Genomic DNA, 118,233 nt, shown 5'->3' on the forward strand with positions numbered 1-118,233 from the left:
TCATCAGAGGTCAGGACACGGGTCCTCAGGTTCAAAGCAGGGAGCAGGGCAGATTAGCTGAGGTTAGGGCAAGAGCCAATCGTCAGACTTTAGGGGCAGGTGAGCGGAAGGTTCTCAGAGCGCACGGGCAGATGACTAGGGCAGGAGCCTGCCATCAAAGTCCAGGGCAGGTTGTCTTAATTTAGGAAGGAGGCAGGTCGTCACAGTTCAGGCAACAGTCAGGAACTCAGCGGAGGTAGGAGATCTGAGCACAGTCCACCCTGAGAGAGCTGAACAGAGTTCAACAGACAGGTCAATGGAGTTCAGGCATAAACAGCTCCTCGACGCTCAAGCCAGAGGCACTTAAATGGAGATCAGGTGTGCGCCACGAAGCTGGCAAACAACATAAAGTGGTGAAAGTTCCTACAGGCAAGTTTGTAAATTTCGTAACTGAGGAGACTTCGACCTGGCTCGCTTTCACCTTGTCAGGGCTCCAACAGAAGGCCCTGGCAGGACGTCGGCCCGGGATCAATGCACCTCAATCCAATGTGATCCCGATTTCAAGGTAGGAGGGGCAAACAATGAATCTGGGCGCATCATGTCCGAGTTCAGGGACATGACTGCCCTGTGACGTCAGTGCTCCCCCCAGAATGCTCCGGGTCTGCTTGTGGCTGGTCACTTATAGGGAGTGTCCCTCAGCAGCCTCCAGTGGAGGCAGGGACCTGCACCTTTAAGCACACAGCGACGACAGGCAGGAGTGCAGAGGAGGTGTGACCGCCACAACCCAGGCCACCTGAGGGCCTCCTGAGGAGAGGGCGGACCTAGAGAAGACAGGCGGAGACGCAGGCAATGGTAGAGGAGTAAAAGAAGACGGAGATAAAGCCTGAAGAGCAACGAAAAGAGAGGAAACGGGTTAAAGAAAACGCAGAGGGACTGGGCAAACAGAGAGAAGGGGAAGAAAACGAGTTTGATATCAACACGTTTGAAGGATAGGCAGTGTGGTTTCCAGGGTCCAGCCGCTCTGACGCACAATGTTGCTGGTCAGTGAGCTCTTCCTGGCCCTGGTGGTCTGCATCCTCCTTGCGCAGTTCCTCAAACAGCGATGGATGATCAGGCGGCTTCCTCCGGGCCCGACTCCCCTCCCCCTCATTGGAAACCTGTTATTGACGAAATTTAAGCTAAACCACGACATCCTCATTCAGGTATTTATTTGTTCATTCATTGTTTTTCTGTCTGCTACTAGCTGTACAGCATCTGTTTCAGAGCGCCAAGAAACAGAAGAGGTCAACATTTTGAAACATAACTTGCATTGCTCTGCTCTGGGTTGTGCTACTTTTTCTTATTAACTATGCACATACCAATTTGTGGTGGTTTGTAAATCCCAAAACATTTTTTAGGTCAGGTTTGTGTAAAAAAAAGTAACTTAACCCAATGCAAAAACCTTTGTAAATCTGGGCCTCTGTCAGCGTTCCTTCTCGTATCCGCCATGAGCTGAATAAGAAGCGGGTGAAAGCAGTGTCGTTGATGGCATATGTCCATCCCTTAGAAGTGCCCATGGCACAAGTACTAACAAGCATTTGTAATGCAATGGGTCTCGCGTTTGCTCGAGTTAGAGCTATTAACTTTGTAACTTACTTACTGGACTTTTCTTGCCACATAAATTGAAAATGGAAATTAAACTGTTGACATTAGCAAGTCAGTTCAAAGCGCCACGGGCACCATGAGCTTGGGCGCAAGAGTTATTGGCTCCGGCGTGAATGTCTACAAAGGATCGCAGCTGGGATGAAAGGCAAACCAAAACCTGAGGAGGGGCCATCACGTGCTGTAACATGAGGAAGCATGATGTAGTGTGATGGCCAACAAAAATGTCCACTTAGTTAATTCACCTGGGAGGGACTCAGCACACAAAAGAAAAACATTTCACAAAATGCACCAATAAAAATAAAGCATTTAAGACAAGCGCAGAAAAGAATGAATAGTAAGAATGGGCGTGGCTAAAAGCCCACAGAGAGAGTACAACAGGCCAGAGTGCTTGCACACTCGACCCTAAAAAGTAAGAGTGGAATAATTAGCATCAGCAATGTGCTGTAGTTGCTAGGAGTGATGTCACAGGAAGTGATATCACAACCCTATCCTACCCGTCTTTTTAAAGGGAAAGGCCTGATTATTTTCTGATCACCTTCAGTACTCCTACTAATGCTATTCCTTATAATAATCTAAAATTCTCAATGAATGTAATAGTCAATTTATAAATTTATCATTTGCTCAGTATATCATCATGTTAACATGTACACAAGCAATGGAATTAAACATAAATTAAGATTAGAGGGGGTGAAGCTATGAATCAATGGCTATTATCATTTACATTTAAAGCTTATTTTGATAAAATCTTGATGACATATGATATCAAAAGCTATTATAACTAATATATCATATTGGACAGTGTGCATGAGGATTGGGATCGTGTTATTTTTAAATAAAACTCTGAAGTGACCTCCTCACTGCATTACTGCTTTTCATGAACAACAAATAAATATAATCACAGTTTGAAACGTAAATATACTTTGAAAACTCATTTTCACTTCATGTAAAACACATGCATCTTTTCCTGAAATAAATGGGAAATATTCCTGAAATAACGGAGTAACGGAGCTTAAAGACAATTCAATGTGACACAAGTTTTTAACAGACTTGTGCTGCATTGTTGTAATATTTTAAAATGTGCTATGTCTAATAATTCTGGCAAAAATTCTGGCATTAGCCAATACCGTTGATTTTTTAAAGATGATATGTGTAATATTCTTATTTCAGCCATTCCTCTTCACCCATTGGTCTGGTATTATGTCATTCACAGTTTCTTCCATCCACGAAAGCTTACAACATGGGACAATGGGTTATCCCACTTCAGCTATTGACTAACATATTTATGAGTTATTGAAATCGGCTCTTTCTTAATGAGCACATCCACATATTAGGAAGTTCCATTCAGTGCCAGGATTTACTATTTCAGTGTGTGCTTTTTGCCGTTAAGCTTTTTTTTACATTGATAAGGGCCCAGTAGCTTCCCTAGCAACAAATCTTTATAAAAACTTGACAAAAACATTGTCAAATCCAAAAGGTTTGAATCCTGTGCCAGACCTGCTCTCTTTGCCAGGTTGTGTGTTGCCGCGCACTACTGTGGCGTCTCTTTATCAGACCACGGTCAGGCCGGCGGTCCGAGCTTCGGGACACTGGCACCACCACGCCCCATTTTTCTGTCTACATGTTTCCGAGGTGCGGGCCAGGAGGCACATTCCGTGCTCTGGGCCGTGCCGCAGCCCCTGCCAGCCTTCCCGAATTCACCTATACTTACCTTCTTGTGTTTTTTCTCTTCTTTCCTCCTTCTCTTCTTTTTTCTTCCATTCTTCTTGGTGTCCATGTTGTCTTCCTCCTTGGTGTTCTTCTTCCCCGCAGGCCGTTTTTCTTTTCCTTTTCTACTTTGTCTTGTTTCCTACTCTTTTCTATATGATCTTTCCCAATCCAAGATGGTGTCACGCTTTCTTCCTGTTGTGTCTCTTCCTGTTTTCTATTATATAAGCACTTCAGTTCTTTTCTTCCTTGCGTTGCAAACACTGTCTCTTTGGTGGTGATCCTCGCTCCTGTTTTTTCGTGTTTTCCGCGTTCCTGTTTTTTCCTGCAAGATTTATTCTATTTTTCCTTTTTTTCATTGTTTCTTTTTCCTCTTTTTCAGGAGTTCCTGTGATAGAGGTTTTTCCCAACTGTTTGGGTTTTTCCTCTAGGACTCCTTCTGGAGGGCACAGTCTGACTTGGGGTCTTTTCCAGTTAGCAGAACCGTTGCTACTAGAAAGGGTCACCCTTATTTTGGTCACTTCAGAACCAGTAGAAGACTGTGTGTTTCTTTGAGTTCTTCAGCCAATGGTGGTAAAAGACATGCAGATCGTGAAAAGTTGATTTTCAAGAGGAGCTGGTGCTTTCATTCTCGTTTGCGTTTTTCTAACTTGAGTCAATCCACACAAGCTCTTCCCTCAATGCATTTCAGTAACAATGACACACAATAAAAGAGCCAATCATGAGATTTTCCCTCTTTAATTAAGAACTCCAAAGACACCCCCAATCCTGGACTTTTTGTTTTTTATAAGTAAATAGGATGCTGCCAAAAGAGTTAAAATACAAACTGAGGCTATATGTGAAGTGTATGTGAGTCTGCAACAGAAAACTAAGATCGCACATGTAAATAGGCTTGGCTCAGGGCACGAAGTGACCCTGTCTAGGTTGTTGGTAAAAGAGCCACATTTCCCCATCCTTTTGCTAGGGGTGTGGCCTCCTGCTTCTATAAACAGTGATTGCCCTGTTAAACCTGACTGCCTTAGGGTGGTCTTCCCCCCAATGTTTTGCCAGCTTCCTCCACTTTTCTGACCTCGTTTTTGCTGGCTGATCTCTGTGCACCTTAACACTGCTAACCAGTGCTAAAGTGCCTGTTCTCTCTCTTTAAAACATGGTATCATCTGCTCATCCCCAATTGGCAAATGTAATTTACCTATAAGTCCCTAGTAAAGTGGTACCACATGAACCCAGGTCCTCTAAATTGAATGCTACTATTCGGCCTGCAAGCAGTTGATTGTGCCACCCAATTCTGTAGTCCTCTAACCATGTCTCAGGCCTACCATCGCAGAGCCTGTGTGGGCAGTTATAAACAGCCACGTCCTCCTGGAAAAATAACCCTTTTGTCAGGCCCAACCTTTCCTTTTTATGTAGGCCCTGGATAACCCCAAAGGGCAGGGTGCAATGTATTTAAAAGACAGCACATGTGCTTTTAAGTTTTACTTGTCCTGATAGTGGAAACCTCCCAAAGTAATTTTTCACTGCTGCTCGGCCTATCTCTCCCATAGGATAACATTGGGATTACCTTATTACATTTTATAGGTGTAATTCACAATCTGAAGAGATAAACTTTTCAAGTTTGGTGTCTATGGCATCGCAATTTAGATCGCAATGTATGGTGAAGTCATATTTTAAATTGCAATACTGAAAATGCCACTTTTAGAAAGTTGGCATTTTCCTATTTTAGCCATTTGTTGCCTCCTGCCTGTCTCTAATCACTTGTCTGGGGTGGATGTCAGCTGGGCTTTGTCTATTCCCCCTAGACAGCCACAAACATTCGGAGCTTAGATGTGACCTGATAGGCTATCCTGGGAGGATGGGAGGGACAAGCTTGGCAAACCTTGCTTATAACTGAATAGGATATATCCTGTCCCCACACAAATGGCTGCACAGCCCCTGTTGGGAATCTTGAGTCAGGGCAGGACCGGTGTGCATTTCAAAGGCCTATTTTTTAAGTCCCCCCCCCACTTCAGTACACTTCTAGACCTGTGAATCCTCTGCCAGGAATGAGATGAGGACTGCTGTGCTTTTGAAGGACTGTCGCTCTGCTGGAGTGCTGCCTGCTGTTCCCCTGCCTGGGTGAGAAGGACTGGACCTGCATCACTTTAACCCACAGTGACTCAAAGAACTAGCTGGCTGGCCTCCTGGTCTGAAGGCTCAGGGACATAAAAGACTTCCAACCATCCTGATACTGCATCTGGAATCTGCACTCAGTGAGTCTGCCCTTCCAAGTGGTGACACCCTAGTCATGCACTCTTGGAAGTTGGCATAAGGTGTTTGCTCCAGTGAAACCAACACATCCTCTACTAAATCGATGCATTGCCTTGGCTGTATGGCGCATCTTCGAGCCGAACAGCTGCTGCATGAATCGGATCCGACGCATCGCCTTTGAAACCACTATTGCCCAACTCCATTCCGTGGTGCAAGGTCCTTGCATCTCTGCCGGTGGCAGCCTCAATGATGATGCTGAAACTCCGTATCGTAGCTCCACCAGTCATCGGAGCTCACATATCTCCTCGATTGCACAACGCATAGGGGTCTTTGCATCACAAGCCCTAACCAAAGGATCCTCGAAGATCATGCATCAGGAGCTCGCACCGCAGCCGCCTCGGCATATTGCCTCTGCTGTGCAATGCATCTTTAACCTGAATCCACGCAATGCTTTGCAACCTTCGATTAAGGTACTTTGGTTCAGTGGGCCTAACTGGGTACCTGTAGCGGGCCTGTGCTCCATCAAGGTCAGCCTAAACTTTAAACTTTGTCCGGGTCCCATGCGACTAGATGAACAACTTATAGTGCTTTATGTTTCTTGGTGCTATTTTTACTAAAAACCTTTCAAAATCAATACCTCAAATTCTACATATTTCATTTTTTAGTTTTGGTCTTGTTTCATTTACTAGATTCAGATCTAGTTTTCTAACAGTCTAGTATCTTTTAGTGCCGTGGTTTCACTGCTTTACTGTTTGAAGTGTTGCACAAATACTTTACACACTGCCTCTAAGTTAAGCCTGACTGCTCTGTGCCAAGCTACCAGAGGGTGAGCAAAGGTTAATTTAGGGGTTGCCTAACACTTTCCCTAACTACGATTGTGGTTGCTGTTTGACTAAGGTTCCCGCCCCAGTCAACCAACAACCCAATTTCTAACAGGCCCACTCTCTACTTTGCCCTGCTGAGTGTCCTTACAGACTCCTAGATGCCCACTCTGAATCCGAACCTTCGATATAGCCTCAGGCAGAATCTGCTGCACGTGGAGTACCAAGAAAGTGGGGTCCACCCTTGAAGACCATTTTGTGATACGTAGCTCTTTTCGACAGATGCTGTTGTACTGCAACATTTGTTTACTTTATGCACACAGTTTACCCCTCTTGGGTAGTTGAAGGTCTGAGTCTGTCCTGAAGGGATTCAGACTGTGGCCTGTAGGTTGTATACAGTGTTCTACTGATACTTCAACCTAGCCAGTGACCCGAAAAGAAAAGCAAGGAACACCTGGTTTCCTGGTGACACCTAATTCCAAATGAAGCCAATGTGTCTGTGGCATTACACAAGCATGCCCTTGGAAGGAAATCATTGAGTGTTACACGACACCACCTAAAACACTTCAGACAGCACAAGTATCAGAACTTGAAAACAAAATGTGACATTGTGGGGATATTTCAGCTTTAGTGTGAAATGTTTTTCAGAGCACTGCCTCCCAAATCACTTAAGTCCAAGAAAGATTTTTAAGACAGCCAGTGGTTTGCCAGATGGGGGGAGGAGGAGGTTTGCCAGAGGGTGGAAGGAAATGGGTAATGGGACAGGAGGAATACCTGCAACTCCTGAATTTCAGTGTCTGAACTCCTTTCTGAAATGCACAGGTGCTGCCCTGTGACCATATGTGCCTGGGGCTGGGTGACAGAGAAGGAAACGCACGAGTGTAGCAGGTCCCCTGAGCTCACAACAGGCATTTTAAAAACTCTGGGCCTTTGCAGGTTATTATTTTTTACAATCGCCATAAAACAATAGCAGACCTTTAATTGTAAGCTTTGATTTGCCTAACAGTTCCATATTCCAGAGTTCAAGCAATTTTGCAACACTCCAAAGCCAGCTACATTTTAGGCATTCCCTAATAAAAGTGTTCAAGACATGCCAAGCGCTACAAACCAGGCTGGTTAACTTCTTCACTTCTTTTCAGTCACTGTTGGCTTTGATCCATTCCTAGGGAATTTTAGTGGATGGTGCAACATTAGGAGCACAGCTGCTTTAGCGTGCACCAGATTACTTGAAATTAGAAGAGGTTTGTAGTTTCTCCTTTATAGCTAGCTCTACCTGGAGAATCACTGACCAACACTGTGGCCCCCAACTGCGCCTTTTGGGAGCCATTGAGAGCCTTTATTTCATCATCTGCCTGGTTTCTAGAACGTCTCTTCGCTACATAATTGAGACAGTCACTCAGACAATAGTAAGTCTTAATGATTTTGTAGCAATGAACTGAAAGCATCAGTATACTGAAATGGAACAATGCGCAGGCCTCAGATAGTTTTAATCAAATTGTCTGAGGCCTGTGCAGTGCTGAGGCGCACGACACGCAGTGCTTGCTTCTTCTGACTCTGACTAGCGGCACACTGCGCACTTAGGGTAAAGTATGAGAAAATTATCCTCCGGGCCACATCTCACGCCTGCCACTGTTACTGTCTCCCAGTGTCTTAAAATTCAAGACACTGACAGTAACAGTGGCAGGCACCGCCGCACAAGACGTGTGGCATTGACTGTAATTTTCTCATTCTTTACCCTAAGGGCCTCATTTACTAGGCCCATGGCGCAGGGTGGTGCAGGGTGGCGCAGCAAGTGTCTTGTGTTGCCACCCTGCGCCACTGGTAAAGGGCAGACATGCGCCGTATCTACAAGATAGAGTGCATTTCTTTCCTCTCCCCTACGCTGGTGCACAAATTGCTGCCTAGTGCCAGCGCAGGCACCCAAGGGTTTATGTGTTGTGGGGGTGATTGTTTTTGTGCAGGAAGGGATACCTTGCTGCACAAAAACAATCACAAGAGGGATTTTCCTCTTTCTATGTGTTCTGAAGAATGGAGTACACATAGAAAGAGGACAAAGGGGAGAAATAAAGATATTTCTCCCCCTTGCGTCATTGTTACGCCACCCCTGAGGTGGCGTAGGAATCTAATGCATTTCAAGACTTGTAAATCTGGGAATGTGTCAGATTCTTTTGGGTTCCATGGGTGTTGCGTTGGAACACCCCAAGCAACACCCATCGAAGAGAAATATCTTTATTTCTTGGATGGTGTAAGCTTTTGATGCAGGTTTACATAACCTTGTAAATCTGGGAATGCGTCAAAATCCATGGGTGTTTCGTGGGAACACCCACGCAACACCCATGGAAACACTTCCCTGACACAAAGTAAGGCAACGCAGGGACTTGCGCTGCATTGCCTTACTTCTTATCTACAAAGCTATGTAAAGCCATGCAAAGTGGCTTTGCATGGTCTTGTAGATATGGATGAGCAGCCAAAAAATGACACAACGGCGGCAAATAACTTGCACTGCCTAACGATTACCTACATGTGCCATGTATTTGCTGTATTTACTATACAGAGCTCCATGTCACACGTTTCCATAGATGCATTTCTACAGATGCGTCAGAAATTCTAACACATCTGTGGCGCTACACTGATGCTTTGCTGGAATATCGTAAAAAAATAAAGCTACTTAAGCAATGCGAGGAAGGCTCCCATAAGAAAAAGCCCTGCATCAGTTTAACACCTGCCCTGAGTAGGCATTAAAGTTTTGCTCGGGAATGCCTACCTTGCATACAGTATACCTGGTGCAGGTATAATGTGACGCAAGCCTTCACAGACTGACGCATTGGGCCCAATGTGTCAGTTTGTAAATATGGAGAAGTGTAAAGAACTACTAAGCGCCACTGCTGCATCAAAAAAAATGATGAAACAGTAGTGCAAATGCCTTGCAAATGAGGCCCTAACTGTGCAGTGTTCATCTGGTCAGTTAGAGTCAGAAGAAGCAAGCACTGTGTGTTGTGCGCCTCAGCACTGCAAAGGCCTCAGATGATTTTAAGACACTGACAATAACAGTGTCAGGCACGAGACACGTAGCCGTGACCTGTCATGTCCCCAGAAGCGATATAATTGAGTTTATTAATTGCTAATTTAGGTGAAGGTTAAGTGAATATTGCACATACTTGGAAAGCGCGCACCGTCAGAGAAAGAAACGCCTGACCCTTGTTGCAATTAATTTGATTCTCAAAGCCTTGAGTGTACGGTTTGCATTTTAATAAAAACGGTGGTGGAAAAATATATTTAATTGATGTTAAAGATGTCCCTCCACTGTTTTTATTGCGGAAATATTGGGCAGATTTAAGAGGGCCTAGCTCCTCCTTATGCCACATTACCATCACTTTTATTTGTCGCCAATCTGGCTCAATGAGTCAAAATTAGCCACGCCAGCTTTACAAGTGGCCCAATGCATGCTGTGCGCCACTTTGTAACCCCTTGCGCAACATTATGCGTCAGGCTAAATGTATGCAAGGGGGGGCGTTCCCCCGTTAGTAGGACTCCAAAAATGTCACAGTGGGATCTATGAGGTTCCACATCACCATTTTTGCCGACATAGAGCAGGCGTTAAAAGGGGGCATACCATTGGTTTTAATGGGCCTCTGTGAACTCTGCAGGATTAGCGCCAAAATGTTGTTACTAATTCTGCACAGTGCACCAGTAGCGTAAAAAATGTTGACGCTATTTCCCGCACCCTGTGCCATGGTGCACACATGTTAAATACGGCGCACACATAGTGGCAGTAGGGGGGCGCTAAGGGGCAAAAGAAAAGTAATGCTGCATTGGATACAGTGCCACTTTTCCTAAATTCGGCCGATAATTCCTAACCCACAGGTGTTGTAATTTGATGTGTGTAGTTGTGATATCATGTGAGTGTGTGTGTAGATGATTGTGTAGTTGTGTTGGTTTTCGTGGTTGTATTGTGCGTAGTGCAGGGAGACACATATGGCTGAGATACAGTGTGTGTGACTTACCTCTATTCCACAGCCACTGCCAGTGTCCGATTTCCATTGGATCCTGTGACGTCTTCTCTCCGTCAGCAATCAGCTGCCAGTACGCTGCCTGTAGAACTGTAACATCTAACTATGGGCAGCAGGGAAGCTACCAGCCTGACGGCTGGGAAGAGCACTCCGTTGTGGCGGTCGGCGGCTCAAGTGCAACACATCTAAATATGGCTAGCGGACCGCTGTCAGCTTAATGGAGTAGTCGGGCCCACCACCGTAGCAGACTGGTAGTAATACCGTCAAGATCTAAATCAGGCCTTAGATCCCTCACATATTCCTGTTCATACTTCAAATCTGACTTTTAGGCATCAAGCTGTAAATGTGCATATCTACATTCACTTTTGTTTCATAAATGTCCATTCATCAAATATCGAAATACACCTTTTCAGGTCTGGCCTAAATAGAGCTTTAGCTGTTTTGCCAGCCTCATGTTCACCCCAATATATCATACAAAAATACATACATGTATAGATGTTCCCAATCAACATTCTTTCACCATTGGTCTGTTGACATGTCACTTAAAATATTCTCCATCCCATCCCAGCAGAAGGTATAGAAGATCAACAGACCACCCAATGTCAGCCACAGAATGCTTTCAATTTCAGTGACTGCATTTTTCTCTTCCACATGTACACATACACCTAAAACTAGGGGCCAGATGTAGCACCACGGCCCATTGCGATTCGGTAATAGCGATTTTTAAGAAATCGATATTACCGACTCGCAAAGGGCCATGTATCACATTTGCGAATCGGTAATAGCGATTTCTTAAAAATTGCAAATGCTATTACAGAATCGCAAATTGCGATACCGGCCCCATTCGCAGCTATGGGCCTGTTGGTCCATAGCTGCAAATATTTTGCATTTCCAAAATTGCGATTTCTGAACCAGAAATCGCAATTTTGGAAATGCAAAAGGCCAGGGTGCTGGGGGCCTAGGGCCCCCTCTCCTGTACCCCAAAAACTGTTTTTTCAACATGTAAGGTACACACATGCCAAAAGGGCATGTGTGCTTTACATGTTGAAGTTAAAAATGCAGTTTAACTGCATTTTTAAATTTTGCACCAGGTTACCACCTGGTTGCAAAGCATGGTATTTTGCAAATGCAGAATAGCCTTGCGACATGGAAATTGCGAATCGCAAATTGAAACTCTTTTTCCAGGTTGCAACGCAAGAAATCGCTATTTTCGCGATTTCTTAGTTGTGGTCTGGGAATGCATTTCATGCATCTCAGACCACGGTTTTGCACTCGCAAACGGCCGATGCAAAATAATTTCATACATCTGGCCCTAGATCTCCAAAACTACAAATTGTTAGACAATTGAACTTCCCAATGACTGATAGTCCCTATGTATAGTAAGGTTGCATCAACTATTTTCATAACTCTCAAGACATTTATTGTAAATTGAAATCTTCATTCTTTAATATAAACCAGATTTGCTCTATTTATTTATCCTACAGAAAATGAGAACATTAGAGTAGTGTGAAGTTCTATCCAGTAATAGATGGCACAAATGACAGGTACACTTTGATCCACTTGAGTTGCATTTATTATGTGGAAGAAACTCCAACCACAGCCAAGAAAGTCTCCATTACTTTCTCTCAGTTCCAGCCATCAATACTTGGATACAAACATTCCAGGTCAGAATAAAATGGGGGAAACAATGCTTAGGAAAGAGGGCGGGGGGAAGGAATATACCGACATGACATAAAATGACAGTGCCACAAGTAGCTAGAGTCTATATGCAGATTTTTAAGTTGAAGCCAACCTCTTCCCACAGGATTGTGACTGACATTTCCACCACTGTATCTGACTTAAGAGAGCCCTGTAGTAATGCCTTATGGAATTGCATCTCCCCTATTGGAGTGCTGGAGGCGGACTGTCAGTATGCAGAAAAAACACCCCTCAAATCAAAGACAAAGCTTACGCTTACCAAAACATAAACAGCCAAAAACAACTATTGAATTGAACTTGAACTTACCAGTGAATTAAAGTTCCTATTAGTAGTAGGGTGTGATCATAAACTTTAAAGAAAATCAAGAGAAATGTATATAGGAATATATATATATATATGTTTGTGTGTGTGTATATACATCTGTATATATATGTGTGTGTATTGAAAGCTGTAACTGTGACTCATTATTATGAAACAGCTTTGGCATATAGGGGGTCATTCCAATTTTGGCGGGCGGCGGTTGCCAAACTTACGCCGCCAACTGGCCGCTCCGCGGTCAAAAGACCGCGGGGGCCATTCAGACTTTCCCGCTGGGCCGGCGGGCGCCCGCCAAGGGAGCGCCCGCCAGCCCAGCGGGAAAGGCCCTGCAACACAGAAGCCGGCTCCGAATGGAGCTGGCGGTGTTGCCGGGGTGCGACCGGTGCAGTTGCACCCGTCGCGATTTTCACTGTCTGCTATGCAGACAGTGAAAATCATGCTGGGGCCCTGTTAGGGGGCCCCACGACACCCGTTCCCACCATCCTGTTTCTGGCGGTGAAAACCGCCAGAAACAGGCTGGCGGGAAGGGGGTCGGAATCCCCATGGTGGCGCTGCTTGCAGCGCCGCCATGGAGGATTCTCCCAGCCGGGGCTAACACGGCGGGAAACCGCCGGACCCGGTTTTCCGACCGTTGCTTTACAGCCGCGGTCGGAATGGGCACTGAAGCACCGCCAGCCTGTTGGCGGTGCTTCCGTTGCCCGCGGAATGAGGGCCATAATGTATATACTAAAGCCACAACCCCTCAGCTTGGTACAGATGATTTGAAGCAGTTCCTTCCGACCTGAGGTGCACCTCTATTAACAACAAGTGGAACTGAGGATTTATGAAAGTATTTCAATGCTTTTGCAGTTGACTTCTGGGGGACACCAAGTAATGACTACTGGAATTTCAGCTTCTTATACCTATTTCAGTGCTTTTGCACCTAGTAATGACTAGTGCAACTGCAGCTTTCTGAAAGAATTTTGATACTTTTGCATTCATCTTTATTGGGACACCTAGTGATTACTAGTGGAACTGTGGATGGATGTAAGAATTGCAATGCTTTTTCATTTAACATGTGAGGGGCACCTAGTAACGACTAGTGACACTGCAACTTCATGTAAGAATTTCAATACTTTTGCACTTGTGGAGCTGCACCTTCATGAAAGAACAGGAAAGCTTTTGTATTTCACTTGAGAAGAATATCTAGTAACAACCAGGGGAACTGCATTTTCAAGAAAGGGTATCAATGGTTTTGCATCAGACTCAAGAATAAACTCTAGTAACGACTTGAGGATTTGCATGTTTTAATATACATATGTGTACACATACATTACAGCTTTCAATACTTTTCTATATGTGTATACCGGATACCTCTTTGGGCACAGACTCTACATTTCTTAGCGGGAAAGTCTTTTTTGGAAGTGGAAGGAATCTGATCAGGAAAGTGGCGATCCTTCAATCTAGCCACATCCTCCACCACTGCTACTCTAGGAACTCTTGCATGATCCACCACAACAAGGCTCTCTATCACTGACTACTGAAATTTAAGAAATGTAATTCTTGACTCAGGGAAAAAACCTTAAACACAATAAGAGCATTAAAAGTTGCTAGATTAAACAAATGAATCGCCAACTTTTAATACAAAACGTAAGACTTACGAACAGTAGTATAGGGTTCCAATCTCTCTACTCTATCAACACCACCCATTGTGTTTATTGTAGTCTAAAATGCACTCAGGTTTGCGCACTTCAGCAACTTGACCCCAAACAGCCACAGGTGAAGTACTCTCATCATGGATGGTAGTTAGCATGTACACATCCCTCCTGTCTACAAATTTCAGAGCTAGCAGTTCATCATTCCACAAGGCACTGCACTGTCCACTCTCTGTTTTTTTCCAAACACGTTTCCTTGGATAGCCTTTCTGGTTAGAGCAAATTGTGCCACAAGCAACATTGTCCACTCTGAACAATTCCTTGAACAACTGAACTCCATTGTAGAAGTTATCTACATACAAATGGTGACCTTTGTTCAACAGTCGTCTACCAAGTTCCCACACAATTTTCTCGTTAACTCCAAAAGTGGGCAGACAAGCAGGGGGGTCAATACTGGAATCCCTACCAGTGTAGACCCGGAAATTATAAACATATCCTTTAGTACTTTCAAAGATATACATATACAATTTAATTCCATACCATGCCCTGTTGCTAGGAATGTACTGCCTAAAAAACAAACAACCCTTGAACAGGACCAAAGACTCGTCCACAATTATTTCTTTTCCTGGAACATAGACCTCTGAAAATCGATCTACAAAGTGATCAAGGATAGGCCTAATCTTAAAAAGATGGTCATAATCAGGGTGATCTCGTGGCAAGGCTAATGCATTGTCAACAAAATGCAGCATCCGAAGAAGAAGCAAATACCGATTACGATTCATGGTTGCAGGAAATATAGCCGTTGCCATCAAGGGACTAGTAGACCAATAAGAACCAGTGACGGCTTCCTTATCAACCCAATCAAAAAATTCAAACCCAAGAACTTTTTCATCTCTTTCAGATTTGTGGGAATCCACTGGGTAGCTCTAGACTGAGGCCTAAGTCTGGCAGTGTTGTCCCTCAAATATTGCTCCACATAGAAATTAGTCTGCTCAACAATCTCTTCCAAAAATACATCTTCCATAAACAACTCAAAGAAATTAACAGGCAAAAAGTTTTCCGTATTTACTCTACACCCTGGGAGAGCAGTAAAGGCAGGCAACTGTGGCTGCTCCATGTTTCTGGCAACCCAGAGTTCAGGTCTTCCAATGGGAAGCCTTTCAGCTGCAGCCTGCTGCACCATTGGCACATCAGTGTCCCCCTCTAAAACAGGCCCTTCATCAGCACTGAGAGTGGCTTCCTCATCAGAAGACTCCTCTCGGGCAGAAAACTCACTGCCAGAATTTCTGTCTTCCGTCTCTGCCTCAGATTCAGAGTCAGTCTCATAACCATGATCAGAAGATGACGCAAAAAGCATACTAACAACCTGCAGAGCGGTCACCCTGCGGCTAGCCATGATCCTTGCTATTCAAAGTAACTTGACAAATGCGCAAACAACAACCAGCACAGTCTAAAATAAGTAATAAACAAAATGTGGCTTTATCACAGAGTTATGTATTCAAAAACTGCACAACTCACTTGCTTGAAAAAGCTAGACTCACTAGCAACTACTCTGCACAGACACAGCAATCACCAATGATATCCCACTAAAAAGAAAAAAGAAAAGTAAATTAGACATAAGACAACACAAATATCTTTGTGCACAAATCTAAGGACAACTTCTCGTACAATCCTGCATTTAGTACACCACCTACAAACATGTCATTCATGCATGGCAACAATACTCATTTGGAGTACATTTATTTACTTACCTGAAACATGCAACTACGCAAACCGCAGGTCAACCACTGCCAAAACTGAAACGAGCCCCAGCAAAGGAAGCAAAAGCTTTGAACTAGAAAAAAAGGAGAAATAAACTGTTATAATCACAAATGCACATACTTCGCCAGTTGACAAACACCCCGCCACCAAACATTTAGAAATTTTCCCTAGTGTCTAGTGGTCTCTGCCCCCCTCAGGGACAGATGGGCCTAAAAACACTAGGTCGATATGCCCCCAAGGGGGGCAGAACTGCCCAACAGTGTTTTTTCCCCTTTGGGGGGTGACCCTTGTCCAAAGGGCCGCCCCCCACACACAAAAAACAAACACAACACACAATAAACAATGATCCCTGGTGTCTAGTGGGCATTCCTGCTGCCCGATCGCATCGAGAGCAGGCAGCAGGAATGCTGAAAGAGACATTGAGGGAAAGGAAAACCCTTTCCTTTCCCCAAATGCCTCTGTTAGAGGAATCCTCCCCCTTGCCGGAGGATAAACTCACCTCTTTCCTTCTCGACGCGCTGGAAGCAAATAGCTTCCAGCGCCTCGGGCGGCCTCTAATTATGTCAGCGTGCACTTGTGTGCTAACATTATTAGATGGGAGTGGGGTGGTGGGGTGGAAGGGGAAGCAATTCCCCTTTCAGCCCTGCCCTGTGGGGGTGGGAGAGTGGCACTTGGGGAGAGTGCTAGCACTTCCCCAAGGGCCTGGTACAGGACGTAATGATTACGTCCTCGGCACCTGGGCGGTGCTGCCCAGGACGTAACCGTTATGTCCCAGGCACCCAACAATACCTATGCATTTGCCAAAAAAGTTGTCTAACCAGCATTGAAACTTATGACCTGAAACATTTTACATCCAGGTCACAGCAGCAGGCACTTTACCTTCTAACCCTAATTAAAATAGAACTCATAAAGTGCAGGTGTCAGTTTTATACAGACGATGGTTTAAAAAAGAATGTGCCCAACTCACTGGTCTCCTACTGGCTGTTAGCAAGAGCTTCATAAACACAGAATGAACGGATAGGGTTCTAAAAATCACCTTTCTTCCCTTCATCTCTTTTAGCAACTAAAACCTCTACCATTCCCATGATGGTAATTTACTCACCTATCATCTGCTTGACAAACAATCTTTTTTAGTGGGGTACATTGTGGAGGTGGCATGGACGTCATTTAGAGGTCGTCAGGGGTCACAGTTGTGGCTGGTTTTAGGATGTTAGGCACTTTATCCTTGCTGACCAGTGCTAACGTGCAATTGCTCTGTGTCTAAATTGTATTGGTGATTTACTAGTGAGTCCTTAGTATACTGCATCAGGTGGACCCGGAGCCGGAAACTCAAATGCTACTATTGGGACTGCAGGAGTTGTCTAGCTGTGTGACTCCCTTACCTTGACGAGAGTGAGGGTCCCTAATTGGAAAAGGTGCAAACCACTGCCAACTACAGACCCTATTTCCAACATTGGTGATCAGCGATGAGAATAGAACTTGTATTTGTGCTTAACATACAGTGATTGGTGTACATTACTTCCATATTGCAGACCATTACACCCCAATATACTGGTTTGTTTTTTCTCTTTTTGCAACTTTTGAATTTTATTCACAATCATGTTGCAGTCTGGTAAGTCATCATTTGGCGCTGCAGATTTGGGGCCATATTTTTACTTTTTTTGCACCGCATTTGGTCATTTTTGTGACTCAAAAGGGGTGCAAACTTACAAAATACAATTATATTTTGTAAGTTTGCACTGATTTTGCCTAAAAAAAAATTACGCAAATGCAGCACAAAAAAGTATAAATATGGGCCTCGGTGTTTAAGGAGGAGAGGTTGGAGACCTATTCAGTACTTCAGCTCAAAAAGTTCTGAAAGGAGCTCAAATGTCCTATTAATAACCTCACTAGGAAGGAGGAGCTGCAAAAGGCACTGTGGGCCTGGTTTGCAGCAAATGAGGCTGATGATCACACAGAGGAGAATGTTATTGTGGATAGAGAGGAGCAAAGCCTGCATGGGGGATTTGTGAATCACAATCTGCTTGGACCAAAGCAAGCAGCAGTGTTTCTTCAAGGGGTCTGACCCCACAGGAACTGGAGGTCAGACTGGAGACTAGTGAGCTCCAGTTGGAACTAGCCAGGCTCAAAAGAGAGGCAGACAAGGAAAGAAATGCTATGGATGTGAGGGAGATGATTTTACCTCACAAACAGAGCTTGTAGGAGCTGGACTTAAAGAGCAGGTCCAGCACAGATGGTGGCAGCAGTTGCACTATGCAGTCTGAGGGTAAGGTACATATACTCGACGATGTGGTGAAGGGTTTTGTTGTGGGGGATGACATAGAGCAGTGGTTTAGGGGTTATAAAGTGGCATTGAGAATAAAGAGGCCCTGAAAGAGATTGGGGGGCAGGCCTGTGGAAGTACTTCTCAGTAGAGGGGAGTGACACTGTAAGAAAGTACCCTCTTTTTGGCATGGTTACCCCCACTTTTTGCCTGCTGATAGTGTGTTTTGACTGTGTTTACTGGGCTTGTGCTAACCAGGACCCCAGTGACTGCACTCTCTCTCCCCACAATTGATCTACTGCTGCACTCATATAAGTCCCTAGGATCTGGTACTTAGGTACACAGGGCACTTGGGCACCTGGAATTCCCAATGGGCTGCAGCATCTATTATGCCACCCATAGGAGCACATGCAAGATGTTTCTGCAGGCCTGACATTGCAGCCTGCGTGAAAAGGTGCATGCACCTTTTCACTACAGGTCACTGCACCAGGTCACTGTAAGTCACCCCTGTGGTAGGCCCTCCTAGCCCAGAGGGAAGAGTGCATGAGCAGAGGTGCCCCTACAAACTCCAGCTCCATTGCACTGGACTTCATAAGTACGGGTAAGCCATTTTACCCGTGTACTGGACGCAGGTCACCACTACCTGTGTCCAGCTACATAGTGGTAACACCCAACCTGGGCATGTTTGGAATTATACCCCGATATTGTTACCAGTATTGGTTGTATGATTCCATGCACTATGGAGGATCCTTAGAGGACCCCCAGCATTGCTTCTACTAGTCTTCTATTGTTTTCCAGGCACCTCACACTGCTGTCACCCTCTCAGACAGCTTTCTGCCCTCCTGCTGTTTGACCAGCTCAGGCAGAGGAAGGGCGAACAAAGGTTTTCCTGTGGGAGAAGGAGGTAACACCCTCTCCCTTGGAAATAGATGTTACATGTCTTGGGTGGGGTAGCCTCCCCAAGCCACTTGTATGCTTTGAAGGGCACATTTCGTGCCCTCTGTGCATAAACTAGTTTGCACCAGTCCATGGACTCCCGGTCCCTACTCTGGCGTGAAACTGGACAATGGAAATGGGAGTGACCACTCCCCTGTCCAACAGCACCATACCGGTGGTGCCCAGAGCTCCTCCAGGTGGCCACTTGGTTCTGCCATCTTGAATCCAAAGTGGGCAGAGGCCCCTGGGAGCATCTGAGTGGCCAGGACAGGTAGGGGATGTCACAGCCCTGTCCTGATAGGTGGTCACCCTGCTAGGTGACCAATCCCCGTTCCTGGGCTATTTAGGGTCTCCTTCTTGAGTGGGTCCTCAGATTGGACGTGCAGATTGGACTCCTCTGCATCATTTACTTCATCTTCTGGCCACTGGGACTGCAACTGGGCCCTTCAGGAACCGACAATCTGCAACTTCAGCGATGACTGTGCTCTGCAACATTGTTTCTCCGGCTCCTTCCAGCAACTGCAAAATTTCCCCAGCTGTGCATCCTGTGAGGGTGACAAGTCTCCAGCCTGCACAAGAAGTAAGAAGGAATCTCCCTTGGAGTGAAGGAGTCACTCGCCTGCATCTGCAGGCACCAACTGTAACAACGAGCGGCTGCGCGAATCTTCTCTCCTCTGGAGCTGCGTGGATCCTGCACCACAGGTGGTGGTCTGGAGTGGTCCCCTTTGTCCTCTCTACTACCTATCCAACTTGGAAGATGGTAAGCTCTTGAGCCTCCTTGCAGTACAACTGAGCACCATGACTCTTGCAGATACCAAGGCTTGCTTATTCCTCTTCCAAGGGATCTACAGGCTCAGTGTAGCCCCGGCCCCAAGCACTTTTTTCTGTAATGTAATGTCTCCAGCAACGTGGGACACTTCTTCAGGTTTGCTAAGTGGGCCTTAGTATGACTTCTGGGCCTGCTGCCTGTGGGGGCCGCCTCCTCCTCTTGTGACTCACCCAGCTGCTGAGGGTCACCCGGACTCCCCTTCTTGGGTCGGGTCCCCAGGACCTCGCTGGTCCTCTTCATCCTTGCAAAACCTTCTTATCCAACTCTGGCATTTGCCAAGGCTTGTTGGTGGTTTTCCAGCACCAGTGACCAACTGCATCACGACCACCGATGTGGGACATCACTTGCATCACTCCTGGTACTTCTCTTCTGCTCCTGTGCTGCACTCCTGAGCTTCTTCGCCAACCTGGTCCTCCATCCACAGAAGGGTGGGAAGTGGCTCCTGCCACAACCGGACACTCCATCTCAAACTGGACTTGGACCCCTTCCTTTGCAGGTCCTCGCCTGTCAGGATCCACCTTTGGGTTCTTCCAGTCTTGTCTGGGTCTTGCACAATCCTTTTCCTAAGTCCTTGTGTTGGTTTTGTGGAAAACCAGGTACTTACCGCTGTCCTCCTGGTCGCTGGGGGTCACTCTGGTATTCACCTCTTGGGGTTCCTAGTTCCTCCAGCTCCCTTCTGCTGATTCCACTTCCTTGGGTGGGGTACTGACTTTCACATTTCACTTTTTTAGTATGTGGTTTGGCCCTCCCCTAGGGCCCTCACTATTTGCTATTGCTTTTACCAATGCCTATTGCTTTCCATGCTATTTATTGATTGCTAATGTGTATATCATAGTGTGTTTACCTACCTCCAGTTGGGGTATTGCCTTTATAGTATTTTAGTATTTGTGTTACTTTAATATAGTCCCTTTATTTTTGTAACACTGTGTGGTTCTTTCATATGTATAAGTACTGTGTGGCTGTAGTGGTATTGAATAAGCTTTGATTGTCGCCTAGGTAAGCCTTGGCTGCTCATCCACAGCTACGTCTAGAGAGCCGTGGCTTCCTAGACACTGCCTACACTTCACTAATAGGGGGATACCTAGACCTAGTATAAGGTGATAGAACCATAGGTGCTCACCACACACCAAGCCAGCTTCCTATAGACACCTTGTTGGCTTTAGAGCAAGGAGATCAGATGAGGTATTGCACCAGGAAAGAAGCCCTACCCAGGAGATGTGGTCTCATCCCAGAAAGTTAAAGGGTAAAGTTTAGGAAGAGAATTAAACTTGGTTCTCAAAGTTGAGTGGAGTATGTTGATTCCTTTTGCGGATCACTGGATGGTTGGGGGAAGGGCAGCGAGGTAACAGACTATCAGGGGCTGTACAATTTGATGGCATGGGAGCACTTGTCAAGTCGTCGTTTTCCAGAGCTACACCAGCACTTGATTGACAGCAAGTTTACTAACCCCAGGAAGCTTGCCAAGGAGACTGACCGCTGGCTCAGCACTAGGGTCCAACAGAAGTTGTATGTGGGTGACTCAGCCAAGGATGGACGGGGTCCCCAACAGATAAAGGACAGGGAGGTCAAGGGAGACACAGACAGGTCCCAGGATAAGGGGGGAGAAAAGGTTCCCATGTCCCTTCTGACAGGAAGGAGGGAGTTTCTGGTGGGCGGTGGCCAAGGGCGCCCCATTTTCAACCCCATTGCTTTGAGTGCTCCCAGCTAGGACAAAAGAAATAGGACTTTGTTTGTCCCAAGAAAACCCCCACTGGTTGCCCCTCTACAACAATGGCCCATGTAGCCTTAGGGGGAGGTAATCCCCAGGGGCAGGTCATAGACCATGCCACAGACTCCCTTACTCGGAGGTGAACTCAGAGGGTGAGTTGGTGAGCCCAGCAGGTGGGAGTCGTCACTTCCACCAGGTGAAAATAGAGGGTGGTCACAGTCACTGCTCTGAGGGACACCGGGTCTAGCCAGACTATGGTTGTGGAAAGGCGAATTTCCCCAGAGCAGTACACCCACCAGGTGTGTAGAGTGACTCCAGACCCGGGCAGGACTTTTTCTGCTTTGGTGTCCCTAAACTGCAGTGGGGAGATGACCCAGAGAAGGGTCATAGTTTGTTCTCAGATGCCAATAGACTGCATTGTGGGGAATCAGTTGCCCCTGGTGTCAGAGGAACTAAGAGGGGCGGCTGCCGAAGGTGCTCTAACAGTTCAGTTTTCTGGGGGTACCGCTCCAAAGCGGAAGGTACAGGATTCCAGCAAGAGGGACAGGAATAGGGAGAGACCACCCCGTCCTCAGCTCAGCCTGAGATACAGAGCCTAAGTTGAGTGCCCAGTGCCAGGATATCACCCCTGAACTGGTGGGGGAGGTGAAGTGGAAAAAGGGTGCAAGGCACCTGGGGTGACTGCCCCGCACTTTCGAAACCACAGAGGCTAGAGACTCCGGGATGGCCTGGGACCTGGCTCTTGACACTGACAGCTGTCTGTGGCCTCTGTTGTTTGTTGTCCTTGTGGTCAGAGTTTTCCCGTGGGTTGGGGACCCAAGTCAGACCCAAGTGGGGGATGGAACCACATCACACTGTTGTCCATGGTGGTACTGTCGGCCTACTGTGATGCATCTGTGAGCAAGGTAAGGTTAAGTGTTGCACAGATGGAGTCCATAGATGAGGAGAAGCATTGCCCCTGGGTTAGTTCAGTGGGCACGGAGATTGTAGACAAAGGGATTCAGCTGGGTTCAGAACAGCATAGAACTGGCAAGGGCCCCTACAGTAGTGGGCCATTGTCCAGGTTCTGTCACCCTAAGCAGGGAAGTCCAGCAAGGTATTGATTGGCCTACCCTGGTTTTAGGCTGGGAGGGAGTTTCTTGAAAATAACCCTTTTTGCAGGGTTACCTCCAAACTGTTTGCCTCTGGCCTCCTGTTTTTGACTGTGCTGCATTTCGTTTTTGCAGGCTTTAGGACAATGGGCACTTTAGCACTGCAGATCAGTGCTAAAGTGCAAGGAGATTGGTTTATCCATGATTGGCAAATTTGATTTACTAGTAAGTCTTTTTTAAAGTGCAATATGTGTGCCCAGGTCCTGTAAATCAAATGTAACTAGTGGGCATGCAGCACTGATTGTGCCACCCACACGCGTAGCCCTGCAAACGTCTCAGGCTGGCTACTGTAGTGTCTGTGTGTGCAGTTCTAAACTGGCATTTTGATCTGGCAAGTGCACCCACCTGCCAGGCCCAAACCTTCTCTTTTCCTACACTAAAGTAGGCCCAAGGCCACCCAATATGCAGGGTGCAGTGTATCTAAAAAAAAGGGCATGGACTGGTGTGTTTTACATTTCCTGATAGTGAAATACTGCTAATTTTGTTTTTCACTATTGCAAGACCTGTCTCTTCCATTTGGTAACATGGGGATTGCCTTGAAATATCTTCTAAGTGTAATCTCCCATTGGGAGCAGATAAAGATGTGGAGCTTGGGGTCTCTGAACTCACAATTTAAAAATACATATTTTAGTGAAGTTGGTCTTTGAATTGTAAGTTTGAAAATGACACTTTTAGAAAGTGGGCATTTTCTTGCTTAACCATACTGTGCCTCTGCTTGTCTGCTGAATACATGTCTGGGTCAGGATATGTTAGAAGAATCAACGCAGCGCCTGTGTCGCGGCTAAAAAAATTGATGCAGCGCCTGTTTCACAACTGAAAAATCAATGCAGTGCCTGTCTCGCAGTTGCAGAATCAATGCAGTGCCTGTTTCACCGCGGTCCCATCAACACAGGGCTTCTGGATTTTCCACGCTTCGCCCCGGGGGCTGATTTTTCATCGACCTAGCTCCGCAGTAAGGAACGAAGCCTGTGAGTCCGTAGATCGACGTATTACCTTTCCTGCAAGGAAAGAATCGATGCATCACCTCCTCTGCGCAGTAAGGAACCAACACTTTGCTTTGTGTTTCCAGCACCTCACCTCCCCTGTGGCCCGCATTGTCTTTGTTTTTGATGCATCCCAGGTACTTTGTCCATTGATTCCTATGGATTAAGACTTGCTTAAACTTTTAAAACAATATATTTTGACTTGTGTATGTTGGATGTTTGTCATTTTGGTCTTGTTGTACTCTGATAAATAGTGATTTTTTTTCCAAACTGGTGTGGAGTCCTTTTGTAGTTTTTTTACTGTGTTGCTCTGTGTGCATGTACAAATACTTTCCACATTGCCTCTGAGATAAGCCGGACTGCTTGTGCCAAGCTACCAAGGGGGCAAGCAGGGGTTATCTTAGCTGTGTGACTCCCTTACCCTGACTAGAATGAGGGTCCCTGCTTGGACAGGGTGCAAACCACTGCTAACTAGAGATCCCATTTCTAACAGCGAGTGAACATAAAGCGTGTGATGTCACTTCCGCTAAACCTGGCCTTTTGGTGACTGCCGTTAATGGGAGATGGGTGAGAAATCTCAGTGTCCCACCCACAAATCTCACTGACTAGGCTACACCATGGTACCAATGAGTTCTTGTTACCCACTGGTACAAAGGGGTTTGGCTCTTGCAAGAGAAGTCACATTTTGCAGGAATTAACATGAATTGTGATTACTGTGAAACACAGATTGCATGAAGTCTCCATTTCACACACATTTCAAGGCTGCTCTCTCACCCACTAAAGTCAACACTGGGAGAGGAGCCTGGCAAAGCAGAAACTTTCTGGAAATGATTAAATAAAAACAAAATTGTTTTCTCTTGGGAAAAGACCGACTGAAAAAATGACCCAGGGTCTGGAAACACAGCAAGCCCAATTAGAGCGGAAAGGCACGACCCTCCTTATGCAGCAATACCAAGGTATGTGTGCATTGTGTAAACTACTTCCTCCTTATCTGCAGAGCTCGGAGTAAACACTAACATCATGGATTCAAGTCCTGAAACTCCCCCCCAACAGCATAGAAGGTACATTATAGGGCTGAATTTTTGCCTCCCTATATAAAGCCGACCCCATGCGGATTAGCTGCATAAAGATTTTTCAAGCCACCCCTGTAGGAAGCTGGCTCTGGATATACTATACCAAATGTGAGGTACAGTGAGGTATAATGCACACATAATCCAGTGTATCCCCAGAGGCATCCAGTGTTTCCCCAGAAGCTTTACAGAGGCTAAAGTAGATAATTCTAATGCTCTCTTTTGTGGTAGTGTGGTTGAGTAGTTAGGCTTGTCAGAGGGTTGTGCAAAACATTTGTTGTGCACACCCAGTCAAGAAATGAGGCACACACCCAATGGCTAACTCCAGCCCAATGTTTTATGCATCAAAAAATATTCTTTGTTACTTTATTTCTAGAACCAAAAGGATCTTTGTTGAAGGTAAGTACAGTTTGAAGAAAGTATCACTTTCAAGTATCAAGTGCAATATGTTTGTAATTCACAGTTAAGACAGTTTTCAGGTAAGAAATACTTCTTAATATCAAAAGTAGATATTTAGGCCCTGATTTAAGAAGACCTAGCGCCTCCTTGCGCCACATTAGAGTCATTATTTTATGCTAATGTGGCTAAACAAGGCCAAATTTGCAGCGTCATATTTACAAAGTGGCGCAATGCATTCATTGTGCCACTTTGTAATCCCTTGTGCCACATTATGCCTGCGCCAGGCATAATGTATGCAAAGGGGGCGTTCCCTTGTTTGGGGGACCACAAATATGCAGCAGTGGAATTTAAGATATCCCACTGCGTCATTTTTGCCAGCTGTTTTTAATGCCTGCATAGAGCAGGCGTTAAAATGGGACATGCCATTGTTTACAATGGGCCCCTATGTTCTGTGCAAGATTAGCGCCAACATTTTGGTGCTAATCCTGCACAGTACTCAATTGTGTCAAAAATGTTGACACTATTGCCCCTACCTTACGCCATGGTGTGCCGTATATTAAATACGGCGTGCACATTGTGGCCGTAGGAGGGCGCTAAGGGGTGGAAGAAAAGTGGCACTGCTTTGGATGCAGTGCCACTTTTCTTAAATCTGGCCCTTAGGGCCTGGGTTCTCTCTCTGGTCAGGTGGGCAGTGCAGAGTGGGCAGGACTCGCGGATCCGGAGGGCTCTGGAGTCCTTGTTGGAGGTTTCTTTGTGGACAGGGCAGCTGTCCTTGGGAAATCCGGTCTTTAGGAAAGGCAGGCAGTCCTATTAGGGTTTGTAGAGGTCGCTGGTCCTGCAGGATGAGTCGTCTTCTTGTAGCAGGAGTCTTGAAGCTGCAGACAGGCCAGGAGGGCTGGGCCAAGTCAGTTGTCATCTGGAGTCTTCACTGCTGGTGCGGGTCTTCAGTCCTTCTTCTTTAGGTTGCGAGGAATCTGAAGAGCAAGGTTCAGGGGTGCCCCTAAATACTAGAATTAGGGGTGTTACAGGGATCAGAGGGCAGTAGCTAACGGCTACAGTCCATGAGGGTGGCTACACCCTTCCTGTGCCCACTCCCTTTAGGGAGTGGGGCACATACCTTATCCTATTGGCTATTTACCTCCAACAAAAGATGGAGGATTCTGCCAGGAGGGGTTCACTTCAGCTCTGGGCACCCTAGGGGTGGTCCCAGCTTGGGTGGACCCTCCTCCTGGTGTTTGCTAATTTTCCAGCTGGATCTGCTGCCAAAAGTGGGGCTTGGTCTAGGGGAGCGGGCATCTTCCACTAGCTCGATGGTCCTGAGGCACCAGAGCAAAAGGCAGGAGGCTTTGAGGCTCACTGCTAAGTGGTGCTGTTCCTGCAGGGAGGAGGTGTGAAGCACCTCTACCCACAGCAGGCTTTGTCCCTGACCCCGGAGAACACAAAGGTTCTCACCCCTTGGGGTAAGAAACTTGTCTGGTGGTGACAGGCTGGCATAGACCAGTCAGCCACACACTAGTGAGTTGGGTGACTTTCAGGGGGCATCTAGAAGATGCCCTATGTGTGCCTTTTACAATAAATCCAGCACTGGCATCAGTGTGGGTTTACTGAGCTGAGAAGTTTGATACCATAATTCCCAGCATTCAGTGAAGCCATCATGGAGCTGTTGAGTTCGTAATGACCAACTCCTAGCCCAGCCCATGTACTCAATATGGTTACACTGCACTTACAGGGACTATCAATGGACGTAGACACTGTAGGGGCATATTGCTCATGGAGCTATGCCTTCACCTGTTGTGTAGTACACCCCGCCTTAGAGCTGTAAGACCTTCTAGAGGGGTGACATACCTATGCCACAGGCAGTGGTTTGTGGGCATGGCACCCAGGGAGGGATGCCATGTCGACTTTACCTTTTTCTCCCCACCAACACACAAAATACAATGGCAGTGTGCATGTGTTTGGTGAGGAGTCTCTTAGGGTGGCATAATATATGCTGCATCCCTTAGAGACTCTCTCAGGCCACAGAGCCCTTGATTTCCCTGGTACCTTTTACAAGGGACTTATCTGTGTGCCAACTGTGGAAACAATTGTACAGCTTTAGGGAAAGAAAACGGGTGCTGGGGCCTGGTTAGCAGGATTCCAGCACACACACAGTCAAGTTGGCATCAAATATCAGGCAAAAAGTAGGGGGGTACTACAACTAAGGGCTAGTTTCCTACAATCCCCTCCACACACATACACAAAACACTCTTCTCAAAGTTTACATTTTTCTTCCTACTTTTTCTTCTGGGTTTTGGAACCGGCAAAATGAGAAGCCTCCTGGAAGTGTGTAACTTTCATTTATTGGATTTACTACTATCTACACCTATGGTTGTGATTAGTCACAAGTTACTAGCCATCAAGTTTGCTGCTTTGGACGTAATATTTTATGCCTTTATTACCAGGCTTAGATTCTACTTGTTATCTTCATTAGGAGTGAAGTGGTATCAACAGTGATTCACATATTTCAGGGAATGTAGAGATGGCTATGGGAAGGGCTAAGGATAGGTTATGGGGCTAGAGTTTTCTCAATTTATAGTTTATAGTTCATGTTCATCTTTTCTTATTTTTTTCTTTTCCTCCTATTCTTCTCCAATTGTTATGACTATTCTTGCCAGCTCAACAACTACAATAAACCACTAGACAGAATATTTCGTTTCTCATACATATTAGACACATTCTTCCTAGACAACCGAATGTTTAGTGTTGGGGACAGTAGACCCTTATCCTCACAGTTCTGCATGGACAACTATTTGAGCACCACTTATATCAATAATAATCCGAGACATACATGCTTAATGTCCAAATCCCCTATCTTAACATCAGGTCTAAGAATTTCATCCAGCAGTAGATTGCCTGTCAGGACCATCAAAGGTCTGAATTATCATGTGAAAGTAAAGAAAACACTAAACTAGTGCCATGAGCTCACAGACACATAGGGGGTCATTCTGACCCTGACGGGCGGCAGAGGCCGCCCGCCAGAGTTCCCCCCTCCGAAATACCGCTCCGCGGTCGAAAGACTGCAGAGGGTATTCTAAGTTTTTCCCTGGGCTGGCGGGCGGTCGCCAAAAGACCGCCCGCCAGCCCAGGGAAAAACTCCCTTCCCACGAGGATGCCGACTCGTAATCGAGCCGGCGGAGTGGGAAGGTGCGACGGGTGCTGTTGCACCCGTTGCGTATTTCACTGTCTGCCAAGCAGACAGTGAAATACTCGTAGGGGCCCTCTTACGGGGGCCCCTGCAGTGCCCATGCCAGTGGCATGGGCACTGCAGGGGCCCCCAGGGGCCCCGCGACCCCCCCTACCGCCATCCGGTTCCCGGCGGGCGGACCGCCGGGAACTGGATGCCGGTAGGGGGGGTCGGAATCCCCTCGGCGGCGCAGCTAGCTGCGCCGCCTTGGAGGATTCAAAAGGGCGGCGGTACACTGGCGGGAGACCGCCAGTGTTGCCGGTCTGACCGCGGCTTTACCGCCGCGGTCAGAATGCCCTGCGGGGCACCGCCGGCCTGTCGGCGGTGCTCCCGCCGACCCTGGCCCCGGCGGTCTAAGACCGCCGGGGTCAGAATGACCCCCATAATTCTATTCCAAGAAACCAGACTGGTGCTGGGAGGTGATGCGAATGAAGGACGGCTGGACTGAAGAATCTACATGCGCATTGGTCAGCAGAAATGGAAAAAATATTATTGTGCTTATTTCCAAAATATGTGACTTCTCAATATTAATCTCAACCTGAAATCTAAACGGTAGGTAGTTAATTACAACACCGAAGAAAGACAGGAAAGAACTGCAGACCTTCCCCTGTGAGCAATAATTGTCCTGGGGTGGCTTCCAACTGTCCTTCAAATTGGAGTTTATACATATCATCTTCATGCAGAACCAGACCGAATAAATAGTAGGCCTAATGTAACACCTATGCACGACTCACAACTAGATATATATTTGGTGGTTATTCAGCCCAACTGGAAGGGACTGTACGTTTTACCCAATCCTCACAACACTTTTCAAGAACTGATTACTTAATGACAGATAACCCACATGTCTCCATAACATCAAACCCCAAAAAAGAACAGATTATAGTTCCAGACCATGCATACATCTCTATGGATTACAACCAAGACTATACAATGCCTATTAATACTGAGTGGAGGTTGGTTGATTCTTTATTTGAAAAGTCTGAAGCAAAGGACCACTCCCATCAATAACTTTATCATAGAAAACACCAAACCATACACATCACCACAAATTACATGGAATGTTCTGAAAGTCATTGTGGGTGGAATTATGATTAGTATGCTCTCTATAAATAAAAATAACAATCATAGACTAAATACACTTCAAAAAAGATAACCAAGTTAGATCACATGATGGCCTACAGAAACAGGCCTAGAGGCTGCATACAAACTGAAGTTCATGAAATATGAATATGATAAAATCCTCAGCACACCAGCTTACACCTAGGTCATCAACAATAAATCAAAGAGACTCTGTGAATTCATTAAGACTGGGAAGATGCTATGTAATCTTATGAAACTCAATAAAGAGAAACTAAGAATTAATGACATTAAAGACATGGAAGGGATAATACAAACAAGTAGGAAATCCTCAATAGCTTCCATAGATTGTCCTCATTTATTTATACATTCAATAAACAATTTGGGGCCTAATAACAAATGTAAAGTTACACATGAGTGAATCTACACTTGTACGTTTTCTCACATTTTTGAGTAACTTTTCTTCTTTTGGCTATTCACTATTTACAATTTTAAAGTGACTCATAAATGTAGATTAACATGTCTCCACCTCCTGAAAAGAGGAGGAGCCAAATTTCTTAATGCAGAGTTACTTCAGCCAAAACGGAGCCCTAATAATTCCAGCATCACACCACAACAACCTTCCCATAGAAATGAATGGAGGCAAAGCTCTCAAATGAAACTCTATAGGAAATAATGTTAAATTAATAGTTTATTAAAAATGTTATATAAAAATACATTTATTTTTAAAAAATAATTATTATTTTTATTTAAAAAAACATATATTATATTTCATTAAAATATAATTAAATTACCTTTAATTAAGTGAACACATCACTTTTAATAATTAGCAATATATAATGAGAAAATAAAATTTGTTTTACTTTAAATGGAATTGTTATTTAATATAAACTTCAGAAAAATATTTTTATTTTATTTTATTTGATTAAATATTTAATTAAAAATTAAGTTCCCTACAACATAACGGCAATTCTACATACAATGGAGTCAACACTCAAGAACGCAGAGGATGTTAGCAACACATTTCCAACATTTAAGTTGATTCGATTCTTGACCCCTCCTTTGACTAGTGAAACACAATCTTTCCCTACAACCTGGGTTGGTGGGCTGTGCAATCATCTGTTTCTACAAGGCCCTCCCCTCTACATTGTTTTTATAGCCCTTATGTAAACATATCCACAAATGCTTTGCCATAGACTTCAAATCTTTTCAATTTCTTTCAGGCCCCCTCTTGCCTCTGCGGTCGATCCATGGATAGTTTTGTATTCCAGATAGACTTCAAATGCGGGTTTACTTAAATCAATGCTGAACTATAAAGAAACACTGAGGATCTAGCACTTATCTTATTCCATTGTAAATATGTTCAGCCCTTTGGAATGGTGATAAGAAACTTCAAAAAGCAAGTCTAGATATGCAAGTAAACTTAAACAGCATAATGGTAACACTAGGAATGTTTATTGAAGACTTTGTACCGCCAGTGATTCAGCCAGACCTCTTAGAGATAGACATCTTCTTGGTACAAGGGATCAAATCTATTTTCTCTTATAGGAAAAATGCAAGCCATTGCTAGTTCTGGCCACAGTTGGGCTGCTTATGCTTTACCCAAAGAACATATAACATAAGATACCATAATCAGCCTTTTTTGGGACAAACTACTCGTTGTGCTGAATTAGAAACCCCCATAAATATGTACAATATGCAACTTCCACCCAACCTCTTACTACCCTCTACTGCTTATCCACACTCAAAGTGCACTGAACTGTGATGTGTACCCTTGCTCACGTCAGTCTTAGTTATGAGTCCTTCCTGCTTTCTATTTCTATTCTGTCTTGCTAACTCTACTATCCTTTGTCTCTAACGTACAATAGTCAGTCGGATACATATAATAAATAGTCTTAGGTAGGATAAAACTTCAAACGTAGCCCCACTTGAGTTTCATTAATCCTGCTATGCATTGACAAACCGTGGACTTCTCCATATGATATGATCTCTTAACTATCAACCATTATTAGATATGTGTTAATTACCACTGTTATTCTCGTCTTTACAAACAACCTCAATAAAAATTATGAATTAAAAAAAGAGTGCAAATTGCACTCAACTCCTAATGGGCATTAGGGGTAGCTAAAATAGGTGCAAATACATTTTCTGACAATTCTTTGTAATAACTCAGGGCTCTCAATAGGCCACAAATGTGAAATCCTGGTTTGGGATTGGAGCACAAGAATATATCTGCAGTCCTAAGCAAAGAGAATTAGTGTAAGAAGCAACCTGACAAACACTAAGAAATGTTCAACCAGATCAGGGTAGAGGTCTAATGCGCCATTAAGGTTTTTGATTTTCTTTACTTTAGGGAATGTATGCACGAGTGAACATAATTAATAAGTAAGCAATATTACTTTATTTTTATTGAAAGTGTTTTAACTCTTATCTCCACAGCTGGCAAAGACATATGGGGACGTCTTCACTATATGGCTGGGAGGAAAGCCAATGATTGTACTCAATGGGTACCAGACGGTAAGAAATGCCCTCATCTCCCATTCTGAGCAATTCTCTGGACGACCTACAAATCCACTCACAGTGGCATTTGTTGGAACTAATGGTAAGAAGATACTGATCTCTACTTCTTTATAAGTTAGGAAGGAAAAACTTACCCCATCTTCAACTTTGATGTCGTCATGGTCCTTCAAAAGGACCTTAATTTCAAAGAGTTGTAGAAAGAGACCCTTTGAAGGGAGCACACACGAAGGCTGCAAGTTGTTTTATGTACTAGCCACCAGTGTAAATGAAGACTAAAATGCACGCCTGGCAGTGCATGTGGTGAGTGTACCGAGAGGGAAGGATGAAAAATTTCAGCCTGGCACAAGAGGCAAGGTGAGATGAACAGACAGGCCGCCCAGGTCCCACAAGCAAACAAGGGTGGTTGGCGAGGAAGGAGGAAGCCTCAAAAGAAGGGTGGTATCCTACCATGGGACTGGATTGATGATACCTTAATCTCCCACTAATGGCAAGCTGTGCGCGGATGGCACAGGATGTATATGGGATGAAAGTGTTGGACACCGAAGTGCACTGGAACCCTGTATGGCTAGATTGCCAAACATGACTCCATATTTAGAGGAAAGGAAGGAAGCCTATCTCATTGTTGTATGTCCTTCCTTTCCATCACTTTACTAATGAAACCTGTAAAACAGATGGCCTCTCTTGGCACAATTTCACAGTGCTACCCTAAAAGACTGGCACCTCCTGCCAGCAGGAGCTCTTGTGATAGACTGAAAAAGGGGGAGACTACTATAAAATTCTGAAAACCTTTTCAAGGTGGCCACTTTTGAGATGAAGAACTGGCCAGCCAGGAAAGGAGCTGTGTTCATTATTGAAGCTAATCTCACTTCAGGGCTACATGTGTCATTTGGAGACCACCCCCAAGCCCTGAAAGAATTCAAATTTCCGACACCACTAAGACAGCCAGCACATGTCAGCAAGGCTCTTCCAGAGAATCCTCAGTCATGCAGTGGAGCTGCTGTCCACACCCTGGGGTTCTCAAGAGGTTGGTATGGTCGAAACTCACCAGAACAGCTGGATAACTCCAATTAGAACTCAAGCAGCATCAAGTTGGCTGCACTCCCAGCATTCAGGATTTCAGGCAAATCCTATTGAGGAAATAACTTGTGGAGTTAGAATAGTGAATCTAAACCCTTTAAAGTATGCTTAAATTGATGATCTTGTGCCAATCAATATTTTGGAGTCTATTTTTGCAGATCAATAATTTTGTATTTCATATTTTTGCATACAACCTTTTCGTAGTTTTTGTCCAACAGATTTTTAGAGAGAGTTATACTTCATAAGATCTAAAAGCAGGGGCCCCTCTGAAGAGGCAGAGATTAAGCTCATGAATGGATAGTATATGTTTTACACAGCAGAACTACCATTTTTTCAGTCTCAACTAGAGGGGATGTTTGGCTTAAAATACAAACATAGAGAGGCTTTGGGTCAGCGATTTTCATCCACTGGTCTGTGCAACAGTCTTTCACATGTTGTTCCTGCCCACCGCATCATACACCATGGGGCAATAGGGATGTCCGCTTCAGCCATTTGCTGTTTTCTGTAGTATGAGAGATTGATTTTACCTTATCGCAAGTGCACACCCGCCTGAAAAGAAGTGCACTTGAGCGCTAGACCTAGTGGGTCAATAGTTGACCCATCAATGTTTTCTTTCCTTTCCATTCACTATCAATTCTGTTTACTTCTTTAGTCACACTTTTTCAGTAACACTTGGGTGTTTAGACTACATATCCAGGTTACAGTAAATTGACCCTAATAGTATCTTTTCCTTCCACCAATAAGATATTTCCTCTACTATGCATTAAAACTACAACAGTGATTCTATACTTATTCTAAGTACACCTCCTTGAAAGGGAGCTCCTGAAGCATCCTCTGATGATTATATGAATTTTTTAATTTCGTTTTTTTATTGTAAGTCTATAGCCACTACATTTAGACAGCAGAATGTTTTCTTTTTTTGCTCTTTTCAATGTTGTGGTATATGTTTGGAACAAAATATAAGGGTGCCTTACAAAATGCGCACAATAAGATTTGATATGAGTTTGAATTTGACAATGCCTAACAAGAGTCTTAGGGGCATATTTACAAGAACCTGGCGCATCAGTGCTGATGCGCCAGTTTTCTTGCACTGCCCTTTCCATTCCTCCAGGATAGAACATGCAAGACCATTTCTTCTTGTACCCAGATTTTAGCTACTGTGTTTATTAAAAAGCTTAGAGAATGGAAGTTCCCTTCTCTGGCCAGTTAATATGAACCACAGAAAACATGACAATTAAGCACATATTGTATTTGCTCAAAATGAAAGGCTGTTGTCAGAAACTAAGAATACCAGTTTTCGAGTCCTAATGCTTTCATCATGGACCCCAAGGTATTCAGTGCATGAACAATGACCATGTCAACATACAGCAAGGCCTGGGTAGTGGTTTATGGTTTAGTAAAATGGTGATATACTGGAATCTTTTACTGTGTGTTCTTAGATACAACATGGGTTCTGAATGGAATGTAGTGAGGGTGAATGGAAGTTGATGGGCGGCATAAAGAGAGGGCAGCTGTATTTTCTGTCCCTGTGGCTATCAGCTGTTCAGGTGAATAAAAGACCTGAGTTTACAAACTTCTGTGGAGCATAATCATTAAATTTCAGCTGCAAGTTGGAAGCTACAACCCCATGTACACACTCAAGGGGACTGTTAACTTCATCTCCATTCATGCAACATGGCGAGAAGGACTGTTATCCGGGAGCTCTTTTAGATTCAGACATATCATTGCCTGTGTATAGCTGACTTCCAAAGGCATCTACTGCAGGTGAGCGTACTCACCGGACACTGCATGGGAACCAAAAGATGCTTCTCATGTGGGACCGGATGCTCACTAGCATTGCCTGGAAAACAAAGGCAAACAGTGCTCCAAGGTTGCCAAGACTTATTCAGCAGCCTAAACTGTTTTGCATTTACTGGTGATATATACTTAGAAAATGGATACACCTCCTAATAGAAACTTGAATCCACCCAGAGACATTTTGTCCACACCTGGACTGCTGTTCATGTCCTGGACTGAATGATATGATTATTTTATACATTGGCAATTAAAGATGAGGGTATGGTGTTATCTGCTGAAAGAAACATCTACAGCTACACTGTTTAAAATCTGAAGTTCTGCAAATTGGTAATCGAAGGTAGAAGAAAGAAAGAGATGTCAGAGATACTGAAGTTTTCGACAATATTATCAATGATGTACTCATCTGCTTGTACTATTGTAAATCGTTATAGTTTTTTCCAATGCAAGCAAAAAAAAGGACATTATAAGCTGTTTGTTGGCTCTAAAGAAGGTGGCTGTCAACTGCACGTTTGGTGCATCAGTGACAATTTTATCAGAGATCAAATTGTCATACACGCAAAAAACCTGAGCTCAGGAGTAGCTTGGGGATTAGTGGAGATTCTCCTTTGCAGGACATCATAGCCTTTGTTTAAAAAGCAGAAGTGTTGGAAAGAAGTGCTAAGGCTCCTTTAGACAAAGTCACAGATGTTTTGAAGATACAATGGAAGAGGTCCCTGAAGTAAAAGGCAACAAAGAAAAGGAAAGAAGCAAGAGACAAGTGCAGCAAACAATGAAATTCAATATGGCCTGATATAAATTTTAAAGCACACAGCAAAATTTCCTGATCGCAGTGTTAAATGTATTGAATGCGGTGATACGGGTATTTTGCAAGGGTGTGCAGAAATACGTCCAAGCAACAAAGAGGAAAATATATAGCAATAAATGAACATCATTCAGTGTCAAACGACTATAATATCAAGATAAATTCCATGCCCTAGATTACAGTGGGGGGTGTTCAATTACAAATAGAGGAGGACTCTGGGTTGCCATATACTATTATCACAAAAAGATTTAGGAAGATGAATTTGTGAAAACAAATTGATGATCTCCTTGAACCAACTGATACCAGGCTTGGATGCTATAGTGAGGCAGTGTAGATATGTTGGTTAAAGCACTTTACTTTTAAATGTAAAGGTAGAAACGTGTTGTGTAAGGCTTATATTACCATGGATGGTCCTTCAGTGTTGGGTTGGAAAGATCAAAGAGCGTTGCATATAAAAATCAACCCCAGTAGCCTTGAACAAGTGCTGGTTGCTTGTGATAGTGTGAATACCAAGAATTTAGCTTTCAGAAAATTTCCGAAGGATTTTGAAGAAAATATTGGAAAATAAAAGCAGTTCACACCTAAGATTATTCTTAAGTCTTCTGCTAAATCAAGGAATCAGACGATGAGGAATATTCTTCTCATAGTTAGGGATAAAGTCAAGAATTAACTGAAAAATGTACTGGATACTAATGTTATAGAACCTATTTGTTTAGCTAAATGGATTTCTCCATTGGTCAAGGCACACCGGGTAAATGGAAAAGTCACGTTGTGTGATGACTTAAGGTGTCTTAATAGCAATATTGTGGTAAATCAATTCCACTTGCCATAAATTGGTGAAATGTTTACTCTTAACAGACTTGCCAAATGTTTTTGAGACTCAATCTTCAGCATTGCTTTGATTTCAGAAAGTCAGTTTTTGACTGCTTTCATCACATTCTTTGGGTGATATAGGTTTTGTGACATGCTTTTTTCAGTGGCCTCAACTGCAGCTGTTTTCAAAGGTTGATGGTGATGTGCCTGGGGTGATGCACTTCCAAGATGATATGATGGTGATTGGGAGGGATAAAAAAGTCTATTTAAAATGCTGGAGACTTTGTAATATAGAGGTCTAGTAGCAGAAATCAGCAAGTGTAAAGTTGTTTAACAAAGTTACCTACCTTGGTCATGAAATAGGCAAAGGTGGTATTAAAACAAGGAGAAATTGATAGAGGGAATCCAAAAGACATCAGTACTGCACTCCAAGGAAAATCTCAGATGATACCTTGGAAGGGCTGAGTGTTAATGCAAGTTTGCTGAAGTGATTCCTGAACAAACATTTCACATTAGGTCCATACTGAATAAAAAGTTGAAATTTAAATGGTTGAATAATTTTCAGATCTGCTTTGAAGACGTTAGGGAAGCTATTAGTAAAGCTGCAAGAATGTGATCCCACCACTGAAAATTCTGGAACAATTGATGCCAGGAGCAAAGTGTTAGGCACTGTGCTTACTCAAATGTGTAAGGATGGAAGCGAAGCTGTGATTGCATTTCCATTCATTACTCGCTACGAAAGTTTTTGGGAGAGGCGTGATGGCTTCTGCCTGGGGTGTGAAATATTTCTGCAAATACATTTGGGATAAAGGATTCACTATAAGAAGTTATCACAAGCCATGGATGAAATTACTCATCATGGATGGTTTAACTAAAGCTTCTTTTAAAACTGCCAGATTATCAATGCAGCTTCAGGATCTCTAATATGATGGAAAGTACACTCCAGGACCCAAGAATGTGACTTCTGTTATTCTTAGTAGGATGTCCAGTCCCATGTTCAAGCTGGATGATCGTACTTAGAGTGATTAGGGTATTGCTTATGTTTCTGTTATTCAGCCAAGTGAGTGGCTGGCTGCTAATGTCTCAGATGATTGACATAAAAAGGATGACTGGACTAAAAAGTGTGAATTGCATTTCAATCTCTGAGCTTTCTGGAAAGTTGAGAACAAATTGTGTGTGGATAGATGATTTTCAGTGAGATATAAGAGGTTAATCCCATTGGGTAAGTTAAGAGAAAAGATCATTGTTTTATGTCATGAAGGTAACATGGATATTCCAAGGACTAAGGGGAGAATCAAGGAGCTTTATTGGTGGCTGGGTATTGATTTGAAAACAGAGTTGTGAGAAACGGCATGGGGTGTGAGGATGCAAATAAGACACACAAAACTTTCAGACCTCTCTTGTGTCACATAGAATGTTATACTTTCATGTGAGAAGATGTGGCAATGGATCTGATGGAACTAATTATTTGGGAGTATGGGACTTGCAGGTACATAGTGGCACTTCTTAATTTGTATGTAATGTGGATTTGAAAAGAGATTGTTGAGAAGGTAGACACTAAGGGCTTCATTATGAGTCTGGCGGACCCACCGTCGGCCGTCAGACCCGTTGGGAGGAGACCACCGCAAAGGTGGAGGTCAATCCCACTGCCGGCCCTATTACTATGTTTCCACCGGGCTGACTGCCGTAATCCTCCGTATTAAAAGGTTTCTGCCGGTCAGCCCGGTGGAAACAGTGCGGCGACATTGGCCTCGGCTCCGTCTCACACTCTCAGAATACACACTGTCTGGACATGGTCATGTGCAGTGTAGGGGGCCCCCTTGTGGCCCCCAGCACTGCCTTTCTGCTAGCCTTTTCATGGCGGGGACCCCATCATCAGCATTAAACTCAGCACCGCTGTGGTTGACCATGACTCCGACCGCCACCACCCCGTCAGGATCTATTATTCTGGTAGTTGCGCTAGTTCCCTGGTGGTCTGACCACCTGGGTTGTAATATGGCGGTCGGACCGCCAGGAGTGCGGTGGTCCGACCACCACCACAAGTTTGGCGGTCACAAGACAGCCAATCTCGTAATAGAGCCCTAGGTTTCACACTATGTTTTTGGATGGTTGTGCTTGTAAGCAAGGGCTACCAACAGCCATCCTGACTGATAATAGAGTTCAATCTATACCTCATGAAATGATAGTTTTTTGGAGGCTGTCAGGAATTAAACACAAATGTACCTTGCTTTAGCATTGAAGTGGGAATGGTGCGGTGGAGAGAATGAATCAAATGATTAAGGGCATTATTCCGCTTGCTAGTAATGCGAGGAAGAAATGGGAATCGGAGGTAAAGAAGATGTTGTTGGCTTACAGGATCACCAGACAAGAATCCACTGGCATAAGTCCTTTTGTGATTATGAGGGAACACATCCAATTTTTTAACAGCAATACTGGTTGGATGAAGAAAAGTAGACTTGTGTAGTGAAATTTTGTGTATATTAGGAAAACTATTGAAGCGATACCTAGTTAGATCCAAAACGTATGATGACGCCAAACATAATGTGACTGATGTACTACTGAAGATTGGGCAGTGGGAATGAATGAAAATTAGCAGGAAAATACCAAAAGTAAGCTATAGCTTCAGTGAGTCCAGGACAATTGTTAAAGTGATGGAAAATGCTGATAAAGTGGGTGATGGTTGCGTTTGGCATTTGAGCAAGATTGCTGTTGCTGAAAGTGTGCCTGAGATAATGAATACAAGGACAAACTTGGAGAAAGGATATAGTTTTGGTGGTTGATGGATTATGGTGTAGCGGTTGAAAAAACTTGTGAAGCGATGGCGCACAGCGAGGTCCTCCAAAGGGATTCATGGAAGGAACATCAGATCTTTTGCGTTGTTTGCAATGTAATTTGAGTTTTTCCAACAGTCAAAAATCTGGTGTACCTCAGGATGTTTCCGGTGGAGATCAAACAACAGATATCGCTGTTGAATTGGATCCTGTGAAATTTAACACTTCTGGTAGGGGGATTAAGCCTCCTAAAAACTCAAAATAATTTATATGCTATAACAAATGATTATGGATATGTTTTTCCTCTTCCTTTTTAATCTTTCCTCTTTGTTTCCATATTATTTGCATTTGTTTTTATTTTGTCTTGAAAATCCTTAAAGTATATGCTTGCTGTCGTTTTTATTCCTGCGTTTTTTCTTATGCTGCGGTTAAAAAAAATAAAAAGGTGGAATTGTGTTGTAAATTAAAATTATAGTTTAGTAATATTGTGACATGCCATGTAATCTATCAGTGTATATTCTTAGCTACTGGGTTTTGACTGGAATGTTGAGAGGGCAGTTGATGGGTGGCCTAAAGAGGGGATGGCTTATCTTTATGTCCCCGTGGCCTCCAGCCATTTGAGTGAATAAAGGACATGCGTTTACACACCTGTGTGTAACAATCACCATTACAACCTGTGTTTTAGGCAACATTATAAAAACCTATACAAGTCACACATGTCAAACTGATTCTGTGTGTGTCTATGTAGGATGCAAACTGCCCACTTCCATTAAGAATCGCATACATATATCAAACCAGATGCCCCAGTACATAGACACAGACGTGCACACATGTCAAGCAACAGAGAAACACTCTGCACACCCGAACCTTAGAACACCCAGAAAGAGATCACCTGTACTTTAAAAACTATACATGTGTACATGCCACACAAACTCCTGTATTGTTACCAGACACAAGAGGACTGATGTTTCATTTGTGTACATGTGTTATTAATTGGTGGTCACGTGGCCTTGGCTGTTCACAGATCCTTTACCCACTGCAGCAAAATTGTTACATCTTCACTCTAAATCTTAACATGTCTTCTGTCGAAGCAGGAGAACCTTATGGTGACATTAAACATGAATAGTAAAAATAATCTGTAACTGTAAATGCCCCAGCAATATGTGTTGCTCTTTGCTGCAGGGATTTTATTTTCCAATGGCCACACCTGGAAGCAGCAGAGGCGCTTTGGTATGACCACCATGAGAAATTTGGGACTTGGCAAAAAGAGCCTTGAAGTCCAAATCAGGGGGGTGTCCGAGCAACTTTTGGAATTCTTCAGTTCAGAGAAAGGTATGTAATGGGTGTTATGGGTCCATGGAGGAATTAATTAATAGATATGCATATGTTTAGCTTCAGTAGAAACTTGATAAATGAATTAATTAAACTATTAGTTGTACCCTCATTAAAGTAAACGGATTTTAGGTGCAATGTCACACTCTTGTATGCCATACTTCTCTTCTCATACATATTGATGCAAATTATTTGAGATATTTCCAATGATTTTACTCTGTGGATTAGTCTAAACAAAACATTGATGTTACTTTACTATGAATGCAATTGTGTGCACTTTTTAAAGTGTTTTTTTGTAAAAATGTGTCATCTTAAATCAATAGTAAAACAATTTTGCGAAGGAAATTAATAAATTCTAGTGATTCAACCTCATGATTTCAGCTAGTGATTCAAACTTCATAAATTGTGTTAGAAGACTGGACAGTCTGTAAAATTGAATCCTATATCAGTGATTTGCTGGATTACTGCATAACATAGAATGGAATGCAAGAGAAAGATACACACATGCTAGTATTAAGACGCCCCTAGTGCCCACTTTGCGTCATTTTTTTTAACACAAATGTGGCGTTAAGGTGACAATTCCCCCACGGCATACTTACAAAGTGGCGCAATGCATTTATTGCGCCACTTTGTAACCACTTGCACTAGGCATAATGTATGCAAGGGGGCGTTCCGGCGCTAGGGGGCCCGAAAAGAATGCTGCAGTGAAATATAACAGATTTCACTACGCCATTTTTCCGTCATTTTTAACACCTGCTCAGAGCACACATTAAAATGACGCACCCATCTAAATCAATGGACCTGCTTGCACTTTGCTACACTAGCGTCAACATTTTTGATGCTAGTGTAACACAGTGCCACAAAAGTGTCAAAAATGTTGACGCTGTTGTTCTAACTACCGCCATGGTGCGCGTTTGTTAACTACGGTACAACCATGGTGTTGTTAGGTGCCGGTAGGGGTGCCCAGAAAAAGTGGCACATCAGAGCTGATGCGCCACATTTTCATAAATCTGGGCCTAAGTGGGCGCTTTAACAGAAGCTCAGATGCCCAACTGGACTTGAGCTTAAAACAAAAAACGAAAATTGTATTGGGGGCAATTCATTGTGGTTTTCCTGAAGTCTGCCTGAGGGTTGTATGGCAGAACCACGCATGGCAGAACCACGCATGGCTTAACAACGCAGTTGGAACCATGAACGCGTCTTTACCACGCATGCCTTTACCACTCAGGCCTTTACAACAAACTTTGTTGTAAAAACATGTTTAGTAAAGGTATACATGGTAACGACATCCATGGCTGTGTGATGCAACCTCCCCTACCCCCGCCCCTGCCCTGAACCCTAAAACCTACCCTGCCCTGTCCTAAAAACTATCCTGACCCCCGCCCCTGCCCTGAATCCTAAAATCTTATCCTGCCTTTTCCTAAAAACTACCCCAACCCCCAGCTCCCAGCCTAAACCCTAAAACCTATCCCACCCTGCCCTAAAAACTACGCAGACCCCCCCACCCTTGCCATGAACCCTAAAATCTACACCGGACTGTCCTAAATATTACCCCAACCCCTCCGCCCCCACCCTGAGCCCTAAAACCTACTGCTCCCTGTCCTAAAAACTACCCCGACCCCCCAGTCCCTGCCCTGAACCCTAAAACCTACCCTACCCTAGTCCAAAATCTATCCTGACCCACTGCCCCCACCCTGAACCGTAAACGTACCTCGCCCTCTTCTAAAAAACTACCCCGACCCCTGCCCTGAACCCTAAAACCTACTCCGCCCTATCCTAGAAACTACCTGGCCCCCCGCCCTGAACCCTAAAACCTACCCCACTCTGTACTAAAAACTACCCAAACCCGCCTTAAACCCTGAAACCTACCCTGCCCTATCCTAAAAACTTCCCTGCCCTACCCTAAAAACTACCTAACCCCCAACCCACCCTGAACACTAAAATCTACCCACTCTGTCATAAAAACTAGCCCAACCCCCACCCCTTGCCCTGAACCCTAAAATCTACCCCATCCTGTCCTAAAAACGACTCTGAACCCCTGAACCCTAAAACCTACCCTGCCCTGTTCTAAAAACTACCCCACCCTGAACCTTAAAACCTACCCCACCCTGTCCTAAAAACGAACTCGACCACCCACCCCAGCCTAAACCCTACAACCTACCCTTGCCTGTCCTAAAATCTAGCCCAGCCCCTGCCCTGAACCCTAAAACCTACCCCACCCTGCCCTAAAAATGACTCCGAAAGCCTGCCCCCAATCTTGAAGCCTAAAACCTACCCCACCCTGTCCTAAAAACTACTCCGACCCCACCCTGAAGCTTAAAATCTACCCCACCTTGTCCTGAAAACTACCCCATCCCGCCGCACTAAACCCAAAAACCTACCCTGCCCTGTCCTAAAAACTATCCTAAGCCCACGCCCGTGCCCTAAATCCTAAACTCTACCCTGCCCTGTCCTAAAAACCACCCCACCCTGTCCTAAAAACTACTCCAAACCCTTTCCCCCACCCTGAATCCTAAAACCTACCCTGCCCTGTCCTAAAAACTACCCCAACCGCTTTCCCCCACCATGAACCCTAAATCCTACCCTGCCCTGTCCTAAAAACTACCACAACCGCACCCTCAACCCTAAAACCTACCCCACCCTGTCCTAAAAACTGCCCTGACCCCTCACCCCAGCCTAAACCCTAAAACCTACCCCGCCCTGTTCCAACAAATACGTCGAACACCCCACCCCGCCCATGAATCCTACAACCTACACCGTCCTGTCCTAAAAGCTACCCCGACCCCTCCGCCCCACCCTGAACCCTAAAACCTACCCTCCCTGTCCTAAAAATGACCCTGACCCCCAGCCCCTGCCCTGAACCCTAAAACCAACCCTGCCCTACCCTAAAAACTACCCTGACCCACTGCCCCCGCCCTGTACCCTAAAACGTACACCTCCCTGTCCTAAAAACTACCCACTGCCCCGCCCTGAACCCTAAAACCTACCCCGCCCTGTCCTAAAAACTACCCAAACCCTCGCTATACCCTAAAAGCTATCCTGCCCTGTCCTAAAAACTACCCTGACCTACCATAAAAACTACTCAACCCCCCACCCTGAACGCTAAAACCTACCTTGCTGTGTCTTAAAACATAGCCCGACCGCCTCAGCCCCAGCCCCGAACCCTAAAACCTGCCCCACCCTGTCCTAAAAACTACCCAAACCCTCCATATACCCTAAAACCTATCCTGCCCTGTCCTAAAAACTACCCAGACCTACTCTAAAAACTACCCAACCCCCCACCCTGAACCCTAAAACCTACCCTGCTGTGTCTTAAAACATAGCCCGACCGCTTCAGCCGCAGCCGCAGCCCCTGCCCTGAACCCTAAAACCTGCCCCACCCTGTCCTAAAAACTACTCCGACCCCCTGCCTTCACCATGAACTCTAAAACCTACCCTTCCCTGTCCTAAAAACTACCCCAACCCCACCCTGAACCCTAAAACCTAACTCCACCCTGTCCTAAAAACTACAGCGATCCTCCGCCCCACCCTGAACTCTAAAACCTACCCAGCTGTGTCCTCAAAAACGACACGACCCCCCCTCCCCCTCCCTGAACCCTAAAACTTACCCCACCTTGTCCTAAATACTACCCTGACCCACTGTGCCCGCCCTGAGCCCTAAAACCTACCTGCCCTGTCGTAAAAACTACCCCGACCCCCACCTCGAACCATAAAACTTACCCTGCCCTGTCCTAAAAACTACCCACTGCCCCCGCCCTGAGCCCTAAGACCTACCCCGCCCTGCACTAAAAACTACCCAAACCCTCCCTATACCCTAAAACCTATCCTGCCCTGTCCTAAAAACTACCCTGACCTACCCTAAAAACTACCCAACCCCCCACCCTGAACCCTAAAACCTACCCACTGTGTCTTAAAACATAGCCCGACCATCTCAGCCCCAGGCCCTGCCCTGAACCCTAAAACCTGCCCCACCCTATCCTAAAAACTACTCTGACCGCCTGCCTCCACCATTAACTCTAAAACCTACCCTGCCCTGTCCTAAAAACTACCCCAACCACACTCTGAACCCTAAAACTTTCTCCCACCCTGTCCGAAAAACTACACCGATCCTCCGCCCCACCCTGAACTCTAAAACCTACCCAGCTGTGTCCTCAAAAACGATCCCGACCCCCCACTCCCACCCTGAACCCTAAAACCTACTCTGCCTTGTCCTAAAAACTACCCTGGCCCACTATGCCCACCCTGAACCCTAAAACCTACTTGCCCTCTCATAAAAACTACCCCGACATCCCACCAGGAACCCTAAAAGCTACCCCACCCTGTCCTAAAAACGACCTTGACCTGCAGCCTGAACCCTAAAACCTACCCCGCCCTGTCCTAAAACCTACCCCGCCCTGTCCTAAAAACTACCTCGCCCGGTCTTAAAAACTACCCCGACCCCTCTGCCCCCGCCCTGAACGCTAAAACCTACCCTGCCCTCTCCTAAAAACTACCTTGACCCACTGCCGCCACCCTCAAACCTAAAACATACTCCACCCTGTCCTAAAAACTACCCGACTTCACACTCTGAACCCTAAAACCTACCATGCCCTGTCCTAACAATTACCCCAACCCAGCCCCCTCCCTGAACCTTAAAACCTAGCCCGACCTGTCCTAAAAACTATCCTAACCCTCCCTGAACCCTAAAACCTACCCTGCCCTGTCCTAAAAATACTCCGACCCCCTGCCCCACCCTGAACCCTAAAACCCACCCACTGTGTCTTAAAACATAGCCCGACTGCCTCAGCCCCTGCCCTGAACCCTAAAACCTGCCCCATCCCTGTCCTAAAAACTACTCCGACCCCCTGCCTCCACCATGAACTCTTCTAAATACTACCCTGACCCACTGCCGCCACCTTCAACCCTAAAACTTACTCCACCCTCTCCTAAAAACTACCCAACTTCCCACTCTGAACCCTAAAACCTACCATGCCCTGTCCTAACAATTACCCCGACCAGCCCCCTCCCTGAACCTAAAAACCTACCCCGACCTGTCCTAAAAACTACCCTAACCCACCCTAAACCCTAAAACCTACCCTGCCCTGTACTAAAAACGACCCCGTACTAAATAAAAACTCCCCAACCCCCTACCCTGCCCTGCACCCTTAAACCTACCCCACCCTGTTCTATAAACTACCCCAACCCTCCTTCCCCCACCCTGAACCCTAAAACCTACCAGCTCTGTCCTAAAAACTATCCCAACCCCCCAGCCCATGCCCTGCACCTTAAAACCTACCCCACCCTGTCCTAAAAACTACACCATCCCCAACACCTTCACCCTGAACCCTAAAACCTACCCCACCCTGTCCTAAAAACTACACCGGCCCCAACACCTTCACCCTGAACCCTAAAACCTACTCCACCCTGTCCTAAAAACTACTCCGACCCCCTGCCTCCACCATGAACTCTTCTAAATACTACCCTGACCCACTGCCGCCACCTTCAACCCTAAAACTTACTCCACCCTGTCCTAAAAACTACCCAACTTCCCACTCTGAACCCTAAAACCTACCATGCCCTGTCCTAACAATTACCCCGACCAGCCCCCTCCCTGAACCTAAAAACCTACCCCGACCTGTCCTAAAAACTACCCTAACCCACCCTAAACCCTAAAATCTACCCTGCCCTGTACTAAAAACGACCCCGTACTAAATAAAAACTCCCCAACCCCCTACCCTGCCCTGCACCCTTAAACCTACCCCACCCTGTTCTATAAACTACCCCAACCCTCCTTCCCCCACCCTGAACCCTAAAACCTACCAGCTCTGTCCTAAAAACTAACCCAACCCCCTGCACCTTAAAACCTACCCTACCCTGTCCTAAAAACTACACCAGCCCCAACACCTTCACCCTGAACCCTAAAACCTACCCCACCCTGTCCTAAAAACTACACCGGCCCCAACACCTTCACCCTGAACCCTAAAACCTACCCCACCCTGTCCTAAAAACTACACCGGTCCCAACACCCCCACCCTCAACCCTAAAACCTACCCCGCCCTGTCCTAAAAACTACCGCGGCCCCAACACCCCCACCCTCAACCCTAAAACCTACCCTGCCCAGTCCTTAAAAATACCCCCAACCGCCCCAGCCCCACTTACCCTGCCACCGCCTTCCTCTCCAGCCCGTTCCCGCTGTGTGCCCGAAGCACGCATATGGATGGTGCCTTAACCGTGCATTTGCATGGTTCGGGCACATGTGTGGTTCAGGCAAGTGAGGTAACGCTTGGTGGTTGTGGCCTGCGTGTCTCCGGCCGCGTAGAAAAGGCTGTTTCCCCTGTCTGAGCCAACATTTTCTGTGGGGTGGGTCAGCGGATATATAGAGTCTGTGCAGAGGAGGTGGTCTCCAGGAAGACTGGTGCTTGGTACTTCTAGGGGATCCCATGGAAAATAATTCCTCAAGAGCTAGAACAGGAACCAGTGGGTAGTCCCGTGAGTTCAGCTGATGGGGATTAGTTTCATTTGGAATCACTGATGAGTGTCCCCATGCGGTGTCCTCATTTCCAGCCATTCTAACAGAAAGAACTGCCTGGACCTGTCAGGAACATGGTGCTCCGACCTGCATGTGAAAACCTGTGAGCGGGAGGGTATGTGAGATTGCATTTGCCAGTCTCCTACCTAATCAAGATGGGTATCCTGGTGTAGGAGCCCTCGATATTCAGCCATGTAGTGGTTTCTAGAGAGTAAGCATTGATTTCTATCGGTATAGAGCCACAACCAGTGCATATTTTCAGCGGCATCTCCTCCGCTATGGCGCTAGCAGATGCAATTGCAAATATGAAAAATAAAATGATAATAAAACAATTTTGTTATCATTTTATTTTTCATCACAGAGCTGGAGCCGAGTCTTGGAGGCGGGGCCATCCTGATGACAGCAGCAAGTGTAGAGAAGAGGTGTGGTGGCAACTGCGCATGCTGGTTTGCCCAGCTGTCTAAGGACAGCCAAACTGACATGCACACTTAGATTTCTGCAGACTCCGACCGAGCAGTGCTGCACAGCTGTGTAGAGAACAGCCGACGTAGGCTCCTGGTCCCTGTCGGAGCGCAAACCAGGCTGCTCAGACCAATCCTGGCACTTCTTACATGCTGGGTAATAGTGTTACCAGCATGAGAGCAGCGCTTGCATTGTCTCAGGGGAGTAACAGCACAGCACCTAGGTGGCGGGACAGTGAGCGGCAGGTAAGTTATGTTTTATTTTATTTTTTGTTAATGTCCCCTGTGCTGCTCCACCAATGTTTGCTAACAGTAGCCGCTACTGCGGATTTCCAATCAATGAAAATATATACACATGCCCACATTGGGGCTCATCATGATTTTATGTAATGAGAAGGTATTGTGTGGTATCACCCCACCATTCGCATGAAAGTCAAAGTCACTGACCCAGTAATAGGAAGCATGTGTCTCTATAAGGAAATGCTCTTTTTGCACGGTCCCCGCCAAGTTTCGGACTGATACTGCTGGTTTTTCGACTCTGAAAGTGCACTGAGCCCTGCTAAAATACTTGAGTGGCAGTGTAGTGGCCCTTAAAAGTGTTTGGTTTGATTGGATTAAACTGAATTGGCATAAGTAAACTTACTTGTAAGTCCCTAGTTTAGAGCACCAGGGATACCCAGAGCCTGTAACTTGAAGTGTCCCTCAGGTGTTGCAGCCCTTATTGTGCCACTCTGAGTGTGACAAAGTAAAACATGTCTCCAAGCCTGCCACAGCAGACTGGTAGAGCAGTTTTATACTGCTAACTCGACTTTGCCATTAAACTAATAACAAGGTCCACACCTCCCTTTTTTATATACTTATGTCGCCCCAACAGCACGCCTACTGAGTCTTAAGGCAGGGTGATGTATATTAAAAAATAGGACACATATTCATATGTCGTAACAGTAAAACCTTCCAGTTGCCATTTTTACAGTGGAAAGGTGAGTAGTCCCATTGACAAGTGCAGGGGTATGTGCTGAATTGGACTTTTAACTTTGTTACTTCAAGATATCAAAATAATCGTTCCATTAAACCTAACTTAATACCCCAGTCGAATTTTATGTAATCTTTTTAGTATAAGGCAACTTCAGAAAGTTCCTACTCTGTTGTCCAGGTTTTCTAGTGGCCGTTCGCAGATGCTGATCTCAAGGCTGCCTTCTGCCCTCCTTGGGGACACGAGGAAACAGCTCCCCAGAAAGGAAACAATACTGTCCTGCCATTAGTAGATGTGTCACGTCTTCCTGGTGGAAGCCGCACAGGGAATGAGCACAAAAGCAACCTTCCAAAGGGAAGCCATTGTGAAGACAAATGGTTGACACACATGTAGTCCCCAAGAAGCCATACCTCTAGGGTGGGATACAAAGCTCCACACACCGAAAGGTTCTGCCATCTTGATAAACCAGGTGGGGTGCAACAAGCACTACCATCACAGTAGTGAAGGGATAATGCTCTTGCCAGTAGTCAAGGGACAGATTTGCCGTCGTGGCAGCATACCGTTTTATGTTTAGTAAGGATCAGTAGTGTGGACGGGCCTTTTTCAACTGTATCAATGGAGTGGTACCCACGGGCCCACTCATGCGATGCTCTGTTGCGTGTTCCTCCTGGGATATGTGTGCAGCTGTGCATGTAACATAACATAGATGCTTGTGGGTTCCATTTCGAAAGACTAGAGACTAGAAAGGGTAGAGCAGGTGAGGACTGCAACCCCAGACAGCTGATGTGGAATACTAATGTTTGTGACTGCTGAGGTGGGAAGACTTATACTGGTGGAAAAGGAGCAAAGTATCCTCTGTGCACATCAACTGTCTCTGATTCCAGGAAGAGTTACTGGTCAGTGGGTCCAGGGGTCATTGTCAGGTGAGCTGGTGGGAATGAAAAGGTTGGCACTAAGGAACTTGGTAAATTGGCTGGAGTGGAAGGCTTAGGCCTTTCAACCTTTGTGAGGCTTGTGCCTTAGGAGGCTGACAGCCAGGTGTTAACCCTGGTTATTTCCTTGGCCTGTTTTGTGACCCAATCAAAACTGGAGCTGCCCCTGCTGTGGCAGACTGTCCATTTGACAAAGGACATGACAGAGTAGATCGCACTTCAAAGAAGTTGACTCTCACAACAGGAATATCAAATGCCCAGACACTCAATCACATCTGTGTCTGGATTTGGACTATAAAGAGGGGAGCAAGAGTCCCACAAGCTGTTCATCCACATACACAAGATCTCCATGACTTTGAGCTGCTACAACCAGGACTGAAGGCCAAGGTCTGCTAATCTCCCAGTTGAGTGAGGGACCATCACCCAAGAAGCCACCAACACTTGCCTTGTGTCTGGCGCACCAATCTTCTACCTACCAGTCAGTACCAGTGGGCTCTGTGAGGATCGTGCTTGGAGGAAGGAAGGCCTAGAGGGGATCCTGGCAAGTGGACCCCGATGCATGAAGTGTGAGGTGCCCAGTACAGGTAGGACTATTATTACAAGACTGATCCTTCAGCCCTCTTAACGAAGACTTCATCTCCATCAGGGCAGCTGTGAAGTTGCAGTTATTGCCTGGTACAATGGGCGTAAGTAAGGCTGTAACCCATGCCTTTAACTCCTGAATGCCAGGAGGTGGCCACTTGAACTATTGGGGCCTTTGCTCATTTTGAAGGAGTCCCACCTGACCATCAAAAGGAATCAATATTGAGAGCAAAAGCTTTCCTGCATAACTGATGCTGCCCCATCACATTACCTGTATGAACCAAGAAGGAAAAGGTGTCAGCTGCCCCAGCGTGCCACTCCCAATCACTGTAGTAAGATGGTGCAGCATGTTCGTCACTGGAGTGTGGGTAGAATCACCCCAACTCCCTAACACTTCTTCACAATGTGACTGTGTAAGGCAAGAGCAGGGCTGTGAGAAACTGCCTCTTTTTGTATGGTTAGCCCCTACTTTTTGCCTGGAAAATGATGTGCTTTCGAAGTTATAAGTGCCCTGGCCCCTGCTAAACAGGTTCCCAGGGCCAGATCTCTTTCCCCAAAACTGTACTAAGTATTGGCACTTCAGTCACCCCTCTAAGTCCCTAGTAAATGGTATCCCTGGTGCCAAGGGCATGGGTACTGAAGAGGGCGTCCCAGAGCTGCAGCACCAATTGTTCCACTCAGAGGCCCCACACCAGCCTCATGCAGACTGTCATGGCAAGTGCATGACAAGGTGTATTTAAAAGTTGCAAATTCGACATGGCACTCACCAAACGTGCCCCGTCCACTAACACTGCATGCACTATTGGTAAGTCACCCCTTTGGCAGGCCTTACAGCCCTATGGCAGGGTGCACTATAATGCATGTGAGGGTATATGTTTTAATGAGCAAATATGCCCCTACTGTGTCTTTACAAAACTTTAAGGCATAGTAAGTGTACAGGGAAGCCATAGCAAATGCACATGATGGACACTGGTCATTACGAGTTCACCAGCAACATGATGGCTACTCTGAACCCTGGGTTGTTTAGCATCAAACAACTCAGAGTATAAAATCCTCACTGGTACTAGTGTTGGATTTATTACCAGGGGCAACCTTGGAGGTGCCCCTTCAAAACCTAACAAGCCCTGGCATGGTTGCTGGCCAGTCCGCACCAGCCTGCCACCACTAGGCAGGATTCTGGATCCCAGGGGAGAGAGGCATTGCTCTTTGGGACCAGTAAACAAAGCCCTTTCTGGGAAGAGGTGTTACTCCTCCTCCCGCAGGAAACCAGCCAGTGAGCTTCAAAGGGCTTGCCGCCTTTGAAACTCGACCCCCAGCCCTGCTGCTAGCAGCAGATGGCCACATCTGTTTCAAACCCCCACATTTGGTGGGAGAAATGGTAGGAAAATGCACAAAGGATAGGGGGAGTGACCACCCTCAGCCTGCACCACCCCTCAGGTGTGGCAGGCGAGGTGACTACTCCATTTCATTTTCCTCCATCTTTCATGGCAGGAAAATAGCGAATAAGGTCATGGATGTGAACCCTTCCCACAGGAAAAGGTCACATAATGGGTGAAGATACCCTAAGGTAAGTGACCCACTGGCCACTACCAGGTACTCCCCTGAATGCCAACTAATGCAGTATTTAGTGGCCATCCCCAGAACTGTAGATCAGGTCTAGGACACAGGACACAAGAAGGCCAGCAACAAAGAAAACCCAAGACTCAAGAACAGAAGTCATGCTGCAAGAAGAAAAAGGCACCAAACCCTGCCAGCTGCACCCAGGACTCAACAATCGCCCCTGAGGGGTCCACTGGACATCAGACAGACTCTAAGAAACAACTGAGGACTTCCAACCTTCTAGAAATTGCCACAAACCTCCCTCCAGAGTGAAGACATCTCTCCCTGCATCCAGCAAGCAAGATCCAGTGAAATCCAGTTCACTCCCTGGCTGCTGACCAAGGAACTGGACATAGGAGCTAGACCAAATTTCACCTGACGGACCCGGAGGACAAACTATGCAAGTGTGCCAAGCTTGTTGGCACTGCGACCTCCAGTAGCTCAACCGTACAATAGCCAGGGGTACTGGACCCTCAACATCAGACACCCAGACGAGAAGTTCACTCTGGACTCTCCAAGGACCAGGAGCAAGCACCAGTCGAGGGACTTCAGGACATCCAAGAACCAACCCCCTGAGTGGCCCTGCTGACCTGCAAACTACCCTCCAAATGACCTGCACCTGGCTCCAAAGGCTCCCTGTACACACAGTCCTTGACTGACCTATCTGCACTGCACCCAGCCTCCTTGGCCCCTGCAGAAGAAAACCATCTGTACTCTAGGGGTTCCTAACCCCTTTGCACCTCCGCACTCCAAGGGGACCAAACAGTCTTATCTCTAAGTCCATCTGTGAAGTGCATTTCCAAGTGGTCCCCTTCCCTGTGGCGCACCAGCTCCAAGACCTTCAGCCGCTGCACCCGCCGGAACCAGGAGCCACACAAACTTCTCTGGCTGGTCCAGAGGACGTCCGGACGACCTCGACCTGGAAACAAAAGTTGACACATGTGAGAACATTGCCTGATTTTATATGCAATTTTAAAGTTTTCTCCCATTGATTCCTATGGTGCGTTATTACGCAGATAAACAGAACATTTTGTACACTTTGAAAAATCATAACTTAAAAAGTACTTACCCGATTTTGATGATCTTGGGCTTAAAAATGTTATAAAAATCTGAATGACTTTTGTAAGTTAGTTCCAAGTTATTCTTTCGAATGTGTGTCCACATTTATTGATACTCTGAGTACAACAGATGCTTAGCACATTCTTGGATTAGCCTACCTGGTCCACCAAGCTACCACAAAATTAGAGCATTGGGTGATCTGTTTTTACCTCTGGATACCAAGGTGTGGTTTCCTGGACTCTCTGCACAGTGTGCATTGTTTTCGCACACTATATAGAGAGACAGCCTCAAACAAAGGCCAGTAGGCCTTTCAGAACTTCCATAACCACCTTTGCTGAACTTTCAGGGCCTGAGTGAGACTTTGTTGCATACTGCTAGTGCGAGGAGCAGCACCTGTGGAGTCACCTCAAGTAAACTGCCAGGAACATGTTTCTTACTGTGGAAGAAGGAGGGAGATGACATGGAGGACTCTCTCCAGGAAAGCACTCACCCTGAGTCACTTTAGTGTGTAGTATTTATTGTGTTGTATTATACTCTGCATGTGTAATAAGTGCCCTCTTTTCATACCAATGTAAGTATTGACTGGACAATCAGATTATTGGGTCACTGTCTGCATTTTGAGTCTTGCATCTTTGCTTACCTTGGACCCACCTCACCCGAGAAACCTAACACTGCTTGACCACTGCTACCACTGAGAGTCAAGTGATGAAGGGACAGTACTTGGGCCAGCTGTGCAGGACCCACAGTAGTTTGGGTCCCAAAACTCCAGGAGGAATAGGGGACAAGCATTAGGTACATCTCTTTTTAGTAAAATGTGTGTGCTCCTGCACAACTTAAACTAAAACTTGGCTTATTATCTATGGGCTTGATTTAGAATTCGAAAGACTATACTACGCCCATCAGTGGGGGAGTTACCTTCACCATCCCAATGGACTATTGTCTGTCCTATTTAGAGATGAACGCCAGCTCAGTGGTAAACTCTGTACATTGAGGGAAATCGTCATCACTGCGGTTTCTTTCAATGTGCAAAATGTTTGCTGGGTGCTGTCAGTTTTGATGGCAATTCATCAAACTATAACTTTTTTTTGTTTTCAAAAACAAGCAGCCATAGCTGGAGTTTAGTTTCAGACAAAACACTCTCAGGGTGTGAGGGTAATTTCCCATGTTTTACTGTCCCTCACCACCATGTGTTTCCTGATGGTGACAGGCAAAAAAAAATACATTACAATGCCTACCTCTAAATAGGGCGAGCAGTGTCATGTCCTTTCACTGACGAACCCTACTCTGTTTTGCCCAGGTGCTAAAAATGGTGTCCATGACATCTTCATTGAAGGTCATTAGAGGTTCTGTGTGTGGTTGGCCTAGCTGCAGGATTTCTGTGATGACATTAGTCTTTATGTTCATGGTGGAATGTTGTAAATCAAGAACTTTTGCCGCCGTCTGCATCATGACAGCAAAGGAGACACTTTCCTCTGTGTCAGGGCCTGGAGGTGAAACCAGTCCAGTGTTTAGGGAGGTGAGAAGGCGACAGAATCCTGTTACTCTTCAAACCAATGGGATTGTTGTAATTGGGGAGGGAGGAATTAATCCTCTCCATCACAATTATCATTGTTTGAGTTGTATCGAAGATAGAGTTAAATTCCTTGGCTCTCCTGCAAGGTAAAGACAAGGTATCTGAGTCAGATGGAGTGCCATAGGGCTGTGCCCCATTCAGATCATGACGCAGCCTTGGTCAAGGTCAGAATGAGTTTGTGTGGAGAGCACAACGGGTTGTGCCTTCCTCTTTGACACTAGTGGCATCTGCATTAGCGTTGATGCTAATGGGATAAGCATGGAGACTGAAGTCATTATCAGGGTGCATACAAATCCTGAAGCGAGTTTGGAGGGCACAGAAAACGATGAGTGGGGTACTGCCTGGCACATATCTGACTGGGGGCGCTTACAGATCCTTGGGGCCTGAAGGTGTGCCAGAGGGAACCAGTAAAGTGATAAAGAACCACAGTATGGACTCACAAAAGGCCTCAACCTACTGAAAGTTCACTGATAGACCCAGAAATTCAGGTTGCTTTGGGACCAGATTCGGAATCAGCTCAAATCGGGAGCGACACCCTGAGGCATGCTGATGCCCTTGCACATTCTCTGGAGTTCAAGAGTGGTGTGAAAGGGCAGAGTCCTCCTTGGAGTTCTTGTGTTTCAATTTTAGACTTTCTTGATGACTTTGGCCTCCTTGAAGACCTATGCACAACTTCGGGAGCAAGAACGGCACCTTCCTTTTGACTTGACCAGTCACGGTGTGGAGTCTTTCAATGTTTGGAAACAGAGTTTTGCATTGCATATGGCTTTAAGTGAAATACTGTCAAAAGTCAAAGGAGTGGCTCTGGATTCACAACTAAAGGTTTATAAAGGAAGGAACATGGGTGGCATTAATTGCTGCTTGTGACTTCCTCAGCGAATCAACACTGTGGCAGAGCCATACAATGCCACCAGGAGGTGCACAGGAATACTGCTTTAGAGTTTCTGGATCAAGTCTTATGTCTTTAGAATATTCAAAGGGTGTGGAATATGCAATTAGAAGTATTCATCAGAAAGTGTTACTTACTATAGGTGAAACAAGGCAAAGCCTTTCTATCAGTTGCACATGGGAAGATCACCAGCAGTGCTTAATTTGAGGCAGTGGTTGCAGATGGTGCCCACCGGCACTCAGTTTTTGGGAACTGACAGTTTTCCAAATTAAGCAGGTCACCGGTTTGAAGAAAACAAACCAACAGCAAGCACAACTTTTAACCTGGTTCTTTGAGTGAGTAAGAGGTTTTAGTTGTTGGAGCACAGACTCTGTTGGTTTCATTGTTTCATCTCTTTATTTTTCTGTTGCATTTACTGTTGCTTTCCTTCTTTTGTATACATTGAAATGATTTTATTTGATATGCAATAAAATTGAAGTGGTTTGCAGCAGACTTAGGGTCTCAATACTAGCTTGGTGGTTGGAATTACCCGACCACCAAACTTGCGGGGAGGAGGCAGCCGTCATACCGGCTACCTCCCCCCTAGTTGTATTATGATGCTCCCGCCGGGCTCACAGGTGGGAAGATCGTATTACAACGTTTCCACCGGTCACACCAGGAGGACAGTGCTACCATATTGGTTTCAGTTCCCTTAAGGGAGCCGAGACCAATACCGTAGCACACCAGCACCCTCGGAATGCACACTATCTGCAGTGCAGACGGTGCGCATTCCAAGAGTGCTGGCAGGGGCCCTGCACTGCCCATCGCATGGGCAGCACAGGCAACGCCTGTGGCCCCCAGTACAACCTTTCTTCCAGACTTTTCATGGCAGTTGAACCGCCATGGAAAGGCTAGCAGAAAGGGGACTTATGCTCAGCACGGTGGTGCTGAAGTCTGCACCAACCTAGCTGAGCACTAGTCAGACCCCGTGAGCCTGTCAGGAACCATGTTCCTGGCGGCGGACGGCGGTCCCCTGGCAGTCTGACCGCCAGGGTCGTAATGTGGTATTCAGACTACCTGGAATGCAGCAGTCTGACCACCAGTCTTGTAATTAGGTCCTTAGATTTCTAGAAAATGAAAGTGAAAGTTTTTTAAACTGAAAAAGATGGACACGCAGCAGTAATTTCCCTAAAGGCCAGAACATACAAACACACCCAATGTTCAGTGCAACATGTTTGCTCTCTCATATAGCCAAAAGAACTAATATTTGACCTTTTCCTCTATCCCCAGGAAAAGCAATGGACCCCGCACGGCCAATTGTCAATTGTGTGGCCAATGTGATAAGTTCTGTGGTTTTTGGGCACTGCTTCAACATAAACGACAGCACTTTCCAACAACTGGTGAAAGCCACTAGCAGTGTGGTGAACATCCGCACACAATGGTGGAGTAGAGTAAGCAATCAAAATTTGGATTTCTGTATTTTTTAATAACTGAAAATCAGTTAGTGAAAGTGTTGGGGAACAGGGTAATGTAATTTTAGGACAGTAAGAGGGTTTGTTTAATTTAATCAGTGGGTTAATGGAGGAACACGTATTGGGAAAGACTATGGATCTTGTTGTGCCTATGCTTGCTGCTTTTGGCTTTGCCAATGCGTTTAAGATTGTGCTGGCATTGATAAAGTCAATAGCATCAACCAGTGAGTTTGAAAAGGTATTTATTATACTTCCAAGGTGGCTATCACATTGTGTGGGGCATAACATGGCAGCCATCTGGAAAGTATTGAAAGCCAACTTGGAACATTATATATGTCCAAGCAAGAGGTGACATTTTGGAAGTATTAAAAATAACATTCCAAGATAAATTGTTAATATCTATCCTTCCAAGATGGTTACCACTTTGCATCTACCAAGTAATGTAACAGACATGTACAGCAAGCGTGGAAGTATTGAAAATAGTGTTCCAGAATAGCCGACCACCACAACTAGCAAAGTATCACAAGACTTAGCAAAGGAAATAGCAGCAAGGTGAGAGAAGCAGACAGAACTTGAGCATCTGGCTAGGGGAGAGAGAAAAATGAGTGGGTGTCAGAGAGGAGAGAAGAACATGGGAAGTAGGGGCTGGAGAGGTGGGGCATGAACAGGGGAGGACTGGTGGATGGGGAAAGAGAGACAGGAAGTTGGGGAACAAGGAATGTTAAATCACAAACGCTACGTATAAAAACAGAGCAAAAAGAGAATTTCCTGATGTCACCTGCGGAAGGATTCACTCAGCCAGACCAAAACCCCAAAATGCTGATGGACTGGGACATACAGACAAATAGGGAGGGACACTATCAAATCAAGAGGAGAGAATTCAAATAGACAAGAAAGTCAGCCAGTCATGAGCAAGGGACACTCCCAAAGCCCATTTTTGTATATATTACAGTACTGGTTACAACTCCTGCAACAGACAGCTAATGCTGTGCGTAGCGAGACAGCCAAACAGCAGTGGACTATTCAGAGATGCCACTGTATTAAAAGAATTGGAAACTACTGGATCTATACACTCTGTGCCCCAGGTCTGGCTGTGCAGAGAGGGCAAAGGACCCCAACTGCTCTTCAGAACTGATTGTGGGCACATGTGTTCATGTTATTCCAAAATTAGGAACAGTGTTTTATCACACAATAGTCTGTGGGGTATGTCCTAAAATGTCTTCGACAACACGTTGGGACTGTGCTACATGTAGTAGGAGGGCCAAGCATCTCACTTTCTTACCAATTGTAACAGTGGACCCTAAACCCACTGGTTTACCTGTGGCAGCAGGAATTTGTATAATAACGAGTCAGCTAAGCAGACAGACTATATACATCAATACTAAAATGTTATGAAGTATCCCATGAATCATCACATTTGGTAACAAGGTGTGATTGGTCCACTTACTTACCAACAAATACAGCACAGAGTAGGAGGTATGACTGATTCACTACTAGGTCTGGGGTTTCTTTCCTGCATCCCTTCACTCCTCTATTTGTATCTCAAAAGTTCTTTCATTCCTGCATTGGTGCATTTTCCCCTTTCCTTTGTGTCTCTCTCACTCTCTCTTTTGTTCTCTTTTCCACACTCTTGCACCAGTTATGTATGACTCTGCTTCTACCCTAGTAAATCTGGGCTCTAGTAAATACACCTAAGCTAGGAGAGCACTGTTAGATTTCCTAGGGAACCTGGGGCTCATAATCTTCCTTGCACTGATGCTAGTAGTAGCAACATAATACATTGTTCAAGTATCAGAAGCCCTAACAATTTCCCATTGAAAGCAGAATGTAGACTCTCAAACAACTACCTGCCTTGAAGCCAGGTGATGCCCCCAAAATACCCAGAAAATATGGGGGCCATGGATGCAATAGAAGGACTTGCCTAATGGGAGGTATTTTCTTGGCCAAATTGCCATGCCTGTGAGTGTGTACATGGATTCCCATTTTCAGTCTCTTGGTCAGTTGAGTTTGTTCTTTTCATTGTTGATTAATTATGGAGCCAACATCCAGATGAGAGGTTCTACTCATTTATTCACTAGGACACATCTACATTAAATGGCTTCCAGCCTTGCCATTCCTTTTCCCTCTTGTTTTTTCTCTGGACTTTTCCATTTTTTTGTTTTTCTTTCTTGTGCTACTTGTGCTGGGCCCTTGATCCCTTAATACTTTTTTTATTATTATGTCTGATGTAAAAGAAAAAAGAAATACTGAGGTGGGATGATATTTGCATCTGTGTCTTTAATAAATTGATGACTTCCCATTATTAACACTTGGGGAATCCACATTTCATGTAAAGATGAGAGGATCATATTATGCATTTCAAATCAAAATAATCACATAAAACAAAGAGTGAAAAATAGGTTTGTGATGTGATAAAAAGATATGAATATAGAAGATGAAAATCAGCTGCTCTCAAAATAATCCCCAATCTGGCACCTGTTGCCAAACTGAAGCATAACCCATTCAACCCATCTTGCTAGGGAAACGAAGGAGGCCAGAGCATGAGGTTTTACAAAGGAAATTATTCACTCAGAGGAAGACGGAGGTCTGAGAGCAGCCATTTGATGTTCATATTCTTTGAGTCAATGAACCACACAGACTTTTGGATGAAGTGAGAAGGTAAGATACTCCACTGAAGTTGTAAGAGTTTTGGATTTTCTTAAAAGCGAGAAAAATTGCCCTTTCAAAGTTTACTGCCTAGCAAACAGGTCCAGAGGCCTAACAACTGATATTCTTTTACATGATATTAAACATAATAACATTGTCAATTTGACTGAAATATACTTGAGAAATACATTACTATCTGGCTACTTACTGGAAAATGCCAATACAATACTAACATCCCAGCTAGAAGTATATTTAGGAGTAGAAGGGATACTCATCCAATTCTACAACGTATTCTGAAAATCCCCAACAGGTTTACCATTAATGTACATCTGACTTAAAGATATAGCTGACCTGTGAGTACTGATTGCTCTATAGGCTCTACCTTAACCGGCTAAGGAGCTATGAACATTGGCTACTACTGTGACATTGGCAGGAAAGAGATCAGTATTTAATTCCAGACGCAAGCGATACCAAGCATCACAGGCCTTTGATCTTTCGGGAGCCTATATGAAATATTGAATCTGATAGTCTCTTGCAAAAGGCCTTCTATAAAGAAACTATGGCTGACAACTTCCATGCCATTAAATGAAGATGATCTGATATAACAAGATTGTGAAGGTGGTCAGGGTGACTGAAAAGACGATAGATGGTATTTTACAACAAAGGGGGGCACAATATACTGTCTTCTGAAGAAGGTCCAAAAATCATATCTGATATGGCCTGAAGGGTGCTACTGTCATAAAGATAAATAATTCTGCCTTTGGCCAGATACCATGATATCATTAGGAAAGGAAGAAAGGCGTAAGGAAGAATATTGCTAAAAATGATGGATCCATCCATTGCCATGGATAATCGATTTGGCATCCAACTGTAGAATTAAGAAAGTTGGTTGTTGAGTCTTGTGGTGAATAGATCTCTGAAAAACATACACCATAGGGGATTGGATTAATTGGAAGAAAGGAGGGTGAAGCTTCCAGTTGTTGTGATCTCTTAAATGACAAGAGTTCCAGTCATCTATCTTGTAGACGTGACCAATAAGATATTCTACAGTTCACCGAAATCGGATGTGCCAGGCAAAATGTCCATATTATTTGGCTAGTGTGGCAATAATTTTTGAACACGTGCCGCCCTAGACTGCTGTGAAACTGTCCAACTAAAGAACCACAAAACAGTGATGCTACATAGAGATGTTTATCGCAAAGGAGCCTGCAAGAACAAGTCATAGGCAGACAGGGGCCCATGACAGGCTATGGGTCAGATGTATGGCCATTTCATTTTGCACGTCTCTAATTGCGGCTTTTTGCGAGTCGCAATTTAGGGACTCAAAAAGTGAAATGTACAAATGTGTCTCAAACATATGTAGAGATTCCCAATGGTGTGGCAAAGACCTACCTCATCAACATTCATGAGGTAGGTCGCAATTTGCGACCCCAATGGGTATGGCTGCAATCACAGGGATGGTTGCCTGCTGGGGGCAGCAGACCACCATGTCTGTAACTACTTTTTAAATAAAGCATTTTTTTTTTAATGTAGCCCATTTTCCTTATAGGAAAATGGGATGCATTTCAAACAAAAAAACATTTTCATTTTTTCAAAGTAAGCAGTGGTCCGTGAGACCACTACCTGCTCTGAAAAAATATTTTCGCTTGCATTCACAAAGGGGAAAGGGACCAGTGGGGACCCCTTTCCATTTGCAAATTTGTTACCACCAATCAGAAGTTGGTAGTAACTGCGATTATTTTGCGACCGCATTCATGGATGCAAAACAATCTTACATGGCCCTGCTACTCGCTATTAGAAGGAGACGCCCTTGCCACACCTCTTCCTAATAGTGATCGCAAAAACATTTTACGATTCAGTAAAGGATTCCTGAATCACAACATGGGGTCTGTACATCCATAAATGCTTTCTTCTGGTCACAAACAGCCTGATTCTGTGAATCAGGCCGTTTGCGACGAGGAAAAAGCATTGTATTTCTGGCCTCAAAATCCTCCAGTTAGGAATTCATCTCAATCAACTCACCAACTATATATTCTTAAATATGACTCTAATACACTGTAGTAGATCTGGGGCTGAATTGAAATGTGTTCTTCCATCCCAGGCACTTAGGTGTTACAGCTTCTTCTTTTGTCCCAAGATCTTAGAGAACTAAGGGACATATGTACGAAAGGATTTAGCATTTCGTAATAGACCAAATTGCAATTTCGGCCGGGTAAGAAATGTAAGTTGCCTTTCCATTTTACAAAGGCATCTACCCAGTAGAAATTGCATTTTGCTATTCCCTAAATAGGAAATCACAAATAGAGATTTCTATCTGCGATTTCTGAAGGACATGTATAAAGCATTAACTAAATGCAAAAGAGACATTTAGGAAATGCTATTACCATCAACTCCAAGTCGATGGTAACCCTGTGCAATTTTGAAAAATGCACCCAAAATCAATTTTTTAAAGTGCCATGTAGTGCGCATGCACCAAGGGCATTTGTGTGCTTTACACGTGCACCACTTTTTTGGGGTGCATCAAGGGGAGCCATAGCCCCAGAGGCACCCTTCGTTTTGCATTTCCTAATATGGAATTTCGTATTAGAAAGTCGCAAATCTGGAAATGCTAAACCATTTGTACCTATGGTCCTTTAGGTCCATAGGAACGAATGGTGTAGCATTTCCTAAATATAGATTTCCTAATAGCAATTCCTATTCTGTAGCAATCGTTATTAGGAAACCTCTATTTTGGTACATTTCATTTTGAATTTCCTAAATAGCGTTTTTTTTGGATTCGCGATTTAGGAAATGCAAAAACTGTATTTCGTAAGTCTGGCCCTAAATCTAAGTAACTGAGGCCCTTTCTTGGATGATGTATTTTTAACATCAGTAGGGCTCGATAATAAAGATGGCCTGGAAATGCAGCATAAATGGAGGATGCTAAAAGACGTATAATGATTGCTAAATGATGACAGGAACTCTGAGATAGATTTAGAAAATGTGAAAGTTACTTTCCTATGATAATCATGTTTGATTCTGAAAGCTAGAAAGTACAGGATATGAAGTTTACAGGCTAAGAATTCTAAAGACTAAACTGGAATTTAAATTGCCTTCTCCTTGTTTGGCACAAATCCTAAAGTTTATAAAAGGGAAATTGTGATTTGAATACGAAGTAATGATTTTAGTCTGTCTTCAGCCATGATTAATATATCATCCAGCTAAATCAGTGATATGATTCCCACGATCTTACATCGGACAAAACTTGGTAAAATACCATTGAGCTAATAAAAGACTGAAAGGTAGGGCTTTGAACTGATACCTAAAGTCTTTTCCTTTGAACAGAAGTTAAAGTTCTTTGAGGTCCAGGTGAGTCAAACAATCTTATGGTTGAAGATGATGAATAGCTTACATTTTAAAGTGGTGGACAAAACATAGGAAATAAAATGTCTGACACTTATTACAGGACTGAGTTTTCTTTTTCATCAAGAAAGATGTTACTTAAAAAACTTGTGGATGAAAGGTAGCTTTTTCTAGAACACCTTTAGAAAGAAGATCCTGAATTTCTTGATTAATTTGAGGTCAATTTAAGACTAATTAAACAACTAATGGAAAAAGATGCTGGATAGAATGGGAAAATAAATCTTCAACAAGATTTCAGCTATTTATAAGAACTTCAAACCCCAACCCCCTGCCACTGACAGTATCAGTCTCCTCACACCCACAAACACAAACCCTGACCACCTGCTCAGTCATTGGGACCTTCTCACAACTCAAGCCACAGTCTCCATCATGACCTCCGTACACTCTGGAGCACCCACTGACCAATGCCCCCACTACATCTTCATCCTTGGTAGCAAGGCAATTGGTGACCAGCTCAAGAAACTCCTGAACTCCTCCATCACCATGGCCTCCTTCCCTGAGGAATAGAAATACACTGAAGTGAGGCCCCTCCTGAAGAAACCATTCATCAACCCAGCAGATCCAAAGAACTACCAGCCTATCTGCCTGCATCCCTTCTCGAAAAGGGAATGAACCAGCAACCCACCAAATACTTGGAACACTATAACCTCCTGAACCTCTCTCAATCCAGATTCTGGGCCAACCACAGTACAGAGACAGTCCCGATTGCAGCCACCGATGACATCAGGGACCTCCTAGACTGTAGCAAAACAGCAGCTTTCATCCTCCGGGACCTGTCAGCTACCTTGGATACCATTTCACACCACATCTTGAACAACAGACTCCACCAAATCAAAATACAAGGAGATCCCGTCAAATGGATTGCCTCATATCTCACCAGAAAAAAGCAGAGAATCCGTCTCCCACCATTCACCTCAGAACCCAATAATATCACCTGCAGCGTCCCACAAGGATCAGCCCCACCCTCTCCAACATGTACAAGACCTACCTGGCCAACACCATCAGATTGCAAGCAATCAACATTATTCCTATACCAGTGATGCCCAGCTCATCCTCTCGCTGTCGGAAGACCCCTCCGCCACTAGAACCAACATCCACAGACGAATGATGAACGTCGAGAACTGAATTAATGACAACTGTCTCAAGCTCAACACAGGCAACACAGAAGTTCTCACCTTAGGGAACGGTACATTGCGATTGCCCGACATTTGGTGGCCTGCTGAAATAGGCCCTTCCTCCACCCCTGCTGACCACACCTGCCACCTCAGCATTATCCTGGACAGCAAGTTATCTATGCAGAAACAGAAAAAACACAACCTCCTCCGCCTGCTTCCAGCCCCGAGGCATGCTTCGTAAGAACTTCAGGTGGCTCTCAATCAGCACCAGAAGGACCGTAACTCAAGCCCTCATCACCAGCAGGCTGGACTATGGTAACATTCTTTTAGTAGGAATCGCTGCACGCCTCCTGAACAGACAATACAAAACTCAGGTGTGAGACTCATCCTTGACCTCCCTAGACAGACTCACATCACCCCGCATCTCAAGAAGTTACACTGGCTCCCGATCCAGAAGAGATGCCACTTCAAGATGCTGATCCATGCTTACAAAGCCCTGCACAATGAAGTACAAGCACACATCAAGAAATGAATGACCTTCCACCAACTGACCAGACAGACACCTGCAATCTGCCTCCCTCTTCCTCGTAGACACCCCCCAGGATCCACCTATCCAACAGCTGAGGACGCCTTTTCTCTTACCTGCCCGCCAAAGCCTGGAACGACTTTCTCCTGCTCCTCAGCAAAGCCGCATTGCTCTGGGAATTCAGAAACTCAGGACATGGCTGCTCGAATGAACAGAGGACTGTGGAGCTGCCTGCTAGTAACTCCTGTGCCTTGATACCCCATTGGGTGATTTGCCATGCTTTATAAATCCTGATTGATATTTGGTAACCCACGCTGGTTGAAGAATACAGGGATCTGAAGAAAGCTGAGACCAATTGCCTTGTAAAAGAGCTGCATGTCTGCTGTGCAAAACGGAGGGTTTTGAACTCTTACTGTTGGTAATGGCAGTTCTTTATTGTCCCCTTTGGCAGTGATTGTTTATTTTGAAAGCCACAACCTCTTCTTGAATTATAAAATGAGTACCTTTTGTCATACTGGAAATGGTTGGCAGAACCTCCGTCTGTTGGAACAGCTCTTACAAAAACAAAAACCTCCTGCCCAAATACATTTCAGAGAGAATGTTGTGCCTTATCAATCGTGGTAAATGCACTGATGCATTACGCAAAAGGGCTTGGTGCAGACATTGATAATCCGGTCAATGTTGATAAGCAAATCCCTTGCATCTTTTAAGGGGGATTACTACATTGCTGTTTCATGATAAGCGGATGATTCTCTAAACCCAGTTTGATAAATTGCTAGGATCAATGTAGATTTTTCCGTCTTTAGCAAGTTCAGCTATTTCAAAAATCTTTGTTAATAGACCCATGACGACCAAACATGATCAAACCCTTCCTGGGGATCTCTGCCATATTTAAATAAAATTACCAAAGTTTTGGGTCCATTGCATGAGTTAGCAATACCTGATCTGGAATCAGTGGTCTTAGACATTCAAATTTTAACTTCTTTCTCACTGGCTTCCACAGAGGCAGGCAAATATGGGCCTGATATAGCCAGAGATGCTGGATAATTTAGACCCCTCAGTAGAGAAAGTATAAAAGAGATGCTTGTGTCCGACCAAAGGACCTCCAGCAGAATGTTGGAGAAGGCCTGTCAACTGGATTTATTGAAAGAGAATTTTGAGGGTCGGGCAATTTAGTGCTTTCTATGGCCAAATCAATTTAAATCTGAGCCCTCTTAAGTATCAGAATCTGAATTTTGTGTATATTTAAATAAGTCTGAATCATCAGAAAAATCTGGGGCAAATATATCAAGACATCTTTTTTGAGGCTAAGGATGTTCCTTCACCATGGAGGGTCATGAATCAGGTAGAAAGCCAGAGTCAAGAGGAGGCGATGTGTCCTCAACTTTAGTATTATTTATTTAGTTGTTATTTTTCTACAATTTATTGTTTAGTTGGCTGCTGCATACAGTAAGAAAGTGATGTATAATATGAGCCTCCAAGCTTTACATAAAATAAAATGATCCTTCTATCTCAAATACACACTTTTATAAAACCTCTCTTTGTATAACTTTTGATTTAAACCATTCACTATTTTGGTATCACAACTCTCAACGATCTCCAGCTCGTTGGATTGCTGTGGACAAGTGGGTGTCAGAGTAAATTTCTACTTTCACTTCCCTGCAGTAGTTTGGTAAACACATCATCTTGTCTGGTGAGTGGATGATAATGAAAGCTAGATAAAGGCAGTGAGGCAATTGTGAAGAGTTAATTGACGTTCATCACGTTTTTTAGGTGACTGAGTTTCCAAGTATGGACTAAACCCTCTCCAGGTAGTAGTAGTAGGTCTAACAGCCCTAATATCATCTACAGTGGTCAGTAGTGAAATCTCTTGGCGTGTGTGCCTTTATGTGCTGGTTCAGTTTACACACATTTTTCTGCGTCACTGATTAGACTGGAGAATGTTTTGAATGTTTTTTCTGACCTTGACTGAAGGTGCTACGTTCAACAAATTTTCATCTAAGTCTTTCTTATTCAATCCCTCTTTACTTCTTTTGTCAGCTCTATGAAGCGTTCCCTTTCCTGATGAGCAGACTACCCCTTCCTCAGTATCGAGTGTTTGAAGAGTGGGAAAAGCTTCGATCATATATGAAGCAGGAGATCAAGACCCACCAGGAGAACTTGCCTGATGAACCGCAAGATTTCATCGACTACTACCTGAGGCAGATAGCACAGGTAGGTGTCTTCACAAGCAGGGAATCGCATGCCCCACAAATTGATTGTAAAGATGGATTTGAACATTCTACCCCTTGTGGAAAAATAGGGAGTATAGGTATGAGTTTTATTAATATTGAATGGGAAAACCTTGCAGGCCTAATTTAGATAGTATTTGAGATTGTAACAAAGTGAAGGCAAATGCGGTGGAGCTGTTGATTTAATCTTACTTAATTTTCCTACTCACTTGATAGTATTCAATTGCACAGTTACATGCACATACATAAGAGACACTCACAACTCTTAAAACAGATGATGAAATTACCTGTCAATCATTTTCAATACTTTACAATGGGTATATCTCTGGTTACCATTCACAGAACATTGGCAGCGGAACACATGGCCACAGACTGTGATCTATACATACCGCATGCATGGAACAGTCAGTGGCCTGAGCGCATAGCATAAGGCTGCATTACAATACCAATAAAATTCAGTTAAAACCCTCATTTATTTAACAAAGAAGATTCCTTTCAAGCAAAACAACATTCACAAATATAATTAAAAACCTTTCAGTAGAAAATTGTTTTAGGTAACCTTAGGTGCTGAGACGTTCAGCACATAAGGGTACCAATTCAACCTACCTTCTCATTGGTGTCTAGTGACCATGGCATTACTGATGACAACACAATTAATGTGAGCAATGGCATCACCATTGTCAAAACCAATAACCAATAAGATAAGTGTCCCAATGAACATCTCTCCAGTCAGACCCAGTGTCCGACACCGAACTTCGCAACAATTGAATAATTCACTCACTATCAGGTAAACATTCAGTCACTCGCCCATTCAGTGGCCTATCATTTTACTCACACAACTGCTTGCTCACCTACCCACTCACTCACAGTCCACCAATCAGTCATCAACTCCCTAACATATGGTTTCATGCCTATCAGTTCACTCACTTATCCGCACACTTAAGTAGTAGCTGTCACATTCACTCGTATCCCTTCATCGAACGAGCCACTCCTCTACCCACTTTTTTTAATAGACATCCATTAAACGACTCACCTGTCTAATCACTCCTTCTCACATCAAGTAATCTAATCATCTGTTAGCTTACCAAATCAATCACTAGCAGTTACATTCCCACTCCTAGTCTCTCTCAGTCTCTCTGCATTCCCCCATATGGCACTCAACTGCGGTTTTACCTCCACATCCATCCACCAACTTATTCATACACTCACCCAGACATTTACCAATTCCATTTCTCCACTCATAACTATCCCAACGATATCACTCTTGATATGTGACTCTGTCCTCGTTCTTGGTGGGTCGTAGGTGGGCTGACTGTGTGAGGGTTTATGAGCTGACAAGGACTTAAGGCAGGGTTCTGCAAAGTCGGTCCTGAAGAGCCAGGTCCAGGCCAGATTTTTAGCATATCCACATTTAGATACATGTAGATTTCTGAAACATCTTTTTTCTAAATGTGGATATGCAAAAAATCTGGCATGGACCCGGCTTTCCAGGACCGACTTTGCAGAACCTTGACTTAAGGTATACCATTAATCAGAAACTCGAGCTGTAGGCACACAAAACAGCTTGGAAGAGATATGCAAATTCTGCAAGTTGTAGTCACTTCTGTTGAAATCCCACTATGACAGTCGGGGATGCTCTGCCTCTTGTGAACAAAACCCAGGCGAGGTGCTTAAGTCACTCCTGTCCAGTCCCACTGATGGCAGGGTATCCACCTCCCACATCTAAATGCCATCCCTGGATCTGATTTTTATTTTTGTTCCAGGACTTGAGTCTATGTGGGTGCACTTGAGTCAACAGGGATATATTCTTGCATAGAGGTCTGCTTAGGGACAGGATGAACAAAGTGTAATGATGTTAACTCTCTAACGTTCTTCTCTCATATCTCATTATCAGACAAAAGGAGACCCCTCCTCCACCTACGAAGAGGCCAGCCTGGTGCAAGTGGTGGCGGACCTCTTTTTCGCAGGATCGGAGACCACCACCACCACACTGCGCTGGGCACTGCTCCACATGGCGAACAATCCGGAAATACAAGGTGCGAGGCATAACTCTGTTGCCTGTTTGCATACACTGCAGATGAACAAAGACACACAATCCACTTTATGAAGTTCTGATGTGTCTCCAAAAACTGAATGGAAGTTCTGGCCTGCCTCCCTCCCTACATCTATTTTACTTGTGTTTCCTCCTGTTCTTCTGTCATTTTCTATGTGTTTCTTCTCTTTACTTCCCCACGTTCGCTTTATTATCTGTATAGGTCCACCTCTTTATTAATCTATTTACATTCAGCACTGTAAATCACTTCATATCTTTTGCTACGGTTCTTCATATCTTCCTGTCCTTATTTTCTATTGATTATCCTTGTTTCTCTAACCCGACTGTATCTCTTTATCTTTGAGTTGTCACTTGTTAATGGTAGAACTCTGCACATTTAAGGTTAAGTGACCATGCATAACAATAACAATATTTGGATAGATTTTAATACATTTGGGGATTTTCAGACCAGTTTACATGGAGCAGCAGTATTGTTAGGGGGCAGAAAGCTAAAATATTATCAAGTTTGGTTTAGAAATTGAGAGTCCCCCCACCAGTACTGGCAGAATTTCCATATGTGCGTGACTGATACATCCATGAGAGTAAAGGCCAATGCCCCGGCTATATACTGAAACGCACGAGTAATGAGGATGTCCCACCTAAGATTTTGTTGCAAACTGGGTGTTTATTTGGCTCCACAACACATATGCCCAGCTGAAGTTTAAAATGTATCTGATTTTAATGTTTTTGTGGTTTCCATGGTTATGCTGGTATGGCATCCCTCGAAGACACATTGCGTTGTCAAAGAAACATAGCTGAAAACAGATTGTCAATGTGCCTATGTGGATGACAGTTCCAGTGCTTGCAAAGAGTAACTGTTCAAAGAAGAAGGTATAGTGGTACCCTAGTTTACATAGGCAATGAGCCACGGATTTTTATAGATATCCCTTAGCATCCTTCATCACTGGTGCGACATATTTTGAGTTGCGTTCCTGAAAGCCCAGGCGTTTCAGTGAACCCACCTCCTTTCCTCAGTGGGTTTTCTAAAGATGAAAAGGAGGTCCTTCCATAAATAGTATTTCAGGCGAACTGTCAAGCTTCCACCCCTCAAACAGCACTGCAGTGAGGAAGGCCTTCACATATTTGCCTGTAGAAAGTCCTGAGTACTGCTCGGGTGTAACTAAAATGAAAGTGATGGGTGAGTGTATGTTGAGTTGAGTTGAAACTCCCTGAATGGGCCACATTCTCATGCACCCAGTACAGACATAGGACAAAATAGATAGTTAATGGTTAATAACTGGATCCTGACAATCTCATGAGTGGAAACTTAGACATTTACGTCAATAGTGATGTAGGTTGAGTGCTACCAGAACTCAGGTAGCTCCTCTGGGTAAGTAGGGAATTTTGTAAACAATTGGTGGCCAGGTAATGACTGCAACTCTTATGTCCTAAGTACCTGTTAAACCTTTAATACACAAAAGAAGGTTTAACACACAAGAAATGTGGTGGAACATGCTTTAGTTTAGCACACCTTAAATGTCTGTAAGTAATCTGTCTCCATATTGCTTAGGAGGACCATCTCACATACAAGTATAGGAGGGGCTAGGCACAGTGGGGGGGCATCACACTACTGAATTCAGAAAGTACTTCCATTTTTGCTAGTAATGATGATGCAATTTTTGCTCAGAATCCACGATACAACCCAACAATATTTTTGTGTCGCGGGGATTTAATCATTCGTTAAAGTGCAAGAATGACATTCCTAATCCCTGCCCCATTCCCATCAGTGAATCATGGATCCATCCGAATGTCTGGGAATGAGGAGACGGAGGCCTGCGAGGGATAGCAGACCTCCATCCCTGCCTTTCCAGTTCCAAAATGAGGATATTGAAGTCCCAGCCCTGGGAGGGGACCAGAGGCTGCAATCTGAAAACTAAATGGCGAGATGTGAATGGATATCGGAGGGAGCAGGGAGCAGACCCTTGAGCATAACTTAGAAACTGGAAGCTCCCCCTCCTGAATGTGAGAAGGGATACCAGCCCCTTTGGAATGACAGCACCCAATCAATGGTTTGCAAACCACAGACAGTTATCATTGTGCTACACGTGGAGGAGGCCACCCCTCTGATGATCGCCCTTGAATGCGAATTGCAAGGAGTAGCATTGTGCACTTCCTACATGAAGATTTGCAATTTACCATGTACCTAGAGCGCAATGTAACTTTGGTTTTCCTGGTCACAAAGCCTAGAAATTGGCTCACCACTCAGTTTGGTACCAAAAAAAAGCTTTGTACATTGAGCTCTCTTGTTTATCTTTGGTTTGATGCTATCATCTGTAAAGTTTGCCCATATGTCTTTTGGGACTCCCAAAGAAGAAGAGGAAGGCATCTTCTCTTGTTAACCTACTTCTAGGGAGCAGGCCAGTTCACAAGGGCTGTGACAGATGCACTTCTATGGTGAATTGTTAGCTGTCTGTTGATAGCTGGAAGGAGCCAGCCATTACAGAAAGATTCAGTCAAACACACAAGTTGGGCAGAAGCACATACCAGTCAAGAGTGCGTGGTGCAGAGTGGCCTCTAAGTGCTTTCACACGTGTCTTCTATGTCAGCAGAATTTCCATTAAAATATGTTAGTAATTACAATGCATTATAGACAGCTGTGCACTCTGGGTTCCTTTGAGTAACCCAGCTAAGCTCCTATTAAATGTCTGATGTCAAATCTCTCTGGAACTAAATATTCTTAAAGTGCAAATGTCTTTCCTTAGGTAAAGTCCAGCAGGAGCTAGATGCTGTTTTTGGAGATTCACAGATTATCCATTATGAGGATCGGCAGAAAGTGCCATATACCAACGCTGTTATCCACGAGATCCAACGCTACTGTAACATTGCGGGGCTTGGTGTTCCAAGAAAGTGTATCAAGGAGACAACGTTCCAGGGGTTCCACATTGAGAAGGTATGTCCGTAAACTCCCACAACTTTAGAACCCCTTTCATGGAGAAAGTGGTGTCGGCTGTCAATCTGCACCAAGAACGACAGGGCTTGATCATTCGGTCTGTACCCACTAGGCTCAGATGTCACTGCTACTGGAGAACATTCTGTGAATGCTACTCAGTGCTTAATTTGTGCTTATTATTTCCGGTGCTGAGCATCGGCACTTATTTTTGAGGGCCGGGGCTTATTCTTCTGCCTCAAGGTTTTGCTGCGAGCAAAAGACACATATGGGAAAGACGGAGGAAGAGAAAAACGAAAAAGTGTCACAAAGAGAGAAAGCAGAAAGCTGCAAGAGTGAGCTGAAGGGGCTGGGAGTGGCTTTAAATGTTTTGAAGAGGCCCGAGATGGCTTCAGGATTACTCTGCCTCAGTACTCCGTGTTCGAACATTTAAATGCAGCAGCCTCGTGTTTAAGAAGAGGGCTTTGGGCACCGGCACGTTTTTATTTACAAATTAAGCACTGCCAGTAGTCAGTGTCTCATATAATGTGATGCACTGGCTTGGTGTTATTAGTAGACAGTGTACATACAGATGGGAGCAAGTTGTGAGAATTATTCAGTGTTGTTGGAGGGGGTGTCGACATATAGAGAAAGCAAAGATCCTAGCCATGGCTTTCGGGGCATATGTTAGGGTCCCGGTTGCGTTTGCGGTTAATGATATGTATCCTCTCACTGACTGAACCAGCACAGCAGGGATCTAGTCCTATTGCAATGGTCATACAAAGACTTTGGAAGGCTAGTAAACGTTTTCTTGCATCAACTAGTAGAGTTTGCCGCAGCTCTTGGGTGGCCATAGCAGGTCTGTCAAGGGACACCGAGGAGGCCGTTTTTGTATAATCCCCTTTCAGCATCCGCCGCTGTTTCTTCAAGACTGTCTGTGGGACGCAGCTTCTCTCGCTTGTGATAGGCTATCAGCGGAATGATTTCATCTCCTATCACCACCCCATAGGCCGCCACAAGGTTCCAGGTGGAAACTCTGAAGGATCGCATTCATTGGATGTGTGCCGTGCCCTGCAGCGTACATGCAATATATTGATTTTTATTTTTTTTAGAAATGGGAACATTTTATCTTGTTTATGCCTTTTTCAAGTAGACGTTAACTTGCTACGCTAAGCCTGGCCCCACTGTCTTAGTAGATCAGACTTTGAGCCAAAATGTTTTTTTTGCGCTGACATACCACAGTAAGGTTCCTCTGTCTCCCCATCTCACCTCCCCACCCGAAGCAGGGCAACACAACAAAGAGCAAATGGTTTTTGCAGAGTGAAAATAGCACCTTTCAAGGATTATACTTTGCGTCATAATACACCGGCATAAATTATTACTAAATCTGGGCCTAAATATCGTGAAAAATCTCATTCATCATAAAGGCAGACTAACTGTATGACGCCCACAAACTACATTCATGTGGTGGTATGTGGCTCATAGTCATGATACACACATCCTCAGCGGTGATCTCAGGATGCATAGATGCGGGAAAGAAGGGAATGCGCATTCCCTCAGTGTATTGCGAGGGCCCGGCCTCCACTAGAGAATTACCTGGTGAGCAAAGGATGGAGCGCAAGGTGGACGATGATGAAGCATGACACCCAGGGGTGTGGGAGGTCGTCCCATATATTTTTATAAATACCCTTCAGGTCCTACTTATAGAAATTGGGAATTCAGGATCATCCCAGATTGGGTCATTACCCATTTAGTAAGATGAGTTGTTCTTGCACATAAGAACCTACTGAAGGGGCACATTTGTTTTTTGTGTTTCTTGATTCTGTAAGGGAGAGTGCAAATGTGCACCCTAGTAGTTACTCTTTCCTTCACCCTGCCCTTCATTGGATAGGGTATCGTGTGTTGATGCAGGTGAGTAATCCACCAATCTATGGCAGTTCCGTGGATCCGCCAAACTCTGAATGAGGGCCTAAGTGTTTTGAAAGGATAACTCATCCATGATGTTGTGCAAAAACTTAACTCTTCTCCTTTCTGCCAATCTGAATCAGGATCAATCATTTTTCAGGGTCTCCCATTTCAGCATCATACCAAGCTGTATCAAACCTTGAGTTGCTGCACTGCAGGATGAACCCTTCCCTCATTGGTCCTCAGCTTGTTTCAGCGTGGCAGATTGGGATGTACGAAGGTTGTAAGTCCCTTCACTCCTCTAGCACAATGTCCAGTGACAGGCTAGATAAACTGTTGAAATGGCACCTGTGCAATAATAACAAACACCCTCAAGCTTGTCGTATGCTCAGTCGTTGGAAGACCGAGGGCAGTGAAGGCAGTAAAAGCAAAGTTTGAGGTTAGAGGTCACAGCTAGCCAATGATTGACATCGCTTTTCAAAGAAGGTCAGAAATGCTTTATCGAGTTGTTCTGAGGTGTATCATTCCCTCCTGAGAAGGTCCAGTGGCACCGTATCACAATGACTTCATCCAGCTAACTGTGATACCCCTTCGGGTGAATCTCACAGTTGCCCCATCCAATGTCACACATTTCCTGGCATCCTCTGGAAGACTATGGGCCTCATTTACGAGGCACTTGCACCACCGAAACATCACTTTTAGCAACGCTTAGGTGTCTCCATATTTACAAGACGGCGTTGAACCACTTTTTGTGGCTTAACACCGCCTTGTAAAAACGGTCCGTTAACATGCATCACTTAGCGTGAAAGGGTAGTGCAATGGGTGTTGCTGTGAGCGTTCCACTGCCACACCGATTGCTTTTGATGCTGCCCCAATTTTATGATAAATCATAAACCGAGGCAGCACCCGAAACTAACGCCACCAAAGGGGGTGGCATTAGCATTGCGTGCCAAGGAGAAATACTTTTATTTCTCCTCGTTTTTGCTTTTTCTATGTGTGCTGCATTGTGGTGCAAGGGTACCTGCGTTGGAGCAATGCAGCTAATTTTAGCACCAGCGCTAGAGGAAACACAGAGATGCATCATATTTTCATAAATATGGAGCATCCCTGCGTTTCTGAAGTCAAGCAGCATGGTGCTGCCAATTTTGGCGCAGCGTCGCTCTGCACCACTTTCTTGTAAATGAGACCCTTAGTGAGTTGGGGACAGACTTCTAGGATTATATTTGTTATATTTTGCTGCTCTGGTGTGTATCTCTCTGCGGACAGAAGCTGATTCACTGGTCGACATACACACTAGCCATGTGTGGTAGAAAGGTTGCAAAGCATATTACAGAGGCTTATGTTTCTCTTGCAATGTACCCTTGATGAGATCAATATAACAAGATTGCGTTGTTTTAGGGCGCTCTACCACTACAGGAGCTTACTCGATGAGAAAAAGAGACCCAAGCCTCCTCCCTGCTTTACAGACTCTTCCAATGTTTTCTTGGTTATGAGTGTAATTATCAAATAATTTGCTAATGTCAAGAACTGGCTACTTGTTGACACAGGTGCACTCACTGGTTTTGTGGTACCATTTTGTTTCATTTTGGTTTGTTGTGAAAGGCGTGTGTTTGTTGTCCGAAACTCCTCCACTTTCGTAAGTATGTATCCTATCACTAGCAAGTGTCCTTGATTCTTTTACACTTTTTGAAATGTTGCTTGTTCAATTTACTATGGTGCTAGAAAGTTTAACAATCCACTAACATAACAAAATATAACACAGAGTTGTTTCTTTGCAGGGTGTAATTGTTATTCCAAATCTATCCTCTGTCCTGAATGATCCTGAGCAATGGGAGACACCAGGCCAGTTCAACCCTGGCCACTTCCTAGACAAAGAAGGCAACTTTGTAAACAGAGCGGCGTTCTTTCCTTTTGGTGCAGGTAATTCTTGCACAGCTCCTCAGTCAGAAGGGATGGATGACTTCATGAATGATTGGAAGCAGGATGAATAAATCTATTGTCCTTAGTATATATTTATCTACTTGTTCCTATAGCATACTTTGGTAGGAAGGCATAGGTGAGCTCAAGAAATAACTAAAAATACAAGACAGAATACAGATTAACCAGTAGGAACGTGTGCAGGAGAGGAAAGATTGTAGGGGTCAAATGAGTGGAATGCAGACTGGTTGGGTTTTTTAGAAGTTCCATGAGGTTGAGCAAGCCAGATTGGGTTCTGATGGATGGAGAAAATGAGTTCTGGAAGCTGCTTGTGGCTCCAGAGAAAGATTACTTTAGTGCTAAAGATATGGAAAAGGAGCGAGTACTAGCTCCAGAATCCCCTTTTTCTCATCACCTGAGGTGATAAGCAGAGCTGCAAGGTAAGGATGGGCCTTGATATTGATGCCTTGTGGGCGAGGCATCCAATTTTGGATTGAATTTTTGAATGGGGAGCCAATGGAGATCCCAGAGGAATGGAATCATGCTTTCAAATTTCCTTTTTGAGAAGAATCTATATTTCCTCATTGAGGAGAATAGACAGACAGTTCTAAGGAAGATGGATTGACCGAGGCGAGATTAGCTTTTGGGAGATCCGAAAGAACTATATTTGTGTAGTCAAAGCACTAGATGATTAGTTTATGGATCACAGTTTTAAGTAGGTTGGGGTCAGTAAAAGCTTTATTTTTTCACGGTGTGAAGAAAATAATTGGGTGATTGCCCTAGTTTGTTGATGTGCAGGATAAGGGCTAGGGAGCTGTGGATGATGAAGCAGAGGGGCTTTACATTAGGTGAGATAAGATATTAACAGAGCATTTGGTTAAAGGAAGAGGGCATTTATTTATAATGCAAGAGGGCATTTATATAGAAGACATATACTAACAAGGGTTGACCTCAATTCACTTGAGGCGTGCTTCTGATCATGTATGTTCAGTGTTGTACATAGCGCTGACTTTAAGGTGGTGCCATCGCACCAGGCGTCAAGCTCAGAGAGTGCCACCTGTGCTCCAAAATCAGCTCTGGTCGCAAATGTGAGTACTGTTGTCCCTCTTTCATTTCCACAACGTTCTTAGAAAGAAGGGACAGACAACAGTGTTAACAAATCATGCAGGCACGAATGACGCTAGGCAACCATTTAGTTGGAGAAAACAGGCTGCTATGGCATTGCAAATAAGTGAAGAGTGCGGCAGAACTTTGATCCGATGTGAGAATTTCCTACCCAGAGCTTAGCCAGCGATTGTTAGTCTTTCTAAAAGAGAGTATCCCCTGGCCAAGCTTCTAGTGGTGCAGGGTTCTCCAGTAAGGGACATGTGTCTGTGGTTACCTGGTGGTTTTTAGTTGAACACTTCTCTATGTCAGACAATAAGTTTGACAACAAGGAACGTCTGCATAGAGATCCAAGGGAATGTTATCGGGACCAGAAAGGGGGCAGCAACGAAGTCTGTGCCAGAAATAAATTTCCTTAACTTATGTTGCACTGGTTTGTAAGTAATAAAAAAGGGATCCCACAAATATAGATAGCAGGGAAAGGATAAGACTAAACTACAACAGGACCCTGCTTACCTTTAATTTATATATCAATATATTTGTTATTATGTCATATGCCATCGCATTAATCACATTCAATTTCAATCCTATAACGTCAGATAACCATAAACATAGCTCTATTAAAATGTCATCTTTTACTCAAAAAATACAAAATGTATTTTGCTAAGCATTATGCAGTAGTTCTCAATCATGCATCAATATACAGGTTAATTGATTGAAAATGTCATATGAATCCCTCATTCAAAAACATACACATTTGCATATAAAAAATAAAAAAAATATATCTGGTCAATAATAAACCCTAGGCAAACAGTCTTGGCAAGATTTTGATAGACTGCGGTAAAAACAAAAACAATATACTCAATTAAAAAACGCTGATCCAAGTTTCAGTGGATCAACATTAGCCCAATCAGCTTTTATCCAGACAAACAAGACCATAAAGTGGGAGGGCATAAAAAATTAAGTGATCTAGAGCAACACAGAAAATAAACATTAAAAAAAAATTATAAAGATGTTTTAATCAGTTTTTGAGATGGTTTACTTTAAGATACAGACCATAACATCTGTATGGTCAGATCACCCGAGTTAAATGTTGAAGTTGAAGGAGAAGTGGGATAAGATTTGAGCAACACCACATGAGGTATGGAATCCTGTTTTTAGTCCCTGTATGTGTATCATACAGAAAAGATGTGCACCCACAAACCATCCCCTATAATTAGAAACACATTTCTTCAATCTATTCAACATCCCCTCGTTGTCCACAGGGTTGATGGTTGTTCAGTGGTCATGAAAAACCACAAAGCTGGTCTCCTGATCACCAAGGACATGAAGACATTATCAATGGCTTAAAGAGTTGCCTTTTTCCATGTTACCAACAGGACTGAACCTTCATTGGCTGTGACTTGACAATGTGTATTCTGACGCAAAGATAACTTTTCAAGAGAGTGGTGAACTGACCAATGAAGAGGTACTTCAAAATGTAAAACAACAAGAGGCAATGGGTGGAATGCCTGCAAAAATGTCTGTCATTAGCAAACTCTTGGGCCACTTTCAAGCCCATAGTGTTTTTTGCCTAGTGCGCCAATCCTGAGAAGGTAGTAACTATATGCAAATTAGTCTTTGTCCTGCTCTAGAATGAAAAGTCAAGCCTGAACTGCCACGCCAAGTCCCCTGTGAATGGGAACACAATCAACAATGGGCTGATTTAAGCCTAGTTCAGTTTCTTCAATAAGATGAAGCTTGAGCTATATGACAAAGCAAGCACAGGACATACTTGGGCATTCCCATTGTACTTGGGGCATCACTTTAAGGCAATACAAACTGATGTAATTCTTACAAAAGTGAGAGTCACTTGGGCTGCATTTTAATCCATTTTGTTGTCCATGGTGCCACTCTAGAAGGGCAGCAATCATATGGAAATCAATCTTTGTTAAGCTCTAAGAAAAGGTCTGGCCAGAACTACATCAACTCTGAACACAGACACAGGTAACTGCATACTGGTGTCAACCTGGCTGGACCACATCAGTGAGGTTTTGCTTGAGTCCTACGTCACAGCAAGCACTGGACCCACCTAGGGTATCACAGTAAAACAACAACATGTGATGGACACAATGTGTATATAATCAACTCGTGCAGCATTCCAATCAGTCATTTTTCTGCCACCTATGTCATTCCAGACAGGCAGCAGCCATATGCAAATAAGTTTTGGCCCTGCTCTAATAGGAACAACGTAGCCCTAAAAGCTGGGACACCTCACTGATGAGGCCCAACAAAGCGTGAGAACATTTGGGGACAGTGGGTGTGTTTTTTTAGATATTGATTGGTATTAAATGTGAATGTAGTGAGTTTTGCCTTGGGGTCGGATATGGATGGTTGAGATCACGGGGCCTTGATGGCTCCCGGTGATTGAGTCAAAAAGTACTAGTCTGTTGGTCACTATGGAGTGTGTGCCCAAGATTGTAGGAGATGATATATCTTATTATCATACTGCTGAACAGATTGTTAACCTGCTGTTGTTTAAAATGATTTAAAACAATAGTTAAGAATTAATAATATGAACTCTCCTTCGGGAGATCAAAGGCAGTGTAGCCAGAAATATTATTTTCTGAAAGGGGAAGCAGATAAATTCAGCTCTTGGTTCTATGCCAGCTGGTAAACCGTGTGTTGACAGTAGCTTTGTCATTTGTGCCATCTTGATATGTATGGGAGCTGTGTCAATGATGTTGAGACCTACTGCCTTTGCCAACAGTTCTAGCCATGCTATACAGCATCCCAATGCTGTGCAGCATGGCTTTCAGAAAAGGAAAGAAATGCCTATGATGCAACCAGCCCCATCGTCTTATAGGCACACACACCAAGTATACAAAAAAGGTGATGGATGCTTGAGTTATCTCAACCACTAGTAATTACTAAGGGATCCATCCCAGTCCATAGTCATTTTGCACACCATGCCACCTCAGTTTGGACCCAACCATATGCTATTCAGTCTTGACCTTGCTTCATTGTAAACAGTCCAGTGCAAACTGCCATGCCAGGTCCTCCCTCAACCAGAACACAAGCAACACTGGACCTGTTTCACCCTTATTAGGGCCATTAGCCAGGAATAACTTTGTTCCAGTAGCACAGTATGCATGCAGCCCACGACTGAGTATACCCGTCCCAACTAAGGCATCACACTGAAGTATTACACAAAGTGATAAATCACTCTGTCATTCTTTGGTATACTTTCGCACCAAGCATACAGGCATCTATGCGATGACACAAGCAAGTATTTTCTTTTTCTTTGCCAATTCGGGTTGGATTGATAAACAGAAGAAAAAAGAGTAGTATGGGTGTGGGCAAACAACACGGGGAGGAGTGGAGAGGGCATGATCAGGGCAGGCTAGGAAAGCAACAAGATGGCAGAGAGAAGCAACACATGGGAGCGGGTACAAGAAGAAACACAGTGGGCAAAGGTGGGGGGGACATTGAGGCTTTTGTGAGGGAAAGCAAACAGAGAGAGGGGACCATGGGTAGGAGCAAACGTACGAGAGAGAGCGCAGCCTGGAGCTGGAAAGGGGATAAGTGCATGGGCTAAAAAGCAACATCAAGGGGGATAAGCAGAAATTGACATCATAGATGAAGTAGGTCCGAAGCACACTAGCAGCGAAAGAGCATTGTCAGCAAGTGTGGCGGGAGGGAGATGAACATGAGAGACTGAAAATACACATGCTCTTGTAGAGTGCTTAAACAAAAAGTGAAAAGTAGTGGCTGAAAAGGGAGCGGTGGAGGAATGCAAGTAATGAATCCAGGCTCCAGGGCAGGGACAAACACAAGTAGAGGAAGGAAAGCCCACACACTAATGAATCAGAAGCAAGCAAATGAGAGTGGCAATATAGCCAACCAATGGTAATCAATAGGTGTGTTTTAAGTTCAATGTAAGCTAGCAATAGTCTTGCAACAGATGCACATGCTCGGGCTAGTAAACAAGACCTAAAAAGACAGTTCTTCAGTCAACATTTTGGGTCCAGTTTTCACTGCTTCATATCTCCTGAGGGTACACAGAGATCCCAAGGACCAATGTACATTTTGCATTGAAAACATTTCATCCATAATCCATTCTAATGGTGACTTCTCTCTCTTTCTGTCACTTTCTTAGGGCACCGAGTGTGTTTTGGAGAACAGATGGCCAGGGTCGAGCTTTTCATCTTCTTCTCCAGCCTGCTTCGGGCTTTCAACTTCAGGCCACCTGAGGGAGTAAAGAAACTCAAGGAGGACTATATTATTGGAGGAACCCTACAGCCTCATCCGTACAAGGTCTGCGCTATTCCACGCTAAAGCCCAGAGAATCTCCAACCATGTACTATAAACCTTCAGTAATTCCAGCATCACAATGGAACTCAGGTTAAGGATGGAACCATCGAGTACATGGATTAGGCACGCTGTGTCATCCCAATCCACTCTGTGTATGCCAATGTATAGCACTATACATCTCACCTCTAGTACCCTAATGGCTTTTATGTAACAGAAAACTGGCAAAATCTCACCAATAAAACCTCTAATCCTAGACAGGAAGGCAGGAACAGGTGACACTTGCAAGAGGACAGACCGATGGATGCTGAATGGACATTGTGTATAGATTATTAAGCAGCGAAAGGCAGTTCACCTTGTAGAGATGTCACATCAATGGTTGCTCTAATGTAACCGACTTATATAGTCTAAATGAAAAAAATCAACAAAATTTAACAGATTCAGAACAGATAATACCAATCCCTGTAATGTAATATAGGAGTTATGACCAGAAAGTGCTGCTTCAATTCAAGCCATGCAGAAGAGGTTCATTATATAATTGTTTGTTGTTGCTTGTATGTAAAGGTTAGAAATAAATTGCTGAATCCTTGAATTAAATCCTGACAGTTTGAAACCCAGAAAGATCCTTCTTGCTCGTATTTCCAGATGTAATTTGTCAGTACCCACTGTGTTTATTTGATGCAGTCTTTCCAGATCCTGTCAGAATTCTGGGAATCTACTCTATGCAACATAGATGGAATAAAGCACCTGATGGTGTACATTATAAGGAAACTGCAAGTCACCAAGGAGTTCCATGTCCATACAGACGAACGAGGATAATAGAACTTCGAGGTGACTTCCATTATCCTTTTAACGTATGGCAGAGGGTACTTTATTCTGTATAATACATGGTCACACCATCACCTTTCCCACAAACTGCTTAATTCTTTAGTGTCTAGCTCATTCATGTTCATTGCAAACTCCAAGAACAAAAGCAAAATCTATACTACGGACACATGAACAAGCAGTTAGCAATATTTGGCGAAAGAGATTAGAATCTCTTTAGGGTTATTTAAGATAAATCTGAATTGAAAAATGAATAGAGTCTACTATCTCCTTTCTGCTGAATGTTTTTCATTTTAGAAGAATGAAAACATAGTTCCAGTTTGCTTTGTTTGAACGATAGCAGTAATTATGCACCGTGATCGGCCTTTTACCCTGGCTGCTGGCGGCAGGGGTTGTGATGCCTGTCAGAACTCAACAGCAATAAGTTATTACAATTCAGCAGCTAGCTCATTTCCTTATCACAGACTATTAGATGCGTCACAGTTTACCGGTAATAAGGAAATTACATACTGGTTTTCTTACAGGGATTGAGGCTCCTAACTTTATTTCCTCCAGTGCCTTTGAAGTCTGGGGCCCTCCCCCTTCACCAAGTTGGGTGACCTGCAAAGAGGAAACATGGGCACACTGGTACTTGAGATAAGTATGGATGTTGTGGTGCTTTTTTGCTGAAGACATCTCTCTCATGTTACAAGAAATTATTGTTAGCTAAGCTGTTAGACCTGGCATCTTTTGGTGTGTTCCCCCTGACTTTTTGCCTTCTGACCTCCAGTTTTTATAGTATACTGGACCCTGTTTTTGCTGGTTTATTGTCTCTGCGCACTTTACCACTGCTGATCAGTGCTAACGTGCAACCGCTCCCTATGTAAATTGTACTGGTGATTGGTTTTTCCATGATTGGTATATTTGATTTACCGGTAAGTCCCAAGTAAAGTGCAGTATGTGTGCCGAGGCCCATAGATCAAATGCTACTAGTGGGCCTACAGCACTGATTGTGCCACCCACATGAGTAGCCATGTAACCATATTTCAGGCCTGCCACTGCAGTGTCTGTGTGTGCAGTTTTAAACTGCCAATTCGACCTGGCAAGTGCACCCACTCGCCAGGCCCAAACCTTCTTTTTTACTACATGTAAGTCACCCCTAGGGTAGGCCCTATGTAGCACCATGGGCAGGGTGCAGTGTATTTCAAAGGTAGGACATGTACTGGTGTGTTGTACATGTACAGATAGGGAAATACTGCCAAATTCAGTTTTCCTATTGCAAGACCTATCTCTCCCATAGGTTAACATGGGTACTGCCTTTAAATATCTTTTAAGTACAGTTTCCTATTAGGCGCAGATTGAGATATGGATTTTGGGGCATCTAAACTCACAATTTAATGATACATCTTCTAGTAGAGTTGTTTTTTAGATTGTCTGTTTGAAAATGGCACTTTTAAAAAGTGGGCATTTTGTTACTTAACCACTCTGTGCCTCTGCCTGCCTGTGGAATCCACATCTGGGTCAGACTGACGGTTGGGCTGTATGTGAATTCCCTCTAGACAGTGACACAAAGGGAGCTGGGGTGTAGCCTGCATATCCCGATGAGTCTTCTAGGCTAGAGTGGGGTGGGAGGAGCTGAAACCTGCACCTGAAAGGGTTGTGCCTGTCGTCACACAATGTAATCTCCGACCCCCTGGAGTGTGTCTTGGGTCAGGTCTGGGCAAGGCAGGATCTTGTGGACAACAGATACTCTCCTTTGAAGTTTGCCTACTTCAAGGTCAGAACTGGTGTAAGTAGTGGGCCCAAACCCCCAGACTTTTAGAACACTTCTGGTTCAAGAGGAACCTCTGCCAAGGAGAAGAGCTGAACAGCTGGAGGAGGAATATTGCCCCTTTGCTGTGTGTGCTTTCCTGGGTTGGCCTGCAGTTGCTGCTTCTGCCTTAGAGGACAAAGGCTGAACTTTGCTGTGCATGCTGCTTGTGAAGTTTCTCCAAGGGCTTGAAGTAGAGTTTGCCTCTTTTTGGAAGTCTTAAGGGTATCAAAGATTTTAGCTTCATCTGCCTACAGCACTGGGAACTGTGTAGTTTGTGCTGTAACAGAAGAAAAACCACCATGAGGCCGTCAACGATGTCGCTGCCTGCACCGTGACCTGATGACCATGCACGTAGCTGTGCCCCACATCGCACCGCAACCCTGGTCTCAACAACGTTGCCATCTGATGCCATCACTGAGCCGCTGCTTGCACCATGACTTGTGGGCCCGTACTCGGCTCGCCATGCTCACACTGCAGTTTTGGTATCCCTGATGCCGCCGCTCTATGCTGACATCGACGCCACTGCCTGCACAGTGGCCTGTGGGCACCTGCTTACGCCAGCAACACCGCACTCCGGATCTCATCGCAAGGATCACAACGCCCTACATTTCCAAGGTACTTTTGCCAGTCTTACCTACATCGTAGCTGGCTTGCAACGCCACAGCCAGCCTGAACTGTTGGATTTGTATTTTAAGTAATTCCTGCAGAATTAATTTCTTTATTACTGTATGTTGGATTTTTCTCATTTTGATCTTGTTTTACACAGATACACATTGGCTAATCTTCTAAAACTGGTGTAGTGTCCTTTTGTAGTGTTTTCACTGTATTACTGTGTGTTATGTGTGAATGCTTTACAAATTGCTCCTGAGATAAGCCTGAGTGCTCATGCCAAGCTACCAAGGGGGTGAGAAGGGGTTATCTGAGCGGGTATCTCCCTTATCCTGACTAGAGTGAGGGTCCCTACTTGGACAGAGTGCAAACCGACTGCCAACTAGAGACCCCATTTCTAATACTGGTTGTCAGCGGGGAGGATAGGACTTGCACTTGACCTACAATGATTGGTATACACTACTACCATATCGCAGGCCACTGTGTACCACATACAGGTTTTTTGTTTTTGATTTTTCCTTTGATCTATTTTTGGACTTGAATTCAAGTTGAACTTCCTACTACATCATGTCTCAGTCAAGAGCATCATCAGTTACATCCCTGGATTTGGTTTTTGAGGAGGACAGGTTGGAAATCTACACTATGAAGGAACTGAAGTCAGTTTGCAAAAGCCTCAAACTCCAAGTTAGTGGCCTCACCAGGAAGGAGGAGCTACAAAAAGCAATGAGGGCCTGAGTAGCAGCCAGAAGTGTCAGGGGGCATTCTGGGGATCCAACAAGGGAGAATGTCCAGCCAAATCCAAGGGAAGATGTGCTGGGGGTGCAGGAGCTGCTAGGGGGGAGGTACCTTCTGGCCAGGCAGCACTGGTGGTTCAAAGAGCTTGACTTCAGAGGAGCTAAAAGACAGGAGGGAAGCCAGGAGACATCAGATAGAGTTGGAGAGGTTAAAAGTTGAGGACTAAAGGGAGAAGCGAGCCATGAAGGAAAGGAAGATGCTTTTAGACCATGAGCTCAGAGTAAAGGAGCTGGATCGAAGGAGTAGATCCAGCAGCCATGGCGGCAGCAATACCTCAGTGCACTCAGATAGTATAGTCCACATTCCCAAGAATGTAGGAAGAGAGTACAAGAAGTGAGGTGATATTCAGAGGTGGTTTAAGGTATGTAAGGCATCTATCCACATGAATGGGGCCCCTGAGAAGAATTGGGGAGCAGGATTGTGGAATCACTTCACAGAGGAGGGGAGGGACACTTTGTTAGCTTTGGGTAAGAGGTACAACCTCACCTATTTTGATATGAAGGAGACCCTTCTCACCAGGTAAGATCTCACTCTTGACAAGTACAGGGATTAGTTCAGAGGGAGTAAGAAACCTGATTCACAGACCTGGTTAGAATGTGCAGATTCTTTTTGCAGGGCACTGGATAGTTAGGGCGGGGCATTAATCTCGCAGATTTCCAAGGGCTGTACAACCTAATTGCATGGGAGCACTTGTCTAGTCTGTGTTTTGCAGAGCTGTGCCAGCACTTAACTGATAGTAAGCTGACTGAGTCCAGAAAGCTTGCTATGGAGGCAGACCACTGGGTGAGTACCAGGGCCCACAAGAAGGTATATGGGGGAGACTCTGCCAAAGATGGGCCGGGTCCCCAGCAAGAGAGTTGTGGGGACAAGGGTAAACAAAAGGAGTTCTCCAAAGGGCCAAAATCCAGTACTGCGGGTACGAATTGCTGCCCCCCAGGAAATAAGAAACCATTGGGCCTTTTCAGAAAGCCTGCAGAGGCGGGACCCTGTAAATGCTTTACTTGTGACCAGGTTGGTCACATGAAGGATCCCAAATGTCCCAAGTGGACACAACCACTCACTGGTGGGCAGACCAAGGGTTTGACCAGTGTAGCACTTAGAAAGGAGTTGATCCTAGGTGTGTTTGGGAGCCAACCGAGATGAGCCTTGTCTCATAGGGACAGTGAGACGGTTCTACAGAAACTTAATGTCTGATAACACAAAAAAAATACAGGCAGTGGGTGACTATCAATGGGCAGAGGATAGAGGCTCTCAGAGATACTGGAGCCAGTGTGACCACGGTTCGGTGTCACCTGGTGTCTGAAAGCAGATAGTCTCTGGTGTATTCCACCAAGTAGTTGAGGTGGACAACTCAGACCACCATTGTAAGGTGCCCAGGTTCCCTTTGAGTGAGGGAGGGGGGGTCTCAGGTTCCCTGAGCGTAGCTGTGAGTTCCACCATGCCTACTGGGCAACGGCCTGGAGACTTCCACCTAGATAGAGGTGGAGCTCAGGTCGCACTTGGGAAACCCACCTCTGAAGTTCCAAAGGTCCGTAAGGAGGATAACCTCGAAGGGGGCCCCCGGCACTAACAGGGGAACAAGTGGCTGAACTGGGAGACCTACCTGAGCTGACCCATTGGCAGCAAGAAGGGGGTCCCACCAGGAAGGAGTTCTGTGCAGCACAGAAGGTGTGAACTACTTTCATGGGTCTTAGGCACTAGGCCGAAGACCAGGCAGCTGGTGCAGAGCCCAAGACTCACCTGATCTATTGGGAGAATGGTCTCCTGTACTGCGCTGGTGGTACCTCAGTGCTTCAGAGCCTTCTTACTGGGTTTGGCTCATGATATGCCTCTGGCAGGACACTTGGGAAGGACAAGACATTTAGGGGGTCATTCCGACCCCGGTGGTCAAGGACCGCCGGGGCCGGGGATGCGGGAGCACCGCCAACAGGCTGGCGGTGCCCCGCAGGGCATTCTGACCGCGGCGGTTTGGCCGCGGTCAGACCAGGAAAACCGGCAGTCTCCTGCCGGTTTTCCGCTGCCCTGGGAATCCCCCATGGCGGCGCAGCTTGCTGCGCCGCCATGGGGGATTCCGACCCCCTCACCGCCATCCTGTTCCTGGCGGCTCCGACCGCCAGGAACAGGATGGCGGTGAGGGGTGTCGTGGGGCCCCTGGGGGCCCCTGCAGTGCCCATGCCAATGGCATGGGCACTGCAGGGGCCCCTGTAAGAGGGCCCCACTTTGTATTTCAGTGTCTGCTTTGCAGACACTGAAATACGCGACGGGTGCCACTGCACCCGCCGCACATACCCACTCCGCCGGCTCCATTCGGAGCCGGCTTCCTCGTGGGGAGGGGTTTCCCGCTGGGCTGGCGGGCGGCCTTCTGGCGGTTGCCCGCCAGCCCAGCGGGAAAGCCAGAATGGCCTCCGCGGTCTTTCGACCGCGGAGCGGCCATATGGCAGCTCCCTCCAGGCGGGCGGCTCCCGCCGCCCGCGGGGGTCAGAATGACCCCCTTAATATGCTTGTCGCCCACTTCTACTGTTCCCAAATGAGAAAAAGTACAGATGCTTTCTGTAGGATATTCCAGACTTGCCAATCGAGTGGCAAAAGTGGAGGGAAACGTAAAGCTCCCCTCCAACCCTTTCCTATCGTGAGCACCCCTTTCGAGTGGGTGGGCATTGTCATGCCAAGATATCAAGTGGGTGAGCAGGAGTTATCTGAGCTGGGTATCTCTCCTTATCCTGACTAGATTGAGGGTCCCTACTAGGACAGGGTGCAAACCGACTGCCAACTAGAGACCCTATTTCTAACATGAATCATATCTTTAGGGATATAATGAGTAGGGTAGAAATGGCTGCCATGTTTGGCAGTGGTGGGGATGGGACCCGGATGATGCACTGTGCTCCCACTTTCTATCCAATAATATAAAAGAGACACATGGAACGTGAGTATGAAATCCAGGCTTGTCTGTGCAAACTTCCCAACTTCCGATCCCATGGTGAGAGTGTAACATCTGACTACCCAAAATTGTAAACCAGTAACCATTTTAGACTATTGCTACTACAAAACTGATTTGAGTCTCCAAAAGAGTGAGAGTGGGCTGGAATGAAGGTGGTTGAAGTGCAGTGAGGTAGCCCGCTCAGGTGAAACATGTGCATGTTCTATGGAATGGTAAGCCGGCCCTTGCAGAGCTAGGAAACAAATAAGCCCCAGCCCATTGATTAATATGCTTTTGTGTAGTGGTAACACCTATGCTAACTTATTGTGCTGGAGGTTATCCCATAACCCCACAGGGGAGGACAGAGTGTTATTAGGGGAAAGAGAGTGATCGTGTGCCATTTTGTAATACAAACATCACATGCATTCAGTATATAAATAACTGAGAAGGATTATACAGTTAACCCCTTCACTACTGGGGCTCCTCCCACCACCACATGGCTGAGCCCTTTTATGGCTATTTGGGCTAGTTCGCGCTTAGAGCACCATAATATTTTTTCCACATAAGGTATTCATAATAAATTTGCATCCCTTTTTCCAACATCCTGGTGATTCTCAGGGTACCTAGGGTTTGTGGGTTCCCCAGGAGGCTACCAAGAAAATAGGCAAAAATATAGCTACATTTTGAGTTTTGGGGGGAAAATAGGAAAAAAGTGCTCCAGATAAAAGTGTCTGATTTTCCTAAAAAAAGGCATCAATTAATGGTTTTGCCGTGCTAAAGTCACCAACTTCCAATTTGAAGGGATAGCCCATTTTTCATATTTTTTTCCTTTTGTGCTTTCAACCTACTTCCAGTTTTTGGTGGAAATCAGTGTGAAACCGATGGGTGATCAAGGAAAGTTATAGATTTCTGTAACGTAGACACAATTCAGAATTTAAGGGTCATGTGTGTAGATCCCTTAAGCTTTTCCTAAAAAAACTAACTGTTGAAATAAAGAAATATTGAAAATGAGTAGGACAAAACAGCCATTTGTGACAACATTTTCATCTGTAACTTTTTGTCACGATGGCTGATTTACAAAAGCAAAACGCTATTCCGTCAGCTAGACCCTGTGGTTGCGGGGATATATGGGGTTTGTAGGTTCTCGAAGAACCTGAGGTACACATAGCCAACAACTGAGCTGCACTGTACAATGGTTTTTCATTGTGTACCAATTATAGACCAACTCATATACTGTAGTGAACTATATAGAGTGAAAAATGGGTATCAAAGAAACATGGGTATTTCTGAGATGGGCACCAGATATGGAGTTTCGGAGCATTGGTTATTTGTACATCTCTGAATTTGTGGGTACCCTTACTAGCATATGATTTAGAGAGTATTTCTCAAAATGCCTTCTTTCTTGAACACTGACTTACACTGGAAAGGGCCCAAAACACAACATGGACACATCACATTTTTTCCATTCAAAACTGACTCGTTTATGTGAGTGTGTAGCTGTGGGCAAAGCTCTGCCAGCAGCTAGGGATACCTAGCAGGACTGCACATTTTTTAAATGTAGACACCGGGGGGGGGGGGATCTGGGGTGGAGTGATTTGCATGGCTCCCATGAGGTTTTTCTACCTAGAATCCCTTGCAAACCTCAAACTTTGACTTACAAAGTCCAGTGTAATGAAGCTGTAGTTTGTAGGGGCACCACTGCTCGTGCAGGAATGCCATCTCACACAGGTACCTGCACCCTGCCCTCTGGGTTATGAAAGCCTACTATAGGGGGGACTTATAGTGACCTGGTGCAGTGACCTGTAGCGAAAATGTGTATGCACCTTTTCACGCAGGCTGCAATGACAGGCCTGCAGGCACATTTTGCATGGGCTCCCCTCAGTGGCATAATATATGCTGCAGCCCAGGGGGAACCACTGGTGCCCCAATGCCCTGGGTACTAAGTGCCATGTACCAGGGGTTTATATGGGGGCACCAGTATGCCAATTGTGGGGTGTGCAAAGCCGTAACCAAACAAATTTAGAGGGGGCGAGCACAATCACTAGGATTCTGGTCAGCAGGATCCCAGTGAAAACAGTCAAAATATAATGACAGCTGGCAAAAAGTGTGGGTAACCATGCCAAAAAGAGGGTACTTTCCTACTTGTATGAGGACAGGAAAAAGAATGAAAAGTGTGATTGGAGTAGGTGAAAGAGGTTCGATATGAAATATTGATATCAGAGAAGAGCTGTAGAAAATTGAAAGGAAAACAATGGCAGATAATAATAACACTTTGATTTTTAGATAGTTATTGCTACCACAGTTTTGCCAGTGCAAGCACTCCGATTAATACCTGCTTTAACTGCCCATTTTAAAGCCCCATAAATATCAACACCAGAGGGATGAGAAACTAAGTCAGCTATGCCAGTTTATGAATTGAGGATTTGAAGCTAATCTCTGGGTGTGTTGGAATTTAAACATGCTACAAAGAAATTGATTAATTTAAAACCTAGAAGTGAAAAAGAGAGCTAATGTGAAAAGATTGTGCACCAGGCACCACCAGCGCTAAAGCTGCCTCTGTATGCAGGTAATAATGATTTTGACACAAATTACTACCTTATAACTTATTTTTTTAGTACACCAGGGATCACGTAAATCCTTAAAGTAAATACGACCCATGTAATGAGTAGCAACTCATCCGCTTTCAAGGTGTCCCATGCCAGGTGTGAATGGCTTAAATGCTTCAAAAGACTTTTAGCGGCATATTTACTAGAAAGTGGCGCAGCACAGCACCAAAAATGGAAGCGCAGCGATGCGTCATTTTAGAAACGCAGGGATGTGCCGTATTGTAAAAAATGTAGAGCAGCCCTGTGTTTCCCTTAGCTAACACAGGCATCCTTGCACCATAGTGCAAGGGTATCTGCGCTGAAGGGAATGATTGTTTATGTGCACGAAGGTGTCCCTTCCTGCACATAAAAAATCTACAGTGGCAATTTGGCACATCAATGTGTGCTGTAGAATGCAGTACATGTAGAAGTAACGAGTTGTCTTTACTGAATGATTGTTTATGTGCAGGAAGGGACACCTTCTTCCTTGGATCAGCACACAATGTATTCCTCTTTTGACAAAGGGCATCACAGTTGAAAAGAACCAATCACTTTATATGTATGAATTTGATTATGTGCAAAGATGTGCAAAGGATCACAATGATCGTAAAGTGTACTTATCACCAGACTTAAAGGAAGTAAACTCTGAAAGGGACATTGAGCCGCCATGAAGTATGCCCAATCTCTAACCTTGACAACATGCCCTGATACCCCCATGGATTTTCAGACTTTCCAGTTACGTGAAAGACCCTGATTTGCTTCTCATCATGAATTACTCAATTTTACTAACTTATACATTTTATTTGGGATTATTAACCATATCAAAAGGTGGTTCAAACAAAGCTGCAACTGATTCAGGAGCAAGGTGGCACCCTGAGCCAACCCCACATTTCTCCTTGAGACTTGAGACATCATCAAGGCAAACAACCTAGGAGACCGTTTAAGTACAATTCCTTACTAAAAAGATCCCCCGCCTTTAAAAGAATATGGGCCTGATTTAGAGTTTGGAGGAAAAGATACTCAGTCACTAACAGGGCTGATATGGAAATGTTACTTACTTGAAATCCTAGTTCTGCGTCATACGTATGCTCTTAAGCAGTAATAAACATGGAAAAGTCCTGCCTGCATGCAAGGACTACAGAATACTTGGTAACACCTCTATAAGTTTTCAAAAGTCCTGTTTTAACGGCATTTTTCTGTAAAAAAAAAAAACTACAACTATGTAAATAAAACAACCAATGTTGCAGCATTTAGAGCAGAACTGTGCTATATAGTAAAAATAATTGTTAGACCTGTCAGCCTTACGGCGGTCTTCCCCCAAACGTTTTGCCAGCATGCCTCCATTTTGTCTGGATTTTTGCTCTGTTGTCCTTAGGACTCTGTGCACTTTACCACTGCTAACCAGTGCTAAAGTGCATGTGATAACTCCCGTAAACATGGTTTGATTGGCATATACCTGACTGGCATTTTTAATTTACATATATGTACCTTTTTGAGTAGTACACCATATACCCAGGGCCTGTAAATTAAATTCTTCCAGTGGGCCTGCAGCACTTATTGTGCAACCCACTTAAGTGGCACCATAAAACTTGTCCCCGGTCCGCTAGTGCAGCCTGAATGCAGTGTTCCACTGCCATCTTGTCTTGGCATTTATAACCCCTTTCTAAACCTTAAACTCCCCTTTTATTACAGGGAGTGCAGAATTATTAGGCAAATGAGTATTTTGACCACATCATCCTCTTTATGCATGTTGTCTTACTCCAAGCTGTATAGGCTCGAAAGCCTACTACCAATTAAGCATATTAGGTGATGTGCATCTCTGTAATGAGAAGGGGTGTGGTCTAATGACATCAACACCCTATATCAGGTGTGCATAATTATTAGGCAACTTCCTTTCCTTTGGCAAAATGGGTCAAAAGAAGGACTTGACAGGCTCCGAAAAGTCAAAAATAGTGAGATATCTTGCAGAGGGATGCAGCACTCTTAAAATTGCAAAGCTTCTGAAGCGTGATCATCGAACAATCAAGCGTTTCATTCAAAATAGTCAACAGGGTCGCAAGAAGCGTGTGGAAAAACCAAGGCGCAAAATAACTGCCCATGAACTGAGAAAAGTCAAGCGTGCAGCTGCCACGATGCCACTTGCCACCAGTTTGGCCATATTTCAGAGCTGCAACATCACTGGAGTGCCCAAAAGCACAAGGTGTGCAATACTCAGAGACATGGCCAAGGTAAGAAAGGCTGAAAGACGACCACCACTGAACAAGACACACAAGCTGAAACGTCAAGACTGGGCCACTAAATATCTCAAGACTGATTTTTCTAAGGTTTTATGGACTGATGAAATGAGAGTGAGTCTTGATGGGCCAGATGGATGGGCCCGTGGCTGGATTGGTAAAGGGCAGAGAGCTCTAGTCCGACTCAGACGCCAGCAAGGTGGAGGTGGAGTACTGGTTTGGGCTGGTATCATCAAAGATGAGCTTGTGGGGCCTTTTCGGGTTGAGGATGGAGTCAAGCTTAACTCCCAGTCCTACTGCCAGTTCCTGGAAGACACCTTCTTCAAGCAGTGGTACAGGAAGAAGTCTGCATCCTTCAAGAAAAACATGATTTTCATGCAGGACAATGCTCCATCACACGCGTCCAAGTACTCCACAGCGTGGCTGGCAAGAAAGGGTATAAAAGAAGGAAATCTAATGACATGGCCTCCTTGTTCACCTGATCTGAACCCCATTGAGAACCTGTGGTCCATCATCAAATGTGAGATTTACAAGGAGGGAAAACAGTACACCTCTCTGAACAGTGTCTGGGAGGCTGTGGTTGCTGCTGCACGCAATGTTGATGGTGAACAGATCAAAACACTGACAGAATCCATGGATGGCAGGCTTTTGAGTGTCCTTGCAAAGAAAGGTGGCTATATTGGTCACTGATTTGTTTTTGTTTTGTTTTTGAATGTCAGAAATGTATATTTGTGAATGTTGAGATGTTATATTGGTTTCACTGGTAATAATAAATAATTGAAATGGGTATATATTTTTTTTTTGTTAAGTTGCCTAATAATTATGCACAGTAATAGTCACCTGCACACACAGATATCCCCCTAACATAGCTAAAACTAAAAACAAACTAAAAACTACTTCCAAAAATATTCAGCTTTGATAATAATGAGTTTTTTGGGTTCATTGAGAACATGGTTGTTGTTCAATAATAAAATTAATCCTCAAAAATACAACTTGCCTAATAATTCTGCACTCCCTGTACATATACATCTTACCTAAGGTTGGCCCTAAGTAGCCCATATAGCAGGGTGCTGTGTAATTAAAAGATAGGACATGTAGTTTTTAGTTTTACATGTCCTAGTAGTGAAAAACTTCCAAATGTGTTTTCTCGCTACTGAGAATTCTACCATTTCCATAAGGTAACAATGGGAATTGCTTATTAAAATTAATATGTTATAATTCCTAAACCAGTTGTGGTAGATATGTCATGTTTGCTACCTATGAACTTGTAATGATGAACCCTCTTTAATGGTAAAGTCAGGTGTATCATCACAAGTTTGAAAATGCCACCTTTAAAAAGTTGTCATTTTCCTGCCCTTAGCCCTCTGTGCATGTAACCTGCCTTAGGTCACATTACTGGGTGTAACTGACAGTCGGGACATTGTGAATTCACCCCAGATAGTCACACAGTAGGGGGATTAGCAGAGCCTGAATGGGCTATTAACTGACTCGATGGGCGGGGCGGAGCTAAGCACAGACCCACTTGACACTGAATAGGCTGGGCTCTGCCACCACACAATAGGCTTAACAACCCTGTATTGCCAGTGCAGCCAGCTAGGACCTAGGGCAGGGGAGGCAGGAAATTCCTGGAACTTCTGAGAACCCTTCTGGAATCTTCTCCCAACTTCTAGGAGCAGGGTACCAGGGTATAAAAAGAGTGTTCTCAGACCTGCTCCTCAGTTCACTACTGGACCTGTGGAAGGACTCTCAGAGGACTGCCTGCTGCTGTGACCTGCTGTGCACTCTTGCAGACTGTTGCTGTACCTGGAAGGACTGCTTTTCTGCTTGGAGCCTGTTTGGAACCTTCGGAGACCAGCCCTGCTGCAGAACTCTGCATCACCACCTACACCCAGGATTCCAGAAGTGACTCCAAGGACTAATTCAGTTTGTCCCCTGTTTTGAGCCACAGGGACATAACAGGCTTCCACCATTTAAACCTGCACCTGGACCCGGCCTGAATGCGTCTTGAATCCCCAAGTATCTCCTTGGTTGTGGTGCTAAAGGTGCCCAGGAGGCCATTTTCTAAAACTGAGGACTTGCTATTTTGAACGTTAAACTTAAAAAAAACATAACCCCAGTTATACTAATTGGATGTTGATGCTTTTGGCGTCAAATAAATTATACAAATATTCTTTATTTTTCTAAATTGGTTTATAAATTTATTGTGTTGTGTTTTCACTGTGTTGCTGTTCGGTTACTGCATAAATACTTTACACATTGCCTCTAAGTTTAGCCTGACTGCTTTTTGTGCCTACCTACCCAGGGTTAAACACAGGTTAATTTAGTGACTTTTTGTGGTTCACCCTGCAAGGGACTGTGGCTGTTGCTTGACTAGGGTTCACACCACAGTCAACCAACAACCCAATGTCTCACAATAACCTAAAATGTACTCTAACTGAAGTGAAAAAGGGAAAGGTACCTGTTAGCTGTACTTAGCATACACTAACTTTAAGGACACAAGCACCTTCCATTTCCTTCTGCATCATAGAATTCTCACTGATAGACTTAAAACTAGAATAGAGTAGCAAGCATATCCCGACTATGAGGTCGGAGGTCAATGTAAGAAGAAAAACTGTTTGTAATTAAGGCAAGCAGTATAGTTGTGACAAGCTTTGGGGCAGCTAAATAAACAAATTACATATCGTAGACCAGTGGTCTCCAAACATTTTTAAGCCGTGCACCCCCTGTTGAAAAATAAAAAGCATTGCCCCCCCCTTCAGAATTTTTCACAATTACTTTATCAAGATGGCACTGTTTAAATATGTCTAGACCTATTTAAACATTGCAGTTAAGCGATGTTACCTTTTTAAAAATGCAGTAATATGCTTCTGAAAACAAAGGCCTGTTATCTGTATAATGCTGCTTTTGGCCAGAGTCTGGTGCCCCCCCGGGACCAGTTGAGGCCCACCTGGGGGGTGGCCCAGCCCACCCCCCAGTTTGAAGACCTCTGTCGTAGACTGACCCACCAATATAGCAGCTCGAGAAACATCATCAAGACAATCATGTCTAGTCAATGTATGAATAGATTTCCAGGGTGTTCCAATACATTTTTCTCAAACATTCCTGATCCACGCAGCACTTTTCCTCTTGTGTAATGTGTGCTATTGGTCAACCAGTTAGAGGGTTGTTTGCTAACTGGTAACAATACTGTTGGACCTGGCCCTTTTGGCAGGTTCATTTCTTGACTTTTTGCCTCCTTCCTCCTATTTTTTCTGACCTCTCGCTGTTGGCGCCAGGACTCTGAGCACTGTATCACTGCTGATCAGAGCTAAAGTGTAGGTGCTCTCCCTTCTAAAGTTGGTATGGTTGGCTTACACCTAATTGGCATATTAAATTAGCCCGTAAGTCCCTTGATCAGTGGTATATCTATACCCAGGGCCCATAAATTAAATGCTACTAGTGGGCCTGCAGCGCTGCTTGCACAACCCACTGAAGTAGCCTTTCAAACCTGTCTCAGGCCTGCTAGCGCAGGGCCTGTGTGCGCAGTTTTCTGCCATAGGGACCTGGCATCTAAATTAACTTGCCAGGCCCAGAGCCCCTCTTTTACTACATGTAAGTCACCCCTAAGGTAGGCTCTAGCTAGCCCTATGTACAGGGTGCTATGTATGTTGAAGGCAGGACATGCGCCTGGTTGCGCGGCCTGTTCTGGTAGTGACAAACAGCCTATTTGGTTTCTCACTGCTATGACTGCTGCCTTCATATAGGATTGCATTGGAAATGCTCTGCCTTATGTCTAGGGGGTATTGTCGGATTCATGAGGGGTAGCGTAGACATGTTTGGTATGGTTGTAATGGAAGTAGGAAATGCTGCTTATTGGTGTAAGTGTATTTTTTATTACTATTACAGAAATGCCATTTCTATAAAGTGAGCATTTCTCTGTGGTTATGACTCTGGTGTTTTGCAGCTTGACTCCAATCCACGTCTGGACAGAGTGACAGTTGGGCTTTGTGCATACTTTTCAGACAGCCTGTACACAGGGAGGGTGGAGGTGTCACAGAGGTGCATCTGCATACTGAATAGTTTTCCAGGGCTGAGAGAAGGGAGAGGCGGGGCACACCTGCATTTGTAAAGACTGTGTCCTGGCCTAACACAAAAGGCTTGTTTGCCCCAACTGATATTTGGAGCCTGTGCTGGAGGAGAGAACGGACACTCCCAGAACCAGTTGTAACTGGTTGGAACCTCCCCTCCCCTTTTTTGGGGAACACACTGTAAAACTGAGTACAAGTACAGGGGAGTTTTCCCCACATTTTGGTGACATTTTGGAACTGGACACAGAAAGATGGAAGGACTCATCATGAGCCATGGATTGCTGCTGAAGTGCTGACCTGTGATTTGCTTGGAAATCTGGAGGAACTACCAACTGCCTGCATTCACCTTGTGTTGGCCTGCTGCTGGGCCCTGCCGCCCTGTGCTTCTTGTGTACTTGGTCCCCCACAGGCAGGGTGCAGTGGCCCCTGACCCCTGCAACAGTCGGAAGTGAATGAGGAGCGCTTCTCCTTCTTTGATCTAGCGCCTGGAGGGCGCTCTGCTTATTCATAAGCCAGCACTTTGAAAGCGCCTTGTTTTATTGCCCCCAGCTCTTGAGAGCGCTTTCCTGCTGCCAGAATCACCACGTGACCCGGGCTTATTGAAGGGCCTTGTGCTTTTGGAAGCACATTGTTGGTGGCCAGGATTCACCGCCGAAACCTGGGCTGTTTTCTGTGTAGCACAAGTGACGCGCTGTCCCTGGGGCCCCTGGGGCACCATCAATTAGAGAAAAGGAGCAAACCTGCTCCTATCATGCCCCAGGGGCAAAGCGTGCTCTGAGAAGTGCCCCCGGGGCACAAGCAGGCACTTGCTTTTGTCCGATCACTGTCACTGCCCGGGCGAGCCCCTTGTTTCCTCTGGAGAGGTCGGGCAGCGAAGGAAGCCTCATCGGAGCCTCCCTGCCCAGTGGAGCCCATGATTGAATGATGCACGGGCAGGGGGAAGAAGCCTCATCGGAGGCTCCCCCTGCCCCTTGAAGCCCTGTGTGTGTCTGTGTTCAGGACGGGTGGGAGGAAGGAAGCCTCATCGGAGGCTCCACACGGTCCCACCAAAGCCCTGATTATCCTTTGGGAGACCGCGGGCGGGGCAGAAGCCTCACTGGAAGCCCAGACGGGTCCCCGGTCCCCCGTGGTGGCTCCCCAATTGTTGTGCGTTTTGCCCCCACCTCTGGAGGGCCAGTTGAGGCCCAGGGGCCCCCCCCAGAGATCGCAGGCCCCAGGAGGGGCCCAGTATAAAAACCGGAGGGAGTGTGTGTCCCCCCCAACAAAATTACTGCAAGGCCCCCATTTAGCACAGGGAAGCGCCAGGGGCCCATTTTTTGTTCTCCTGGGCACTGGAAGTTCCTTTCATCATAGAAACAGGTACTTTCTAAAGGACATACATTATGTTCCTGGTATGGACAATAATGATTTATATGTTAACCTGCCTATTTTCTATATGTTTGCTAATGTTCCTTTTATGGGCATTCTATGCTGATGTATTCTTATGACTTGCCATATGTTTTATAATGTTCCTGATTTGGGCATTGATGATATTCCTATGACAAGTGCATTTATTTAGTAATGTGATTCTGACTACTGCTTGTGTTGCAGAATAATAAGTAACCTGTGTGTTATGTGGGACTACTGCTGGTTCTGCAGAGTAACTATTGTTTAACGTTCTGACAACTGCTGAGCAGCAGGATATTACTGATATTTAGGGCCTGATTACAACTTTGGAGGAGGTGTTAATCCATCCCAAAAGTGACGGTAAAGTGACGGATATACCACCAGCCGTATTACGAGTCCATTATATCCTATGGAACTCGTAATACGGCTGGTGGTATATCCTTCACATTTGGGATGGATTAACACCTCCTCCAAAGTTGTAATCAGGCCTCTAGTGTTTGGTCTAATAATTGTGTTATGTACAATACAGTTTATTTTCATATGACTTGGTGTTGTGTTTCCTTTGTGGTGGGGATAGTCTGTCACGTGTGCTGTGTGTGTTGTGCAAACGCTTTACAAATTGCTGCTGGGATAGGCCTGACTGCTCGTGCCAAACTACCAAGGGGGTGAGCAGGTGTTATCTTGGACTTGTAACTCCCTTGCCCTGACTAGAGTCGGTGGGTTCTGCCTGGTTTTGGTGCATACTATAGCCAACCAGAAACCCCATTTCTAACAAATAGGTAATCAATACTCTTTTTGAAGGATGCTGATCTTGACCATCACGGACAATAATTTATAAAAAAGACCCCTCGCTATTCTACTGATTCTATTTTAACTCTGGATAAAACTTTAGGACTCTAGATCTAGAGAATGCAGAGATCTCCTCACTGGAGATAATGGATTAGAGAAAAACAGAGGAACAAAAATAGGTTAATATGGAAATCTGCTATAACACTAGGTAGAAAAGAAGGATGTGTATTTAACACTCATTAACACTACATTATTTTGAGGAAGGGTTAAGTAGGGTTCAACAGTTGATTAAGCCTGTAACTCACTAAACCTTCTTGCAGATGTAATGGCAACTAGGGAAGAAACATTCAAAGAAAGATGCTACAGGGTAGCCTTATGAATAGGCCCAAATGGGATGAGCCTTGAATTTAGAGAGAACCAGATTTAACTCCCATGAAAGCAATTCTTTTAACTGGAGGGTAAATCTTTTTTAATTTCCTGCCAAGAAATATTTGATTCCTAGGACTGTAAACAATGACTTTTGATTTGGACCGTTATAAGAAGCTGTTAGAACTGTCATTGTTAGAGAACTGAGCTTGGACCGGGTCAGATTCTGTAACGGAGGAGAGTGGCGGCTGCCGCCAATCAAGGGTGGGGGGGTAGGACTGTCAGTGGAGCGGGGGTAAAAATACAAAAAAAATAATACTTACCTGCCAGCTGCCTCTGTGACGCTCCTCTCTTCCCGAATCCTGGCACTGGGGCACAAAGCACAGGCTCCCAATCCAGATGCTGTTCTCATGCTAAAGCATGCATGAGACCAGCACCTGGATCGGCCTGAGCTGGCTGGTTTGACAATCGCTCAGGCAGAAGGAGCCTGTGCCATTTCTGGAAAGCAGCTGTGTAAAACAACCGAGTTGGAGAAATGTAAGTCTGCATGTCAGTCTCGCCGGCGTAAGAGGGCCGACCAAACTGACATACACACTTACAAGTGCCCACCACTCCTCCTCCTCCCTGCCATGGCCCCACCCTGCCCTAGACTCCCATAACTCAGTGTAGGAGGCTGGCCTGGTTTGTAGTGGGTACCTTTGGTACTTACACCTTACACCAGGTCCAGTTATCCCTTGTTAGTGAGTGTAGTAGTGTTCTAGCAGCTTGGGCTGAACTAGGAGACATGAAAAGAGCATGCAATACCACTTATAGTTACACAGTACGTATACACAAGTAAAGACAATACACAATGTTACAAAAAATAAAGGTATTTATTTGGGTAACACAGTACCAAAAATATCTTAGCGACAATACTCCTTCTGGAGGTAAGTATTATACACAATATATACACTAGACACCAAAATTAGACAGGTAAATAGTCGCACAACAATGCAAACAGTAGGAAATTCTAAGGAATGCAAAGGGAGAAAATAGATCTAGGGGCAACACAAACCATATACTAAAAAAGTGGAATGTGAATCATGAATTCCTCCCTAGACAAGTGTAGTGTGTGCAGAATCACTGGGAGAGTAAGAATACAGTAAAGGTAAGTTAATTACTCCACCCCAGAGCCCAGAAAAGTACTGCAAGTTTCCTTAGGACACACTACACCTCGTTTTTAGGATTTTGCAGCAGCCAACCAAGTCTGCAAAGAACAACTGCTAGATTATTGGACCTGAACACCTGCAAAGGAAGGTGACCAAGTCCAGAAGTCAAAAGAAGTTCCACGATGAACAGGAGCCCCTGCCAACTCAGAAGAGGGTGCAAAAGAAGAGTCCCTGGTTAGTTGAAGACTGCAGAAATGCACCCTAAGAAGATGCCAGCGGGTTCCTGCATGATGCAAAAGATGTCCCACAGAGTGAAGATCGTTGCAGATGAGATTTCGTGTTGGAAGGCACCAACAAGCCATCGCTACGGCAAAAGTGTGTTTTTCATCAAAATGGCACTGGATGGACTCAGGAGGGACTTGGGGGGCCTCCACTCTGTGTGAGCAGGAAGAGGGGGCTCTCAGCACTTTAGAAAGCCCTCAGGATGCCAGCCAGCACCCCCAGAAGCCGCAGGATCTGGGTTCAAAGGAGGTGCAAAATGCAGTTGATGCATCACAACAAAAGAAGGTCCCACACCGCTGGAGAACAACTCAGCGAGCTGAGCATCACAGAGTGGAGTGCTGGGGACCTGGGCCAGGATGTGCACAAAGGAATTTTGCAAAGCGTGCACAGAGGCCTCAGGAGGCAAAGAAGACACAAAACACAGAGGTACTGTTGTTCTCAAGGAAGGCAAGGTCTTACCTCCTCCAAATTGCATCAGCAGGACCTCAGGACAGTCTATGTCAATGATGTCCACCCTCTGTGTCCTTAGGAGCACGCTCGTCACCGTGAGAGGAGTCCCAGGGTACAGGTCGTCACCTTGGAAGGTGCCTGCTTGGAGCAGGGGAGTGACTCCGTCACTCCACAGGAGATTTCTTCGTCCTTTTGGTGCAGGATGAAGACAGGGAGTACCCAGAGCATGCACACCATGGAAACTGTCGCAGTTGCTGACTTGGAGCTGAGGGTCCTGAAGAAAAGTGTCTCTTGTAGACACTTTGTTGCAGTTATAACGTTTCTTGGAGCAGGCTGCGGTTGATCGAGGTCAGAGGATGCTGAAGTTGTTGCAGAGAAACTTGGAAGCAGAATCTGAAGAGAACTCACAGGAGAGACCCTAAATAGCCCTGAGAGGGGGGTTAGCTACCTTATCAGGTATGGACCTATCAGGAGGGGTCTCTGACATCACCTGCTGGCACTGGCCACTCAGAGCCCTCCAGAGTGCCCCCACATCTTGCAAAGCAAGATGGCTGAAGTCTGGGACACACTGGAGGAGCTCTGGGCACCACCCCTTGGGTGGTGATTGACAGGGAAGTTGCCACTCCCCTTTCCTTTGTTCAGTTTCCTGCCAGAGCAGTGGAGAAAGTGTCCTGGAACCAGTGTAGACTGGTTTATGCAAGGAGGGCACCATCTGTGCTATTCAAAGCATTTCCAAAGGCTGGGGGAGGCTACCCCTCCCCAGCCTCTAACACCGATTTCCAAAGGGAGAGGGTGTAACACCCTGCTCTCAGGTGAAATGCTTTGTTTTGCCTTCCTGGGACTGGTTTTCCTAGACCCCAGGAGGGCAGAACCCTGTCTGTGAGGTGGCAGCAGCTGTAGCTGCAGTGCAAGCCTCAGACAGCTGGTTTGGCAGTAATGGGGGTCCATGGTGGAGCCCCCAGGATGCGTGGAATTGGCTCCCCAATACTAGATTTGGAATGGGGGGACAATTCCATGATATTAGACATGTTACATGGCCATATTCGGCGTTACCATTGTGAAGCTATATATAGGTATATAGGTTTATTGGCAGCAACAACAATGGGAATGTGGAGACAATTCTCAGGTTTTGCATGGTTAGTCTTAATTGCTTCTATGTCCCTTCCATTTAAGTGTATTTTTGGCCAGTCCTGTCCCTGCAATTAGTCCCTGATGTCTTTAGGTAGTTGTACAGGAGATATTAGGAGTAGGGCGATAATTTAAAGCCTTTATTTGAGAGAGTAGGTGACTTAAACAGGAAAGAAGTATGCTTCAGTTTGAAAGGTTTTTTACTTCTTGAACTGGCTGCTGTCTGGTAAGGACACTCCTAAAAGAAGAACTGGGGAGGAGGGAGAGCTGAACAAATTATATTAACTGGAGACTAATACTATTGGGTGCCGAAGGGTGGCTTGTGGCATGCATGGGCCTCCACAATTGGGCTTTAGAATATTCTCCTCTGATGTCCATCCATCCTATTTCAGCCCTGCAAACTGAGCCAAGTAATCCCCTTCAGGATCTGCCTCTCAGTGGTAGTGATGGCGAACAGTCACAGGCTTCTACCTTCACAGTTTGAGGGTGTTCAAGCTCATCATTCAAACATATTAGTATAGTAAATGATTACTGTGAGAAATTGGGTTATTGGTTGAGTGGGGGTTCAACCCTGCCCATGCAAGAGCCACAATCTTTGTGAGGGTGAACAACAAGAAGTCGCTAAATTAACTTGTGCTCATCCATCTGGTAGCTTGGCACAAAAGCAGTGAGGTTTCACTTAGTGGTAATATGTAAAGTATTTATGGCGCACATAGACAGTAATTAGTGAAAACACAGCAGCAGCAAAACCCCACAGCAATTTACAAAAATAGAGTAAAATGTACACTGTCACCATCGCTGCTGGATGCCACTTGCTTGACTCTGATGTCCATCTCCCTCAGGCTTCTCTTATGAGCCAGTCTCTATTCCTCCAGATCCATCTTCTCCTCCATTTGAATCTTGGTCAGCTGCAACCTGAATTCCCTTTCAGCCTATCTGTCCACTAGCTCATGTAGGGACAGGACATTGGAAGACACAATACTCCCTGCCCTGGCAGGGAGCTCCATTTCTGGGGCTGCTTTCTAGTCCTCATCTGAGTGTTGAAGGTTATGACCTGTTCCCAGGTCGTCTTCTTGCTCCCCCATAGCCTCCTCCTCTGCTGTACCCAGCATTTGGTGGCCATTCGTAAAGGTCCTGAGAGCCTTTTGAAGCTCCTCCATCTTGGCGTTCTTTATGGCTGGCAGCTCGCTCTCCCTGCAGAATCCACCGGGCTCAGATGCAGTTTAGCTCTCCAGGTTTCTCAACTCAAACTCCTTTCTTGCATGTACAGTCACAGGCACAGTCTCGTAGACTGGAGTTAAGTTTGCAAAAGGCAAAAGTAGCCAGTTGAGGAGAGTTTAAAAAGAGGTTCAATATGGTATCAAATTATTTATAATAGATTTTTACATTACACCTATCACTGTATAGTCCTATACAAACTCACTACTGGATTCCACCACTGAGTACCAACATCCAAAATTGCACTCTTGGTTGAAGAGGCTAAACCCTACTCAAGCAAAAGCCACAATCCTTGTCAGGGTGACCCACAATAAGTCAGTAAATCAACTTGTGCTTAAACCTCTGGTAGCTTGTCACAAACACAGTCAATCTTAATTTAGAGGCAATGTATAAAGTATTTATACAGCACACAAACAGTAATAAAGTGAAAACACAACACAAGATAAATCCCACTCCAATTTAGAAACTTAGGGCATAACTTATTACATTATTTAAGACAAAAATCCAAAAATACAATAGAATTGGAGATATGCAATTTCAAAGATTTAATGTAGGTATAGTTCCTAAAAGCTCAAAGAGATGCTCATGGTTATCTTTCCGTGCAAGACCAGGTGAAATTCACAAGTTCAAGCTGACCACAATGGAGTGCAGGCTGGATACAGAGACCAGGTTAATTCCACTGAGAAAGTTGCATTATAAAGTCTAGATATGGAGGTTCAGGTCGCCAAACAGTAAGAGATCATTAGATCTGATGGCGGTAGGAGTGATTAAAGTTGGAAACGAGGTTACTGAAAGTGGTGTGTGGTCATGGAAGTTGTTAAGTGTGGGAGTCTGAGATCTGTTGAATTTGTGCAGATGATGGTGTTGTCATTGATGATCACAGTCTCATCTGGCTTTGTGGTGCCTGTCTCATCGGATCATCAATCTTGTAGCCAGGAGGGATGGCCTTGGCGGTAGTGAGAATGGATGACAGGTTGAGCCAGGTTTTGGTGAGAAACAGGATGTCCAGGAAGTGCGTGTCTATGAAGTCAACGACCTTGGTGGCATGTTTGCAGAGAGATCTGGTGTTGAGGAGCATGCATGTAATGTGGGGTGAGGTGCATGTGGTGGGTAGTGCAGGAGTGATTTAGCAAGAGAAGCGCAGTGAGCGCATTAAAAAGGGCTACTGTGGAGTGGGCTGTGGAGCAGGGCAGCAGTTGTATCAGTGCCTACTGTTGAGTGCTTACAAGTCAGAGGAAGTATACTAGAGGTGGTCAGACGGACCAGGGTGCTGGGGGTGGTCCAGATGTGACGGGCACAGATGAGAGACGAGAAAGAGCATAAAGACAGGCACAAAAGATGGGACAGAGCAACAAAATGGGTGCAAAACTCAAAGCATGGGTCAAAGCACAGAACTGGCACAATAACAGGAAGAACAAGAGAGAGCGGAAGAAGCAAGAGTCCGCATGAGTGAGAGCAAGAGGACAGCAGATGAAGAGGAAGAGAGGAGCGGTGCAACAAGACGGGAGCCGGAGGCAGATGGCCTGGTCTGAAGGGGCCTCGACTAGTCAGAGGACCAGTCCACGGTAGGTGGGAGCTAGGGCTTAGGCACTTGCTGAATGGGGTCGCACAGTTGCTGCCATTAATTAGGTCCTAGGAGGGGGAGGAGTGCAATGGGGTGAGGCTAGGGAGGGATGGGAATCCCCAAAAGGGAGAAGGCACAAGGAAGATGCAGGAGAAACAGGTAAGGAGAAGTGGGAGGAGCGAGGTGGGAAAGCGTGGAAAGGGGGAGGCAGGGAGAGTCTCTGAACAAGGGGAGAAGTGGGGAAGAATGGAGGAGAAAAGCAGTCACAGACATGACTTGAGGCAACAAAATCGGCATAAAGAAAGCAGAGCACACAAATAGGTGCAAAGAAGCGAGATAGGCACATAAGACGAGAAAGAGCACAAAACGGCACAAAAGACTGGATACAGTAACAAAACGGGTGCAAGCAAGCATACGTCAAAGCACAAAACAGGCACAACAACGGGGAGAACAAGCAAGAATGTAAAAAGAGTAAGAGCAAGAGGACAGCAGACTGAGTTGGAAAGAGGGGGACCCCAAGTAGATGTTCAGGTCTGAAAGGGTCTTAGATTGATTTGAGGACCAGTCCAAGGTAAATGGGAGCTGGGGCCTAGTCAAACAATGGGAAAGAAGATGGAGAACCAGTTAGATAGCTCCTCTAGAGACACCTACAAATCTCAAAGGGTATAACATAGACATAAAAGAAGCCAGGAAAGCAGGCCTTGTACTGGGACTAAAATCCTGCTCCAACTCCAGCAAAGAGCTTTTGAACATTGTCAGAGATTTCACAAATCCAACAGCAGCCACCAACACCATTTCCCCCTTACAAGACCTCTGAGAGAACCCCTCGGGCCTCTTACACAACAGAATATCCATATCTACACCAACTTTGCTCCCCAACCCACCCATCAACATTCAACCACCACCAAGAACGCCCATCATCTAACAAACTGAAGCCCCCTTACATCAGAAGACACCACTGAAATTATGAAGAACATCCATTCGGGGTCACCACAGGTACCTGGTCTCACCAGATTTACATCTTGGAAGGACACTGATCAGCGCCAACCTCACCGCATCATTAACTCCTCCATCTTTAGGGGAACCTTCCAGAATAGCTAGAAACACATAGATGTCACAGCTCTCCTAAAGAAACCCTCAGCAGACCCAAAAGAATGCAGCAACTACAGTCCCATCTCACTCCTTCCATTTCTGTCCAAGGTCTTGAAGAAAAACAGACAACTCTCCTCTCCATTAGAACAGCACCACCTCCTGGACTTCACCCAGTCTAGGTTCTGCAGCAACCACAGCCTGGAAACCACCCTCCGGGCAGCAACAGAAGACATCTAGTCCATCATGAACAGAAGTGAAACTGCCACTCTCATTCTCCTCAACCTCTGTGAAGCTTTCTAAACCATATCCTATGGCGTCCTCATACCTAGACTCTGGGCCTTACGAATTTAAAAGTCTGCTCTGGGATGGAGTATCTATGTGCCTCTTCTCACTCTAGGTCCCAACCTTCCATTATGGCCCAGGGGGGTAATGGGGAACAAGGCGTAGGTCATGAAAAGATCTCAGGATGTGCAGCAGCACAGGTCAACTCACAACTTCACAGTTCAGGCGCCACAGATTAGAACATGCTAAAGCTTCACAGCTCCAGCACAGCACCTCATTTCATGCTGAAGTTTCACAGTTCCATCCAGGAATCGCAGTGGGGAGTATAGGGCCCATCAACACCAAGACCCACAGATCTCTCTGCAATCTTTTCCTCTGGCGGGCTGTGGAGGGGTGGGCGGAAATAGTGTATCTGAGAATTTCTAGGCGTGGTTTTCCTGATGGATGCTTTATTGTGGTCAATATACAACCAACCCGTACAATTAAAAGGGCAGAGAGAATAAGAGATGAAACTGGGCTGCCTATGTTTGCACTCTGCCAATTGACTAACACTAACATATCAAGCAAACCTAGCCAATATGAGGTTTAATGACATGCTTCTGATTCCTTGTTATGGGATAATACCTCTTTTTTGAGGATACTCTTGTGTCCCTAGTGTCAGGCCATAAAACCCTGGGATGGTATCAAAGATATATGGAATGACCTTACACATTGCCCTGGGTATTTGTAGAGAAGAGGTAAAGAGTCCAGAAGGAAACTAAAAATCTAGCTCACCTCCCCAAAGTTATTCCTCTTTAATAAGCAGATGGTGAGGAGAAGATTCAAAAGGGATTGCGATTTGTAAGATGCTTTTAAGGCTCTTACATCCAATTAGGTCGACATGTTTCAGCCCTCCCAAAAGCCTAAAAAGAATCTGGGGCTTTCTTCAGGACCGGAATCCTACTTGCCCTAGGATGAATCTCTGTCTACATATATACACCTCCACCACACATGCATACTATAACAGTACACATTTTCTGCTGGGGAGCGAAGACTCACTTATCAATTAGTATTCATCTCCGACAAGTGGGGGCTGAGAAAAAAAAGGACGAGTCCCAAAACGTGAAATCCCCATCCATTTTCCACAGACTTTTTTAGGCAGCACCACCTCAAAAACTGCTGAATGCAATTACACCAAATCTGCAGGCAGATTGATTTTGGTTCGCAGATTGTGCTCTTTGTGATTTGATGTATATCCGTTAAGTAGATCCTGCATCACAGGTGGTGGACTGAAGTGGTCCTGATGGTCCTGACGTTCAACTGTCCAACTTTGGTGGAGGTAAGAGCTTGCCTTCTCACGCAAGACAGTACCCTTGTGCATTGCGTTTTTTGAAGCTGCCAAGGCTTGTTGGCATCCTTCTATGATCTTTCTTCGAGCATCTTGCAGCTCCGGCCCCCAGCACTCTATCCTGCGACGTACAGCATCCTGAGTGATTCTCCGGTGACGTGGGAGCCTTTGTAATGCTGCGTGGGCCTCTTTTTGCGCCTTCCTTGTCCCCGTGCTGTGGGACACCTGTGCACGCTGCCTGGTCTTCTGTGGGCTCTCTGAGTTGCTGAGAGCCCCCTTTGACTCCCTCTCCTGGGCAGAGTCCACCTGGACCTTCCTGGTCCGGGTCAGCGCCATTTTCCACTAACCGCAAACTTTTCTTGTGCCAAGGCTTGTTGGCAGACTCCAGTGACGTAAGCCAGACTGCAATCCTCCATCTAGCGTGGGACATCACTTACACCAACTAAGAACCTGACTCCGTCTTCTTGGGAGCAATACTGACTGTTCTTCTTCACCAGTGGTTCTGCTTTTGCACCTTCATCGGGGTTCACAGGGGCTCCTGTTCTTCCTGGACCCTTCTGTGCTTCTCAGACTTGGTCCCCTTCTTCTACATGGTACTCAGGCCCAGAAATTCACTGTTGGTGTCTTGCACTTTTCGATTCTTTGTGTGTTCTGGGAAAGTTACTGTGTTTTATTCCTGCTTTCCTGGGCACTGGGGCGGGGTCTGGTACTTACCTTTGGGGTTTTCTAGTACTCCCATCTCCCCTCTACACACTACACTTGCCTAGGTGGGAGACCAACTTTCGCATTCCACTTTCTTAGTATATGCTTTGTGCTACCCCTAGGCCCATTTCTAACTACTGTGATTTTCACTAATTTCACTGTTTTCTGTTTTTATGCCTATTTCTGCATAGTAGTGTATATAGTTTGTGTATTACTTACCTCCTAAAAGAGTATAGTCTCTATGGTATTTTTGGTAATTGTGTCACCAAAATAAAGTACCTTTATTTTTGTATCACTGAGTATTTTCTTTCATGTGTTTGAGTACTGTGTGACTACAATGGTATGGCATGGGCTTTGCATGTCTCCTAGATAAGCCTTGGCTGCTCATCCACAGCTACCTCTAGAGAACCTGGCTTCTAGACACTGCCTACACTACACTAATAAGGGACAACTGGATCTTGTATAAGGTGTAAGTACCATAGGTAACCATTACAAACCAGGCCAGCCTACTACAACAACAGATAAAGAAACCAAAGTGGAATAATGCAGTAGTTGGTCACTGCTCTGAAACAGAAAAAGGCATAACTGACCACTAGTGAGCAGGAATTTTTTAAAGGAAGCTGCAACCAACAAATGAAATTGCTTGAAGCCGTAAGAAGTATCCTAAAAGTATACATGAGGTCGAAAACTTATGCTCGACCAAAAAGGTGAGGGGTGCAGGCCCCCTGCCCTAAGCCTTAAAGGTTTGTGGGTGAGGAACCAGGAAAGATAGAATCCCCACACGGTGTCTCCTTCCCAGCGATGGAGGGACACCCCAGTCCTCAGGGTCCGTTTAGCAGAGAGTACACAAATCAAGCAGAGTCACCAACTGGAGGAATAAAGAGAAGTTTATTACATGGATTATAGCTCGAGCTAATACAGAGTCCCAGGACAGTCAAGTGACTATCCTACGGAGGCTGCCCCTTCACTCTGGGGCACCCAACCTTATATACGCACAAAACTGCTTAGTCAGAGGACAACTCCACCCCTAGCGTATTCAAGGTCCTCTGCGGCCTTCAGAATATTTCAGGGATACACGTGTGGTGGGAGAAGGTACAGATGCAGCTGGCAGGAGGTGGCAACGACCTGTACAAACCTGTTCTGGCAGTTACTGATAAAGCACAAACATTCTCGGAACTACAGTTAGAACAAGTAAATTACAGCGATAAGCAGATTGCAGCCCAAGGCTGTGAACACAAGGTCAATCATCAAAGTTCAGGAGGTTTGTCGAGCACATGGCAACATAATAAAGATAAACAGATGCCTAGCAGCTATGATGTATGATTAAGTTTATGTACATTTTCTCAATCCCTCCTTTTGCCATTGTGAGGCAAGTTTGAACGTCATTCAGTGTCTATGTTAATGGACATAAGGTCTTTTATCTCCTGCTCAAGGGACAGCTTAGCCGTGTGTTGAGGAGGGCGAACAGGCCAGGGGGCAAGGGATGCCATACAGCAACCGCACAAAGCAGGTAGGCACTGTACACAAAGACAACAGGTGAGGAATACAGCAGCGAGCACAAAAAGGAATATTAGTATCTTCCAGCCCCATTGGGAAATCAAGCCCCAAAACCAGTCGGTCAAGGACCATGTTCCTTTGTCTTGGTGTATTGTGGAAGCTATCATATGCAACCTTTGAATAGCTTTATACACTGAAGGGGCATTGTCTGGTATATAAACGCAGCAGCTCAATCCGATCAAAGTACAAACTCCACCACGGTCCGCCAAGATAATGTCAAGAACCATTCTGTTTTGAAGAGTAACAAGGCGGTCAGCAGCGAGCTCTGCAGTAATGTTACTCAGAGCTCCTGCTGTTTCATTTATTGTTGCTTCCACGACTCGTGTGAGATGTCTGATATCCCTACTGTTCATCATAGGGCCCCAAAATGGAAAGACTCCTTTAAAGTAGTCCAATGCTTCTTGTGCTGAGGTATCTTCTGCAGATATTACCCCTCTCTGAGTCCTGTGGTGTTGAGGGCCAGCTGTGTAAGTTGGTGGTAGTAACCAAGCAATGTAACACGTGCCGGTCCATGTGGGTACCAAGCAGGTGTAGGCATTATTACCACAAACAAAATACGAGTTTCGTGATGGTATCATGGTAGGCCAATTAGTTCCATTCAATATTACTGTAGCATTACAGTTACTGGCACCTACACTTCTATTACCACTTTTCTGAAAACAAAGTGGAGCCTTGACCTGTGCTACAAAAAATCTTCGGCCAATCCGGGGTGTGGTATTAAAGGATAAAAAATATATGTCAGTAGACCTATTTCGTCGGTCAGCATATTCTGACTTTTCTTCCTTTGTTCCATAAACTCTTGTTCCAGTGGGCCAGCATAACCGGTATAGGTGGGTGACCAATAGTCCGGAATTAGTAGCATCCATTGAGGTAGCCCAAATGGCTGATAGTTCATACCAGGCGCTGCAGGAGCCATCAAAAGAAAAAGGGAATGAAATATATGGCAACCTTCTTTGCACGGAACTCGGTAGCAAGCCACATATCCAACAATTTGTTCTATTCACAGCCAGCTGATGTAACATAGATATGAAGGTATTGTTTTCATATTCCTTACGACATCCTTCCTCATGGGGTGGTAAGGAAACATGGCTGTGTTCTGAAGGCGGTGGCGTAGTTGGTGAGACCTCTGAATCAGAATCATGTATTACCCACCCAATGCAGGACAGAAGTACCAAAAATAGTATTGTTATGGTGAGACAAGCGATACGTGGGCCTAATAGTCTTTTTAAATTACTTATTTTCTTCTTTTTCCTCTTGTCTTCTTGTATAACACCCATTTCTCTTTATTGATTGTCCCACTAGCTGTTCAGTCCGACCTAAGTGCAGCCCGTGACTGGTGGTTGCTTTACTGGGTGGTGATACCAGCAGTTCGATTGACACACTCTGGTCCGCCCCGACAGACAAAATCACGGCCCTGCAGCTATCGTCAGACTTAGTACAGGGGACAAGCAATCAGTTCATTGTTCATTTTCTTATTTTCGTGGGCGGAAATCGTATCTTGTGGACTGTGGTATGGTATGGTCAGGAAACAATTGTTGGGTGTGACCTAAATCTGAGGGAACATCCTGCAGCACACTGTCATTCTGTTTTTTATTACTCCGCGTAGTGTTGCTGAAATGGTCCTCAGTCGTCGGGTGGTCACCACTTTTTATTTCATCAGAGGGTACGAGTAGGGGTACTTTCTTACAGTGGGATGCATATATCCAATTCTTAGCTCCCTCGACTTTAACTGCTGTTCGAGTAGCAAGAAGGACCTGTCTCGGGCCTTTCCATCGAGGTTCGGGACTCTTTTTCCACTGGAAATTCTTTGTGAGAACCCAGTCGCTAGGTAGTATCTTGTGACCTGGATCAGTGGATACAGATGGGAGTGATTCACGCACCTGTTGGTGAATAGAACGCAAAGAATTAGTGAGTTCATTTAAATAGTCCATCAAAACAGGATGTTCTAGTTCTGAGTACTTGTGAGGTCGAGGGACCCCCAGACATTTGCTGGCCTTCCCATCACTATCTCATGGGGTGACAACCCTGATCTAGAGTGAGGCATCATCCTGACAGACATTAAAGCCAGGAGCAACGCGTCAGGTCACCGTATACCGTGTTCTGCGCATATCTTTGACATCTTCAATTTAAGTGTGCCATTATATTTTTCAACTAGTCCTGCTGACTGGGGATGGTTAGCTGCATGAAACTTCTGGCGGAGGCCCAACCCTTCACACACCCTTTTCCTCACCTGCCCTACAAAATGACTCCCATTATCTGACCAGACACATTTTGGGACCCCAAACCATGGTAAGAACTCCTTTAGAAGTACCTTTGCGGTAGTAAGGGCAGTATTATCTTTAGTAGTGTAAGTTTCTACCCACTTACTAAACATACAGACCACAACTAGGACATATTTCAAGTTGTTACACCTTTCCATCTCAATATAATCCATTTGTAGTACTTCAAAGAGATACGTTGGTGGTGAAAAATGCCCAGCGGGGACTGAGGCACCCTTCCCTATGTTATGTTGTAAACAAATCATGCAGGATTGAACCAGTTGGTCAGCTACTCTTCTGATATTTTTATTAGACCAAACTGGATCAAGCAAATTACAGATTCTTTTCGCACTAACATGTGCATGACCATGGGCCATAGTCACTACTGGCAGAACGAATGCTTCGGGTAACATCCATCTTTCCCTCTGTGACAGATCTGTCCAGAACAGCGTATTTTCATCTAACTTGGCCTTCCCTTCTTCCCATTCCTTTCTCTCCTGTTCAGTTGCCTCATCCTGTATCTTCCTGACACTCTCTACTGTGTTCCCAAATATTTCATGGGGACAAACCTTCTCTGTACTATCTACCACATACATGTGTCCTGTCTTTGCATACGCTGTATCTTTTGCTGTCTGATCGGCTAGGGCGTTGCCCCGTCCAGTTTCATCTGTCACCTTTTTGTGTGCACTACACTTCATGATAGCCATTGTTTTGGGCAATGCCAGGGCAGAAAGTAAGTTAGTTATAATGATCCCATGTTGAATACGTGTCCCATGTGAGGTGAGGAATCCTCGTTCTGCCCATAAGCGACCAAAATTGTGTGCTACGCCAAATGCATACTGGCTGTCCGTGTAAACATTTACATTAAGGGCCTGATTACAACTTTGGAGGAGGTGTTAATCCGTCCCAAAAGTGACGGTAAAGTGACGGATATACCACCAGCCGTATTACGAGTCTATTATATCCCATGGACTTGTAATACGGCTGGTGGTATATCCGTCACTTTACCGTCACTTTTGGGACGGATTAACACCTCCTCCAAAGTTGTAATCAGGCCCTAAGTCCTTTACTTAACTCACAGGCTCGTGTTAGAGCTATTAATTCTGCGGCCTGAGCAGAGTTATGTGGTATTCTAGCTGTTTCAACTACAGTGGTAGCTGTTGTAACTGCATAGGCTGCAGAGGTAGTGCCATCGGGTAGCTTGATGCATGAGCCATCTACGTATAATATGCCATCAGGGTCTTTCAGTGGAGTGTCCTGTAAGTCCACTCTCCCTTTTGTTTCATCCTCCGTCCGTAGAATGCAGTCATGTATGTCATCATAAGAATCTTCAGTTTTTTCAGTAATTGGCAATAAAGTGGCAGGATTGAGCATGTTGCACCTTTTTCATGTTATATGACTAGCTAAAAGTGTCAGTTCATAAGTAGTTAATCATGCATTAGTAAGATGCTGTGTTTTTGTTTTGTTTAGTAGTGCATCAACAGTGTGTGGGACCAACAGGGTGAGGGGTGAATCCATGACTATTCCGGCCGACTGGCGCACTGCGACCGCTGCAGCGGCTACTGCCCATAGACAACTCGGGAGTGCACGGGCCACTGGATCTAGTAGGGCCGAAAAATAAGCACAGGGGAGTTGTTTGCCGCCATGCTCTTGGTTTAACACTGATAGTGAACATCCATTTCTCTTGCTCACATATAACTGAAAATCTTTACGATAATCAGGCGTACCAAGTACAGGTGCTGTGCAGAGTGTATTTTTCAATTCATCAAAACCAAACTGAAAATCGTCATTCCATTCAATTGTTTCAGGACAACCTTTGTGGGTGAGATGCAAAAACGGTTTTATCAAAAGAGAATAATTAGGAATCCATTGACGACAGAAGGAGGTAATACCTATAAAGGCCCTACCCTCTCTCTGTGTCCTTGGAACCGGTATGTCTCGTATAGCTTGTATTATCTCAGCCGTCAACGTACGTCCCTCCTTAGACAGGAGGTGTCCTAGGTATATAACCTCCTGTCTACAATATTGCAATTTGGAGAGGGAGACCTTATGGTGATGGTGTGCAAGATGTTTCAATAAGGCTACAGTATCTGTTTTACAATTTTGTTCTGAAGTGGATGCTATTAAAAGGTCATCCACATATTAAACCAGCGTCGAGGAGCAACGAAAAACAAGGGTATCTAATTGACCCTTGAGGGTCTGGCTAAAAATGCTAGGCGATTCAGTATAGCCTTGTGGAGCGCGACAGAACCGGAAACTGCGACCACCCAGTGAAAACCCAAAGATGTGTCTGCTATCTGGATGAATGGGAATGCTAAAGAATGCATTCTTAAGATCGATAACAGAGAACCAAGTAGCGGAGGTAGGTATCATTGTTAATAATGTCGTAATGTCAGGAACAACAGGGAACTGGGGTATTACAATCTTATTGACCGCCCGTAAATCAATAACAAATCGGAGTCCTGGAGACGTGGTGCCATCAGATCATTTTTTATGAACAGGAAGGACAGGACTGTTACAATCCTTACCATGCGTTTCTGCAATGACACCAAATCAATCAACTGGGTCACAATATTTTTGAGTTGTTGTTCAATGTGTTGGGATAATTTGTATTGGGGAAGACGAGGCAATTTGGCATTGGCTTTCAAGCGTATGACATACGGTGGTATGTCCAGACATCCAACATCGTCCTTATGGGTGGCCCATAAAATGTCTGGCAAATCTCGAAGTTCGGGTGGAAGTGGTTTTGACAAAAATTGTGACAGGGAAATATTTGGACCTAAGGTGACATGAACTCCATCCGGAGAGCAATAAATGGTGGCGTACAATTTCTTTAATAGGTCCAAACCCAATAAATTCTCACTACAGGCCGAAGTAAGAATGAGAGGGGAGCTAATGGTGTAAGGACCTATAGCAACATGCAGGTGCTGGGAGACGGGGTTAGCCACCGGAACACCAGAAAAACCCATAGAGATGTTAATATTGCCAGACAGAGGGACCCCTTGGACCTCTTCCTGTTTAACAGAACTTTTGGTGGCCCTAGTATCTACCAAAAAATCATGTGAAGTACCGTCTAATTGTACCTCAACGTGAGGGCCATTCTGCCTAACAGGAATAGAAACTGGTCCCACCCCCTCTGTCGAAGGCTGTCCTAGTCAAAGGAGGACCCCTGACCTTCATACGCATCATAGTCTTCATTAAAATATTGACGCTGGGATGAAGCATCAAAATAATTCGGGCGGGGGGTACTGTGGGACCGTGAAGGGGCCTGCTGACGGGGTCTGTCTGCAGGACAAGACCTACCGCGTGGTCTGTTGTCCTGTTGCGGTGGGGGCATGGGGCGGCCTGTGGAGTTGTCCTTATTGGGGCAGTCATTCTTCCAGTAGCCCTCCTGCTTGCAATAGGCGCACTGATTGTAGGAGAGGGAAGAACGGGGAGGGCGTTGGGACTGCCTTCTGTCATTGGGAGGTCCTTGTGACCTTGATCTGGACTGCTGTTGACTGGGCTGAGGGTAGGCCTGCTGAAATAACACTTTCGTTTTCAACTCCTTCATTTTTTTCTCATTCTTTTCTTCTTCTTCTATCTCCCTGTTCTCATAATATTGGGCCATTGTCAGTATTCCAGTGGCAGTAGAGACTGGCCACGTACTTTCACACAATTTCAATTTTCCCTTTATGTCTGGTAATAAATTGTCCACGAATTTGTCAACAAAGAGTCTTATCCCCCCTTCAGTAGTCATGTCTTGGCCGCTTTAATCAGAAAAGACACCCTCAAACCTTGTATAAAAGTCTGAAACACCCTCGTCCTTTTTCTGTTTACAGGCGGCCAATTTATCCCAATTTATCCTGTGTGGTGCAAGTATGGTCTTCATTAAATCCAAAATACCCAGTGGGAGAGCCAATATAAGTGGATCTGGTTTCGCTCCCCCAACCCTGTCCCTTTCTGCTGCTTGCAATTGGTCCCACGTGCCCCCTAGTTCAGCATGGTCGTGCCTCCGTACTTTTGACCATACTTCCTGCAGGACTACTGCTGCCATTACCATGTCAATATCGGACAACGTCATAGTACAGGATTCAAGAATTTGTTGCAGTTCTTTATAATATTCTGCAGGATTCTTACGGGTCAGGTAAGGCGGCTTTTAGGGTATATGTTTCAGATCTTTTCCATGGGGTGTGTACCCACATTTGTTGAAAATGCCCTGCGGTAATAACTTGGCCAGCGTTATCCATCACCGGCTCTCGCCAAACCGGCGGAACCTCTCTCATGGGAAACATGGATGCCCTTATAGAAGGGCTACATGTCCACAGTTGGTCCCTATATACGAGAAGAGTAACAACATAATCATGTAGACCAGAACCAAACGCCAGTCCAGTAGAGGCGCGTTTTCGGAGGTCCACCAGTCCCGCGGGAGCTGAGGAACCATCATCCTCATATTCTTGTATTATAATGTTGCACATAAGGGTAGCTGCATGTAACTGAACTAAACTATCCCATTGTTTCATAGTGTGGACAATGTCCCTGACCCCATAGTCATTCCAATTAGTCATCCACCTCCGTGTCATTTCTTCAATGACATCTTCCTCTTGTGAATTAGAGAACAAGTGTCCGCGGAGGGTGTGGTTTCGCGGGGTCATGGGACGGGGGGTATGTGTGGTGTCTAAACAGGAGTCGTGGTGGGCCAAACGGGGGCCAGTCGAGGGGTGTGTACAGTCGGGCGGGGTGTATCCTCTATAGGTCTGGTGACAGGAGGGGTGGTGGTGGGTGGCGGAGCACTCGCCTGAGATCCAACCGGGGGTGGCACAATAGGGTCACCTGGTGCAGGTTGAGGATGTAGTATAGGATATATTGGTGGAGTGTATAACGGGGGTTTATCTAACATATCGTTTAAAAGGGGGTCTTCCTCTTGTGGCTTATCCACCACTGTCCTGGAAGGGTAACACTTATCAGTTTGTAAGTGAAGCCTTCGGTCATGTTCCAAAATTTTCTGTTGATGTTCAGCTACGTCAGAGTCATATACCTTTTCAGTCACCGTCCTGGTCTTATGTCTCTGTAATTCTTTCTCTGCCTTCCTACGTCTCTGGTCTGCTTCTTTCTGCCAAGTCCGTAGTGAATCAAACATCCCTGGTCTACTTTTTGTCACAAACAAACGTTCCTGTAAATAGTCTAATTTATCTTTATCAAATGTCCCGTGAATAGGCCATTGTAAATCAGAACTACCTTTGGTTCTTTTTCTTCATATATCAGACCAGCTAATCTGACCTATGCCATATTTAACATATATATCATGATTCGGAGTCCCGGCCGGAGGAGCGGGCATGTTTCCTCCAGGCGGGAGTCCGTACTGCAAAGACAACAACACAATTTCCTAAAACAACTGAACGCTGGCATTCTTCCAGTATTTTTTTTAAAACAATTCTTACACCAGTGGTTTGAATACACCAAATGCGTGGCAAATATGCACTTTGCTTCCTATATACTTAAATGACAACTGAGGTCAGTCTTACCACTGACGTCGATCTTTGCAAAGAGCGATAGAAACAGTACAATACTCACAGACCTATTTTTAGACAGGAATCTTTCAACTCCCGTCCTTACCTGACACTTCTGTTATAGTCAGACAGATGGGTACTCCAGTAGTTCACGGAAAACAGAGACCCGAATTCAGACAGCGCCAGGAGAAGTCGAGCCGGCTGGAAGACACACAGTGGAGATCCGCGGGTCCACGACAGAGAACGAAGCTCAGAATCCAGTGTGGGGCGCCTCCTTGGAAATCCAATCGTGAGTCCTCCGTCACCTGGTCGGTCCCCTGGATGCCTGACTCGGGTCCCTGTTCGGGCACCAACTGAGGAACCAGGAACGATAGAATCCCCACCCGGGGTCTCCTTCCCAGCGGTGGAGGGACACCCTAGTCCTCAGGGTCCGTTTAGCAGAGAGTACACAAATCAAGTGGAGTCACCAACTGGAGGAATAAAGAGAAGTTTATTACATGGATTATAGCTCGAGCTAATACAGAGTCCCAGGACAGTCAAGTGACTATCCTACGGAGGCTGCCCCTTCACTCTGGGGCACCCAACCTTATATTCACATAAAACTGCTTAGTCAGAGAACAACTCTACCCTTAGCGTATTCAAGGTCCTCTGCGGCCTTCAGAATATTTCAGGGATACATGTG

General features: G+C 45.0%; 1 protein-coding gene across 3 annotated transcripts; it reads left to right on the forward strand.

Annotated features, from left to right (window-relative positions):
* Window positions 1-620: 620 nt before the first annotated feature.
* LOC138265309 (cytochrome P450 2J2-like) lies at window positions 621-83,999 on the forward strand. Of its 3 annotated transcripts, none has more exons than XM_069212916.1 (10): window positions 621-1,181; window positions 23,546-23,821; window positions 31,896-32,058; window positions 40,419-40,568; window positions 56,414-56,574; window positions 66,325-66,498; window positions 68,410-68,551; window positions 71,310-71,497; window positions 75,157-75,298; window positions 80,538-83,999. In XM_069212916.1, the coding sequence occupies exons 1-10, from the start codon at window positions 1,011-1,013 to the stop codon at window positions 80,714-80,716; spliced, it is 1,746 nt and encodes a 581-aa protein (XP_069069017.1). In that variant the 5' UTR covers window positions 621-1,010; the 3' UTR covers window positions 80,717-83,999. The 3 variants fall into 3 exon arrangements, with proteins under 3 accessions (XP_069069017.1, XP_069069018.1, XP_069069019.1); XM_069212917.1 differs by having other exon boundaries at window positions 624-1,181; window positions 23,546-23,737; XM_069212918.1 differs by lacking the exon at window positions 23,546-23,821 and having other exon boundaries at window positions 630-1,181; window positions 80,538-83,998.
* Window positions 84,000-118,233: the final 34,234 nt, after the last annotated feature.

Source organism: Pleurodeles waltl, chromosome 11 (genome assembly GCF_031143425.1).
Source record: "Pleurodeles waltl isolate 20211129_DDA chromosome 11, aPleWal1.hap1.20221129, whole genome shotgun sequence".
NCBI classification, from domain to species: domain Eukaryota; kingdom Metazoa; phylum Chordata; class Amphibia; order Caudata; family Salamandridae; genus Pleurodeles; species Pleurodeles waltl.

Excerpts from the sequence above, each read along its gene's own strand:
- LOC138265309 (XM_069212916.1), top strand. The coding sequence starts at position 1,011 with ATGTTGCTGGTCAGTGAGCTCTTCCTGGCCCTGGTGGTCTGCATCCTC. Across the intron at positions 40,569-56,413 it reads ATTCTTCAGTTCAGAGAAAG|GAAAAGCAATGGACCCCGCA; the intron begins GTATGTAATGGG and ends CTCTATCCCCAG. Across the intron at positions 75,299-80,537 it reads GTTCTTTCCTTTTGGTGCAG|GGCACCGAGTGTGTTTTGGA; the intron begins GTAATTCTTGCA and ends TCACTTTCTTAG.